At 45.1% G+C, this 144,179-nt stretch overlaps 3 protein-coding genes across 6 annotated transcripts; 1 reads left to right on the top strand and 2 right to left on the bottom strand.

Moving 5' to 3' along the window:
* Positions 1-9,545: 9,545 nt before the first annotated feature.
* On the top strand, positions 9,546-67,384 carry csgalnact2 (chondroitin sulfate N-acetylgalactosaminyltransferase 2). Of its 4 annotated transcripts, XM_067972464.1 has the most exons (10): positions 9,546-9,625; positions 33,595-33,705; positions 43,911-44,046; positions 44,868-45,389; positions 57,013-57,229; positions 58,807-58,908; positions 59,319-59,497; positions 60,892-60,986; positions 61,967-62,048; positions 63,768-67,384. In XM_067972464.1, the coding sequence occupies exons 4-10, from the start codon at positions 44,987-44,989 to the stop codon at positions 64,058-64,060; spliced, it is 1,371 nt and encodes a 456-aa protein (XP_067828565.1). In that variant the 5' UTR covers positions 9,546-9,625; positions 33,595-33,705; positions 43,911-44,046; positions 44,868-44,986; the 3' UTR covers positions 64,061-67,384. The 4 variants fall into 4 exon arrangements, with proteins under 4 accessions (XP_067828565.1, XP_067828562.1, XP_067828564.1 ...); XM_067972461.1 differs by having other exon boundaries at positions 43,911-45,389; XM_067972463.1 differs by lacking the exons at positions 9,546-9,625; positions 33,595-33,705 and adding an exon at positions 22,524-22,544 and having other exon boundaries at positions 43,911-45,389.
* A 7,385-nt stretch (positions 67,385-74,769) lies between these two features.
* On the bottom strand, positions 74,770-75,327 carry LOC137303919 (basic phospholipase A2 Sms-N6-like). Its single transcript, XM_067972331.1, has one exon. It carries the CDS (start codon positions 75,325-75,327, stop codon positions 74,770-74,772), a length of 558 nt encoding a protein of 185 aa, XP_067828432.1.
* A 1,558-nt stretch (positions 75,328-76,885) lies between these two features.
* On the bottom strand, positions 76,886-107,026 carry LOC137304046 (ras-GEF domain-containing family member 1A-like). Its single transcript, XM_067972465.1, has 14 exons — positions 106,724-107,026; positions 100,239-100,418; positions 98,709-98,828; positions 93,662-93,799; positions 88,957-89,178; positions 88,091-88,165; positions 87,138-87,233; positions 86,560-86,662; positions 86,053-86,132; positions 84,030-84,125; positions 83,011-83,106; positions 82,783-82,906; positions 81,859-81,931; positions 76,886-80,319 (listed from the first exon to the last, which is right to left on the bottom strand). Exons 1-14 carry the CDS (start codon positions 106,727-106,729, stop codon positions 80,295-80,297), a joined length of 1,434 nt encoding a protein of 477 aa, XP_067828566.1. The 5' UTR covers positions 106,730-107,026; the 3' UTR covers positions 76,886-80,294.
* Positions 107,027-144,179: the final 37,153 nt, after the last annotated feature.

Here is a 144,179-nt window from a genome sequence, read left to right on the forward strand (position 1 = left end):
GGTGTCAGACCAAAGGTTCACACACGGGGGAGGGGAGAGCAGAAAAATAGCCACTGATTGTGCACCATGGTATTTATAGTCATGGATGATTCTGGTTGGTTAAAGTTTGATGGCAGCCTCAGATGACACAGTGAGAGGCCAAATGGATTCATGACATGAGTCTGCTATTTTAACAGAGGCGAAAACCCATTTAATTTAAACAGGTTACCTACCACCTGCGCTGAGATAGCGGACAACGTAAAGCCACACAAGGAACTAAGGAACTGCACGCCACAATACCCAGGCTATGATAAATGGTGTCACAGCATGCAGGCTTCCCTCATAATTGATGCACCTTTGCTGGAAAGGCTGAGGAATCAAGTGAATGATTTTTGCAGCAGCCCCAGTGCATGCCTCTTTATTCCTGTCTGGGGGCCCATTTTTCACCGTCCCTCATTGTTTGTAGGAAGCAATCCACGAGCGCAGAAATGAGCTGTGTTGTTCTAGATATCAGATTGGTTCTGCCTCAGCTCCCAAAGGATGAGGGTGAGAGTGTCCTTTCTGTTGCTAGAGTCTGTGTGTGTACCTATAACAATAACTGATTGACGTTTACAGTAACCAATGGAGGTTTCAATCCCAACAGCAGTGCAGTGAACTCTTTATGAAGCTGCTTCGAATAACTTCACTGGAGGTAGGAAGGTCAAAAATACAAGGTTTACAATTAAGGTGCATTTAGAGCTCTGTAAGCAAGTGCCAAGTGGTTTGACTTTATCCATACCAAGGCTTCTGAGGTTTATACGTGTAGGAATGAGAGAAAAAAAAATGGCTTTTTCTCATGTCCCTTTTAAAGAGCCAGGTGTGGGGCCCACAGTACACGGTCCTGCTGGAGCATGTTAAACAATTTCACAAATTGTTATTCACGGCACAGCATTGGCATCTGCTGGCAAGAACTGGAACAGCACCAGTGGCAACAACTTTTGTTTTTGGCGAGATAACAGCAAGGAAACTACAATGTACAACGTTAGCGTACAACAGCTGACCATATTCACATCGGTGCTTTGTCTGGGGTTTTAATGGAGGTGTTAACCCATTCATTTTAAACGGTTTATCACCTCTGTTGAAACACCAGATAAATTAATGTCGCACTAACACTTGGCTAAAATGGCCCGCTGTAATTTATCAGGCCATAATAATAAATGTAAAGAGAAGTGATGCTCCTCCAAAGGAAGTGAAAATTCAGAAAAAAATTCTGATCCTTATAAATGAAATAACCAAAGTAAACGATATTTGAAAAGACTTTTTTTTAATCCCAAGTTTAATGTATGTCAGCAAACAATCCCCAAAAATCAACGAGACTCCCCAAAAATCAACGAGATTCCCCATAAATCAACGAGTCTTCCCATAAATCAACGAGACTCCCCAAAAATCAACGAGACTCCCCAAAAATCAACGAGACTCCCCAAAAATCAACGAGACTCCCCATAAATCAACGAGACTCCCCATAAATCAACGAGACTCCCCAAAAATCAACGAGATTCTACATAAATCAACGAGACTCCCCAATGAGATTCCCCATAAATCAATAAGGTTTCCCATAAATCAATGAGATTCCCCATAAATCAACGAGACTCCCCATAACTCAACGAGGCATCCCTTAAATCAATGAGATTTCCCATAAATCAACGAGACTCCCCATAAATCAACGAGACTCCCCATAAATCAACGAAACTCCCCAAAAATCAACGAGGCTTCCCATAAATCAACGAGACTCCCCAATGAGATTCCCCATAAATCAATAAGGTTTCCCATAAATCAATGAGATTCCCCATAAATCAACGAGACTCCCCATAACTCAACGAGGCATCCCTTAAATCAATGAGATTTCCCATAAATCAACGAGACTCCCCATAAATCAACGAGGCATCCCTTAAATCAATGAGATTCCCCATAAATCAACGAGACTCCCCATAAATCAACGAGGCATCCCTTAAATCAATGAGATTCCCCATAAATCAATGAGATTCCCCATAAATCAATGAGACTCCCCATAAACCAATGAGGCTACCCATAAATCAATGAGATACCCCATAGATCAATGAGATTCCCCATAAATGAATAACTCTCCTCTCTTCCTCCCTCTCTCGGACAAGGTTGCTCTTTGTTGACAATCATAGAATCATAGAAAGGTTACAGCATGGAAGGAGGCTATTTGGCCCATCGATTCCGCACCGGCTTTATGCACGAGCAATCCAGCTACTCCCACTCCCCCGCCCCATCCCCATAGTCTTGCACCTTTGTTCGTTTCAAGTCCTTATCTAATTCCCTTTTGAAGACCATGATTGAATCTGCCTCCACCACCCCCTCGGGCAGTGCATTCCAAATCCTAACCACTCGCTGTGTAAAAAAGTTTTTCCTCGTGTCACCTTTGGTTCTTTTGCCAATCACCTTAAATCTATGTCCTCTGGTTCTTGACCCTTCCGCCAATGGGAACAGTTTCTCTCTATCTACTCTGTCTAGACCCTTCATGATTTTGAATACCTCTATCAAATCTTCTCTCTACCTTCTCTGTACCAAGGAGAACAATCTCAGCTTCTCCAGTCTATCCACATAATTTAAGTCCCTCATCCCTGGAATCATTCTAGTAAATCTCCTCTGCACCCTCTATAAGGCCTTCACATCCTTCCTAAAGTGCAGTGCCCAGAACTGGACACTATATTCCAGTTGTGGCTGAACCAGTGTTTTATAAAGGTTCATCATGACTTCCTTGCTTTTGTACTCTATGCCTCTATTTATGAAGCCCAGGACCCGTATGCTTTTTTAACTGCTTTCTCAACCTGCCACCTTCAACGATTTGTGCACATATACCCCCAGATCCTTCTGTTCCTCCACCCCTTTTAGAATTGTGCCCTCTAGTTTATATTGCCTCTCCTCATTTTTCCTACCAAAATGCATCACCTCGCATTTTCTGCATTAAACTTCATCTGCCACGTGTCCGCCTATGCCACTAGCCTGTCTATATCCTCTTGAAGTCTATCACTATCCTCCTCACTGTTCACTACCCTTCCAAGTTTTGTGTCATCTGCAAATTTTGAAATTGTGCCCTGTACTCCCAAGTCCAAGTCATTAATATATATTTAAAAAAGCAGTGGTCCCAGCACTGACCCCTGGGGGACACCACTGTACACCTCCCTCCAGTCCGAAAAACAACCGTTCACCACTACTCTCTGTTTCCTGTCATTTAGCCAGTTCTGTATCCATGTTGCTATTATCCCCATTATTCCATGGGCCACAATCTTGATAGCAAGCCTCCCATGTGCACTTTATCAAATGCTTTTTGAAAATCGATATACACACCATCAACTGCATTGCCCTCTCTGATACCTCATCAAAAAACTCTATCAAGTTGTTTAAGCACGATTTGCCTTTAATAAATCTGTGCTGGCTTTCCCTAATCAATCCACACTCATCCAAGTGAACTGTTAATTCTGTCCCGGATTATCGTTTCCAAAAGCTTCCCCACCACCGAGGTTAAAGTGACTGGCCTGCAGCTGCTGCGTTTATCTTTACAATCTGAGCTCTGCTTCCTCCATCCTTTCAGAGTTGTTTTTGTGGTTTATGATGCTATCGCTCTCAGGTAATAACACTGCAGAATTACTGCACAAGCACTTCTAACTTAGGTGTGAGAATTATTCAAATAAATAGACCAGCCTTGCTTTAAAAAAAACTAACAGACGAATTTGTTGCAAAACTTGCTAGACTTTAATATGTGGATATCGCAGAGCGTGATTTCCAGGCTCGTCAAACCAGCCGACTCCCTCAATTGAAAACTACTGTAATCTCTCCTGGATTTCCATTAATTCACAAGGTATTGTACATTATAAGGGGTCATTTTGCAAGACTCCTCTCCCAGTGAGGGGCCTTGCTGGTTGTGAGCGCAGGTTGGAGATAGGACTGTAACGCAGGGGAGTTGATTGTGTGGCACGGTGCTCCTGCTGACAAGGCTCCACACTGGGAGAGGAGTCTCACAAAATGACCCCTTGTATTTATACAGTGCCTTGCGAATTAATGGAAATCCAGGAGAGATTACAGCAGTTTTCTAAATGAGGGGGTCGGCTGGTTTGATGAGCCTGGAAATCACGCTGTGCGACATCCACATATCAGGAGGAGGCTCACAAAATTACCCCTTATATATGTACGATACATGTGTGTGTGCGTGTGTGTAGCAGGGAAAACCCAGGGAGGTACTTACAACTTCAGAGGGGTAGTGGATCTGTTAGACACCCCACCCGATTTTCCTCACCATCAAAGTCAACAGAAAGGATAATTGGGCGGGGTGTATAATGGGCAGTCGGTCCTCGACCAATCGTTTTGCGCCCTCCCCCGCCGAAGTTGAAAGCTCAGCCGCGCCCCCACCCCAGTGTCCTGGCCAACATTCCTCCCTCAACCAATACCACCGAAAGACCGATTAACTGGTCACTTGCCCGAGTGTGGTCTAGGGGATCTTGCCCGGCTGTGCCTCGCCCTTTTGTTCCTGTCGCCACCCCGAGCACAGCCCATTAGAAAAGCAAACTTGTCTTCTTGGCCTTTCCTGCTCTCCACATAAAAGTTGTGTTTCCTGGTCATTTGATTCACACAGAATGAATTAGGAAGTATTTTTTTAAAATGTAAAAAGTATCTCAAATAATGCCGTCATATTGTGTTAATTAGAACTAATTTATTAATTTTTGGAATTGACTATTTAAACTGAATATTTCAGTGTTTTTTCAAGCATAATGATATTTGTTTCTGCATCTGTTGTGTAGATTTAGCTGGCACAATACTGATGATCTGTTACGCAATAAATAATGTATCGCGGATGTAAATGTTTTTTTTGCATAAAAATAAAAGGGTTACTCTCTCATTTAAATGCTGTTTGATTCAATTGATTTTAAAACTGCCTTTTTGGGTCTGGAGGTTTCGTTGGTTCTGTTTGTGGGACAGGGGACTAATCTGTCAGGTGTGTGCAGCAACCAGTGAAAGAAGGGAGCGCACTCCTCTCTGGGGCAGAAGGTGGTGGGCCCAAGGCCTGCACTAGGAGTTTGAGTGTAGAGCGGTAATGGGAGCACATGTTTGGTGCAGAGGGATTCGGGGCCCGTCTCATTTCTGCCCATTAAACTTAAAATTTACCCCATAATCGAGACTGCAGTAATGATTGTTTGAGGTGTTGTTCTTTGGTTGAGACCTTAAACGGAGGCTACACCTGCCTACATAGTTGGTCATTAAATGCTCCCATGGGACTATTTCCATGAGTAGTTTAAGACATGACATGTGGTAAGTGTAGCGTGCTTGGGAGGAACAGGTGACTTTGGACCTATGGTTCCCAAAGCTTTCCACCACTGGGGATTTTCCTCGCCTCATGTCCGTTGTAGACTCATTGATGGAGATTGATTGCTATGATCAGTCAACAACTCCATTATCGTTGTATCTAGCAACCAGCAGGATGGTACAGGTAAATGCACGTTGTTGTCGTTGGATATTCGGCAGTACCACTGGGTGGCAGAATGTGCACAGTTTACTCAAGATTCATGCAAAAAAAAAGTGCTCAGGAGCAACTGGGCCCTGAGACACAATCTGTAACAGAAAGCTCGCTGAGGTTTTTAGGTCTTCTACAACCTAGAGTAAAATTAAACTGCTGCATTTTACAAACAATATTAATCAATCTCCCTTGGGACTGCTCACGGGCAGTCTGGGTAGGGTTGCCAACTCTCCAGGATTGCCCTGGAGTCTCCTGGAATTAAAGATTAATCTCCCAGGACACTGCTACGAGCAACACCCAGGGAGAAAAATCATAGTGGCATTAAACAAAAGTGTGTTTTTTTTCATTTCTTTCAACACTTTCATTTATTAATTATGAAAATATTGGTGATGGGAGAAAAAAGGCTATTTCACTAACGGTCAAGATTCATCCAATTGGGTAATAAAGAGTCTGTTCCCTTTCCGATTGGCCTGGAGGAGGGACCAATGGCGGGTGTTCGGGACGCGGCAGGAGATCATGTGATGAAACCTCCAGGAATATGTCTAACCAGAGTTGGCAACCTTAAGTCTGGGGTCTATAGAACGGTGGTAATGTTTTGCTGCCAATCCGGCCTGTCCCTTTAAGGTCAACTGCTCCCTGTGGGAATATCCTGAGGCTAAGTAGAAGCTTATTACTGTTGCCGTTGAATGTTTCTCTAGTTTGGCAGAGGCCGAGTTATCTGAAGGTAAAATAAAAACAGAAGGAAGTGACTGGGTTTTATTTATCTTTTTATAAACTTTTAAGATTGTTTGAATGTGATTCACTGGTTATTTATACAAAGAAAGAGGAATTGGCTACTTGACTCATGATTCTCTGCCATTTTCTTAGTTCTGTCTTTTTAATCCTAAATCCCTGCGCTTTTTCCATATCCCTCACTTCTATCTCTCTTTTTACGGTTCACTTGACATTGTATCTGTGTCCTTCAGGACAGTGTTTTCCACATTTTCTACCCTCTCTGTAAGGGGGTTTGAAAGCATCTCAGCCTCTTACGCATCCCCCGATTTTCATCGCTGCACCATTGGCGGCTGTGCCTTCAGCTGCCTGGGCCCTAAGCTCTGGAATTCCCTCCCTAACCCTCTCCGTCTTTCTCTCCTCCTTTAAGTCGCTCCTTAAAACCCACCTCTGACCAAGCTTTTGATCGCCTGTCCTAATATCTCCTTATGTGGCTCAGCGTCAAATTATGTTTGATAATCGCTCCTGTGAAGCACCTTGGGACGTTTTACTATGTTAAAGGCGCTATATAAATGATAGATGCAACACTCATTGCCACTGTCACCTAGAAAGGACCAGATAATCTTGAAGCAGACTCTGCAAAGTATTATTCACTTTTGGATCACCACATCATTTCTGGATTCCTGCCTCACTCTGTACTCTACAAATTCCTTTCTCGTTCTGTTGTAGATACGGGGAAATCAAATAACCTTTTACAGCATTGGTTAGGCTCAGTGGTAGCCCTCTCACATCTGGGTCAGAAGGTCATATAGCAATTGTACTGTGTGAAGTGCCTCGGGATAGGGAATATGATGAGCTGCTTTATAAATGTAACTTTTCTCACATCACTGACGTTATTGGAAACTTCTATTAGACCCAATAACTAACTACACATCTCCTCCCCCCAATCCATCGGCTTTTTGATTGGCTAGAAGTGGATACATGAATCATCTTAAAAACCAATCAGAATTATCCATAGCCTGTTAGTAAGAGAAACCTTAATAGTGATTTTTGGATAGAATTAATATAAAGTGAAGTCGTACCAGGCCTTAATTTCAGAATGTTTATCTGAATCACTCATTTACTGTTCCAGCCTCTCTTACCAAAGTCATTGTCCGTATCCTATAATCCCAAAGGAAAAATAAGATGTGAATGAAACAGGGAGGGTGTGGATAAAGAAGGTTACTCCTCAGTCTTCGAATCTTCCTCATTGTCCCATGAAGGAATCACCCGAGATTTCAAAGCAACTTGACGGAGACAAATTGTGCGAATGGCTTTTGTTATCCAGTTTGTTGCTGGCAATCAGCTCCCCATTAGTCTGCTGTAAATCAGGTCCAACAGTGATGGGATAATATCTGGGACATGTGTGTGTGCAAAGGATTAGCCAGATGGTTTTAATATTTCCTAAAGTAGGACAAATACTTCACTCACCACTGGCAATGCAGCAGCTCGAGGCTTTTGAAGATTTACGGGTCTCTTCCAGCTTTATCTGTTACCTCTCCGATCCACTGACAAACAGACTGATGTGCTTTTGAATATCTGATTAAATGATTCGTTTAATCCTCTCTCAGCTTTCGCCTTCTAATGTGGTCTTCAGCAAGAATGTAAATGCTCTTCTCGTATCTCTCCAGACAAACTTCCTGCACTTTCTCTTCACTGAATAAAATCTCCTTTCTTCCACGACCATTTTAAACTTAACATCGCAATAAAGTCTGAGGCCAAAAATAATCCTCCAGATGTGGGAGAGTTTTAGGAGTGAAAACATTTGGCAATGTGAGACGGGATCTAAGGAGGATTTAGGATGAGGCACAACTAGAATATAAAATAATGGGAGAAAAGTAAAATAGAATTTAGGTTATGCTTCAGGGAATGTGGGAATGAGATGCACCGTGAAGGGAAAAGACTGATAACCCAGACATCATAGCCAAAACTGCTAGACGCAAACCGTAGGACCCAGACCTCAAGGCCCAGGCCGCAGAGACCTGACCTCAAGCCCAGACAGCAAGGCCCAGATGGTAAGGCCCAGGCCGCAGGGCCCAGACGGCAAGACCCAGTCTGCAGGGCCCAGACGCGAGACCCAGACCGCAAGACCCAGGCCGCAGGGCCCTGACTACCTGCCTGAGAGGGATAGGAGACAGACAGCAGGACTGAGAGGGATAGCAGACAGACCTCTGCCACCAAATAACGAGGTTTAAAAAAAGACCAAGAAGAATTATTGTAATAAAAGTAATCAAAGATTAAGAGCACCTAGAATCATGCAGGAGTCAGTGAGAATAATTAAAGTAAGTGTTAGAAAGGGCAAGAATGCTGTAGAATATGTTGCCAATAACAGGCAGGGAGAATCATTAAAGATATTCCTATCTCGTTGCTATAAAAGTTATTGGTGCAGTTACTCCCTGGGGTCCAAGGTCAGAGTTTGAGCTCCTTGCTTGGATTGCTGGGCAGCCACTAACATTTCTCCCTCTTTACATCACAAAGTTTTCCTTGGTGTCTGTCACACCAGCCAAACAGGTATTCATGGCTCGGACAGATCCTTGAAATTCCCGTAAATGTCTCCCAGTCTGGCTGAAGTGAGGGAACATATAAACGACATTGATTGCTGAGCAAGACAAGGTAGCTTAAATCCCAGCTTGACTCAGTCTAGCACTCTAGTCTCTCAGTCAGAAGGTAGTGAGTTCAAGCCCCACTCCATAACCTGGACTGACACTTTAAAAGCAGTACTGAGGGAGTGCTGCATTGTCAGAGGTGCCGTCCCTCAGGTGAGATATTAAACCGTTCAGGTGAATGTTTGGGGCACCTCTTCATTATTCGAAGAAAAGCAAGGAGTTCTCACTATGTCTGGACCTCCATTCCACCCTCACACAACGAGAAAGATTAACTGATTCATCCCACTGCTGTTTATGGGATGTGGCTGAGGTAGAATATCTGGCCCATTTGCCGACATAACGACAGTCACTGCACTCCCAAAAGGAATTCACACGTTGAGGCACTTTGAGACATTTCAATGAGGTGGGAAGGTGCTATAGAAATGCAGGTCTTTTTCTCTGTATCCTGTGGTACAATGTTAATTATACCAACACATTGATTTTGTCTTATTTTCTGTTGCGCAGTCTTTATTCCTGTGCTCGTATGGTGCAGCGTGCTCCCCACTTTTCTGTTGTGCAATATACTGTGCCATGGCAGTGTAGTTCTAAAAGTTATTTTAGGTTATACAATGTTTACTGGTATGTGGTGCAGTACAGCTTTAATGGCAAGTGCTATTGCGACACAGAGGAAATGCCTGGCAGTGTTTCACTGACAGACTCAGAGAAAACTTTGCTCATTGGTTTCTTTGGAGCATATCTGAAATCCTGCTTCTTCTCCCCCCTGCCTGCTCTCCAGGTAAGTTTTGTCCTTTTGTTTCATTGAATCTCCCGGGTGCTGCTCTCTGTGTGTCTGTGCTCCTCATGCTCAGAGCTTGTCTATAACTCCTGCTCAGTGCTCCCTCACTAACTGTAAATGGGCATTCAGGGAGTCAAATGGGAACAGTATTTCACTGGCCGCTGTCTGATGCTGAACCAGATTGTTCGCAACCTTGGCGTCCTATTTGACCCTGAGATGAGTTTCCGACCCCAATATCCGCTCCATCACCAAGACCCGCCTTCTTGCACCTCTGTAACATCACTCATCTCCACCCCTGCCTCAGCTTATCTGCTGCTGAAACCCTCATCCATGCCTTTGTTACCTCTAGACTCGACTATTCCAATGCTCTCCTGGTCAGCCTCCCATCTCCCACCCTCCATGAACTTAAGCACGTCCAAACTCTGCTGCCCATATCCTAACTCGCACCAAGTCCCGTTCTCCCATCACCCCTGTGCTCGCTGACCTACTTTGGCTCCCGGTCCAGGAACGCCTCAATTTTAAAATTCTCATCCTTGTTTTCAAATCCCTCCATGGCCTCGACCCTCCTTATCTCTGTAACCTCCTCCAGCCCTACAACCTTCCGGGATCTCTGCACCTCTCCAATTCTTGCCTCTTGTGCATCCCTGATTTTAATCGCTCCACCGTTGACGGCCGTGCCTTCAGCTGCCTAGGCCCTAAGCTCTGGAATTCCCGCCCTAAACCTCTCCGCCTCTCTACCTCTCTCTCCTCCTTTAAGACGCTTCTTAAAACCTACCTCTTTTGGGCTCAAGTTTATGGATGGTGGAAGATGGGAGGCTGGTCAGGAGCGCATTGGAATAATCAAGTCTGGAGTTAACAAAGGCAAACAGTCTGTTCACTTTACACTTGGTACGGGAAGGCAGTGCTTCGCACGGATGGACGTATTGGGCAACCAATGGTGGGAGTTTGGGGGGGAGGCTGGTTGGAGGCAAGAGATCATGTGATGAAACCTCCAGGAATATGTCCATCCAGAATTGGCAACCTGAATCCTGAGTGTGACAACAATACTCAAGCATTCACTTGCCATCAGATGAGATCAGCTTCTAGCTGTGTGCAGAGCACCTGAACAGTGCTAGCACTCCTGACGCTGTGGGGAGGATTGGGCGGGGAGGGGGGCGCTCTGGAACCCGCAGGTATGTATAACTGGGCCTGTCCCTTTAAGGCTGCAGGGTACAATTGCTGTAACATCCTGAGGTCAACTCAAAGGTAATTATTCTTGGGAACATTGTGAGCACTGAGTTTTTTTTTCACTGTGACTCTTGGGGTCAATTGAAAGGTATTTTCTGTGGGTGAAGAAGTTTCTCTGTAGACAAGAAGTGAATGGCTCTCTCTCCTTTTTTTGTAATTTTGCTTGTCCTGATTATTTGCATCGTGACACTATGCCTGAATTTTACTCTTACAGAAATAAAGCTATGAGTTGCTAGGAAGGGAGTCAGGTCAGTTTTGTCAGTCACTTGAAGTCCTTCCCTACGAAGATTTGATTTGCAGATATCTCTGTCACAATTGCCTGCTTTTGTTGCTCATTCACTCGCGATGCTGCTGAAACCCTCACCTGTGCCTTTATCACCAACCTCTCCAGCACTCTTCTCACTGCTTCTCAGCTCCACCCAGCAAACTGATCCAGATCTCCAGCCCTGCACCCCGTCCTGTACTCTCACTCATCCTCCCATCCCCCCCACAATTCACGCCAATCCATTGGCTCCCCATCCCCCAGTGCATTGATTTCAAAATCATCATCCTCGTTGAGTGATCCTTGCATGGCATCACTCCTTTCTATCTCTGCAACCTTCCTCAGCCCTACGGCCCAGCTCACACTCTGTACTCTTGTAACTCCGATTTTCTGTGTGCCTCCCGCCACACCCCTGCACTCTGGAATTACCTTCCTAAATCCCTCCCCCTTGCCATTCCTTTCCCTTCAAAAGCCTTCTGAAAACCTACCTCTTTTGCTGTGCCTTCAGTCACCTCCTCTAACTCTTCACTGCAGCAACTCATCAAGGCTTCTTCGGAAGCACCTCCCAAACCAGTGACCTCCACCACTTAGGCAGCAGGTGCATGAGAACATCATTGCCTCCGAGTTCCCCTCCACATCACACACTATCCTGACTTGGAAATATATCGCCGTTTCTTCATCGTTGCTGGGCCAAAATCCTGGAACTTCTTCCCTAACAGCACTCTGGGAGTACCTTCACCACATGGACTGCAGCGGTTCAAGAAGGCGGCTCACCACCACCTTCTCAAGGGCAATTGGGGATGGGCAATAAATGCCGGCCCTTCCAATGACGCCCACATCTCGAGAATGAATTAAAAAGAAACAAAAATAGCTCCTGCTCAGTGTCTGTCCCCATTGAGTCAGCTCATTACGTAAAAGTTGCTGTGCAAGTGCAGGCAGCCTTATCTGCTTCTATGTGACAGGGCAAATGCTTATCAGTGTCCCCCCGTGTATTTGGTTCCCTTTGGTATGAAACTTAAGTGAACACTGGAATCAGCAGGCTCTCTCGTTATTGCACAGGAGAGATGAGGGAAAAAATAGAATCAAACTTCTGATGTTGCGTGAGAAAAGTTTTCCTATTCTGCTTTTGGCAGATTCAGAGATTGTTCTTCATGGGAAATTGTTTCCCCTGAGTAGGAGATGCCACCTATTGCCAAGTCAGAGGGTGGGGTTGGTGGGTTTGGGGGGGACTAAGAAAATAGCTTAGGAAAAATCTTTTTAAAAACTTATTAAGGCAACTATCACGTGGCTTCCATGTTCAGCTGGTACCAGGGTAGATTTCCTTCATTGCACTCTCTGTTGTTGGCAGCTAGTTTAGATGTTGCCAATTCAGATGCAATGCCGTTGCCTCCCGGGACTGGTTGCTCTGACGCTTACTTGTGGCACTGTGCTCCACTTTGAGGATAAGGCGGTTTTACAGGATAAGTTCAAACCAACCTCATTCTGTTGTTTTACTGTAAATCCCGAATATTAAAAAAAAATTCACTCAGAAAACCGCAGGACATTCCAGGACTCTTGCAGCTGCGGTTTATATTAACGGCCACTTTTCCAAATGCGTCTGTTGGAAACTTCACCCACCCATGAGCTTGGCTTCCTGCTGGGAGCATGGAATCACCACTTACAATTTAAAATGGAATTGGGCAAGTAGTTGAAGAGGATATGGGAAAGGGGAAGGAAAATGGGATTAGAGGAGACAGCTGCAGTTGAGGAGCTAGCACCGGCACCATGGGCTGAATGGCCTCCTTCCGTGCTGTACCATACCATGATACTATGGGAAAGGGAAAGGGAAAGGAAAATGGGATTAGAGGAGACAGCTGCATTTGAGGAGCCAGCACCGGCACCATGGGCTGAATGGCCTCCTTCCGTGCTGTACCATACCATGATACTATGGGAAAGGGAAAGGGAAAGGAAAATGGGATTAGAGGAGACAGCTGCATTTGAGGAGCCAGCACCAGCACAGGTGCGATGGGCTGAATGTGTCTCCTTCCGTGCTAGACTTTCTATGATCCGATGTCATTGTGAAAGCAAAGAAATGCAACTTTCATTTATGTGATGCAGCTCATCTGAGTACTTCATGAGAGAGGATGGCAAGCAGGAGATGGGAAAAACATTTACGGGGGGAACTAAAAACACCGGGGTAGATCTTGACTTTGTGCGATGGTGTAAAACAGGTGACAGCGAGTCGGCAGCCCGTTTTACATCTCTGCCCATTTTTATTTCCACTGAAGTCGATGGAATTGGGATAGATGTAAAACGGGCTGCCGACTTGCTGTCACTGGTTTTACACCGTCGCACAAAATCAAACTCTACCCCATTATCAGAGATAGATTTTCAGACCCCGCAAGTTACTGTTGCTGATATTAGCGGATGAACATTACTTTCGAATGACATTTCTCTGGCTGCTATTTTAACAGAAGCATTAAACCCATTTAAAATAAACAGGTTAACGTCTGCGTTGAAACAGTGGAAAGAGGAATGTTGATACAAGTGCATTAAGCATTTGTTCCTCCAATATTGGCAACAGTCATTTCTAGCCTTAAAAGGCTTTTGAAGGAGTGAGAAAGATGAAGTGATTTTGGAAGAGAGTTCTGTCATGATAGAGAATGGTTTGGGGAACACTTTAATGAAAATTCTGCTGCTTTAAGCTGTTGGTTTCAGTGGTCGATGGTGAACTAATTTGCAAAGCTTGCTAGTGACCATCTTGAAGACTGGGATAGCACTTCAGAAACAAAATCAATATACCTTGTTGATTCACAGTTAGCCAATGCTCCCATGTATCGTTCAAATTCTGCTTTGTAAAGTGAATCTGCAGAAATCCACTAGAAATCATTTGTGCTGAATGAACAGAAACAAACTGCATCTTTTTAAAGCTGATATATGCTCAAGGGCTGTAGTTTTCACTCCCCCGGTTCTGTGCTGGACTGATGTCAAGGACCTTGTGCAAATGCACACAATCGGATTTTATTCGAGTTCTCCCCTGTCATCCTTGTACTGTAACACTAAATAGTACCAAAGTACAAGCACGTCAATACTGATAAATAACGTGCTTAAGGACAAGGTCTGAACAGATTACATTGTGACTACAATATTCCAGTCGTCACTGGCAACAGGGATTGTGCAGCTTGTTAAAAGTTAGCTCCAGGAAAGGAAAATAATTGCATTGTCCACTGGGTCCAGGATCTGTCAAAACACTTGAAGCCTCCAAGTTGGCCTGTGCAATATTAGCATACAGACAGTTTGTACATTCAAAAGAAATTGCTCTGCAATTTTAACAGGGGTGATTCCTAACTCCTGTAAAATAAACCGGCTATTGCCTCCGTTAAAATAGCAGGTAGAAGGATGTTGTCCCGATGCACTTGTTTTTGCACAGTGTAATTCCAAAACTTTGGGACTTCAGGCAATTTATAAGAATCAACATCACGAATTCTCATAGTAGCTTCGCCAAATATAGTATCATAAAGTTCCTCCACTGAGCTATAGGCTTCAACCTTGCAAGAGTTCTGGCCCGTCAAACTGATCCACCCTCCCCCACCCCGCTTCATTGCATCAACACTCTCTTTTTATTCAATTTTGGGAGGCTCTACGCTGCTATCACCAGTGGGATTAAGCAAAAATTAACAAGAATACGTCCTGCAGTGCTGTTCCCAGGGCCAAGGTTGAAGCCAGGCTGTGGGTACTGGATGGGCCAGGGCTGGGGATCGAGGCTGCGGGTTGAACCTCAGGGTAGGATTGCCACCTCTGGTTGGAGGTATTCCTGGAGGTCTTATCCCATAACTTCCCGCCTCCAACTGTCCCCGCCACCCCCCGCGCTCCCCCCATTGGTCACCCGACATGTCCATCTTTGTGATGCCCTGCCTTCCCACACCAATTAGAAAGCAAATAGGCTCTAAATTACCCGAATGGATGATTTGTGACTGTCTGTCAAACAGCCTTTTTATCCCGTCTCTAATATTTTAATAACTAATAAATGAAAGCGTTCAAAGGAAATGAAAAAAGAATCACAATTTTTTTTAATATCCCTATGGTTTTTCTCCGCTGGTATTATAGAATCATAGAATCATAGAAGTTACAACATGGAAACAGGCCCTTCGGCCCAACATGTCCATGTCGCCCAGTTTATACCACTAAGCTAGTCCCAATTGCCTGCACTTGGCCCATATCCCTCTATACCCATCTTACCCATGTAACTGTCCAAATGCTTTTTAAAAGACAAAATTGTACCCGCCTCTACTACTGCCTCTGGCAGCTCGTTCCAGACACTCACCACCCTTTGAGTGAAAAAATTGCCCCTCTGGACCCTTTTGTATCTCTCCCCTCTCACCTTAAATCTATGCCCCCTCGTTATAGACTCCCCTACCTTTGGGAAAAGATTTTGACTATCGACCTTATCTATGCCCCTCATTATTTTATAGACTTCTATAAGATCACCCCTTAACCTCCTACTCTCCAGGGAAAAAAGTCCCAGTCTGTCTAACCTCTCCCTGTAAGTCAAACCATCAAGTCCCGGTAGCATCCTAGTAAATCTTTTCTGCACTCTTTCTAGTTTAATAATATCCTTTCTATAATAGGGTGACCAGAACTGTACACAGTACTCCAAGTGTGGCCTCACCAATGCCCTGTACAACTTCAACAAGACATCCCAACTCCTGCCTTCAATGTTCTGACCAATGAAACCAAGCATGCCGAATGCCTTCTTCACCACCCTATCCACCTGTGACTCCACTTTCAAGGAGCTATGAATCTGTACTCCTAGATCTCTTTGTTCTATAACTCTCCCCAACCCCCTACCATTAACGGAGTAGGTCCTGGCCCGATTCGATCTACCAAAATGCATCACCTCACATTTATCTAAGTATTGCTCGCAGCAGTGTCCTGCAGACTAATCTTTAATTCCTGGGGACGCCAGGGCAATCCTGGAGGGTTGGCAACTCCTAGCTCAGAGTGAGGCCGGGGCCAGGTGTGAAGTCATGGGGTCTGGGGTCGATATCGTGATGCTGGGTGTGGGAGGAGGTTACAGGCAAGGGCCAAAAATCAGGGTGAGGACAGGCTGTGGGTTGGGAGAGGCAAATGAGTATGCACTATGATTTGGGACCCATGGAGGTTCTGGCATTGAGGTCTGCTATGGCCAGCCCCATTCCAAGATGGTGGTAGGCTGTTGCCCTCCTCTGGTCCCCACTGGAGGAGTTTCATACAGTTCCTGCAATTTGTTTGTTTTTTTCCGTAGAATGTGATTGTTTTTGTAGCATGTGAAACAGAAAATTCAGACAGAAAACAACCAATTAGAAAGCACAAACGGACACTAGAGGTACAAAAGGCTTTATAATAAAGATTAATTACAATAAATATCACTCAGTGTTAAACCTGCCAAAAATGCTGCTATGGGAATCCCTTATGTTGATTCTTACAAAAATGTCAGAGGCGCTAAATGCTTTGACAATGTTAGATTGGGCTACAGCAGCAGGCCATTAAAGACCCACAAAGTTCAAGCACAAAAGGATCTGATTGTGCCTGACTGAATGCAAAACGGGACTGATCACGCACGTACTGAGCAATTTCTAAAATCGGGACATGAGCACAGAATGCAGGCACTTCAGTGCAATACAGAGGGAGTGTTCTATTGTTGGAGGTTCCATCTTTTGGATGAGATATTACTGCGGCCTCCCTTGCTGGTTCAAGTGGATGTTAACAAATCCAGGCAGAGTAAAAGGACTAGGCAGGTAGAGCAGGAGTCCACTGGGGCCATCTCCCTCTCAAACAGATATATTGCTTTGGATACTGTTGGGGAGATGGCTTATCAGGGGAAAGCAGCAAGAGCCAAGATCAGGGCACCACGGGTGGCTCTGCTGCACGGGAGGGGAGGAATAAGAGTGGCAGGGCTATAGTGATAGGGGATTCAATTATAAGGGGAACAGATAGGCGTTTCTGCGGCCGCAAACATGACTCCAGGATGGTATGTTGCCTCCCTGGTGCTAGGGTCAAGGATGTCATAGAGCGGCTGCAGGGCATTCTGGAGGGGGAGGGTGAATAGCCAGTAGTCGTGGTCCATATCGGTACCAACGACATAGGTAAAAAAAAGGGATGAGGTCCTGCAAGGTGAATTTAAGGAGTTAGGAGATAAATTAAAAAGCAGGACCTCAAAGGTAGTGATCTCAGGATTACTACCAGTGCCACGTGCTAGTGAGTATAGGAACAGGAGAATAGATCAGATGAATGCGTGGCTGCAGGGATGGTGTAGGAGGGAGGGATTTAGAATCCTGGGACACTGGGGAAGGTGGGACCTGTACAAGCGGGACGGGTTACACCTGAGCAGGACCGGGACCATTGTCCTCGCGGGGGTGTTTGCTGGTGCGGTTGGGGAAGGTTTAAACTAGAATGGCAGGGGGATGGGAACCTGAGCAGGGAGACAGAGGAGGGGGAAACAAGGATAGAAACAAAAGACAGAAAGGGAAGAAGCAATAGTGGAAGGCAGAGAAAACAAGGGCGAAAAACAAATAGGGCCATAGTGCAAAATAATACTAAGATGACTAGCAATCTTAAAAAGACAAGTCTAAAGGCATTGTGTCTTAATGCGCAGAGCATTCGCAATAAGATAGATGAATTTACAGTGCAGATAATTATTAACGGGTATGATTTAGTTGCGATTATGGAGACATGGCTGCATGGTGACCAAGGATGGGAACTGAACATCCAGGGGTATTCAATATTTAGGAAGGACAGGCAAAATGGGAAAGGAGGTGGGGTAGCATTGTTAGTAAAGAAGGAAATCAATGCAATAGTGAGGAAGGATATTGGCTCGGAAAATCAGGATGTGGAAGCTGTATGGGTGGAGCTAAGAAACACCAACGGGCAGAAAACATTGGTGGGGTTTGTCTATGGGCCCCCAAACAGTAGTGGAGATGTAGGGGAGGGCATTAAACAGGAAATTAGAGACGCATGCAAGAAGGGTATATTCATGGGTGACTTTAATCTACATATAGATTGGTCAAACCAAATTAGCAATAATACTGTGGGGGAGGAATTCCTGGAGTGTGTACGTGATGGATTTCCAGACCAATATGTTGAGGAACCAATGAGAGAGCAGGCGATCCTAGACTGGGTATTGTGCAATGAGAAAGGATTAATTAACAATCTTGTTGTGCAGGGTCCCTTAGGGAAGAGCGACCATAACATGATAGAATTCCTCATTAAGATGGAGAGTGAAGTAGTTGAATCCGAAACTAGGGCCCTGAATCTAAATAAAGGAAATTACGAAAGTATGAGGTGCAAGTTGGCTACGATAGATTGGGGAACTTTACTAAAAAGGATGATGGTGGATAGGCAATGGCTAATATTTAAAGAACATGTGCAGGAATTACAGCAATTATTCATTCCTGTCTGGCACAAAAATAAAACAGGAAAGGTGGCTCAACCGTGGCTTACAAAAGAAATTAGGGATAGTATTTGGCAAAGAGAATACATATAAAATTGCCAGAAAAAGCAGCAAGCCTGAGGATTGGGAGCAATTTAGAATTTAGCAAAGGAGGACAAAGAGATTGATTAAGAGGGGAAAAATAGAGTATGAGAGTAAACTAGCAGGGAACATAAAAACTGACTGTAAAAGCTTCTATAAATATGTCAAGAGAAAAAGATTAGTGAAGACAGAAATGGGGGAAATTATAATGGGGAACAAAGAAATGGCAGTACAATTAAACACATACTTTGGTTCTGCCTTCACAAAGGAGGACAGAAATAACCTGCCAGAAATGTTAGGGAACCAAGGGTCTAGTGAGAGGGAGGAACTGAAGGAAACCAGTATTAGTAAAAAAAAAAGTGCTAGGGAAATTAATGGGGCTAAAGGCTGACAAATCCCCAGGGCCTGATAATCTACATTCCAGAGCACTAAAGGAAGTGGCCCTGGAAATAATGGATGCATTGGTGATCATCTTCCAAAATTCTATAGACTCTGGAACAGTTCCTACAGATTGGAGGGTGGCAAATGTAACCCCACTATTTAAAAAAGGAGGGAGAGAAAAAAAACAGGGAATTACAGACCAGTTAGCCTAACATCAGTAGTGGGGAAAATGCTAGAGTCTATTATAAAGGATGTGATAACAGAGCACTTGGAAGGCATTAACGGGATTGGACAAAGTCAGCATGGGTTTATGAAAGGGAATCATGCTTAACAAAACTACTGGAGTTTTTTGAGGAGGTAACTAGTCGAATAGATAGGGGAGAACCAGTGGATGTGGTGTACTTGGATTTTCAGAAGGCTTTTGATAAGGTCCCATACAAGAGGTTAGTGTGCAAAATTAAAGCACATGGGATTGGGGCCAATATACTGGCATGGATTGAGAATTGGTTGACAGACAGGAAACAGAGAGTAGGAATAAACGGGTCTTTTTCCCGGTGGCAGGCAGTGACTAGGGGGTACCGCAGGGATCAGTGCTTGGGCCCCAGCTATTCACAATATATATCAATGATTTGGATGAGGGAACTAAATGTAACATTTCCAAGTTTGCAGATGATACAAAGCTGGGGTGGAATGTGAGCTGTGAGGAGGATGCAAAGAGGCTCCAATGTGATTTAGACAAGGTGGGTGAATGGGCAAGAACATGGCAGATGCAGTATAACGTGGATAAATGTGAGGTTATCCACTTTGGTTGTAAAAACAGAAAGATTATTATTTGAATGGTGATAGATTGGGAAAAGGGGAGGTGCAACCATACCTGGGTGTCCTTGTACACCAGTCACTGAAAGCGAGCATTCAGGTGCAGCAAGCAGTTAGGAAGGCGAATGGTATGTTGGCGTTCATTGCAAGAGGATTTGAGTACAGGAACAGGGATGTCTTACTGCAGTTGTACAGGGCCTTGGTGAGACCACATCTGGAGTATTGTGTGCAGTTTTGGTCTCCTTATCTGAGGATGTCCTTGCCATGGAGGGAGTGCAACGAAAGTTTACCAGACTGATCAGTGGGATGGCAGGACTGACGTATGAGGAGAGATTGGGTTGATTCGGCCTATGTTCACTTGAGTTTAGAAGAACGAGAGGTGATCTCATCGAAACATATAAAATTCTAACAGGACTAGACAGACTAGATGCAGGGAGGATGTTCCCGATGGATGGGGAATCCAGAACCAGGGGTCATAGTCTCAGGATATGGGGTATGCCATTTAGAACCGAGATGAGGAAAAATTTCTTCACTCAGAGGGTGGTGAACCTGTGAAATTCTCTACCACAGAAGGCAGTGGAGGCCAAGTCATTAAATTTATTCAAGAAGGAGATAGATATATTTCTTAATGCTAAAGGGATCAAAGGATATGGGAAAAAAGCGGGAACAGGGTACTGAGTTAGACGGTCAGCCATGATCATTTTGAATGGCGGAGCAGGCCCGAAGGGCCGAATGGCCTACTCTTGCTCCTATTTTCTATGATTCTATGATTTGGAGAGCAGGGCGTTCTCCTGATGTCCTGGCCAACATTCCTCCCTCAACCAACGTCATCAAAAAAAATAATCTGGTCATTATCTCATTGCTATTTGTGACACTTTGCTGTGCCCAAATTGGCTGCCATGTTTCCCCACATTATAATTAAAACAGTGACTGAACTTCAAAAGTATTGGCCGTGAAGTACTTGTGATGTCCTGAGATCGGATGTGAAACATGCTACATAAATGTAGGTTTCTTCTTTAAGCACCAGGGCCAGCAATTTGACCTGGAGCCGGGAAGGGGGGGGGGTGGTTGAATCACAGATGGGAAACCTGGAAGTCTGGGTTTCCCGGACGTCCTTACGATTTTGACATAAGGACGTCTTTTATTTTCTTTTTTGGACGGTTTCACGCCCAACAGGCCTGCCTGATTGACAGGCTGGTCTCAGTCGGACGGGAGCAGAGCAACGGAGAGGACGTCTTCAGGTAAGTCTTAGATTGTATGGAGGGGGGGGGCATGGGGGCCATGGGGGGGGGGGGTTCAGTCATCGGGGGGGAAATCAGGGGATATGGGGGGGGGGGGGGGGCAATCAGGTGTCAGTCACCGGGATCGGGATTGTGGGTCATCGCGGGGGTCCGCGATCATTGGGGGGGGCATCTGCGATTGTTTGGGGGAGGTGGAGGCTGCAGGTAGGCTTGTTGGGCCTGGGGGAAGCACTCCTGCTCCTCCGGGCCCACAAGCTGTGCCAGAAATGCACATAACCTGCAGCTTCGGGCCTTCTCCTCCTCTCGTGCAGAGTGAAGGAGAAGGCAGGGGAATCCCCGCCGCAAGGGGTTGAAATTGCAAAACCTTTCAAAGTGGAGGCCCGCAGCCTCATTGAAAGGCTTTAGTGACCAACCTGCCTCCTGAGAGCGGGTTGGTCGCCCGCCCCTCGTCTCGCCCCGGTGAAAACTGGAAATGGACGGGTTGGAGGCGGGTCTGAAATTGTTGTGGTTTTCAATGCCCCTCCTGCCTCCAACCCACCCGTTTTTCAGAGTTAAAATCCTGCCCCTGGTATCAGCTGCGGCTCTGTGGGTAGCGCTCTCACCTCTGAATCAGAAGGTTGGGAGTTTAAGTCCCACTCCAGTGACTTGAACACAAAATCCAGGCTGACACTCTGAGTGCAGTCGTGGTCCCCAGGCCTCAGTGCTGAGGAAGAGCTGCGCCGTCAGAGGTCCTTTGGATGAGGCGTTAAACGTGACCCCCGTCCACTCTCCCGGGTGCACGTAAAAGATCCCATCACACTATTTGAATAAAAGTAGAGGGGGGGGGGGTCTCCCCAGTGTCCTGGTCAATGTTTATCCCACCAATATCACTAAAAACAGATTATCTGATCGTTTATCTTATTACCGTTTGTGGGATCTTGCTGTGTGCAAATTGGCTGCCATGTTTCCTACATTACAACAATGACTATGTTTCAAAAAGTATTTCACTGGCTGTAAAGGGCTTTGGGACGCCCTGAGGTTGTGGAAGGCGATATATAAATGCAAGTTCTTTCTTCATTCACGCATTCGTCGTGTTGTCCACTTTGCCCTCCGGCCTCCTGCATCAGCCATTGCTTTGCCCGCCGACCAGGGGCCACTCCAGTAAAAGGTGAGGTTAGCACGGGGGGAATCAGGGTGCTCCTCGCACACATAGGCCGGGCCCCGGGTAAGGAAGCGACGCTAAAGCTCCTGCAACCAGCGAGAGGCCGCAGTGGGAGCGCCTGGGCCCCGGTTGCTAAGCGACGTCGTGTGCGTCCCACTGTAAACCTTCCCCCCTCACTTCCCGCTTCACTAATAGGGCCCGGTTGCCTGTGACATCCGGTCCGTTGCCCAAATGCTTCCGTTCCCCCCCACCACCGCCGCCGCTGCCGCGGGCCCGGCTTGTGTTGCGCTGCGGCCGCTCCGGCGGCTTCCCCCCCCCCCCCCCCCCCACTACGGCGTCTTCCCGAGAAACCACAGCGGCCGGTGAGTAAAGGAGCCCGGGTTAGTGAATGTTGTTGGTGGTCTGGATAACGGTGGGTTCCCTCCTATCTCTCCCCCCCCCCCTCCCTCTCCCAGAGCCCAGTCTGCAGCCCCCCTACCCTCGGGCCCAGTCTGCAGCCCCACTCCCCCCATCTCTCCCTACCCTCGGGCCCAGTCTGCAGCCCCACTCCCCCCATCTCTCCCTACCCTCGGGCCCAGTCTGCAGCCCCACTCCCCCCATCTCTCCCTACCCCCAGAGCCCAGTCTGTAGCCCCCCTACCCCCAGAGCCCAGTCTGTAGCCCCCCTACCCCCAGGGCCCAGTCTGCAGCCCCACTCCTCCCCAATCCCATGCTCTGGGTCTCAGGTGGCATCACCATTGCTGTAGACAATTGTTGTCTTGGTTGCTGTAAAGGGCAAGGGGGTGGCCAGTGGTAAAAACAGAACATTCTGGAAATACATAGCAGGTCTGTCAACATCTGGGAACCATGATGTGGAGATGCCGGTGATGGACTGGGGTTGACAATTGTTTACAAACATCTGGGAAGACAAGGGACAGGTTTACCTTGCCTTCAACCATGACTGCCTATAATGGCTTAAGTGAGACCAGTTCCTGGTCATCACCTGGTGTGATTCTGGCCACAATACACCTCTTTGCTCGCCCCATTAGCTAGATATTGTTGATTGCCTATTTAGGTCACAGATGGAATTGTGGCTGAAATCTGTTGACTTCTAATCTCCTGGATAGAGTAATTGAAACAAATCATGGAATCATTTAAGAACCAATTGGGCACTGCAGTAGGAAAACTGTAGGGACTTTGTGGATCGATGAACTGAAATTGGTCAGGCTTTTCTCATCCGTAATTATGTTGTGAAAGTACACAAGCATCTCCTTGCCATTTTTGCCCAATTAAAGGATATTATCGGGTGCAGGAAGACAAGTATTTTTTTAATGTTCAGTGCTCTCAGCTTGTCTCCTGCAGAACTCTTGGATTCAAAGTCAGCTGAGGTTCCATCTGCGAACACCTGCGTTACCTAAATAGGCAGTGAACATCGAATGGCAATCAAATGTGTTGGTTTTCCTCTGATGTGGGAACAAGGAGTCCAGAACAAGGGGGTGTAACCTTAAAATGGGAGCTAGGCTGTTCGGGGGTGATGTCGGGAGGCAATTCTTCACACAAAGGGTAGTGGAAATCTGGAACTCCCTCAAAAAGCTGTTGAGGCCGGGAGTCAATTGAAAATTTCAAAACTGAGCATGGTAGATTTTTGTTAGGTAAGGATATTAAAGGTTACGGAACCAAGGTGGCTAAATGGGTTGAGGTACAGATGAGCCATGATCTAATTGAATGGTGGAACAGGCTTGAGAGGCTGAATGGCCTACTCCTGTTCTTATGTTTGTACATCCGCAAGGGCTTCACCTCTGTATGCCAGGGCAACTTTTGAATCTGTGGTATCTCATCGTGTTTTAAAGGGTTGCTGCAACACTGGAGGAAAACAAGGAGAATGCTGTGATGCATGGGTGTGTTGCTCCATTAAGCAGCTTGGAGAATTACAGCTCGTGATGTTGGCACAATAGATGTTAACATTTTGTGCAAATGACATTCAAAATCATAGTTAAACCACCCTTCACTTCACCAAGACATACATGCAGAAACTGTGCTGAGGATGATTGCTATACCCAGAAATCAGGCAGTGTGTGTTTATGCTGTAGCTACCAGTTTGAGACCAGAATTGAACTCGGGCTGGCAAAGCCTGAGTTTCCCTGCCTGTGTGGAAATCATATTCTTGGAACTAGCTGTGAGAGACTGCTTCCTTCTGTGCTTAAAAAAAAATCTCTTGTTTCTTTGAGATGATTACAGAAGTTGGCAATGCAACGGGAGCTGAATTGGCATCAGTGGAGATGATCATTTATCATTAAAACAGCGCCTGCACTTCTAAAGTAATGGTTCTGTGATTGTAAAAATCAACAATAGGCTTTGATCGCGTTACCTCACGTTGTCAGACTCGGTAACTTCTTGGAGCCAGTTTCCCCCAGTTATATCAGCAGCACAGCACTTCAACAAACTATTTAGAATATTTATAGAAATAGAAATCCTTTTGTAATTTTTTTTAAAAAGGATGTCCTGGTGCCAAATCTCCCTCTTTAAGCATAACGTGCTACTTGAGTCCGAGGACTGAGTTATGAGGAAAGGTTAGAAAAACGTGGCCTCTTCAGCCTTGTAAAGAAGGTGAATGAGGGGAACCTTACAGAGGTACACAAGATGCTAAGTGGAAGGGAAAAGCTTAATCCTGAGCACTATTACAAGTTAAACTGCATGTGCCAGACAAGAGGATATAGGTGCAAACTGGAGAAAGAAAAGCTCATGATTGATGTCAGGAGAACAGCGATGACCACAGCAACAAGCATTTATGTAGCGCAATACGTCTCAAGGTACTTCACAGGCATAATCAGACAAAAATGGCAGCAAGGACAAAGGAGGAGATATTAGGAGAGGTGAGCAAAAGCTTGGTCAAAGAGATAGGTTTTAGGGAGGAGTTTGGAGTTTGAGAGGTGGCGGCGTTAACTGAGAGAATTTCAGAATGTGGGGCCTACACTGTTTAAGGCACGGCCGCCAAATGAAGGACATAGGAATGGCCAGGATCACGCCCTTTCAAAGGCAAAGACCTGGAACCTAGAGTGTGCAAACATGCAGGGGATATTTGGCAAGTTGGCAGGTTCCATCTGCTATCCAATACACAGTGGTTGCCTTTTCATACAGCGTTGGGTAAAGCCACAGGAAAAGAGAGAGGAAATGTAGATTTGATGAAAAGTTTGATTTGGAGGAGAAGTGACTGAGGTAATGCAGCAGAGCTCATTACTTCTTTCAAAGGCAACAGCACTTTTGCATGAAAAGCAAATTATATTTAACAGCAAACTTTAAAACTGTGTAGTGAAAATTGCTAAAACTTTAATTGTGTTCTCCAGACCCTGCATGAACAACTTCTGTTAAATTTTTTTTGCTGATTTGATGTTTCCATTTTTAGAATGAGATTGCCAAGTCTTTCCAGTCTGTCCTCGTAACTAGTTCCTCTGATGCTAGGGGTGAGCCTCGTGCCAGCCTGGAACCAGAACTGGACACGGTACTGGAGGTGCTGTCAGAAGGGTTGGAGTGCTGCCCCCCCCCCCCCCCCCCGCCGAGACCTGTACCATTCCGACATAAACTGTAACCAGCTTTAATACCATTGAGTTAAGTTGATATCAAAAGTTTTGTGTTAGGCTGCACAATTCTCTAAGTGATGAGCTGCCCATTCCGGCTGTGCCACTGATGAGCATAACCAAGTAGAGATGAGGTGCTCCCTTGGTTATGGGAGTGGGAAAGACACAAGATGAGCTGCCCTGAGGCACTCTTCACATTCTAGTGCCATAAAGGCTAAAGAGAATGTCTGCACTCTTGGTCCAAGAGAACAGGATAGGAAGAGTTAAAACAGAAAATAAAAAGGATTTGTACGAACAACGGGGACAAGGAGAGGAAGAGAACATGTTCACTTTTGGGCAGTATAAGGCCAATGCTACGGTCAAACAACTGCCTACAGTATCTGCCCTGTCACAGGTACATCAGTTGCCTGAGGCTATGTTACATAGAGCCTACAGCACAGAAACAGGAAATTTGGCCCAACTGGTGTATGCCGGTGTTCATGCTCCACACGAGCCTTTTCCTCTCACCTTATCAGCATACTCTTGTATTCCTTTCTCTCTCGTGTACTTATCTAGCTTTCCCGTTAATGCATCTACGCTATTTGCCTCAACTACTCCATGTGGAAGCGAGTTCCACATTCTTTCCACTCTTTGGGTAAAGAAGTTACCCAAAGTATTGGACTTCACGACTCTCTAAGTGATGAGCTTAAAAAAAACGCTCCCAATATAAGATGTCCCATTAATCCATACAGTTCTCCAGATAACAAGGAAATTTGCTTTAATGTGCCTTGGCTGTTCTACGCACAGACAGGGAATAGGAGTCAAGATGACTGAGAGCCGAGGAGAGGGAGACCACGAGCAGCAGACGAGAGAGCGAAAGACTAGGAGCCAGGGGAGAGGCGAGTTAAGAGTACAGAATAGACGAAGAGAGTGGGACTGGGAAAGAGGGAAATGAGTATGCTCCCTCGAATAAACTACGGTACTACCCGCTGTAATGATTTGTATATAAGATAACTTTAAGCCCCAAACAATGAGCTAAATTTCTTGTCTGAACTTGAGTGCACACAGTAAGTCACAAATGAGTTAAATATTCCATTCCCCATGAGTACAACTTTTTGTTTTGAAAACTGCCTTTTTAAAAAAAAAAAATTCCAGACAGGAACCTGTTATTGTGATGTGTGGCTTTGCTAAGGTGAATGATGTCAAACAGTGTATTTTCTATTGAGATTTTCTTTGGCTCGAATGCTGTGGAAATTATCGCATGGCGAGGCTGGAATGATTGAAAGTGAGATGAGGTGTCCCAGGATTCTGCAGTGCTGATGTAATCGCTGTGATGTCGGAGTCTGTCTCCGTGGAGAGTAGGAGCTTGGCTGCTTTGGACAGTCTGTGCTTTGGTGTTGAGTGAATTTCTTTTTATTTTGGAGCAACAATTTTAATGAGTGGCAGAACGTGGGACTCTTTCAGCAACTGCAGTGACTCAGAAATAGAACACACAAGGTTTCTTGCTCTGTACTTGGGTCCCTGCCCCAGTGGTTTTCAAACCTTGCCGTACTGACCTGCTCTTGGGGACCATCTTCGCTAACTTCCAGACATATACAGATGCTAACCCATGTTAAGTGTCTTTTGGGTTGCTGCAGTTTTAATTTGTAATGCAGTGGTTTTCAAACTTTTTTGTGTTGGGTCCCCCTTCTCCCCCCACCCCAACCAATTCAAATCTTAATATACTTCCGGGGACCCCTTGTCCAAATTTCTGAAAGATATCGTCAGCTATACAAAGGAAAAATGGTTCTGTCGTTGCAGAAAATATTAGTGTGCGGCAACTGAAAGAACATATTAATAAATCGGCAGCTACAAAAATCTGAAGACCTAGGGATTCTTCCCTCCACCCCATTCCCATAGCTTTCCTAGGGTCCAGATATCCCAGATTGAAAACCTAGATGCAGGATTATTTGCACTTTCATTGCACTGTTTGTCTCGAGCCAGGTTGGAGAGTTGTTTTAAAAAGCTATTTGTGGCTTGTCGGGGAATAGTTTTGCCCAGTATGTTGTCTCTCCCATGTGTGTGAACTGAAAAATCGCATTCCATGGAATAACAAATGCCCGATTTGGACTGTCAGCTGGGTTTCTCCCAACACAGACTTCAGAGCATTTACTAGAAAATGTTATTTAGGAGGTGAGACAGAGCAGAGAGAGTCTCTCAGGAACCGCCTCTGTTTCTTGCTCTGTACTTGGGTCCCTGCACCAGTGGTTTTCAAACCTTGCCGTACTGACCTGCTCTTGGGGACCATCTTCGCTAACTTCCAGACATCTGACCTTCCGAATCCTTCCGGGACGTTGTCTTGGACCTCAATTTGAAAATGTGTGACTTACTTAAAGGGAAGAGAGGCTATCGTTGTGGGAAAAAGCTTTTAAGTAAACAGCAAAAATAACGTGAGTCAGCAAACAATAAATAGATCACAGAATTCTTGAGATATTGTGCTTGGGGCGGATAGTATGCCTGGCCCCAAACAGACATTGTCCCTGTAGATCCTTTGGCATGTCCTCAGGGAATCTCGGTTTGAAAGCTTTCCTTAACGTACAAGTGACTTGTAATTTATGAGCTCAGCGATGCGTAGATGGACGGGGCATGCCGATAATAAGTCGTCCAGGCTTCACTTAATTTTATTTTAGTACGTGGTTACTAAATTTGTAAGAGCTGCTTGTGCACAGCTCGGGAGAATGGATGGATTAAAATGTAAGTTGAACTATAAAGTTGCACGTCCACGATCAATATCTGTCTGTACGCACAGCCCAGCTGGAATTGTAGGTTCAGGAGCCAAGCTACCCCACACCTTTGAAATACACCCAGATTGTGCTGTTTCTACCTTTGTTTCCTACATCACAACTGTGATTTCACTTCAAAAGTACTTCTACAGCTGTGAACTGCTTTGCGACGTCCTGAGGCTGTGAAAGGCGCTATATAAATGCAAGTCCTTTTTTTTTAAAAAGTGCACTGGGGAAAGAAGGTGGCACATTGATTAAAATCAAATAATACAGTAGCACTGCTGATATGGCCCACCTTACTGATTGTTTTGTAGCACATCACTATATCCGAGTCCCTGTGGTGCCAGACACAACTGCTTCTATGGGCTGCTGGGGTCAGTTCATAAAATCATAGAAAGTTATGGCACAGAAGGAGGCCATTCGGCCCATCGTGTCCGTGCTGGCTGAAAAAGAGCTGTTGAGCTTAATCCCACTCTCCAGCACATCCAAGTACTTTTTAAAAGAGTTGAGGGTTTCTGCCTCTACCTCCCTTTCAGGTACTGAGCTCCAGACCCCCACCACCCCCTGGGTGAAAACATTTCTCGTCAGCTCCCCTCTAATCCGTCTACCAGATACTTTAAGTCTATGACCCCTCTGCTAAGGGAAATAGGTCCTCCTTATCCACTCTATTTAGGCCCCTCATAATTTTATACACCTCAATTAAATCTTCCCTCAGCCTCCTTTGTTCCAAAGCAAATAACCCCAGCCTATCCACTCTTTCCTCATAGCTAAAATTCTCCAGCCCTGGCAACATCCTCGTAAATCTCCTCTGTACCCTCTCTACTGCAATCATATCTTTCCTGTAATGTGATGACCAGAACTGTACATGGTACTCAAGCTGTGTCCTAACTAGTATTTTGTACAATTTAGCATAATCGCCCTGCTCTTATATTCTATGCCTTGGCTAATAAAGGAAAGTATCCCATATGCCTTTTTAACCAACTTATCTACCTGTCTCGCGACCTTCAGGGATTTGTGAACATGCACTCCAAGGTCCCTTTGTTCCTCTACACCTCTCAGTATCCTACCATTTATTGTGTATTCCTTTGCCTTGTTTGTCTTCCCCAAATGCAATACCTCACACTTCTCTGGATTGAATTCCATCTGCCCATCTGACCAGTCCATTGATATCTTCCTGTAGTCTACAGCTTTCCTCCTCACTATCAACCACGCAGCCAATTTTTGTATCATCTGCAAACTTCTTGATCATGCCCCCTACATTCAAGTCCAAATTATTAACATATACCACAAAAAGCAAGGGACCTGGTACTGAGCCCTGTGGAACCCCACTGGAAGCAGCCTTCCGGTCACAAAAACACTCGTCAACCTTGCCAATTTCCCTTGGATCCCATGAGCTTTTACTTTTTTGACTAGTCTGCTATGTGGGACCTTGTCAAAAGCCTTGATAAAATCCATGTGCACCACATCAAATGCGTCCCCCTCATCGACCCTCCTTGTTACCTCCTCAAAAAATTCAATCAAGTTAGTCAGACACAACCTTCCCTTAACAAATCCATGCTGACTGTCCTTGATTAACCCGTGCCTTTCTAAATGACGAGTTATGCTGTCCCTCAGAATTGATTCCAATAATTTGCTCACCACTGAGGTTAGACTGACTGGCCTGTAATTACTCAGTCTATCCATTTCTCCCTTTTTAAACAACAGTACAACGTTAGCAGTCCTCCAATCCTCCGGCACCATGCCTGTAGCCAGGGAGGATTGGAAAATGATGGCCAGATCCTCTGCTATTTCCTCCCCTGCTTCTCTTAACAGCCTGGGATACATTTCATCCGGGCCTGGCGATTTATCTATTTTCAAAGATGCTAAACCCCTTAATACTTCCTCTCTCACTATGTTTATCCCATCCAATATTTCACACTCCTCCTCCTTAACTATAATCTCTGCATCATCCCCCTCTTTTGTGAAGACAGACGCAAAGTATTCATTAAGAACCATACCCACATCTTCCACCTCACACATAGATTACCTTTTTGGTTTCTAATAGGCCCTACTCTTTCCTTAGTTATCCTCTTGCTCCTTATGTATTTATAAAACATCAGTTGGCTCTGGAACATAGCCCAGTTGAAACAGTTTATGTGCCCTGAGCTGAAATGTGAGTGTTTGGCTTCTTTTCCTTTGTTTGTTGTACTTGCATTCTCTCTGGAAGTTCTTGATCTCCCCCCACCCAAGGTGGCAAGATGCCGCCCATGGTTTGTTCACAAAGAGCCTCCAGGATGAACGTGGGCTACGTGTCACCTACGTTGTTGGAGCAACTCGGGGCCTGAATAGAAACCCAAGTGCAAGAATAATTCTCTGCAAATAACGCATCATTATTCCGTGCATGTATAGTGTCAGTGAAAGAGTTGTACTCATGCAGTAGGAAGTGCTCTTCTGCAGTTTTATTGGGATCCATTATTTAGTTGATAGGGACGAAATTTATTACGCAATGCGTGCAAATGATGGGACGTATTCCTTTACTTGTGACTCCCTGCCCTATGAAAATAAAAGTTCCCTAATGCACCCTCGCCCCATGACCATATTCTCCTTTGAAGAATTAAATTGCCATTGTCGGGGCCATCAGTTACATTACTTTATAGCAGGAAACGTGTCATGGGGATACTGGCCACCTACGTAAATAGACAGCAAGTGCTTTGAACAGAGGAGTATAAAAACCTAGCAAGGCTGTCTCATTAATTAAAGGAGCAGATGAGTGAATAATGAAAGGGTTTGTTCTGGGTACAGTTTCCCTTTTTTGTCTCGGCTGCTGTAGCCCATTATTCATCCAGATTACAGACCATACAGGCCCTCCTGCAATGTTTTGTATTTGACAAAGATAAGTACAGACGAGGGAGGCCATTCAGCTCATCCTTCAACAACAACTTGCATTTATATAGCACCTTTAATCTAGTAAAACGTCCCTAGCTGCTTCACAGGAGCGTTATCAGACAAAATTTGACACCAAGCCACATTAGGAAATATTAGGACAGGTGACCAAAAGCTTGGTCAAAGAGGTAGGTTTTAAGGACTGTCTTAAAGGAGGAGAGCAAGGTATAGGGGTTTAGGGAGGAAATTCCAGAGCTTAGGGCCCAGGCAACTGAAGGCATGGCCGCCAATGGTGGAGCGATGAAAATTGGGGATGCGCAAGAGGCCAGAATTGAAGAAACGCAGAGATCTCAGAAGTTTGTAGGGCTGGAGGAGGTTACAGAGATAGGGAACCGTGAGGCTATGGAGGGATTTGAAAACAAGGATGAGAATTTTAAAATCGAGGAGTTGCCGGACCAGGATCCAATATAGGTCAGCGAGCACAGGAGTGATGGGTGAACGGGACTTGGTGCGAGTTAGGATACGGGCAGCAGAATTTTGGATGAGCTTCCATAGAAACCTATGACTCCCCCCCCCCCCCCCCCCCTCCCCTCCCCCCTCACCCCCCAATCATAGCATCGTCCTGCCACTCAAATCACTCTGGAGTTTTCGTCCTCACTATCCTAACTGGTGACCGTTCCTGGTAGTGATTACTCTTTGTCTGACATCAATCCTGAACGTGCCTTTTACCAGTTTATACTTATGTTCCGTTGCTCTGCTGTCATGGATTGATTTAAAATAACCTGGATTAATCTTGTATACCTCTATATAAAAGCATCCTCTCCTTTGCCTCCTTTCAAAGCTGAACTGACCAAGCGTTTCAAGCCTCTTTTCATAATTGAGTCCTCAGGCACAAGGGATCTGTTTGTGGGTTCTCGTCGACCTGGTTCATCATCTTGCACCCTATATTTTTCTTTTTAAATTTGTGGTCCCATATTTTATCAGCTGGCCATTACACAGCAGACCAGATGCATTGGAAGGAGAGCATGATGAGCCAGTGGTTGCAGACGTCTTTTGCAGGAGTAGAGCCTGCACATCTGGTTAGTGGCTGGCACACACTGAATCGGTTTGGGAGCCGGGCCAAGAATGGAGGATGGTCTTGGTCCATTCAGAGTTCTGGCGTTTGTAAAGTATCGTGGACGCCAGCCCCAGCAGAATTAATGTTTGAATCTGATGTCCATTTGGAACACCAAACCAGGCATGAATGTGTTCATTCATCAACCCTGGCACTGTGTGGCTCAGGAACTTATCCAAACCACTTTGCTCAATTCCGTTCTCAACACTCAGTGTCTAGACAAGAACATTCAGTGTACAGAGAGAGGGAAAAAGGATATTTTGCTCATCCCAATTCTTCATAAACACTTATGCTTATGTTTCAGTGGTTCAGGTGAACATTGAAGATCTCATGTACTTTTCACAGCAATGTGGGGAGTTCTCCTATTCTATTCTTCTGGTGAAAATTCCTTCTTCAACCAATGCACCAAAAGTAGATTATCTGGTTGTTTATCTTCATGCTGTTTATGGGATCTTTCTATGCATAAAGTGCCTGTTGTTTGCTTGTTAAGATGTTCCTTAAAACCTACCTCTTTGACCAAGCTTTTGGTCACCTATCCTAATATCTCCTTATGTGGCTCGGTGTCAAATTTTGTTTGATAATCGCTCCTTGCGAAGCGCCTTGGGACGTTTTACTACGTTAAGGATGCTATATAAATACAAGTTGTTGTTGTTGGGTCCCTGCTGCCTACTTCAACCACCACGTGTGAATGTGTGGAGCCATCTTTTGCAGCCAGCATGGAACAGGACGTTTGGTAGCAAATAGCTTGAAACGACAAAGAGCAAACGTGTGTCTGTTTTTCTCTCGCTGAAAAGGGCTGGGATAGTTCAACAAGAAATTGAGAAAAAAAACTGGAGGGATTTGGATCCCTGAGATAAGAGGAATGCCAGGTTCCCTTAAGTCGAGTTCTGTTTTTGTCAGGAGTCGTGTTGCCAAGAAAGCAGTCATCCTCGTTTCCCTTTTTGCCCCTCCTCCCTTTCCAAAAAAAACCTCCGTGGTTTTACAGACGTTGCTGCAGGTTCCACCCCAGGACAAAATTTACAGCGAATAGAGCATTGACGGTCTGTACTGCAGTGGGGTAGGATAATGACAAACACATGGGCTGCTTCGCTTTGAACGAGACATTTGTAATTACACAGATGTGGCTTTCTTTCCCTTTTCAGACGACTTACTGCAACATTAATGTACATGTTTGGAAAGCGAAGGGACTGATTTGGGTGAGACAGCGCTCACTAAAGTGGACTTAAAGTATGTGAGCAGACACAACTGTTTGGGTAAGGTTCTTACTTAAATTTAACAACCGGGAAGCTACATCTGTGCTGTCCGTTTCTGCCAAATGGTGAGGGTCCCTTTGTTACCATAAATTACTCTCTGTTAACCCCAAATTTAAGATTGCAGTAACCTTTCTTGTTGGCTTAATTACAACCTCGGGGCAGGGGTGTGGAAAAGGTGGAAGCCAGATGTAAAGATTAAAGGAACAAGGCACTTTAGAGGGCAAGTGTAATCAAAAAATTGAATGATTATCTTGGAGAGTCACATATGGTCTGCACACCACATGCACATGCCTGCAGTTTACTGATACTGAATCGTTGAGTATTAATAAAACCTTGTATTCAAATTTCAGGGAATAAAGTTGTGGAGCCAAACTAAAATAACACTTTTTTCGTATTTGGATGCATCCATAATTGTCAGCTTTTTACAAGAATACAAAGAGTACTTGTCTATCACCATCTCATGGTACATTGTTTTAAAAGATGATACAAAAATTGGCCATGTGGTTGATAGTGAGGAGGAAAGCTGTAGACTGCAGGAAGATATCGATGGACTGGTCAGGCGGGCAGAAAAGTGGCAAATGGAATTCAACCCAGAGAAGTGTGAGGTATTGCATTTGGGGAGGGCAAACAAGGCAAGGGAGTACACAATAAATGGTCAGATACTGAGAGGTGTAGAGGAACAAAGGGACCTTGGAGTGCATGTCCACAGATCCCTGAAGGTAGCAGGACAGGTAGATAAGGTGGTTAAAAGGGCATACGGGATACTTTCCTTTATTAGCCAAGGCATAGAATATATGAGCAGGGAGGTTATGCTAGAACTGTATAAAACATTGGTTAGGCCACAGCTTCAGTACTGCGTACAGTTCTGGTCACCACATTACAGGAAAGATGTGATTGCACTAGAGAGGGTACAGAGATTTATGAGGATGTTGCCAGGGCTGGAGAATTTTAGCTATGAGAAAATATTGGATAGGCTGGGGTTGAAATGTAAATGGCTTAAGAGACCATGACAGTGAAAACATTGCATGGCCCATTGGAGGGAATGGGCTCATTAGTGCGAATGGGCTCTTCCCATTCCACATTTTCTTATGTGAAATAAATGCTGCATTAATATTAAGTGTATTCTCAAGCATTAATCTTTGCTTCAGTATCTAATTAAATATCATATTCCATTAACTGACCTCTGAAGTCTGACAAAACCTTAACTTTATTCTGCAGTTTTTAATTTATGACATGATGTAAGAGGCTATTACTCATTGCCCTCATCAGCAGTTCTTCTCATTAGAGTAGGTGGGATAATGATGGCTGGTGAAATATTTGGGGTAGGTTAGATAGCGTCTGCGTTGTGTTTGTGTTTTGATTTGAGGCCATTTCCATCACCCTGCTTTTGTGTCAAATTCATAATCCTCCTGCCCCTTCGTTTGTTGTGTTAGGCTCAATCCATTTCTGTTTTTTTTTAATGCTTCGACCAGATTCACTACGTTGGGTGGCAGTTTAGTCTGTTAATTAGCGACCTTTATGTGTGAACAAGTTACATCGTAGGTTATGACCTCCTGCAGCCCTACAACCCTCCGAGATCTCTGCGCTCCTCCAATTCTGGCTTTTTGCGCATTCCCGATTTTAATCGCTCCACCATTGGTGGCCGTGTTTTTAGCTGCCTAGACCCTAAGCTCTGGAATTCCCTCCCTAAACCTCTCCACCTCTATCTCCTCCTTTTAAGATGCTCCTTAAAACCCACCTCTTTGACCAAGCCTTTGATAACCTGTCCTAATATCTCCTTATGTGGCTTGGTGTCAAATTTCGTCTGATAATGCTCCTGTGGGACATTTTACTATGTTAAAGGCGCTATATAAATGCAAGTTGTTATGTTTAGTTTTGTTTAAAACCGTGTTCCCAGTTCTGATGCAACACAAACAACTTCAATTCCAATCTGCCAACTGCCTTTTAAGATTGTACTTAATTGGACGATACCCAAAGGAAATGTCTGTCAGCTACCAAATAATTCAGTTGTTTTTAAAAAAAATTATTACTACACTGCATTTTACAGGCTATCCTACTTTACTAAATTTCCCCACCTCTCATTTTATTTAATTAGTTATTGTATTCTCCATTTTAGTTGTAAAAAGGCCCAGTTTTTTTTTAAAAACTTTTTTTTTGTGCGGACTTTCTGCTGAATCCATCAATGCCAACTTTTAACCATAGCAGTTTAGAGCACAGAAAGAGGCCATTCGGTCTTTGGAACAGTCCAATACTAATCCTGCTGTCCCTGTAGCCCTGTATCTTCCTCTGCTTCAAATGTTTATCTGCTCTGTCCTTAAAAGATGCATGCACTGGCGAAGGGGTTAATCAATCTAATCTACAGATCCATAGCGTACTGGATCCCATCAAATGCTCAGCCCCTGGCACTAACCTATTAGCCTTTTGAATGTACTGTGCTCTGGGCACGGATGGTCTATATTTCAGTTTGACGTCTATATTCATTGGGAACATTTTGTAAACAAATAAATGTAATTCAATTATGGCAAAATGAAAACCGTGACTTGCAGCATCTAAGAGATTAGAGTTTGACTGATAGAAAAGGCGTTGGGGTGATGAATTCTTCAATAGTATTACAAAGTGAAACTATTTCTTGTAGAAGAACCCTAAACTATTTTTTTAAGCAATTAAAAAGCAGTAGGGCATTGTGTTATATCCATACTTTTCATATACCTGCTACATGTTAAAAAGCCCATAACAGTGTCTTTCAAATATTTCTGACTGGGGGCATTCCCTGCAAATATTGGTAGAATCCTAGGGAACCCCCTGCAAATATTGGTAGAATCCCAGGGAGCCCCCTGCAAATATTGGTAGAATCCCAGGGAGCCCCCTGCAAATATTGGTAGAATCCCAGGGAGCCCCCTGCAAATATTGGTAGAATCCTAGGGAACCCCCTGCAAATATTGGTAGAATCCCAGGGAGCCCCCTGCAAATATTCATGCAATCCCAGAGACCCCCACCCCCCAATACTGAGACGCTCCCTGAGACCCTCTGCAAATATTGACACACTCCCTGGGACCCCGTCCTAATTTCTGTAAGACAGTTCCTGCTATCTGGAGGAATACAGTGTCGTCGTTTTGGCCTCGGGAATTCCCTGGGATTTTATCACAGATCCCCCCCCCCCTCCCCTCGGGTTCAGGGGTTCCAGATTTAAAACCCGTACCTCACAGAGAGCATTATTGATTTTGACTTGTTTTGAGAAGAAATGTCATTTGATTTTCAGTGACTTTTTTTTGCAACCAAAGATTGCACAAAAAAAATGCATCTCATATTCAAATACTAGGTGGGTTCTCAAGATATCAAATGTAATTGAATATTACAAATTTAACATCATACCTGTCTGAAGTTGGTCATCTTTTTGGGCAGCTTAGTTTTAGAGGCCTCTCTCGAGGTGGGGCTATTCCCGTGTCTTATCTGCGTAAAAGCAATCCCATCGATTGAAGTGGCTGGGCTGCTCCTGAAATGAACAGGAAAAAATATTTCGGGAAACTTTGGATGGGGGCAGTTGGGGGTTACATAGAGTGTACAGCACAGAAACAGGCCATTTGGCCCAACTGGTCTATGCTGGTGCTTATGCTCCACACAAGCCTCCTCCCACCCTACTTCATCTAACCCTATCAGCATATCCTTCTATTCCTTTCTCCCTCGTGTGTTTATCTAGCTTCCCCTTAAATGCATTTATGTTATTCGCCTCAACTACTCCTTGTGGTTGCAAGTTCCACATTCTAACCACTCTCTGGATAAAGAAGTTTCTCCTGAGTTCCTTATTGGATTTGTTAGTGATTGTCTATTATTTATGGCACCTAGTTTTGGATTGAGGGGGGTGGAGAATATAGACAACCATATTCCGGACCCACTTACACCATTTCTATATATATTTCTACAAAGGGGCCTCGTCTTTTGCAACTCTTCACCCAAAAAGGCTGCTTTCACGTTGGCACCATTTTAGTTCAGATTCCAGGAAACAAAACCCTTGAGCCAGTGAGTCTGCTGCTGGTGTACAAGAGTCAGGTTTTGTTGTATAAATGCTGGGAGCTGGCTCCTGGATGCTGGTCTCCCAAGCAGCAATGTGAAACTGACTATGGAATTTGCAGGGGACTTGTTGCAAATTTAAAGTGGTAGCACAGCACCTCTACTATTAGTAGCTCTTACTTAATGCTGATTGACAAGTGCTGGAAAACAGACATGGAAATGCTTGCTGCCAGAAGCCTTTGGAAAAATCTAATTTCCATTATTCTTTCAGGCTCCTGCTTCTACACAGCCAAAAATAATTTTCTCCAGCTGCATTTGTTTCTGTTGGGTCCTAAGGTCCTGGTTCACGAGATCACTGCAACTCGAGGGCCAGTCTCAGTGCACTGGGCACTGTTGTGGACAACAAACTCACGGGTCTGGCCCTGCGTGCTTGTCTCACTGATGCTGGTGGCCATATCACCTTAGAAAAAATTACCTTAAGACTGTGCGAGGTGTTTGAGTCGTCGTCTGAACCTCGATAGCTGCACTCTGGGTTCTGCCAGAGAACCCGCCTGTGCTGCAAACACTTGACAAAGCCTGGCAAGGGAAATAATTGGTAGGTATGAAAATATTTGGGCACGCTGACATTGTGTTAAGACATTTGATGCACTGAGATATCATCACGTTTTCTTTAAGTTTAATCTTTTTCTGTTCCTCTTCCTTCCCTCCCTTAAGGGGAAAGGGTTGGTGATGGGGCCTCCAAAAGTGCCAGTTCTAAGTTGGCTGCTGAGTAATGCAGAGTAAAAAGAAAGACTTGCATTTATATAGCGCCTTTCACAACCTCAGGACCTCTCGAAGCACTTTGCAGCCAATTAAATACTTTTTGAAGTGTAGTCACTGTTGTAGTGTAGGAAACGTGACAGCCAATTTACTCACAGCAAGGTTCCACAAACAGCAATGAGATAATGACCAGATGATCTGTTTTAAGTGATGTTGGTTGAACAATAAATATTGGCCAGGAGACGGGGGAGAACTCCCCTGCTTCTTCAAAGAATACCTTGGAATCTTTTATGCCCACTTGAAAGGGCAGACGGGGCCTCGGTTTAACGTCTCACCTGAAAGACGGCACCTCCGACAGTGCAGCACTCCCTCAGCACTGCATGGGGAGCGTTGGCCTTGTTATTGTGATCAAGTCTCAGGAGTGGGACTTGAATCCATGAAGTTCTGACTCAGAGGCGAGAGTGTTACCCACTGAGCCATGGCTGACGCCTGCAGATAGTGCCCCTCGACTTCTCTTTCTCCTCTCCTCGCCTCAGTTGCATGCCATCCCACGAGTTTCGTGGCGTGAAATAAAAATGTAAAATGCTGGGAATGCACAGCAGGTCCATCAGGATCCGAAAGAAGAAAAGTCAGATTAAGGTTTTGGCTCGTCTGATTATTTCCAGAATCTTCTATTTTTCTTTCAGGTTTTCAGCATTTCCTTTTGTTCTGATTTATTTCATTTCTTTTTCCAAGCATTCTATATGTCAGCAGATAATCCTCATTGTTTGCTCTCACAAGATTTTATAGTTTCTAATTAGCAAATGTAATATTATGTTTTGAAAATTTCATAGAAGCTGCCTTGTGTTGCTTGCATATGAAAAATGATGAGTTCCAGGTTTCCTAATTTAAACTCCCTGGGGCATGTTCACCGCCCCCTCCCCTGCAGGAGACCATCTGAAAGAGAAATGCCTGGCATTAAACAATGTGGCATTTTCCAGAACTTCATCAAGTGAGGAAGATCAGCAAACCCGATTGGCACCAACGAGGTTCTACGCACAGAGTAGCCTCTGTGCTTCTCTAATTCTGGTCTCTTGCACATCCCCCGATTTTAATCGCTCCACCATTGGCGGCTGTGCCTTCAGTTGCCTAGGCCCTAAGCTCTAGAATTCCCTCCCTAAACCTCGCTGCCTCTCTACCTCTCCTCCTTAAAACCTACCTCTTTGACCAAGCTTTTGATCACCTGTCCTAATATCCCATTAAGATATCCCAAATTTTGTTTGACAGAGCTCCTGTGAAGTGTCTTGGGACATTTTATTACGTTAAAGGTGCTCTATAAATGTAAGCTATTGTTTACAGAGAGCACAGGGCTAGCGTGGCCTGTACCAGCCTTAGGGTAACTGAAGCTTTGCCGATACACCAGCATCTTTTCAGAATGTGATTACTTGGAAGCACCCAGATCTGAGTGGCTTATATTACACCCTTAGACGTTGCGAAGGGGTCCTCCGTCTGCAACTCCTCATCCAAAAGATACTCTCAAGTAGAAAATTTATATTTGTATAGCGCCTTATCACATCTCTGAAAGCGCTTCAGGTGTAACGAATTGCTTTTGAAGTGTCGTGGTTGTTAGGTAGGCAAATATGGCTTCCCTTTTGCAGCAAGATCCAGGTAAATGACCAGTTACATTGGGTTTTTTTTGAAGATGGTGACTGAAGTTTAGAATGTTGGCCAAGACACTGGGAGACTTGAAAAGTGTCGCAGGACTGCGGTTTAACTTCTGACCTGAATGTCAGCAACACCAACAATGCACTCAAGTCTTGGTATGAGCTTAATCTCACAGAGGGTGGAAATTGTCAATCATGTAACATAACTCCCGGGAATTTGCTGTAGTACGATATAAAAGCTCTATTTTACCCACCGTTACAGGTACGTGACTGGTAACGGTGGATCCTTGTTGTTCAGCTCTCGTACCCTATTTCAATCCTTACCCTGATGAATATATGGGAGAGGCATAGAATTAATACAGTTAACTAGGAACTGGGGTACGATTGTCCATAACACACGCAGCTATTTGGGAGAGGAGATTATTTTGTATTGGTGTGGTCTGGGTTCAAAACCAGATCCCAGAAGTGAAAGAACAGTGATCTAATCAACTTTACTACCCATTTTGAATTTATTTTAAAAAAAACCTATAGTGAAGAAACACCTTAATGTAAAAACAAAAACATTGAGAGAAATGAAATTAGTCTTTTGTGAGGAAAAAAAGTGTATGTTGTGTTAGGCCACAGTTGGAGTTTTATGTGCAGCTTTGGGCACCCTATTATAGGAAGGATGTTACAGCCATGGGAAATGATTCACTAGAATGGTATGAGGAATGAGAGATTATAGTGTTTAGAAAATTGGGGCTTTTTTTTCACTGGAAGAGCAAAGATTATGAGGACTCTATGACGAAGGTTTTGAAAGATTGTTTCCATTGGTTGTTGAATTGGTAATAAGTGCCATCAACTCAAAACTGTCACCAGAAGATTAAAGAGGAAAGTTAGGAAAATCCTTTTCAGAGAGAAGGTTATTGGAACATGAAATGCTTTACTACAAGTGGCTATTGAGGCAAAGACCATAACATCCCTTAAAACGGAACCAGATAAGTATTTGAAAGTGAAGAATATGAAAGGATATGGGAAAGGCCATAGGAATGGAGTAGGTAACTCCAGTTTAAAAACCTGACAATGGGTTGAATGATTGCTGCCTGTACTGTAACTTCTGTGATTCCCTTATCAACACCAATTGAGCTCAGATTAATTTCCAGGTGTGCTTATTTACATATTGTGGCCTCAAAGGGACAGGCCACTTACACATCTGTGCCTTAGCAGTCGGATAATACATTGGCATCGCACTTCTGCCCTTAACAAAATAGCACATCCCCTGACCACCTGTGAGTGACGCCATTGCAGATCCGCTAGTATTGGTGCAAAAACAGAGAAGTAACTTGTTCTGATTCCCGAACATAAGGAGGAAATGAAACAAAATGACATACTCTAGGTTCTGATCAACTAATTAAGATAAACCAGATTATTTTTATTACTTCAGTCCCCCCATAGGGGATGAAACTGCCCTTTTAATGACGAGCAGCAGAATGCCTGTCTTTCTCCACAATTAACTGCCCGCTAACAAAATTGAAGAACACTTGTTTTGAAATGTGATTTCTGAGAATGGTGTATTTTTATTTTGTGCCATTGTTAGCCATGATAAACTTTTGTCTTTCTGCAACCGTATGTCTCCCTTTATCCAAGTGCCCTGAGGAGCTATGGGTCCAATTTTAATAATTGAGGCTGCTTCACTTTACCATCAATTAGTGTTACTTGATATCATTAACTTGTGGATGTCGATTTGAACATGTAGGGTAGATAGAAAGAAACTATTTCCTCTGGTGAGTCCAGAACAAGGGGGCAATCAGAGCTAGACCGTTCAGGGGTGATGTCACCACCCCCCACCCCTGCAAAAAGCTGTTGAGGCAAGGGGTCAATTAAAAACTGAGATAGATTTTTGTGAAGCAAGAGTATAAAGGGTTACGGAACCAAGGTGGTTAGATGGAGTTAAGTTACAGATTAGCTATGATCTAATTGAATGGCGGAACAGGCTCGAGGAGCTGAATAGCCTACTCCTGTTTCTATGTTCCTAGGTGGCTGTCTTGCAGTTGCTCCCACCACGTAAATGTGAAAGGGCTCTGCTGTAACTGCATCGGAAAACTTGTACATCACTGGGAATTTACCTAAGAAAGGATATACTTGCCATAGAGGGAGTGCAGCGAAGGTTCACCAGACTGATTCCTGGATGAGGAGAGATTGGGTTGACTCAGCCTGTATTCACTCGAGTTTAGAAGAATGAGAGGGGATCTCATTGAAACATATAAAATTCTGACAGGGCTAGACAGACTGGATGCAGGGAGGATGTTCCCCAGAACGAGCGGGCATAGTCTCAGGATGCAGGGTAGGACATTTAGGACTGAGATAAGAAATTTCTTCACTCAGAGGGTGGTGAACCTATGGAATTCTCTACCACAGAAGGCTGTGGAGGCTCAGTCGCTGAACATATTTAAGAAGGAGCTAGATAGATTTCTAGACACAAAAGGCATCAAGGGGTATGGGGAGAGTGGGAATATGGAATTGAGATAGAGGATCAGCCATGATCATATTGAATGGCGGAGCAGGCTCGAAGGGCTGAATGGCCTACTCCTGCTCCTATTTTCTATGTTTCTATGTATAACTTCCCCGAGTGGAAAGGCGATCAGAAGTTTGTAGGCAGAAAGGCAGCTTGCTGGCCCGCTGCTCGAACCATCGGGGTCTGTAGCCTGCGATTCCTGACCAACTGTGACTTCCTGATCTCCATGGTACCATTGTGGGAGGCCAGGGACTTTCACCCCAGGAATCTGAGGGAACACTGCCCCAGGCTCTGCATGGGCACTTCCTCAGCTGTTTATAGTTTGGGAATATCAGAAGCTGGGAGCAGGTTGCTTGCTCGACTCTCATAGGTTGAGCTGAAGGGACGAGGAGAAAATAACACTTGCCTCACCAAATACAAATTGTGGCAAGTATAAAAAAAATACTTTTTTATGACATCCAAACTCTTCTGAACTAGGTTTTGAAACTCAGGTCCATGAGGGAAATCCGCAGAATTTGCGAGTTCATTAGATTTCTGTGTGTAGGATCGGCCATCGTGCAAGTCGTTTAGCACAAATGTCTTGAATTCAGTATTCTTTAATTTTTCTGTATTTTGTTGATTTAATGGCCCGTTATTTCTGTCGCTATATAGTAATTAAAAAAATTTAATGTAACAACAACATCCTTGTGTTCGAATCGCTCCATGCCCTTCCCCCTCCCTATCTCTAACCTCCTCCAGCCCTACAACCCTCCAAGATCTCTGCGCTCCTCCAGTTCTGGCCTCGTTTGCACCTATTGCCATCGACCCACCATTGGTGGGGCCGTGCCTTCAGCTGCCTAGGCCCTAAGCTCTGGAATTCCCTCCCTAAACCTCTCCGCCCCTCTCTCCTCCTTTAAGATCCTCCTTAAAACCTACCTCTTTGACCAAGCTTTTGGTCACCGATCCTAATATCTCCTTATGTGGCTCAGTGTCAAATTTTGTTTGATAACACTCTTGTGAAGCACCTTGGGATGTTTTACTACGTCAAAGGCGCTATATAAATGCAAGTTGTTGCTGGGACCCTCCTCACACAGAAATGTTTGAAAACCATTGTCTCGTGTGACGTATGTTGCAACTTCATCCTCGCTATCCATTATTCTGCAAATAGTCGCTCATTAACTAAGTCTTACTGGGTTAGCTTAACGGGTTTTAGTTTGCATGCATGCTCAGCTGTTTCAGGATGCAGTACATAAGAGAATTTCCTTTTTTCTGATTTATTTATGTTTTAACCTGATTTTTTTTGTTCTCTCTGTCCTTTTCAGGAGGCAGGCTCCCATATCCTACCCTGTCACTGATTAATTCATGCCCAGCTAGCAGCTAAATCTGTGAAGATGCCAACTGCCGCTCTGCTGTGATACGCTGAATAATTGCTGAAGAAACCAAGGCAGTTTGACAAAGGTTGGAAAAAGAAGTATTTTTGACACAACGACATCTTGTGAACTGAACCTATTAAGTATTTTCACTAGGGTTTAGCTGCAGTACAAAGCCCTGGTCTGCTCTGGCCTGCATAATTAGCTGCTTTAAATTGTTAGTGGCCTGTTGTTGATCATCGGCTACCCTTTGAGGTTTGTCCTGCCTGTATAAAACTTGATGGGCACCCAGGATTGCTGGAAATTGCTGCCTTCAGCTCTGAGCAAATAGGATACAGGTTAACACCAATAAACAGGAGCTGGCGTCACTCAGTGGAAATCCAGTTGCTTCTAAAAGGGGCCTCATCTGGAACTGACTGAGCTCTACTGCAGGGCAGAGATAAAACGGAACCAGAGTCTACTGTAATAAGCCTGTCCGTACTGAAGCACTGTAGAATCATCTGAATTCCAACTGGATCAAAGTTCTTTTTGTCTTACTGGCCAAACTGGCTAGAGCTAGCCAACTTTCCCACCAGCCTCTTTTCAATTTCATTTCATTTTGCCAACTTGGATGAAACTGCAAGAACGTTAATCAAAAGCGGAGAACTTGACATTCCATGGCTTTAACTCACGGCTATCCCGAAGCTGGCTAGACTGGAGTAAACTCTAAATCAATGAGGTGACGAGTTCTTCCTACAAGAGTGTGTGCAGTAATCCTTGAAGTGATGCCTCGCCGAGGCCTACTAATGCAGGCTTGGACACGGCGTCTCCTGCTCGGCCTCGCTCTGTTTTTTTGTCTCATCTCCCTATTGTACTTGCTAGAGTGCAGCCCCCGGCCGGACAATGACTCTCTCCTTCTTGGCATTCCAGGAAAACCATACGGCAAAGAATACTATCAGGCCCTCCTGCAGGAACAGGAGGAGCACTACCTGACTCGCGCTGCAAGCCTCAAGCGGCAGATCACTCAGCTGAAGCAGGAACTTCAGGAAATGAGTGAGAAACTGAAATCCGTGCAGGACAAGAAGGGGCCAGCGCTGAACGGGAGAGGTGCCCAGAACAGCAAGGAGAACTTACCCAATGATCTGCTGGAGTTCTTGCACTCGCAGATCGATAAGGCTGAGGTTAGCATGGGCGCCAGGGTACCCAGTGAGTACGCGGTGGTACCCTTTGAAAGCTTCACTCTGACTAAAGTGTACCAGCTGGAGATGGGCCTGACCCGGCACCCTGAGGAGAAAGCGGTGAGGAAGGATCGAAGGGATGACTTTGCTGAAGCCATTGAGGCTGGCTTGGAGGTGCTGAATAACCCTGAGGAGGAGGAGGAAGATGATGATGATGAAGATGATGATGCCCGAATGCAGAAACACACCTACACTGAGAGTGACTTTGTAGAAGGTGCAGTACCATATAGTATATTTTATCTAGTAATGGAGTTGAGCATTACAGGAGCTGTGCAGTCTTGTGGGGGGAGGGGGGGGGTTATGTTTTACCCAGCAGTATTGGAAGGACCTATCTATTTTCATTTAATACAAGCCTGGGAATTATTGTACACAATACAAGCATGTAACCGCATAATGCATTAATTTGACATCACTTTGTCTGCTATTTTAATGAAGGTGTTAATCTTATAAAACTAGACTGGTGCTCTAGTGCAGTACTGAGGGAGTGTTGCATTGTCAGAGGTGCTGTGCTTGAGTTGATTAAACCAAAGTCTCAGTCTACTACCTCTGGTGGCCCCTCCCTATCTCTGCAACCTCCTCCAGCCTGACAACCCTCCGAGATTTCAGCGCTCCTCCAATTCTGACCTCTTGCATGTCCCTGATTTCAATCGCTCCACCATTGGCGGCCGTGCCTTCAGCTGCCTAGGCCCTAAGCTCTTGAATTCCCTCCCTAAACCTCTCCTACTTTCAGATGCTCCTTAAAACCTACCTCTTCGACCAAACATTTGGTCACCTGGCCACCATATCTCATGATGTAGCTCATTGTCAAATTTTGTTTGATAACACTCCTGTGAAGTACCTTGGGATGTTTTACTATGTTAAAGGCGCTATGTAAATGCAAGTTATTATTGTTAAATGTGAAGGAATACATGGTACTATTCAAAAAAGAACAGGGTGTCCTTTGTCCGGGCAAACGCTCCTATCAACACCACCACAAACAGATTAACTGGTCAATCATCTTCATTAAGATGACGTCTTCAACCTGAAACGTTAACTCTGCTTCTTTCTCCACAGATGCTGCCTCACTTGCTGGGCTTCTCCAGCATTTTCTGTTTTTATTTCCGATTTCCAGCATGTGCAGTATTTTGCTTTTGAATCATCTTCATTGCTGTTTGTGGGATTTTTGGTGTGTGCAAAATACCACAGCTTTACCTTAAAGAATCAACAGTGAAATAAATAAATGAATGAATGAAAAATGCTAATTACAAAAAAAAAATGATTTATTAGTGCACTAATGTACAGCATTCACATTAATTATTATGTGGACAAAATGCCTTAGGCATTGCAGGCTTCTCTTGAACTCATCCCAAACGTGCTAGGGGAACGCCTGAAAGAATCCCTATCCTCAGACTATGATTTCCCTATAAGCAGGCCAGGTCACTGGACTCCTGCTGTGCCCGTTTTATATTGGCTGCGGCGCCCATTGTGGGCAGAGGTTCACCCAAGGTAGAGAGATTTGGCTTGCAACCAGACTTCTGTAAATATTTAAGTAAGGATTGTGCGGCCTGGTGCCCTCCCCATGCCCCCCCCCACTCCCGAAACTGCGGGTCATTAAATGCGGTGCACAGCCACTGGCAGAGCCTCGCACAATATATTGTAATACTCCCAACTGCTACCTAATTGAGATCATGTACATGGTCAACGTTCCCTTCTTGCTTTCCTCTTGTAACACTAGATACAAAGCCAAAGATTATGTTTGCTTTTTTTTAATGGCTGTATTTATTTGTGCTCCGGTACCATTTCTTTCTGGGTAAGAAGCTCCATTAACTGTTCCACATCCACCTCTTGTGGGGTTCTACAATCCCAGATCCACCTCTTTTTCTGAAAACTGAGGCAGAGTAGCTTAGTTAGTATCTGGAGTACTGTGTCCAATTCTGGGCACCACACTTTAGGAAGGATATCAAGGCCCAAGAGAGGGTGCAAAGGAGATTTGCTAGAATGGTAACAGGGCTGAGGACTTCAGTTACACAGGGAGACTAGAGAAGCTGGGATTGTTCTCCATAGAGCAGAGATGGTTAAGGGAAGATTTAATAGAGATGTTCAAAATCATGAAGGGTTTTGATAAGAGTAAATAAGGTGTAATTGCTTCCAATGGCAGAAGGATTGGTAACCAGAGGACACAGATTTAAGTTAATTGGCGAAGGAACCAGAGGCAAGATGAGAATTTTTTTTTAGCCAGCGAGTTGTTATGATCTAGAATGCACTGCCTGGAAGGGTGGTGGAAGCAGATCCCATAATAACTTTCAAAGGAGAATTAGATATATACTTGAAAGGGAAAAATTTGCATGGATTTGGGGAAAGAGCAGAGGAGTGGGACTAATTGGACAGCTCTTTCAAAGAGCCGGCACAGACACGATAAGCCAAATGGCCTCCTTCTGTGCTGTAAGATTCTATGACCTTAGCATTCCCGAACTGCACTACGAGTTTGCCTCCTTTTCTCAGCGGCCCTTTCCCAATCTCGACTATCCTCTTATCAATATTACCAATCCTGACCCAGCTATAGCCAGTCTTCAGTTTCTAACATAATGTCACGATTCTGTTGTAATCAATTTTCCAATTCTCCATTGTTTTTTCTTATACTCTACAGACATTTTAATTTGGTTTGACACTTTCTCTTTTTCTTTCTTGGCTTCCCACATCCTGATTATTTCTTCTTACTATCTTGTCATTCCTAACCTCTTTCAACCTTTCTACTTTCTTATTTCCTATAGGCCTTTCCTTTTCAAGCTGCCCATTGTACTCTCTCTTGCATTCCCGCTGCCATTTTAGTTTAAACCTCCCCCCATAGCTCTCTGCACAGAATTTGGTCCCAGCTTTTTTCAAGTATAGGCCATCCCGATGGTACCACACGCTTCTGGCCTAGAACTGAGTCTAATCCACCAGGAATCTGAACCTTTCCTTCCAACACCAGGCCTCTGACCACACATTTACTTTTCCAAATATCTCTGCTGGCTAAGCACATGGCACTGGTAGCAACCCTTTACTTTGAAGTGTAGTTACTGACGTTTCGTAGCCTTTTTGTGCACGGTAAGATCCCACAAACCGCAGTCTGTTTTTGGTGGTGTAGATTGAGGGAGAAATGTTGCTCAGGATACCTGGAGAATTCCTTACTGCTCCTTGTGAGCCACTGGTTTAATTTGGCTTGTGTGGAGCATAAACACCATCATAGACCTGCTGTGCCAAATGGCCTGTTTCTGTGCTGTAAATCCTATATAATCTATGTAATTGGTTATCCAAAAATTACACATACTGATGCATTTCTAACATCAGAGCTCCAACCCCTTCGTTCACCAGGAGCTGCATTTGTGAGTTTTTTTTTAATAGTGGGTTTGCCAACCAGTGTTGAAACTGGAAACTGACAGAACTCTGGTTAGTAGATGTCTGAAAGAAGAAAGAACTTGCATTTATTTAGCACCTTTCATGACCTCAGGACATCCCAAAGCGCTTTACAGTCAATGGAGTACTTTCATTGTAGTGTAGTCGCTGTTGTAATATAGGAAATGCAGCAGCCAATTTGCGCACAGCAAGGTCCCACAAACAGCGATGGGATAATGACCAGTTAATCCTGTTTTTTAGCGATGTTGGTTGAGGGATAAATATTGGCCCAGGACACCGGAGAGAATTCCCCTGTGCACGGGTGCGTATGTTAGCACTGACTGAAAACTGTGTGAGCAGCGGCATGAAACAACAGCCACCCATTCCCTTTGAAACCTCGCTGCTCACTGGTTCTATTAACTAAAATTTATTTTTAATATGGTACATTGTAGTTAATGGACACCAGTTCATTTGAATGTGCAATTAAAGGCCTCATTTGCTGAGGCTCAACTTTATTCCCTTTACATTCTAATAGAAAATATAATTTAATTACAGGAGCTATTCGTGCTGCTGATTTATAACTACATTTTTATAGTGGGAGCAGCCGATAAGATTGACAATCGGGATTGTTCTGAGCCTTTTAGTGTCAGCTTGACTTAGTTGGCATCACTCTCGCCAACTCTGTGGCTTTGGGCCCCACTCCAGGACTTAACTATATAATCTAGGCTGACGTTGCAGTGCTGTATTGTCAGAGGTGCCAACCTTTGGGTGAGATGTTAAAACTGAGACTCTGTCTGCCAGTTCAGATGGATATTAATCTCTTTACTTAGAGGGTTGTTGGAGCATGGAACGCTTTGCCACAGGGAATGGCTGAAGCAGAGACTATTGGGTCTTTTAAGGGAAAATTAGATAAATAGTTGAAGCAGGGTTATGGGGCGAGGGCAGGACATTGGGATTAGTTTTAGATTGTTCTGGCAAAGGGCTGGCCCAGACACGATGGGCTGAATGGCCTCCTTCTGTGCTGTAAACGTCTGGATATTAAGAGCCTTGTATATATTATCACATAATCTTCCTGTGTGTAGGCTGTTAATAGGACACTTCAGGACTGCTTAACAGGGATTACTGTATGCATGAGATTTCTCCTTGTATCCAGACTACACTTAAGCCGCTAATGATCACCTTAAATCTCAGCATTTCCAATTTTGTGCATTTTCAATCGGACTTATGCACAAAAATTAAATTTCCTGTAAATGAATGGAAATCATAAACAGGCAATGGTGATGTAGGGAGGGGAATACAGAAATTATGTTGTGGGATACTAGTGTTATGAACCCTTTCCCCTCTCTATTAACAGAGGCATTAATCCATTTATTTTCAGCAGGTTAACTCCTCCACTGAAATAGCAAAGAGAGGAATTTCAGACAAATGTGCTAAATGTTCACACACTAGTAACCCATTGTGCCATTTCAGCACTAATTTATTTTCTTTCTCCCGTCTGCATAAGGAAGTACCTTGTGCTGGGGGACTTTTCCCCTGCCTCAACAGCTCAGATCAGACACTCACCGTGTGGGGATACTAAGGCAATATACTCTATCTCCCTCGGCATCAGTAAATTCTACCTAATTGTTGAAATGGGTCAATTTAATATTTGGACGTGTGAGAATGGAGTCGCTCCCAATTATGCCGGTTATCTGCTTGTTTTGTTTGAGGCACACCAGCTGCTCAACTATCGTCATGCTTATTCTAGACTGCAGCAAAAGTATGCACGGAGAGAGAGCGATCTGATGAGGTTTCACAGTATAAGATGGCCCATCACACTAGTAGATACAGATCAGCTGTGATCGAATTGAATGGCGGAACAGGCTCGAGGGACTGGATGGCTTCCTCCTGTTCCTACGGTTGCGAGTTCTCAGACATTCGACAGATATCAGCAGCTACTCATAAGGTTTTGATCCTTTGTAGATTTTTAGGTAATGAGCCATTTGTTAATTAGAATTTTAGATTGCAACATTATCCAGAAATAAAGCCCAGAATCTCCACGCGATACGGTGAAAGAAATGTGATCAGTCATGTGTTTGTGGGGAAACCCTAGAGTCCTGCTCGGCTTCAAACATAACAGTAGGACTAGTGAGGCATTGATTCAATTTGACAGCGGGTAAATTTCGGAATGATGTAAGGAGTTGTTCACACAAAGAGTGACCGACACGTGGAATGGACTGCTGGCTAGGGTAGAGGAGGCAAAAAGTAGCTGGCTATGGTAACGGGGGGACCGTTGGGTATGGTTGCATAGTGGTTATGGTACTGGACTACCAATAAACAATAGATCCGGTCATTTGTGGACTAACAGCAGAAAATTATCGTGAAAAGCTTAGATTGTTTTTTAAAAAAAAAATCCAGTGTTTGGCTAATGTCCTTCAGGGAAAGAAGTCTGCTTACATGTGACTCCAGCCCACATTATGTGGTTGACATAATGCTCTCTGAAGTGTCCCAGTAAGCCACGTAGCTGTAAAACAATAGCTACTGATCGCTAAGGAAAACAAATCAGGCGGCTTATGAGTAATGTCCCAGGCATCGTCAGCATTTAGTTGGGAACACAATCACATCCGAGTTCCCCTCCAAGTCACACACACCATCCTTACTTGGATATATAATCATTGTGTCTTAATCATTGCTGGGTCAATATCCTGCAATTCTCCATCTGGCACCAGAGGGTCAGCAGTTAAAGGGGAGGGCCCATCACTACCTTCTCATGGCGTCTAAGGAAGGGCAACAACTGCAACCTTTCCAGTATCGCCCACATCCTGAGAACAAATATATTAAAAAAAGATGTGGTGGGATGGGCAGAATGGCCTCCTTCATCTGTACGTACCTTGTAGTCTTGTGAATTGGATGAGCATCTGATCTTGATACACCAGTACAATACTGAGGAAGTGCTGCACTGCACGCGATGAGGCTCTGTGCCCGTTTCAGTGGTTCAAGTGGAGGTTAAAGATTCCAGGGCATTTTTCGAGGAACAGAGAATACTCCTGCTGACCTGGTCAACTTCTCTCTCTCAACCAACACCACAAAAAAAACAGATTAACATTCCCCTCGTTTGCTGCTGTACACGGTGCCAATTCACCGTTTGTTGGCACGGTGATAGCGTGCAGTTTGTTGGCACGACGACGGCAGGCGATTGATTGGCATAGTTACATGGTGACAGCATGCCATTCGTTCGTGTGGTTATGTGGTGACAGCCGGTTACACGGCAACGGCATGGTTACACGGTGACAGCATGCCATTTGTTGGCACGGTGACAGCGTGCCACACGTTTGGCACGGTTAGATGGGGACTGCATGCCATTCATTGGCACGGTTACACGGTGACTCAGGAGATTCAGGAACTGTCCCTCTAGATTGGAGAATTGCACATGTCACTCCGCTTTTTAAGAAAGGAGAGAGAGGGAAACCAGGGAATTATAGACCAGTTAGCCTAACATCTGTTGTGGGGAAAATGCTGGAGTCTATAATTAACGATAGGGTGACTGAACACCTCGAGAATTTTCAGTTAATCAGGGAGAGCCAGCATGGATTTGTGAAAGGTAGGTCGTGCCTGACAAACCTGACTGAATTTTTTGAAGAGGTGACTAAAGTAGTGGACAGGGGAATGTCAATGGATGTTATTTATATGGACGTCCAGAAGGCATTTGATAAGGTCCCACATAAGAGACTGTTAGCTAAGATAGAAGCCCATGGAATCGAGGGAAAAGTACGGACTTGGTTAGGAAGTTGGCTGAGTGAAAGGCGACAGAGAGTAGGGATAATGGGTAGGTACTCACATTGGCAGGATGTGACTCGTGGAGTCCCGCAGGGACCTGTCTTGGGGCCTCAATTATTCACAATATTTATGAACGACTTAGATGAAGGAATAGAAAGTCTCATATCTAAGTTTGCTGATGACACAAAGATTGGTGGCCTAGTAAGCAGTGTAGATGAAAACATAAAATTACAAAGGGATATTGATAGATTAGGTGAAAGGATAGAACAGGGTACTTTCTAAATGGTAAGAAGTTAAAAACAGTGGATGTCCAAAGGGACCTAGGGGGACAGGTACATAGATCATTGAAGTGTCATGAACAGATGCAGAAAATAATCAACAAGGCTAATGGAATGCTGGCCTTTATATCTAGAGGACTAGAGTACAAGGGGGCAGAAGTTATGCTGCAGCTATACAAAACCCTGGTTAGACTGCACTTGGAGTACTGTGAGCAGTTCTGGGCACCGCACCTTCGGAAGGACATATTGGCCTTGGAGGGAGTGCAGCGTAGGTTTACTAGAATGATACCCGGACTTCAAGGATTAAGTTACGAGGATAGATTACACAAATTGGGGTTGTATTCTCTGGAGTTTCGAAGGTTAAGGGGTGATCTGATCAAAGTTTATAAGATATTAAGGGGAACAGATAGGGTGGATAGAGAGAAACTATTTCCGCTGATTGGGGATTCTAGGACTAGGGGGCGCAGTCTAAAAATTAGAGCCAGGCCTTTCAGGAGTGAGTTTAGAAAACACTTCTACACACAAAGGGTGGTAGAAATTTGGAACTGTCTTCCGCAAACGGCAATTGATGCTAGCTCAATTACTAATTTTAAATCTGAGATAGATAGCTTTTTGCCAACCGAAGGTATTGAGGGATATGGGCAAAAGGCCAGATGGAATTAGATCACAGATCAGCCATGATCTTATCAAATGGCGGAGCGGGCTCGAGGAGCTGAATGGCCTACTCCTGTTCCTATGGCTGCGTGCCGTTCATTGGCACGGTTATACGGTGACTGCGTGCCGTTCATTGGCACGGTTATACGGTGACTGCGTGCCGTTCATTGGCACGGTTATACGGTGACTGCGTGCCGTTCATTGGCACGGTTATACGGTGACTGCGTGCCGTTCATTGGCACGGTTATACGGTGACTGCGTGCCGTTCATTGGCATGGTTATACGGCGACTGCGTGCCGTTCATTGGCACGGTTACACGGTGGCTGCGTGCCGTTCATTGGCACGGTTACACGGTGGCTGCGTGCCATTTGTTGGTGATTTCCATCATTCTATTTAATAAAAACGATTCTTTGTGGAGTGGCTGTCTTTAATCATAGTGAAGTGTGCACTTAACCTGCAGACATGTTGGCGCAGTTGGTTGTTTCCTGAGACTAGATTGTATTTGGATTGCATTTTGTCCAGAGTCCAGTGTCCTTTCTCCTTCGCTGGCTCCTGTCCATTTCCTGTGGTAAACTCTGCATGTGGTTTCAGTTGGGCACAGTACAGTTAGAATCCACAGAGCTTAGCTCACCAGGACTAGATACAGAACACAAGGCCCTTTCTTTACCTTCCGACCCTGAGGGTTTAGGGAAGGAATGTAATGTTAACCATTAGTAAACCTCTGCGAGTGTGGGGAAATGAATTCCAGTGGAACCAGGCTCCATTTAAGTTGGATTGTGATTCTGTCTTCGTGATTGAGTCCCCTTGGGTCCAATTGAGTCATAATGTCTGGGGGGTGGGGAGGGAATGTGGGGGAAATTGCTATCTGGATGAATCAGGATGGTTTGTGAGCTATTTGGCATCTTAAAGATGTGCATCAAACAAAACCGTTTTGAGTTTATGTCCACTGAGTGCTGCTTCCGGGCCAGTTCAGATGCTGCTTCCATTTTGGATCGGAGTTCCACGCAGTCAGTAAGCTCATGGTGGACGTAAAAGATCCCATGGGCATTATTCGGAGAAGAGATGGGGAGTTCTGCCCGGTATCTGGCCAATATTTATCCCTCAACCAACATTACTAAAACAGATTATCTGGTCGTTATCATATTGCTGTTTGTGGGACCTTGCTGTGCGCAAATTGGCTGCTGCGTTTCCTATATTACAACAGTGACTACACTTCAAACAGTACTTCGTTGGCTGTAAAACACTTTGGGACGTCCTGAAGCCATGAAAGGCGCTATATAAATGCAAGTCTTTTTTATTCGACTCAGAACCGTCTCAGAGCACATTCCGTGGGGAGGGAATCATTTTATGGCAACTTCCGTTTCTTGTTTCCATGCAGTTCAGTTGGCCAGAACTGAAACTGTTAAATTTGAGAGCTGCTAATGGCAATTGTGTAATCAAAGCACCGTTTAGTTTCTATTTGAGGAAGCGATGTGATAAAGTGCTTTTCAGTAAAACAGTGTTCTGCCGAACTCGTCCCTTTAAACCAGGGCCTCTGTCTTACAGTGGCTGAAGAAGTTAAATTCCATTTTGATTACATGCCGTCTTGTTTTTTTTTGTGAAGACCTAAAGCCAATGGCTCTGCTGGTCTCTCGATGCTGCTTCAGATCTCCAGAGCAGTCTCCCAGAAGGCTGGGGCTGTTTGGTTTAAGCTGATGCTTTGCACTGCCCTCTAGAGACCAATCGGGGAACATGCAAGTGAAGAGCAACTTTCTAAAACACCAACTTCTAACACCGAAAGGAGACTGATGAGTATTTTAATGGATTTATTTTAAGGATCAAGCACGCAATGTACTGTTTTATTTTTGCCCTTTTGGATGAGACGTTAAACAGGTCTGTTCTGTTGGATGTAAAGCTTTGGGGAGACGATTAGAGCCAGTGTTTGGGACAGATGATATCGAGTGGGACAAAGGGTTTCTCTTCTCCAGAATAATTACAGCGCTGTGACTGTCCATGTACTTCGGTAAAAATACTAAAACAGAACCTGGCACCACTTCCACAAGCATCGATAAGAAGCAGTGCTGTGTCCCTGTGAGTTAGACACCTCACCACACCTTCATTAGCATTCTCACTTCTTCATGCACCATGTCCCATTCTCAAATTCCACTGTTAAATTTTGCTTTTTGACAAACACGTGGAATGGGGTAGTGGAGGCAAAGATCCCTGGAATGATGATGTGACTGGGGGCTGGACCGAGTGACCTTCCTTCATCACGTGTGAAGGTTAAGACTTGCCCCTTTTAATGATCTTTCTCTCCCGGGTCGGGTCTCCCCGTACTAGCCTCTGGCTGGGTGACCTACGTGAGGCTTTGGAGGATGAGTACAAGAAGCCCAGGGAGCACTTGGTCTCTTCCCTCCTTCTCCGTGGTGTACATCTCCCCACAGCGACCCAGGAAGTGCAAGATCACCAAACCACAAGCCCATTCTACCACTCCGTGATCAGTGCATTGCACCTGCAGCCTGCCATGCCACGTGTAAAATATTAATAAAAGTTCTTTGCTATAGAGAGGACACAATCTCATTGTAACTGCTTGGCGCTTGTGTAACATCAGGTTTAAAGAGGCTTGCAAATATAAAAATCGTCAACGTGTTCTGTGTGACAAACATGGTGTACAAAACTGAGCCCTTTTGCTTCACGACATCCTGTTTGTTTATGCTGAGCATCCTCTTCATAAACTGTAGAAATTTTGGTATGGAAGGAGGCCATTTGGCCCATCGTGCTGGTGCTAGCTCCCCAATCAGGGTTCTCGACCCCCTGCTCTTTTCATGTACCCTTTAATATTATTCTTTGAGACTATCTAATTCATTCTTCATTGCTGTGACCGACTCGACTTCAATACCCATTTGTGCTAATGCATTACATAGCCTATTAACCTTATTGTATGAAAAATTCCCTTGATCTCCCCTCTATGCTTCTAGTACTAATCTCAAATCTATAGGAACATAGGAACAGGAGTAGGCCATTCAGCCCCTCGTGCCTGCTCCGCCATTTGATAAGATCATGGCTGATCTGTGATCTAACTCCATATCCCTTAATACCTTTGGTTGCCAAAAAGCTATCTATCTCAGATTTAAATTTAGCAATTGAGCTAGTATCAATTGCCGTTTGCGGGAGAGAGTTCCAAACTTCTACCACCCTTTTGTGTGTAGAAATGTTTTCTAATCTCGCTCCTGAAAGGTCTGGCTTTAATTTTTAGACTGTGCCCCCTACTCCTAAAATCCCCAACCGTCGGAAATAGTTTCTCTCTATCCACCCTATCCGTTCCCCTTAATATCTTATAAACTTCGATCAGATCACCCCTTAACCTTCGAAACTCCAGAGAATACAACCCCAATTTGTGTAATCTCTCTTCGTAACTATGTCCCTTGTTACCAATTCACTGTCCAGTGGAAATACTTTTGCTGTTTACCTTCTCAAACCCTTTCATAATTTTGACACTTCTGTTAAATCTTCTTGACTTTCTCTGCTGCAGTGAATACAGCCCTAGGTTTTTTTGTTTACTTAAAAACAGAAAATGCTGGAAACTTTCTTTTTAAGTATCTCTTAATAACTAAACACTCTCAAGGCAGCTTTCACATCCTAGTGAATCTATGTTGCAGCTTTTCCATGGTTCCAATTTCCTTTCTACACTGTAGAAAAACACAATCAGAAGTGACTCACACACACTGGACTGCTGTATTTTGGTACACAGTAACAGAAGAAAACAACTTTTTTTTTGTTAAATTTCCATTTTTCCAATATATTTACTTATTTCAGGCTACTATCGTACAGAGAGAGACAAAGGGACCCTATATGAACTGTTCTACAAAAAGGAATTCCTAGATGAATTTCAACATGTCACACTGTTCCGGCCATTTGGACCGCTCATGAAAGTCAAAAGTGAAACAATCGACGTCTCTCACCAGATCATCAATATCATCGTGCCACTATCCGGGCGGACTGAGGCCTTTGCCCAGTTCATGCAGAACTTCAGGTAAGAGCACTGTGAAAGGCAGCAATCAAAATCTTACCGACGTGAGCTGATACACGATGGCTTTTTACATTGGTCCTCCTCAAAATCCATTCAGGGTGTTTGGAATCGGCTGCCGGAACTTATGCCATTAAGTCCGGTTTCCGTCTATAAGTCTGCCGATGGTTTATGTAGACTGGGTTTATACAGGATAAACACCAGGAGATAGCTCATGGGCAATGGGCTCCCAGATTCCGATTTACAAAGACCAATATAACAGTGGCTTTAGACGTCCCTCCCGATCATAGGGTTACATAGCATTTACAGCACAGAGAAAGGCCATTCGGCCCAACTGGTCTATGCTGGTGTTTATGCTCCATACGAACCTTCTCCCACCCCTCTTCATCTCACCCTATCAGCATAGCCTTCTATTCTTTTTTTCCCTCATGTACTTATCTAGCTGCCCCTTAAATGCATCTATGCGATTCGCCTCAACTACTCCTTGTGGTAGCAAGCTCCACATTCTCAGCACTCTCTGGGTAAAAAAGCCTATAGCTCCTGCTCAGTGTGTAAATAGATGTTGTTCCCCACAATGTAGTGCAGCATTCTATCTGGTGTTAAGAAAAACCCACAAAATAAAAAGGTTTTGAGGCAGTACCTGAAATGTTAATCTGCCTTTACAGATGTAGATGGACATGCTGTGTATTACCAGTGTTTTCTGTTTATTGTTGTTAATGACTCCATAATCTTTCTGTAAACACACCCGGAACATTCCAGGTGATTGAGAGTTATTTCTGGCCGCACGCAGAAATTCTTCTGCAATATTAATTTTTTGTTTTTAATAGCTACAATGACTCACAGGATTAAAATGACACTGCGTGGATATTGGCACAGGTGACATTCCTTTGTCTGCTATTTTGGAGGCATTAACTCGTTTAAAATAAATGTGTTAATGCTTCCACTAAAATCATAGAATCCCGCAGCATAGAAGGAGGCCATTCAGCCCATCATGCCTGTGCTGGCTCCCCGAAAGAGCCATCCAACCAGCCCCACTCCCCTGCTCCTTCTCCGTAGCCCTGCAACTTTCTACCCTTCAAGCATTTTCTCTTCCCCCCCGCCCCCCCCCCCCCCCCCCAAAAAAAAAAAATGTTCATTTTCAAATTTAAGGAATCATCCTCAATTCCTACCTCTGTTGGCATTGTTCAAGTATCAGTTATCGTGATAGGCATGATAGTCACTGTACTCTTCCACTACATGCTGCCTGGGAAACATTTTCAGGATAGTGCAGTTCCACTCTACCTTGTGGCTGGGCAGAGAAGCAGAACTGCTACCCCGTTTAATTTATAAATAATGTAGTATTGCAGTTGTCAAACTGTAATTCTACACCCAGTGATAAATTAAGCAATGTAGTTCCTATAAAGACATAGCATAGCAAATGAATTTTGTGCAAACAATCATATTCGTGCAGCAAAAATGTCACAGCCACGTGCCTGTGTAATTGGTGCACTGCAATTCCTATAATGGAACCTCTGCCTACAGGGTCCAGCTAACCGCTCTATCCATGTCTAAACATCTACGTTTTGAATTGTTGTTTTACTCAGGGATGTGTGTATCCACCAGGACGGGCATGTTTACCTCACAGTCGTCTACTTTGGCCAGGAAGGGTTGGGTGAAGTGAGGAGGATCCTGGAGATGACTGCCAGGTGAGCTATGCCGAGGGGCTTTCATTTGCACTATTCCGAAACCTGCCGCAAGGCTCTGTGATGTGAAGTATTGTGCTCCAGAATTATGGACCTGAAGTTTCAGAGAGGCATTAAAAAAACATATGGGGCAAGGTTTCCTCTGGTCACTTTTTTACTTCCGCTGGAGAAATTTGGTTACAGTCTCGCTAACGCACAGTGACCAGAGGCAATCTCTCTCTCCTGGAACAAATTATTTAATGACATGCACATTTGCTGTGTGACTCAGTGCAGTGGACCATGCCACAGTGACGGGATGTAGGTTTATATTTGTGGCCCCCTTAGGTTGAGTTATATTGGGTAAATGCAGCCTCCACAGGTTTAAAACTGAAAGTGTCGAATCACTGGAGTTAAAGTTTTTTCTTTCCATGCAGTGAAACTAATTTTCACAACTACACTCTGGTCCCGTTGGTTGATGAGTTTTCTCGGGGACGAGGCTTGGACATGGGTGCCCGGACCTGGGAGAAGGGCGAGGTGCTGATGTTTTTCTGTGACGTGGATATTTATATCTCTCCTGAGTTTCTTAATAGCTGCCGGATAAACACAGAGCCTGGTAAGTTATCGATTGTTGCATTTTAATAAGGAGCGTTATGTCATTGCATGCGGTGAGTTTAAAGAGACTATTCTGGGTGTATTCTGAATTAACCACCCCAATTTGACATCATCGAACACACACTGGGACCGTTTGGTGCCGAGGAAACGGTGAGTTGTCAGCTTGGTTTAGTTGGTATCACTCCAACCTCAGTCAGAAGGTTGAGAGTTCGAGGCCCATTCCAGGACTTGAGCACATAAACTAGGCTGACACCACAGCGTCGTGCTTGAGGGAGTGCTGCAATTGCTGCCGTTCTGATGGGGCATTAAACCAGTTGATGTTAAAATCCTATGGTAGAGTTCTCCCGGTGTCCTGGCCTAAATGCCTCTCCTCAACCGAACACTACCAAAAAATAGGCTAAACGGCCAGGCACCTCTTTGTTATTTGTGGAAAATTGCTGCGCACAGAATGATTGCCTAATGGGCCTACGTAATAACAGATAATGCACTTCAAAGGTGCTATGTATATGTAAGTCCGTGTTTTTTTTCACATCTACTGCTGCAGTGCTCAAACCTTTCGTCTTCTGGACCTTTATGTGCGTTGCATGGAACTCTGTGGACCAGTTAACAACAATAACTTGCATTTATAAAGCACTTATAGCTTAAATGACTGTGGGCATTAGATTGAATATATCTCTCACTGCCAATACCAGCAGAGATGGGTGTTCAGATTTAGGATCTTTACGACAATAAGGAGTGAAGTTAGGAACCCTTTTACACGCAGAGGGTGGTAGAAGTTTGGAACGCTCTCCTGTAAAAGGCAGTTGATGCTAACTCAATTGTTAATTTTAAATCTTTGGTAGATTTTTGTTAAACGAAGATATTAAGGGATATGGGGCTAAGGCGGGTATATGGAGTTAGATCACGGATCAGCCATGATCTCTTTGAATGTCGGAACAGGCTCAAAGGGCTAAATGGCTTCTTCCTGTTTCTATGAGGGAGCAGTACAGACTAGACCTTTCCAAATCTCCGGGTCAATTCAAACAGGAGAAAACCACTTGAGTGCAAAATATAAATGCAGACGTAATCTGAATTGCTGGGACTTTGTGGGCTGTCTGCAGTCTGTGAGCCATAGTTTGAACACTCCAGAAATATTAATCTATCTGTGTTGAGTTGGTTTGCACTGCATCATCCCAACTTCCTTTTAAACATCTTCATTTACTTATTAGTACAGCTTCAGAGAGACCGGAGCTGTCTGAAGTCTCTCAGAGAGACTTATAGGAAAGGCTCCATACTTGGCATTTTTCTCTAGATTACTTGGAAGTAATTAGATTTCATGCAGTGCCTCCTGGCATAAATCTCTCCTTTACCTGTCTCTTATTTGCAGCATTTAATAAACTCATGGTCTTTCCACAGGTAAAAAAGTTTTCTACCCTGTTGTGTTCAGCTTGTACAATCCTGCTATTGTCTACGCCAATCTGGATGGTACTCCATCCATTGAGCAACAGTTGGTGAGTGGCTTGTTTTAAAGTATGCAATTTGTTAATTGTTTAAAAAAACTTTCTTTTTTGTTATGAATGTGATTACAAAACAGCACTCAGCATCCTCACAGTTCCACTCCAGCACTTGAGCACATAATCAGTGCAGTGTTAAGGGGGAGTGCTGCCCTATTTGGAGGTGTCACCGTTCAAACAAAACTTTAAACCGGGGCCTCGTCAACCTGTTTCGATGGTTCAGGTGGACACTAAAGCTCCCATGGCACCATTGGAAGAAGAGCAGTGTCCTGGTTAGCATTCCTCCCCCAACCAACATCTGCAAAGAAACAGAGTAACTGGTCGTTTATCTCATTGCTGTTTGTGGAATCCTTGCTGTGCACAAAATGGCTGCTGCGTTTTCCTACACAACAACAGTAGCTGCACTTGAAAACAATTTGCTGCATTTGAAGTGCTTTGAGATATTTCTCTTGGACGTGCCAAGTGACAGCTCCAACAGCAATGGGTCTTCCAACCTCTGAAGAGATCATTTTTTGTTGGTGTTTTTTTTCATTTCTTAAATGGACCAAACTCAGGTTCTTGCTTTTGGTGGGGGGGAAGAGCAAAGATACATTTCAATCTCTAAAAGTGTGAAATGAAAGTGAATTGCATTCGTTTTAATTAGACCTCATTAACACTACGATTGGATTGAAATTATTGTACAAGGCTTCAAGGGAACTGCAGGGTCTTTTCCAGTCTTCTGCGTTCCTCTATTGCAATGATTTAATGAGGGTTGGTAAATACAAGGGATTGAGGGGTGCCTTCCTTATTTGAGAGGCTGGATGCTTCATTCCTTGCTAGAATCCTGCCTCCCTCCTCTTCTAGCAAACGTGCATGGTTCAGTAATTCTCAGTAAACTGTCTGGAGTGATGAAATGTTTTTCGCAGGGCCTGTTGAAGCTGAACTCGTTTTTCTTTTCTTCTAAAAGCTTGATTTATTTGTTTTTAACCATCACACAGGTGCATAAGAAAGATTCTGGGTTTTGGCGAGATTTCGGATTCGGAATGACTTGTCAATATCGCTCCGATTTCCTCACTATTGGTAAGTTGAAAAAGAAATTAAACTGTATTCTACCTCCCCTTTCCACCTTAAAAGAATGCACGTAGGTCGTGTTCTGTTGTGTGACCCTTATTGTGGAAGTTCTTCATCCCTCGTGCCTGACAGTGACTGCCAGGTAGGGGTGATAACTTACTTCTGGAGAATAGACAGAATTCCAGGTGCCTGTAAGTGAACTGTTTAAGGCAAGAAGGTGTTGCACAGATCAATAATCCACTCCACTCACTTCACCCTCCAGGATGTGTCTGGTGGCTCGATGAGACCAGTTCAACCAGAGGCAAGTTGAGTTGTAGTGTTTGACCGGAGCACCTTGGACCCGGTGTCAGCCGTGGCTCAGTAGTGCAGCGGGACATTGAACAGATCAGCAAGCCAGGGCCTCGGTTTAACTTGAAATTATGTGGCACTCCGTCAGGTCTGCACTGGACCGTCCGCCGTGGCTCAGTGGGTAGCGCACTCGTCTCTGAGTCGGAAGGTTGTGGGTTCAAGTCTCACTCCAGAGACTTGAGCACAAAAATCGAGGCTCACTCCCAGTGCAGTACTGAGGGAGTGCTGCACTGTCGGAGGTGCCGTCTTTCGGATGAGATGGTTAACCGAGGCCCCGTCTGCGCTCTCAGGTGGACGTAAAAGATTCCATGGCACTTTTCAAAGATGAGCAGGGGAATTCTCCCTGTGTTCCTGGCCAACATTTATCCCTCAACCAACATTATTAACAAAAACCAGACTATCTGGTCATTATTTCATTGCTGTTTGTGGGAGCTTGCAGTGTGCAAATTGGCTGCTGCGTTTCCTACATTACAACAGTGACTACACTTCAAAAGTACTCCATTGGCTGTAAAGTGCTTTGGGATGTCCTGAAGTTGTGAAAGGCGCTATATCAAAGCAAGTCTTTCTCTTTTTACTGCCGTATGCACTCCGTATTGTGTTTCTATGCTGCTTTTTGCACCATTGCACGCAACCAACTCTTTCTTTGTTGCACCCACCAATGCATCTTTCATACATGCTAGACCATGCGATATCTTGGAACTGCATTTAACCCGGAAGCTCACCAGAAACCAACCACTAAGACAAAACTCACAAGGAATTTGAACTCCTCACAGCACAGCTGGAACACAGAAGCTGCCTCCACCATGAGATGGAATACCAACACACTGGGGCACCATGTCATGGAGTGAGGAGCCACAGATTCATACCCACTACCTCTCACTCTGTTTAAGCCTGGAGACTCCTCCCTCTGTCAATCACCTGTCCTCTACTTAACTCACATTCTGATGAGAATGGGAATTGGCTGGATAGGAGTCACTAGGCTGCATCTGCCCTCCCTTGGATTCTAGACTGGACTCGGCACTAAAACTCTCATGACGATATCCTCTCTGATCGCTTCCCTTTTCCGCGTAGTTAGCTTGCTTCACCTGGCCCCTGAGTGAGAACGTTGTAGTTCAAACCTCACTCCAGCACCTGAGCACACGGCTGACGGTCCAGTGCAGTTCTGACGGGGTGCCACGTAATTTCAAGTTAAACCGAGGCCCTGGCTTGCTGGGCTGTTCAATGTCCCGCTGCACTACTCTAAGAAGAGCAGGGCATTCTCTGGTGTCTTGGCCAATATTTGTCTACACAAGTCGCTGCACTTCAAAGTAATTGGTGAGCGGGACATTTCTGGAATGTGATGAGATGCTACATGAAAGCAAATTATTTCTTTCTTTGCAGGCGGTTTTGACCTAGACGTGAAAGGCTGGGGAGGAGAGGACGTCCACCTGTACAGGAAGTACCTTCACAGTGACCTGATTGTGGTGCGGACACCGGTCTCCAGCCTCTTTCACCTGTGGCACGAGAAGCACTGTGCGGATGAGCTGACTCCGGAGCAGTACCGAATGTGCATTCAGTCCAAAGCCATGAACGAGGCTTCCCAGGCTCACCTTGGGATGCTGGTGTTCCGAGAGGAGATTGAGGCCCATCTCCGCAAGCAGGCCTACAGAACTGACAGTGACACTCCCGACTGAGTCAGAGCCCTTGGACAGACGGCCTTTTAAGGCTTGCAATTTGTGGTCTTTGGACCAGGACCTATCATGTTTTATAGTGGGACCACAGATGTGAAAATAATGTACAGTATTGCATTGTGCTGTTGCAGAGCTTGTTTAAACGGCACTAAATGCGCTGATGAATTTATACATCCAGATGGGGCTCAACACTGTGAGTGACATTTGGCCCCCCCTCCAGGAAAGTGTGTCAGTTCTGTTTCAGCGATTCCAGATACCGAGGAGTTCCTGTGCGTTGAACAAAAACGCCACTTCAAGTATGCCCTCTCCACATGGATGAGTTTCACTCTCCTGCTTGCCCAGGTCCTGTCCCTTCTCAGCACGTTAGCCCTGTAGTTTGAGAGCGATGGGCTGCTTATGGTCCAGGAAATTGCAGCGTTTCAGTATGAATTAACAGAAAAACGGCTACCACGGAACAGTATTAATATTCAGTAAATAGGACCACAACTGCACAACTTTCGCACCCTTTTAAGCTTCCTCTTGTTTTTTTTGACCATCTTCAGGAGGATGTGTGGCAGGTCAAAGACTAACCGGGACCTGGGAGCCCTGCTGAGTGTAAGTACAGGCCATCTCTTCAGAATGCTTTTGCCAGCTTGGCTCATTCGATAGTACTGCTGACTCTGGGCCAGAAGGCTCTGCACTCGAGCCCGATCAAAGCACATCATCTAGGATGTTAAAGATCCCGTGGCACTTTGAAAGACGAGCAGGGACGTTTTCCCAGTGTCCTGGCCAATATCTCTCCCTCAATCAACATCATCAAAAACAGATCAAAACATCTCATCATTTCAGGCACAGAATGGCTGCCACATTTCTCAATAGAAGTCACTGCACTTCAGAGTAATTAATTGTATGTAAAGCACTTTGAGATGTTTCTGAGACGTGATAAGGTGCTGGTCTATTTTGAAAAATATGCTTGTTTATGAAAACGGAACATTCCTCCCCCCCCCAACCTCCATTGAATATTTGGGATTCTACACTCCAAGAAGCATTAACCCTGTGCAGCTCTGGCAAGGTAAAGCTGCAACCATACAGTGTGGAGAAACCCAGCATTAATTATTTAATAGTCAAAATCTAGTGTTTTGTCTTATGGGGTAGCTGAACAAGCTCTGGTATTGGAGTATTAATTACATCTTCAACCCCTATCCATTTCATTTGGGGGCACGTGGGGGCAACAGAGAATCATTCCACCAGCAGAACCAACCAGATCTGACGCTGTTTTATATCTTTTAAAAAAATGTTGATAGATCTTCCATTTCCGACTGTCAAGCAAACTACCAACATGATGGTACTGTAAATACTCACATAAGCTACCACTTCAAAAATGAACTCCACCCAAAAAAAAACCTGAAAACGTCCATGATGCTTGTTTAAGACTAGGGTTCACGTCACAAGGCTTCTATCCATCAAAATTCACACCTTCACACTGGCTGGTGTCTCTCCAACCCCTCTCATTTCAACTAGTCAGTTCCTATCCTCTTGCTCCACTCCTTCAATGCTGCGGATTTTAAATCACTTTCCCTGTATCTATACTGGGCTGCCTCGATTTTAAACCTTCTTCCCTTGTACCTATCCTACTGGCCTGTCGCTGATTTTAAACCTTCTCTCCCTCTATCTATCCAAAGGACCCGTGTCTGATTTTTAAATCAGCAGAAGTTGCGACTGAAATCAGATGGGAGAGGTTCCCATTGTGAGAACACTGAGGTCAGTATCCCAATAAATGTATGCGAAATAGCCAGGCTAATCCTTAACCCCTTCACCTTAACTGATCACTAAGGGGTTTACTGCCCAGCTTAGGTCCAGGAGTGAATGATGCCCAAGTTTGGCTCTCCATTCTGTCTTATAATCACCTAGCTCAGATCATGTTTGAATTTAGGTGAGACCACTTCAGGAGTAAACTTCTTAGATAGTTGACCATTTAACAGCATTGGACATCCAGTCTATTGAATAGACGGAGTGGAGCAGCACAGCGGCCGATAGCGATGGGGTGGTACAGTGCTGCTGGCCCACCATCTTTGGAGCAACCTCTCTTTCGGGAGGGAGATCTAAGGGAGGATAGGACCCTGATATAAGCTGATACCCAATTCTTAGCCTCCAACCGGGACCTGAATTTCAAGTCTTGCATGCGAGTATATACAGTAATTATCCTCCTGATGTGAACTTTGAAGCAGTTGTACAGCCCAATTTTACTTTAATCCCTACGAGTAACCAATGCCAATCAGCTGCCTCACTGAGGCTATGACCGTTTTACAGTGTTAATACATCCACAGAAACTTGTTTGCTAATTTTAATTTTATTTAAATCGTTCAAAAATTCAAATATGTTTACAGCACGCCATTAATGGAAGTAAAGGTGCAGGGTCCAATCAAGTAGAGGTTCATCTGAACTGCTGAGAGCTAATTTGACCTCTCTCCATTTGATATTGCACATGAAACCTGGTAGCTATTAAATCATGCCTTACATATTTTAATGTATATTTTTCAGTATTAAAAATATGGAAGTGTTTAGGCAGCCCCTAACTTGACCACCTGTTTGTTGGTTTGATGACATTGCTGCTCTTCGAAATTCGTCCTAGTCTGTCTTAGTTGCACTTGAATTCAAAGTGTTACAGAAACTCCATCAGCCAGTTATGTCTCTGCTGTGCGGAATTGTGGTTGAATCGTTATTGGACCAAGCTACTTTGACATTGATTCTGCAAGAACTAAAGAAAGCGTGAACTGGACGTTGGAGAGACTGAACTGTTGAATTCTCCGGGGAGGGAATTGCACAAGGCATGATTTTTCTATCAGTTGAGGGGGAATGCAGTGTTATTTGTAAGGAGCAAGCAGATTTAATCTCCCTCCATCCCCAACCAGTAGTATTAAATATTTACCACTAGATACTGAGTTTAGTGCCTTTCACAGGCTCCAGTAGTAGGCAGCTGATGTTGAGGCTTGGGGAAAGGGCAGGAGAGTTTGTTGACACGCATGATTTCTTCAAGGTAAAGTAAAATCCCCAGTGCGCCTCTGTACTACTAGTTAGTTAGAGAGAGAGAGAGAATCATATAAACTTAAACATCCCCGCCCTGGTACTTTTCCTTAATACCTTGGGACACTCTTCAAAGCTGTACGCAGCAAGAGCGTCCTGTTTGTGCGCGTTATGTCTTCAGACCATTATGCTCCTACGGAAGGTGTCACATACTTCCACGTGCCTCTTTCAGTCTCGCCCATGTCAAATAGGGCAAATTAATGTTTACTTTTTGGGGTAGGGAGAGGGTAAGGCTGCTGTCTCAATAAAAGCTGAAGCACTGTTTATTGCGTTGTCTTTACTTGATCTCACAAGACACCAAACCAAAGTGCAGAATGGACTTGGACCAACTCATGGGTGACTCAGCATAGCATGAGAGAAGTTATGTGACTGACTAGGATCAATAAATGGCCCACGGACTGAATCTCTGAACTTGGGCTGAACACATAATTAACTGAAGAAGTAACCATTTCAAGGTCCAAGTCTTGTTAGTATGGATTCGATTGACACCCAGTTCATGGTTTCCTCCCAGTGTCTGTTCCTTCCTCTCCTTTTGGTCTTCATTCTCTCCCTGCTGCCTATCTGTTTCGGATGAGATGTTAAACCGAGGCCACGTCTGCCCTCTTGGGTCGTCATAAAAGATCCCATGGCACTATTTGAAGAAGAGCAGAGGAGTTCTCCCCAAGTGTCCAGGCCAATATTTATCCCTCAACCAACATCACTAAAACAAAACATTGGTCATTATCTCATTGCTGTTTGTGGGAGCTTGCTGTGCGCAAATTGGCTGCCGCGTTTCTTTCATTACAAAAGTGTTTGCACTTCAAAAAAAAAAGTGCTTCATTGGCTGTAAAGCGCTTTGGGGCATCCTGAGGTTGTGAAAGGCACTACAGAAATGTTTTGAATGATTTTTTGTGAGGCAGGGAAAGGGCGCGTTAATCTTCCTGCCAGTGTGCCTCCCCCCACCCCTGTTATTGCTCGACCCTCCCTTTTAACATTATTTTGCTGCAGCCACTGGTTTTCCTGGGCTCCCCCCCCCCAATTATGATGTGCCCCTTTCCTTTAATATCAGTCTGCCAGCGCAGCTTGGCTGCTCTGAAAATGGCTAAGACCTACGGCGAGGATCATAGGACAGGTGGTGGTCACACTGTGCCCATCATCTCCACCTGATGAACGGTGTCGTTCGAAAATAACCCCAACACATCTGGACATGTGAATTACACATGACCCTGTTAAGCATTCATAATGATAACTTCACTCTCTAATTTCCAGGCTTAGGAGAGTCACAAAAAAGTTAAATAATGCTGATGAGGAAAATATAACTTGTTTTAAAAAAGAGGTTTTAATTTTATACATGGAATCCTTGATGGGCATTTGAAGGTGTGAAGTATCAGTTGCCAAAGTTCAATGCAGCCTCAAAGAACATTTTTATATGCAGATGGACAGATGTTTGCTGCGGGCAGCTGCAGAATGAGTGTCCTGCCAGGAGAGGGTGCTGGCCTGCTTTACTAAAGAGTCACATTGAAAATGCTGGGAAGATGCAGCAGGTTATTGTTTCAGTTTATGGATCTTTCGTCATAACTGGAAGATATCACAGATGTATGTATGCTCTCCCTATGTATTAATCTTGCAAGCTCGGTGGTCCATGAAAGTACTGTGCTTGTCCTGGACAGAGGTTTTCTTGAGTACACCCCTCCCCTCGATTATCAAAGCCCTTCCCCTATTGCCCTTTTAGAGTCGTTTACTGGAGTCTTGGTTTGTCCCAGATCGTGTCATATTTGATTGTTAAGGTCTCTGTTGTCCAGGTCTGTTTTAAAAAAAAATTCCATTCCCAGTATATCATCAGGGTCATTCTCCATCGCCAGACCCAAATGTCAGGCACCCCCCCACCCCAGTGACATCCATAACACGCAGCTCAGATCAATGTCACGTCATGTCAGCCTGTCAAAATATTTTATTAAGTCACATCGTCATGCTGAGGCGTTGACTCCATGACAAGAGTTTAACCCTGCAGCCTTCTACCGATACCCACGCCACTCAACTTAGCTACAACACTGGGAGGATAAGTTTTCAAGCGAGCAATGATCATTCTTGGTTATTGCTGTAGGCACGGGGATCAAACAGGTTACTGTGTGTAGAGATAAGGAAGAGCTATGCAAACAGAAAGGGCGTACTAAAAGAGGAACTTTAACCGATCTACTATATACCCAAGCGATTTATGAAGGGGTTTGATATGGTAGACATAGAGAAGATATTTCTACTTGTGGGGAGTCTAAAACTAAGGGCCATAAGTATAAGGTAGTCACTAATAAATCCAATACAAATGAATTCTGGAGAAACTTCTTTACCCAGAGAGGGGTTAGATTGTAGAACTCGCTACCACAAAGAGTAGTTGAGGTGAATAGCATAGATGCATTTAAGGGGAAACTAGATAAACACATGAGGGAGAAAGGAAAATAAGGAAATGCTGAAAGGGTTAGATGAAGTAGGGTGGGAGGAGGCTCGTGTGCAGCATGGACCAGTTGGGCCGAATGGCCTGTTTCTGGGCTGTAAGTTCTATGTAATAGCTGTAATCAATCAATGTCTCTCGCACACCCAGGTGCCAACAAATGTGTTAGTTTTGATGGGATTGTGTTTGGCTGTGGCAGTGACATTGGGCCCCCAGTTTCTGTGATTTCCTTCAGTAATTCCTCTCTGAGCAGTCTTCAGATCAGGCTGCTGCTCACAGGATTTAATGTCTTTTCATCTTTAGCCAGCAGTGCTATCATTTCCTTCTCACTCATGGGATTGGCTCTAACAGCCGTTGAGCTTTTTGATGTGCTGGACTGCTCCCAATTCCTTAAGATAAACTCAATTAGGTTTTTACGCCTCTAGAGTTGTGCTTAATCAAAACTTTCAGTTGACATTCTCGTTCTTGAGGGTGAACGTAGACTGCAGCCATTTCTACATTTTATCAAATACATAAGGCTCCAATTTTGAAAGAAAATTCTTAAGTTTCCCTACCACCAAATTGGGAGGGGTAAGAGCCTGTGCTCATTCTGAGGACTGCTAATTAATCTCCCTGTGTAGAGAGGCCCAGGCCTTTACATACCCTGATGATAAGGCCCAGAATCCTGAACTCTCCATGCTTAGGGTTGCCAACCCTCCAGGATCGCCCTGGAGACTCCAGCAATTAAAGATTAATCTCCAGGACACTGCTGCGGGTAAACACCCAGGAAGACAAAAATCATAGAGGCGTTAAAAAAAAATTGTGGTTTTTAAAAAATTTTCTTTTAACATGATTAATTATAAAAAAAATACTGGGGAAATGGGGGAGAGCAAGGTTGTTTGACTGATGGTTAAGAATCATCCAATTGGGAGATGAAGAGTCTGTCCGTGGGAAGGCGGGGCTCCGCGAGGTTGGCCGTGTCAGGTGACCAATGGCGGGATGGCTGGAGGTGGGAGGTCATGCGATGTAATATTCAGGAATACGTCCAGTCAGAGTTGGCAACTCCAGTCGTGCTACTCACCCTGTGCCTGATGTGCTCGCTCTGTCCTAAGATGTCCAACCCCATGACTGTTTTTGAAGTCATGTTGCGGTGCTGTCACAGAATGGCCTGATGCAGTCTTGTTCTGAGGGGGAAATGTTCTCACAGCACCGCCTGGGACCCAGTTGTTAATTTCACGTTGTAGTTATGGTTCATAATTTGTTTCGGATGCAAGTAAGATATCACTGCAGGTAAGCAGATAGGTACTGCCACAGTACTGGGGAGTTGGGACATCTACCAGGACAGAGGCTGAGCCTAGCTGCGCCACTGCACTTCCTGCTGTAGAGACTCGTGGACAGATTTGCTGTAGCGTTGTACAAGAGGAGCAGCAAAAATCAAGGTAAGAAAAGAACATGAATGTAAACTGGGTTATTCACTATCTTATCTAGTCTATGTTTCCAGCGATCCTGGGTTGTTTTCAGGCTTGTAGGTTTACAGTGAGATAATAGGCTGCTCCGATGTTGTAAATAATTGTATTTTTACAAATTATTAATATTTTTACAAACCTCAAAAAAAATAACTCCTTAAAAGACAGAACCATGACCAATAAAATGCGGGTCACACCCAGAGTGGGAGAGGGAGTAGGGCAGGCCTGGAAAGACACCCCCACATGTTCACAACCCTTTGCATTAAAATAGTTAAACTTAAAGAAAGAACAACCTTGCATTTATATAGCGCCTTTCATGACCTCAGGACGTCCTAAAGCACTTCACAACCAATGAAGTGTGGTTACTGTTGAAATGTAGGAAACGTGGCAGCCAATTTGTGCAAAGCAAGGTCCCACAAACAGCAACAACAACAACAACTTGCATTTATATAGCGCCTTTAACGTAGGATGAATCTTGGTTTCAACACAGGGAGGAGTAAGAATGGCGGATGGAGTATTTGCAGATTAGGAGGAACGGTTTAAAAATAATGTAAAAAAATTCAATTTTACATTAGTTTATTGGAGCACAGTTGCTGCCATATAAATCATTATATGTGTAATGAAACTGGTAATTATTATAAAGTCTCACTGTATAATAATGGAATCATTTTTAAAATTCCTTCACTGGATGTGGGCGTCGCTGGCAAGGCCGGCATTTATCCCTAGTTGCCCTGGTTTGATACAATTGGGTGGCTTGCTAGGGACTGGAGTCACATACAGGCCCAGATCAGGTACGGACGGCAGGTTTCCTTCCCTAAAGGACAGTAGTGAACCAGTTGTGTTTTTACGATAATCTGACAGCTTTTACCAGTACAAGCTTTTAATTCCAGAATTTTTAAACTGAATTCAAATTCTCAAACGGTCATGGTGGGATTTGAACTGGTGTTATCTGGATTATTAGCCCAGCAACATAACCACTATATTACTGTAACCCCATGATGAGGCACTTGATCAGATTTCTGATCACGTTATACATCAGGTGACTCTTTTGACTTATTGGCGAATAAACTACAGTGAAGTTTGACAGCACAGGCTTGGTATGGGTAAGAGTCTAAGGCCTGAGAGAAAATCAGGGTAAGTGAGAGAGTAAAACACGGATGCAAGGGATGGAGCGAGAGGAGAAAGGACAGAAAGAGACAGACACTAGGGACAGAATGAAGACCAACAGGAGGAAAAGAGACTGGGAGAGAATGAAATGAGTGGTGGGAGTGCAAGAGACACGCGGCAGAAAATTAAACCCCTTCATTCCAGCCCACAACGGTGATGTAGGAGAGATTCTGGGGTGCTGAACCTTGACTCCAGTCTCCACCACTCCAAACCCTCCCCCTCACCATTCAAACCCTCTCACCCCCCCAACCATCCAAACCCTTCACCATCCAACAGCGGCCCTCCCACACCCATCCCACCCTGCCCATCCTACCAATTGAAGCCCTGACTGGGAATGATTTGTGCAGCAAAATCATTGAGCTGTAGGCACACATTTTAATTTAGATTAGAAAGTTCATTGTGCTGATCTGAGCGACAATGAAGTTCTGTACACGTAACTAATCTACAGATTGTTGCAGAATCTGAGTTGGATAGTGCTGTGCGCTGTTGGTAATGAACACGTCGATGTGTTTGTGTGAAATTGCTTTGCTGCTTTTAATAAAAAGTTTCGGCCCAGGCAAAATAAATGGCTTCACGTCTCCATTAAACCGGTGGGCCGAGGAATCTCGCAGGTGTGTTAACACCTTCGTTACTGAGCGCCTGCGCAATTGGCAACCCATTGCAGACAGGCCCGTGGCCTCACTGTTTGTGGGAGGTGGGGAGGAGTCTGAGGAAGAACATTTGTAACTAAAATAACATTAAATATTATAAATAGTTACCCCCCCCCCAACCCCCCTCAAAGGGGAAAGGTACCTGCTACATTCAGAAAACTTAAACACAAACAGACAACAACTTGCATCATGCCCAGTCCTGTACCCTGGCAGCCTCTCGGCGGGGCAGTGAATGGGTTAATGTTTGCCTCTGCTCTGCCTCTATTTCCTGTACCGTTTTAATGAGCTGGCTTCTGACTGCAGTGAAAAGGGTTTATTTAATCTCTCCTATTGCACCCTGTTCTACCCGCAAATTTGAGGCAGCAGAGCTGACGCCAGGCTTGCTGATTGTTGCCCCACTCCTCTTGCCGTTGCTATGCTGCTCTCCATTGCTGCGTTGTTATGTGTTGCTATGTTCTTCATAGCAACAGCGACAACAATGGCCAAGCTGTCCAGTTGGTGGATTAATGCGTGCCTGCCTTTTGAATGAGGGTCTCTGAAACCATGAGTCGTGGCTTTACTTTAGGCTAGGCCTCATTTTTCTCTGATGTACGGCAGGCCCAGCCAATAGGAGTAAATGGCACCGTTTTGCACACGAGTGAGGTTTATGGCAGATTGATCATTCCTGCTATTTCCTGCTTAAGATGTATAGATTTTTGTTAGGCTAGGGTACTAAGGGTTACGGAACCAAGGCGGGTAGATGGAGTTAAGATACAGATCAGCCATGAACTAATAGAATGGCGGAACAGGCTCGAGGGGCCAAATGGCCGACTCCTGTTCCTTCTGTCTCTTTGCTACATTGCCTGAGGTGCCACCATTCAGATGTGTTAAATGGAGGCCACATCTGCCCTTGTTCAGATGATCCCAGGCTCTATTCCAATAGTAAGGAGTTCTTCCTGTGTCCCAGGCCAACATTCCTCCCTCAACCAGCAACACACCAACTGGTCATTCAGCTCATTTGCTGTTTGTGGGATCTGACTGTGTGTGAAATCATAGAATCGTTACATCACAGGAGGCCATTCGGCCCATCGAGCCTGTGCTGGCTCTTTGTCTTTGTAAGAGCAATCCAGTTAGTCCCATTCCCCTGCTCTTTTCTCTTAGCCCTGCAAATAGCTGATGCACTTGCCTACATAACAAGTCATTGCATTTCTAAGTAAATCCTCGTATGTGACGCATATCTGAGGTGTGAAAGGTGAAAGCCTTTTTCTTTTGTCCAGCTTTGGGGGTGGGGGGGGAGGAGGGCTGAACTGAGTTGTTCTGCACATTGGCTCACAGGAGAGTGCACTTCGCAGGTTAGGTTAGTGACTCTATGCTTTTCCATAACCTCACCTAAAGAAAGAACTTGTATTTATATAGCGCCTTTCACGATTTCAGAACATCCCAAAGTACTTTGCAGCCAATGAAATACTTTTAAACTGTAGTCACTATTGTAATGTAGATCCCACAGACAGCAATGAGATAAATGACCAGATAATCTCTTGTCAGTGATGTTGGTTGAGGGATAAATATTGGCCCAAGACACCGGGGAGAACTCCCCTGCTCTTCTTCGAAATGGTGCCGTGGGATCTTTTACGTCCACCTGAGAGGGCAGACGGGGCCTCGGTTTAACGTCTCATCTGAAAGACATTCACCCCTGCCTGAGGATGGGTCACTACCCAAACATGAGGAGGTCGATCGAACAGCCAACCCCAACCATGAAGGACAGGCAGACTGAAGAAAACCCGTCAAAGTCGTGGTTCATTCTCACCCTTCTCGTTCCCCCCTCTGACCATAGAACAGTCCATCCCACTAACACGGCAGTAAATGTGAGGCAAAAATCCCCTTTGATAAGGTTTGCACGTTTAACATAAATGTAATTTGTTTTTTTTTAAACGATTATAATTTCCAATGGAGACCAATGGAGTTCCCTGTGAGCTCCCTGTTCTATTTCCTGGTGTCCTCTTCCATGTCGATCTTCTCCTCGTGCGGGCACTTGCGTTTGGGCTCGGTGCAGAACTTCTGCTGGTAGCTGGAGTACTCCTCCCGGAAGGTGGCAATCGCCAGACACTCGCCGAACTGCTTGTCGCACAGGCAGAGGTCGCTGGAGCATGGGTCGGAGCCCTCCGGGCACTCGGCCCTGCCCAGCTTGCACAGGGAGTAATTGGGCTTGAAGTAGATGTTGGTGCCTTTCCCGCACGAGGTGTGGAGCGCCCCCTCGTAGCAGCAGTCGTGATTGAAGCAGCAGCTGTCGAAGTCGTCGAGCGGCGCCCCGTCCCCCCCCTTGCCGCAGTAGCAGCCGTAGCCGTTCACGCTGTAAATGGAGAACTGGTAGCGGTTGCGGTAGCACCACAGCACGAAGGCTATGTCCAGCACGCTCCTCCGCGACACGTAATGGCGGCGCAGGCCGGCATTCTCTCCCTGCAGGTCGTGGCAGACGAGCAGGGGCATCAGTTGATTGAGTAAAAAGAGGTGGACGAGCAACGGCTGTCTGGCACGATCCATTTAAAGCTCCCACTGCCAAAGTTTTTCTAACAGGCAACGTGTCTCTTGCTCTCTCTCGAGCCTGTTTACCCAACTTCTAGTACTCTTTGCTGCCAAGGGGATTCCTGCAATTAAGAAACATTCCCCAGGGCAGCTTGAGGGTGTGTTTATGATGGAACACCAACCCGCATCAGACACAGGAACATTTCCCTCAGCTTTTTTCTTTATCTGTATCTTTCCTTAAGGATGAAAGACAGTTGAGCAGGTGTACATACAAAATAGAAGGGATTCTAGAACGGAATAGAGAGAGGGGGAGACAATTGTCAGAGGGCAGTGAGCGACCAGAGACATAGATAGACAGGCAGAAAGGGAACTGTTATAGAGGACAGTCATGATGTGGAGATGCCGGTGATGGACTGGGGTTGACAATTGTAAACAATTTTACAACACCAAGTTATAGTCCAGCAATTTTATTTTAAATTCACAAGCTTTCGGAGATTTTCTCCTTCCTCAGGCAAATGTTTTGCCTGAGGAAGGAGAAAATCTCCGAAAGCTTGTGAATTTAAAATAAAATTGCTGGACTATAACTTGGTGTTGTAAAATTGTTTACAGTTATAGAGGACAGGGAGGGAGGGAGGGAGAGAGGGACAGAAAGAGCTGTCAGAGGGGACAGAGTACAGGAGAAAGACAGAAAGAAAGCTGAGAGCATGCAAGAGATATAGAAAAAGAACTGTCTGAGAATATTGAGAGCAAAAGAGAGAACTGCCAGGGTAGACAGTGAAAGAGAACTCTTAGAGGAGAGAGAGAGAGAAAAAACTGTCGGAGAGGGCAGTTGGGGGTAATGCGAGAGAGAGAGAGACAAAGTGAGTGCAAGACAGAAAAAGAATCGAGAACAGCGAGAGTCAGAAAAAGAATGTCAGAGAATAGAAAGAGAGGAAAGATTCAAAGGATGATTCAGCTTTGAGGTTCTTTTGGGGTGGGGGAGGGAATTGGGGGAAACTCTGATAGAATAATTGTCAGGCTGGAAGGGGCAGAATGGCCTTTTCTCGCTCCTGATTTTCGGATGTTCTTGTGACTGCCTTTGATTTAATCCTGCCATCCTGATGATATATTTGTGAGACACTGTATTCCAGCAAGTACAGAATCTTATAGCACCCAAATTACACACCTGTGGCTCAGCTCAATAACACATTGCAAATTACAGGGCAATACACTTCTGTCGTTATAAAACTGTGTATCCTCTGACTTACTGTGAGCTGGTCTTTATAATAATCATCGTAATATGTAATTTCTGCAATGTGGGTGTTAATTTTTTTGTGCTGTTAAGTGCGATTTGCGTTTTGATGCTTTGAGTGGACTGAAACAAACAATTTGTGTTTTTTTTTTAAAGTCACATCCTTTACCGCGGGAAGGCTCTTCGCAATGCGTTGAGTTTCCCAGTTCCGCCCTTCCCTTCTCGAGACAAAAACAGCTCCCACTGCCAGACAAATACCAAGCCTTTTTTTTTTTTGGAACAAGCCTAAATTGAGCAATTTGGGGGGAATTTGTGTTTAGAAGAAAAAAGAAAGCCAGAAACATGTAGGATTTTCACATAATTTATTTTCTGTAGTTGTATCTTTATAAAAACCAACAATGAAAATATTGACAGTGGCGTACGACACATTCAGTGCTTCTAAACAAGTGAACCCTTCAGAGAAAAAATAAGATTCATTTTTCAGGAGTGCTGCTAAGTTTTGTTTTCTCGTTGTGGGGAAATGCCTTCCGTCCAAGAAAATGGAGGGAGGTCTTTGTTTTAGGGGAGGGGGCAAACATATAAATCTCCTCCCTCTTTTATGTTGTGTTAAATTGCAGAATAGATGTGAGACCCGTTAAAATCACCTCCCCACAAGCAAGGCCTTTCTGGACAGCTCTTAAGTGTTGCTAGATCTGGCTCCTGATCAGAATGATTAATTGTAACCCACACACTATTTTTACACACACCCAACCAAAAGTCATTCTCGAATAACGATCCTGTAGTTTATACGATGCGTTTCTTTCCCGTTGTACTCCAGTGCTTAGCGTTACAAAAATCTAGTTTTCAATATTCTTTAAAAATATAAACGTACAAGGTGCTTTTTTTAAAAAAAAAAAAAATTTGGCCAGGAGGAGCTCCAGAAAATGACTGGAGGATTTGCAACAAAATTTTTCTTGTCCTCGTCTGCCTGTGGTGATCTCACCGAGTCAGAAAAAAGCAACATCGTTGTGATTTCCTTCAGCTGCGTATATACTTTTCTACACGGGACGCTCCGGCTGCCATACTGAGGTGCGCTGGTGCTGCTGATCCAAGGAAATCAGGAAAGACGGGATTCCTTGGAATGTCAAGGTCGACAATGACAAAATGGTTTTTGAACTCAAGGGGAGGTGGTTTCTTGTGTAACTAAATCATAAACCCGTTCTTTATGAACAACTTCATTCCTATAGTGCGCAGAGCAAATGTCTCCCTAAGGATGTTTTCTGTGCAACTGTTTTTTTAACAAGCGTGGGTGGGTGGGGAAGGGTCGATGGTGACTATTTTGGGGGAACTTTTGGTGAAAGCAGAAAACTCTGCACCAACTTTCAGTTAAAACAACTTTTGCAGCAGATGTGCAGGGGACGAGAGACAAATTGGGATTACCAGCAGGTGGCTCTAGTGTGGAGTTAGCACAGGGACAATGGGCAGAATGGTCTCCGTCTGCGCTGTAATTTCTAGATAACGATAATATGTCACCATACTGGCTATTTGCAGTCCCTGGCATACAAGCCTGATGAAACGTTTTGCAGCAGCTGGTTAATAATCGGAGGCCCCCTGGATTTATGACAACCAAATTAATTGAATTTTTTTTTTATGGCATGGGATTCTAGGACTCGATTCTGAGTTTTTTCTGTGCAAGCTGAATCCCAGTCGCCTTGATAGTAATTCAAAGGCCGTATCTTGGGGCCCCGTGAATCACCCAGCGAGTCCACTCAAAACTTCTTCACCGATTTCTCACTATAGATTCTGAATGGCTGAGCTCTCGGGATTAGAGTGAGGCCCAATTTGAGTACCTATTCACGGGAACACTCACAGAAATCCATCCCTTCACCCAAGGTACAGGCGGAAATGCAACGCCAGTGCCAGGGGCATTGTTGGATGCTGTAACGCGACATTAGAACGAGCTGCAGTGTCTCACGCACTGCACGAGGAGTTCCGTTAGAGAGGCCCACTGAAGGACTTAACAGAATAGTTAAATTGATGGGTCAGACTGATCACAAGATGGGCTTAGATAAAGCCCGTCAGCCCACTTTACCTCAACCCTACTCTCTCCCTATTACAGCATCCAGCTGCTAAGTCCTGTGTCCTGCCCTTCCTGCCCCACCTTATTCAAGCTGTTGCTCACCCTCTGTGTAAAGAGAGACTTCCTGGCATCGTGCCCTGGTGTATCTGGAAGTATTGTTTTGGATTTACATTTTCCATCCCGTTAGGCATCTGGTATAAGTTGCCCCCTGGGATGTCTCTTTTTGAGACTGATGATCCCTTGTTTATCAAGTCGTCCGTCATTGATTTTCCCTCTAACACTGGGGTATTAGTTTCGCTATTCTCCCCTACACGGCCCCCCTTATGCCCTGGCACCCAGAAACTGTGCGCAGTATTCCTGATGGGGTCAGAGCAGAGCTCCACCTACAATTCTGCATTGCTCCCTTGTTTGGAGTGAAGGGGGGGAAATCTCTTTTTCGGCGTGAGGGGGGAAACTCTCTTGTCTGGAGTGAGGGGGGGGAAATCTATTAAACAAGATAATTGAGAGGACTCGTTGGTACAGTTTTATTAGGAAAGATTCCGGTGATCTATTAGAGAATCTAAGCTCTGAGCAGAAATCTTTTTAAGAGTTCAGTCTGTGGTAAACAACTTATTCCAAATTTTAACATTTTTTTTCCCAATGTTTAGTAAATGAGATGATTTTTAAAAATTAAAAAAAAAATCACATTTCCAAAGTTGTGAGATCAGGTGAGTTGAAATAGCAGCAACATGCACACGGCAGTATGGCAGGGCTATGGGGCGCCTCATTCCTGGGGACTGTCCAATATATGGGTTATAGACTGTAATATAAAAAAACAATCAGTGCACACTGCAGTATGGCAGAGACTGAGTCCTTCATTCTAGTGAACATCTAAAGTCTGCACAAAAAGTCCTTCAAGCCAGTAGAACAATGAAATTATGAGTTATAGAGCACAACATAAAACAATCTGCACACACTGATAGGGCAGGATACTAGGGCTGCTTCAATCCAGTAGATCAATTTATGGTCAGTCTCTAAGCTGTAAAAACCATCAGTGCACACACTCCATGGTGGATAGAGGTCCTTCTGCCGCATAGGACAGTCTTAAGATATCGCCCTGTTTAAACTCTGCCAATTTGTCCCCCCCCAACCCCATAAGACAGTAAGGTTCTAGTCTGGTGCAACACTATCCCTCCAGTACTGTTTATACCCGTAACTCTCTCTCTTTCTCTCACAGAAGCAGCAAGTTGTCACAAAACAAAGAATGAATTGACAGTAGAAGGAATTTCTCACAAGTCGCCATTGTCCTATTTATTTTCTACTGGTATCCATAGAAACAGCAGCTGGGGATTTCCCATGATGCTTTACTTCATTAAAGGGTCCTGCCCCACACGGCAAAAGTCATTGTCTTCTGCCTTCTCTTTGTCCTCCATTTTATTTTACAAGTGACTTTAAGTCAAAGCACAATGTCTGCTGTAAAAGCCGTTGAATATACATATCACGCGTGTCCCAGCCAGTGGGACCAAAGCCCCATCGGTCGGCCTCTTTCTCTCTGTACAGTCACGATTCAAATCCGAATAAAAAAAAAAACAAATTTACAAATTTAAAGCAACGACGACCATGCCAAGGTGCCCGAGCCTCTTGCCTTCCAATGGGCGCTAAAATCTGTCGCAGTGCAAATGATTCACAATGTCTGGTATGTACAAAGTGGATGCTTCACGCTCTGTTTAACAGTGTGGCCCTGTCAAGAGAGAGACCAAAAAAAAAAGGAATACGTTAGAACTCTTAACTAGTAAACGGTTTAAAAAGACACTGAGTGTCAGCTTGGCTCAGTGGTGGCAATCTCACCCCACATGACCGACGGTTGAGGGTTTGAGCCCCACTCTAGGATTTCAGTGTGCTACAGAGGGAACAACACTGGAACAGGAGTAGGCCATTCAGCCCCTCGAGCCTGTTCCACCATTCAATGAGATCATGGCTGATCTGTATCTGAACTCCATTTACCCGCCTTTGCTCCATATCCCTTAATATCCTTGGCTAGCAAAAATCTATCGATCTCTGATTTAAAATTATTAATTGAGCTAGCATCTACTGCTTTTAGTGGGAGAGAGTTCCACACTTCTACCACCCTTTGTGTGAATAAGTATATCCTAACTTCTCTCCTGAATGGCCTGGCTCTGATTTTAAGGTTATGTCCCCTTGTTCTAGACTCCACCACCAACAGAAAAAGTTTCTCTCCATCTGCCCTATCAATTCCTTTCAAAATCCTAAAAACCTCAATCAAATCGCCCGTTAACCTTCTATATTCCAGCAAATACAAGTCTAGTTTATGTAATTCCTCATAATTTAACCCTTGGAGCCCTGGTACCGTTCTGGTGAATCTGCACTGCACACCTTCCAAAGCCAATATATCCTTTCTAAGGTGTGGTGCCCAGAACTGTACCCAGTACTCCAGATGTGGTCTAACCAGTGCTGCATTGTCGGATAAGACTTTAAACCCAGGTCCTGTCCACCATGATGCCATTGAAAGGTGGATTTCCCACTCCATATCCCCCATCCAGCCTGTGACCTTCAGACCTCCTCTGAAGGGCAGTGTTTCAGACAGAATTCTAGGAATAACACGAGGAAAGGATGGCTCTGCCTGAGGCTGGATAGAGGCAGAGGCCCTCCATTTACCAACCTGACTTGTGCAGAAGCTCAGCTTGGTCTCCATTAAGACAAGTGGGTGTGGGCGGCACTAGGACATGAGCAGCATTACGGCAGTACCTGGATTTTGGCATTGCTCTCCTCTGGAGCCGAAGCATAATGTCTCGAATCCTCAGGAACATGACCACAAGATAAAAGCAAAGGAGGGAGCCCACCCAGCCCATCTTAACTCATCCATCCAGAATCAAAGATATCTGTTCATCCAAATCATGGAGTCTAGCTGACTCTCGAGCGAGCCACCAAGGGTGAATTTCCTCAGAGCTTCTGCTGCCGCAACTTCACCGGAACTGCAGCAGAACCCCTGATTACCGAGGAAATTCACCCGTTCTGTCCAAACCTGATGCAAGCTCCATTTAAGAATGTCAACCATGTTTCGACATTTTCCTTGTTTATCTCTTATTAGTAGTCAAATATCAGAGTCCCATGTTTCGCCAAATAAATTGATCTGTTTAATGGATCTTAAATTAAAATTTGGGCCTCCTCACCCACGATTTGCAGCTAAATTGATATCTGTATTCATGGCATCCCCAAAGTGCTCAAAGGATTAAGAAAACTCAAGTGGGAGGACTAGTACCTGAGTGATTTCCAGTTGTCCTTCTCCATGTGATTCTCAGGCCCCTCACTCTCAAACGAAGCCAAGTAAAGTGCTAGAAATAGAGAGGAAGAAAGCAAGTTAGAGCTGGGCCTTCCAGTCATTCTAAACCACATCACACCTGAACAATCAGAAACTGAGTTTGTGATATGTAGAATGTATCTTTTTTATTTGATAAATATTCTGCTTATTAATGCTGGGGAATGGACAGTTTTCCACTTTTGACACACGGTGGGGGTTTCTTTATAACCTAACTCGCCGGGCGGGAAACCCACAGGATCTGGTGGAACGCCCATTCAATGGTGAGTAAAATTGGGTAGGGTGTAAAACCAGTGTTGCCCTTGATCCCATCGGTCTCCCCCCTAGTGCCTGCATCAAGCACTTCCAGGTTAACTAGATCCTTGATGATCTCCGTTCCAGTCTATCACAATAATGTACTAACCTAATTTCTCAACACAAGCCATCCTTTGAGCAACCTTACTGAGTGACAATGCCTTTTTTTTTGTGTCCAATTGTAGTAAGTTTTGTTCTGTAAGGTCCATGCAAAATGGGTTGAGACTGAGCCAACTCAATTCACATAAGGTATTTAGGAACAGGATTTAGATCTGCCCCAGGAGGACAGGCCTCATCCTGCACAAACATTGCAAGAGTCATCAGCGTCAATAGGTCTCAGAACTGTGATGTCCCGTCAAGACAAAAGCATTAGTCAGCACCAGGAATTAGACTTGTGATGTGGGCCAGCCCTCGGTCCCTTTTAGACTGAAAGGGAAGTCAGTACCAGGACTTAGAGCTGTAATGTGGGACAGCTCCTGTCCCTTTAAGGCTGAAGGATTAGTCCACACCAGGACTCCGATCTGTAGTGTAGGGACAGCCACAAACCCCATCTTGTTAACACAAAGCACCAACCTTCTTCTGTGTAGAAAGGAGCGGTCAGGAGATAGTTTTTGATCTTCTTGTCCTTCTCGAAGGGACATTCCACCTGTTTCCACAGCATAAACTCACTGATCTGTTTGGCAATTTCCCAGAATTTCTGTGGAGGGAGGAAGAAACAATAAATGCGGGCTCTTTCACCTCTTGATACAAAACCAGGGATGCAGCTCTGTTTTGTGTGTTATGTTGGTGCTTGCCTCTTACCTTAAAATTAATTTGCCCGTTGGGTAGTCTGTTGGCATGAATCTTGTTCAGAAAGTAGATGTCTTTAATGAAGAGATTGAAAACTGGAATGACAACCTAAAAAAAAAATAACCAATCAAATGATTTATTCCCTCGAGTTACTGCATCAGTAATAGCTCTTTTAATTAAAGGAAATTTAATGAGGCGAATTGTGATAATTTATCCCATCTTATCTCACATTCACATAGTGCCTTATCGTGTCTCTCAATCATCACAAAGGAGCTTCACAGACAATGAATTGGTTTGAAGTGCATTCGTTCACTATTGTTGTGTCGGCAAACGCAGCAGCCATTTTGTGCACAGAAAGATCCCATGAACAGGACTGAGACGTATGGCCATAATCTGTTTTTTTTTGTGTGGTGTTGGCTGAGGGTGGAATGTCAGCCTGGGCATGGTTGAGAATTCTTGCTTTCTTTAAATAACTGTCAGGAAAGACTGAACAGGCTGGGGCTCTTTTCTCTGGAAAAGAGAAGGCTGAGGGGTGACCTGATAGAGGTCTTTAAGATTCTGAAAGGGTTCGATAGGCTAGACGTGGAGAACACGTTTCCGCTTGTGGGGGAATCCAAAGCTCGGGGTCATAATTATAAGATAGTCACTAATAAATCCAAATAAGGAATTCAGGAGAAGCTTCTTCATGTGGAACTCGCTACCACAAGGAGTAGTTGAGGCGAATGGCAGAGATGCATTTAAGAGGAAGCTAGATAAATACATGAGGGAGAAAGAAATAGAAGGTTATGCTGATAGGGTTAGATGAAGAGGGGTGGGAGGAGGCTCGAGTGGAGCATATACACCAGCATAGACCAGTTGGGCCGAATGGCCTGTTTCTGTGCTGTACAGTCTATGTAATTCTATGTATGTTATAGTGCCGTGGGATCTTTTAACCTCCACTGAACCAGCGGAAGAGGCAGACGGAACCCTGGATGAATTGTCTCCTCTGATGGACGGGTTGGATGTGTTATTCAAGCAGTGCATTTCCTTACCTTCTCCCGGTTGCTGTGTGCTGTCTGCGATCGCTGGGCTGCCCCCTGAAGTGCTGTTCTATAGTGAGAGAAATTGCTGGAAGGGTCCATGTGATTCTATTCGACAAAACACAGGACAAAACAATCTGGCATTAGTTGAAAGCTTCCGGTGGCTCGAATGTTTTTTCTATGCGGCCGTGAAGGGCACAAGTACAAGTGTGAGATCTTTACCCACTCCCCCCCGACAGACCTGGACCCAATGGAGAGATGGGTTACCCGGACACTGGGTCTGTAATCGAGAATGGGAATCGCCCTCTCGAGTCATAAAGATCCAGAACTAGATTCCATCACGTGTAACGTGTACTGGGTGTTAATGTGAGGTGGGGGGGGGGTGAGAGAATTAAAATTAATGAATCTCGAAATTACGCAGTGGTAATATTAGCATATTAACATGTTTGTGTTGTTTTAAAGGAGGCGCTGACCCATTTAAAACAGGTCAATGCATCTGTTAAAACAGCCGAGAGGAATTTCATACAAACGTCTTCACGCTAAAATCGCACATGATTTCAGCCCGAAGTGTTTTTAATGAACATCACAGCCAATGAATGGATAAATTGTTGCGCAGTAAACATCCTCTATAGGCCACACGGAGTTGCTCAGAGTGTTCATGACACTGCAAGGCGGAAATTCCTACCCTTCGCTTAATAATGGACACCCAGTGGCGTCGACGGAGTTCCTCTGGCTGTGCCTTGTACGCATAAAAGTGCGATCTCTCCAGCTGGAGGTTTGAGTGCACGTCGCAGAGCATCCTCCTGGAACGGGACCCTCTAACCCAAACACTGTCCGAACGCTACCACACGGTGGTGCTCTTATCACAGGACAATCACCTGGAGGAACGTGGGTGTGCGCAGGAGGACAAAGGCCCAACGTTCAACAGCTCTCGCCCTCGACCCCTCACACCCGCCCCCTCAGTCAATTCATCGCCAATAAACTATCTAATTCCCTCCCCAGTTTCCCGACGCAATCCACCTCCCTGGTCGGTTTCGCACACTTATTCACCACCCTCTGTGCGCAGCAGTTAAATCGAAACCAATCTGTTCATCTTCCCTCCTTTGAGCTTCAGCCTGTGCCCCCTAACCCCGGCTGACAGAGTTTGTGGTTGTGCCAAGTAATTTGTCAGGGTTCAGGCAAGAGACTTTTAAGGATGTATTAAAGGACACGTCAATAGGGCACCGCGAAAGACAGCTAGTCTTTCAAGTCCATGCAAACCCTTGGGCCTCTGAAACTGCACTGTGGCGTGTGAGTGTGTGAACACTTCATCTGGAATTCCTCCTCCACTGCTTTAGCAAGGGTGCTAACCAGCTTCTAATTAATGGACCAAAGTTTCCATTAAAATAACAGAGGGGAATACAGAAAATATTTGTCCAGTGGTTTCCCTCAGCATGATTCCAGGGCTGTGGTAAAACTGTACTGGGTATCAACAGGTGAGTGTCAAGTTTTCTACAGCCTAATCACTGCATCTGTTACTGTACAGCCTCCTACTGTCATTGTACTGTCTGTGTTACTATTGTCACTGTCTCTGTAGCTGTCCTGTCGCAGTTACAATACACCCGGAGATCAGTCCTGGGGTTCACTATACCCTGAGAACTTAGCAGCTCTCGATAAAACTTAGTTGCACAGCTTTATGCGACTGTAGGTGGGGATATCGTGCATTTGTGTACGGACGTTTTTTTTTTTACGTTCTGCACACGTACACGCCCTTCTCACCCCTCCACCTCCCTCATCACACAGCTACAATCTTCTGGGGCACGATCCAAAAATTAAGCCAAATTCTACGAGCAGCCCAGGGCTGGATTTGACTTTGTACAAGTGAACCCCCAGAAGCCAGGGTGAGCTCAGATTTGGGGTTCGATAGCCTCCTCTCTCATCAGTACGCAATATCGTTGTGTAAGATGCAACCAAATCAGCAAAAGGACACGCAGAATCCACGGGTGCTGCACCCACTCTACCTGACAGAGACCGCACCCCCCTCGCAGTTACTTACTTCTAAAACTTCAAATTTCGCCTTTTTGACCTTGGACCAGGTTTTCTTCAGCCTAGCGACAGGACTCAGGTTCATGCCAGCTGCAAGAGGGAGGGAAGGAGAGAAGAACCTTCAGTGGAGGGACTGGATTCAGTATAAAGGCCTTCACCTCTCCGAGCACGGTGAATGAAATAAAAAGAGACTCCCGTCTCATTTTACAACAACTTGCATTTATATAGCGCCTTTAAAGTAGTAAAACGTCCCAGGGTGCTTCACAGGAGCGATGAGCAAACAAAATTTGACACCAAGCCACATAAGGAGATATTAGGACAGGTGACTGGTCAAAGCGATAGGTTTTAAGGAGCGTCTTAAAGGAGGAGAGAGAGAGGCGGAGAGGTTTAGGGGGGGAATAATAGAGCTTAGGGCCTGGGCACGCCAATAGCGAGGCGAAGGAAATCAGGGCATGTTCAAGAGACCAGAATCAGAGGAGCGCAAGGATCACCGGAGAATATAAACGCCCGCACTCACAGATAATCGCCATTAGGGAGTTGAAGTTGCCGATGTTAAAGCATTCCCTCGCCACGTCGATGAAAAACTCCACCACGCGCGTCCTCTGTTTTTTCTTCCCAACCTGCAATTAGAAAGAAATGGCCAATGAGACTCCAGGAAAGTGGGGGTGGGGAACTGGTTTGAAGATGAGACCTGCTGGATGTTCATTAGGGTTTGTCTTCCCCTCCCCCTTCACCCCCCCCACCCCCCAACATTAATCATAAATAGTTGCCGGCACAATGTGTCACATGTAACAAAGGTCTTTGTTCAACGGAGACTTCGTGCGGGGAAAATTCTGGGAGAACGAACAAAAAAAAAAAAATCAAATCGAAGCACCAAAAATCACAACTGGGTCCTGGGAGGGGGGGGGTGCAGGAGATCCCCAGAGTGAGTTACTGTACTCTCCGCCACAGACTATTAGATGGCTCTCTTCCCACCTCCAGCCCCTAGACGGTGAGCTAAGACGACTCGACCACCAATATTACAGACACATCGCAATACGGCAGCTGAGGTGACTAATCACCCGCCAGAAACAAGAGTCATTGCTGTTAACTTACTCTGCATATCTCGGTCGCTACCAGAGAACTCAACCGATTGAACCAGTTGTCACATGCTTCCAAGTTGTACGTCTTCTTAATGTCACTGCGACAGCTCTTGAAAAGAAGCAGAATTTTTTTTTAATTTTAACGTCGAGGCATTTGTCTGGCAGCCTATAATTGCAGGGCACGTCTGATAAATGGTTTTCTGACCCCGATGGTTTGAAGGTGTTGATGCTCGCGGGCCAGCTAACGGTTTAAGGTTTCTCGCCTGCTCCTTCCAGCTGTTTGCTGGGTATCGGTGGCTCCAGCACGGTCACTGAGAGCCGCCAAAAAAAAAAAACTTTAGCGTCAATCTATGAAAAAAAAAAATGGCCATACAGGGGAGAACAACTGCAGCTTAAAAAACATTTTAAACTGGTGGACCACCGACTGGGAGATATCAATGTTACAGCATTGAAGTGTTGGTCTGAAATCTCTGGTCCGCTGTACTATCACCATCAAGGCATCCATTAAAATAGACATTGTGCACCATTATCTGCACACATTTCACGTAACAAAGCTTCCTACAGTGATTTACTAACAAAGGAACGCAGTGACAGCTCACGGTGTAATCTCACATTTAGCAATGTGTCCTCCCACTCCCATAATTTATTTTTAAAAAATGTACCTCTTTTGCTCCACTTGAAATGTATATTTACACCTGACTAGGTAAGTTAGCCGTGTGTTCCAACTCCTTCTCTCCCCATATTCCCACCTCCCCCACCAACCACCATTAAAACCACCTGACCCTGAAGTGTGTAACACTATCACACCAATCTGCACATTCGCATCTCACGTAACAAAACGTCCTGTGGTGATTTACTAACGACAGAAAATCATCGAGGGCCGTGGGCCAAATTGGCGATAAGGGCCGACAGATGTAGCTATATGGCAGAGGCAGGAGTTTGTAAAACTACCCCTCCCGTCCTTACCTTGTGATTGTCCAATGAATCCATGTGGTTGAATATATGCACCAGCTCCTCTGGGGTGATGTGTGTTAACCGTTCCTGCAGGCATCAAAGAGATATCAATTAACGCACAGTTACATTAATAACAGTCAACCAAATTGATCTGAAAAGTGTAGCTGGTACATTTGACCTTTCAAACCTTAGGGTCAACCCTCAGGCTGAATTAAGACTAAAAGTCTCCTTTCTCAAACGCAGACTGTGTAGTAAAATTCATGATATAAAGACACTGGAAACGTAGAAAAGGCCTTTCACCGCCCACACACCTTCTGGATTATGAAGGGTGGTGATAGGTTCATCAAGATGGTAACGGGAAGGTGCAAATAAGATAATCACAAAAAGAATTAAAGGCAAAAAATCTCTTTACCACTCAGGGTGGTTAGAATGTGGGATTCTCTGCCTCAAACCATTTTTGAAAGAGTCCATAAATTCTTTCAAAAGAGAAAGAGGAGTGGAATTATATCATCTGGCTCTTGTGGAGAAAAACACCAGCACAATGTTTATGGGCTGAACGGCCTGTTTTTGTGCTGATTCTCTGACCTCTAGCTCACCCTGTCAAGTAGCTGCTTACTCATGATTAGCCCTGCATCAGGCTCTGTGCCAGTAGAGTGCGTTCAGAAAATTGGCCCTCATTACCCAACCTTGGTGGTGGGAACAGGCTTGAAGCCAGGTTTAAGAGGTGAAAGGGCAGTGTTGTGACAAACACGCCCATCTGCCCATGTCAACTGGTTAGGGATAATTAGGGTATCGTTTTATTGCTGTTTTTCAGGCTCTGCCGCCATGTTTTTGGACTCTGGTGCCCAGTATGGTCAAGCACAGAAGTGTTCACCTACCATCTCGATATGGGTGAGCTGCTGGGCTAAGACACAGGGGTCATTGCACACGCTCAGTATATCCTTCTGACTGGACTGAGTCTTGGGTTTCAAGATGGTCTGCTTTTCCGTGACCGATGGTTTGATTATTTCCCGTGCCTCTTGGTACTGGCTGTGGGTCGAGAGGTTGCGGATCAGACTTTGGGTCATCTGACTGATGCTTTTCTTCACACTGGAGTTTTCCTAACGGGGGGAAAAAAAGGAAACCCTGTCACATGGTATGGAGACAACAGGATACAAGGACTGTACATGATTTATTGTAACAAAGACACAAAATAAATGTGGATCCTTGGGTGTTCAAAACAACCTAAATTACGTGCAAGTACCAGCTCAACTGTTGTGGTGGATATGCAACTCAAACAAGCTTATAACCCTCCCACTGTACACAGGAGTGGACAATAGGGTATCAAGAACTGTAGTCTTTAACTAAGCACATACTGTCCATTGTAGAGCAAAGAATAAGCCCCACTAGACCTCTTCAGAAATCATAAGATCAATTCAGATGCACAAATCTAAATCAGGATCAATTCAAATGTAGATGACTAAATTAAGCTTCGAGTGTGGAAGGCCCTTCAATCCATTTGATCCCATTGTTCCAGAATCCCAACCTCACTGTTTCCCCATTATACCATTCCACTGTTTCTTAACTGAGCCCTGTATCCTGATCTCAATTGAAAGTCCAAGCACTGAAGCCCCTTTAACAGGAATTCATCCTCTAAGGAGTCCTTTCTTTTGAGTACCATTATGAAGACCTGGAAAGGGAAGATTTTGCTGTGCACAGCACATTATAAATGTGTTTCTCTGGTTCGTGTTTCTGGCAATGTTGTAAAGATGTTTTTCCTGAATGGGTTTATACTCGGTAGAAATGAGCAGAGGAAAATCTTCATGAACACATTTCCAGTATGGCTACACAGTGAGCAAAGTAACTGTTCCCCTTGGTCTCTGGGGGTACACAAACGACAAGTTAAATTAAGAGTGGGGTACACCAGTGTTGGTGTTGCTGCGGGGCCATTATCTCAGCTTATGGTACAGTCCTGGTTAGAAAATACCAAAAACCTCAAAAGATTTAGTTGGGCAGCTCCAGCGGAGCTCAGTGCCCACTTCCCCGACCCCTTGCTCTCTTGGACAGGGGCGTGGCACCTGAAGCAAAGGGACTTGAAGAGGAGAAAAATAGGAGGAAGGAATGGAAAAGAAGGTTTTTACTGATCAGTGACAATGGGGGAGAATTGCATGGGGTTCTCCCAATTTCCTGCTGTAACATCAGTGGAAACCCTGGAGAAACCGCGTTGGGGGCCATTTCTCCAGGGGTTCCACTCACTTTCTGCCAGGGAACGCCCCTGCAAAAATTCCAGGCGAAGTTGTTATGATCTGGAATGTGCTGCCTGAAAGGGTGGGGGGAGCAGATTCAATAATAACTTTCAAAGGGAACTGGATAAATACTTGACAAGAAGAAATGTGATGGGCTATGGAGAAAGGGCAGGGTGGGAGTGGGACTAACTGGATAGCTCTTTCAGAGAGCCAGCACAGGCACGATGGGCCGAACGGCCTCCTTCTGTGATGTACGATTCTATGTCCTGACGAAGGTTTCCTTCTGTTTAAGAGGCTTGAACGGACAGCTTGAGTTCTGAGGAAAGACTGGGGAAGCTTGGGGCTTCTCGGCCTTGAAATAAAACACGTGGTCAGTCTGCTTTACTCCATCTCAGCGTCTGGCCTTTCCTTTCAAGCGGCATTTCATTCGACAAGTTTGACCATGCCTAACTTCCTTTTGATTGTGCTGACGCGATTGTGAAATCGAAAGAATTGTTCGTGTGAGTCTGAAGATCAGAAGACAAAATGTACTGGCTTCACTTTCCTAAACATTCCACTAATAGTTGACGTTTCTCCACTTCTCTCACGTATCAGGGAGGAAATATTTTGAAACAGCTTTTGAACTATCGGGAGTGCATTAAATGTTTAACCCCTCGCTGGCTTTAACCCAAACAGCAAAGGGCTGGAAACTATTCACTGTTGCACTCTCGGGGATTGTGAGGTGCCCGGAAGACTCTCTTTCATTTGTTGCCATAGAGATCCTTATTTTCCTTCACGACTGCTGCAGGGATACGACCTGTGCAGTAACATGGTGGAGAAGGGGGATGGAACGTCAGTGATGCGTACAGGGAAGAGAAAAAGATGGAATGACCCTCATTCTGAAAAGGGTTAACGCTCTCCCCTTCCCGCTGACCCAAGCTTCGATAATCCCAAAAGTCAACACCAGAGATTCCAGAGACGTGAGAATTCAGGAGTGTTGTGGTTGCATTTTTCATGCATTTTTGCACCGCAGACAGACAGACTCCATTAGTTTTGCATGACTGGTGAGCTCTGCACCATACTGCTCCGGGCATGTTCTGATCTTACCAGTTCTCGTATCTCTTATCCCTTCGAAGGGAAAGAGAAGGCACTGTCCCATGACCCCTTATTGTCCTCAAGAATACAACGTACCTACTGACCCCATGAGGAACTTTCGACCCCATTCTCAAATGGTACTGAAGTTATAGACCCACAGAAATTTCAGCACAGAATGCCTGCACCTCCACTAGCTCCGCATCAGAACAGTCTGGGCTGTTCCCATTTTCCCACTCTTTAATATTGTTCTTTCCTAAGTGCTTATCCTGAGAATTCAGTCTGCCTGTGTCCAGATCCAAGATAGTGGTCACAAACCTAATTACTGATTCGGCAGTTGTTTTTTTATATATATATATAGCCAACATCTGCAAGCACCAGGCGAAACCTTCTCCCTAAATGGAGTTTTCTGGGGCCTCCAATACTACTGATATTGTTTAGTTTATTGGGTTCTCCTCACAAAAGTCCAACCTGAGGCAAGTCTGTAAAGTAAATGGGGCGATGGCGTACATTATCTGTGCATCAGAAAAGTATGCAGAGGGTTTTCTGTGCCTTTGTAATCTTCTCGCCACATTTGAGCTGCATTTTGAATGAATCGGAGCACAGTATCTTAATTCTTTGTAAAATTAAACTTTGCTCCTGTTTTAAGTTGACGTGATGGAGTGTTCAAATTTGGCAACTTCTACATCGAGTCTACAGTACCGAAACAGGCCATTCGGCTCAACTGGTCTATGCCGGCATTTATGCACCACATGAGCCTCCTCCCTCTGTTCTTCATCTCACCCTATCAACATATATTCTCCTCCTGCATTTATCTAGCTTCCCTTTAAATGCATCTATGCTATTTGCCTCAACTACTCCTTGTGGTAGCACATTCCACATTCTCACCACTCTTTGGGTGAAGAAGTTTCTCCTGAATTCCCTATTGGATTTATTAGTGACTATCTTATATTTATGACCTCTAGTTTTGGACTCCCCACAAGTGATGTAACTGTGATCAGATACATTAACAAGCCTTTTAAATGTTTTGACTGACTCAGGTTTTAATAGTCCCTTGCGGTAATGGATTCCTTTTTCTATTAAGTGTGTGTGTGCGTGTGTGTATAAAAAGAGAATTCCTTGTAACCTTTCCCTTATGTGTTTACTGATCATCCTAAAGTTCTCCGCCCCTGGTTCTTTTTTAAATGTTGTTTTGGTTGGCTTGGGGTCAGGCTGCCTGTTGGCACTGTACGTTGCGGGGAAAATGTTCTCTTTCCAGGAGGGGAAAACTCGTTCTTGTATCAATGCAACGGAGTCAACTTTTAATTCCCCAAATGACAGATCCTCAAGCTTTAGTCACCGGAAATCAATCTGGAAACGGGAAGCAAACTCCTTCTGGAGTTGGCTTGGGCTCCAACAGGCTGGGAAGAACAACAGCAAAAGATCATATTCAACAGGACAGCAGAGGAAAGGAGCAGCAAAGGGTTGGAGATGGGTGGACAGGTATTGGTGTTTGATTAGTCCGGTCAATGCTGGAAGGTAACTGGCGATTAGCTAGCCAGCAGATGAAAATTTCAGGTTTCAGTTGTGACTGCAGGGTTAATAACAGCTGTGGAAGGGCTGAAACCCCGATTGGTCCTCACACCTTGTCTCCACGATGGAAGACAACAGCAGAGGTCTTGCAAAGAATCTGAGAGTACAGAAGGAGGCTATTCGACCCATCGTGCCTGTGCCGGCTCTTTGAAAGAGCTGTTCAAATAGTCCAATGGGCTCTTTCCCCATAGCCCTGCAATTTTTTTTCCTTTTCATCCAATTTCCTTTTGAAAGTTATTATTGAATCTGCTTCCATCGCTCGTACAGGCAGTGCATTCCAGATTGTAACAACTCGCTGCATTAAAAAAAATGTCTCCTCATCTCCCCCTCTGGTTCTTTTGCCAATTATCTTAAATCTGTGTCCTCTGGTTACCGACCCCCCTGCCAGTGGAAACAGTTTCTCCTTATTTACTCTATCAAAACCCCTCATAATTTTGAACACCTCGATTAAATCTCCCCTTAAGCTTCTCTGCTCTAAGGAGAATGATCCCAGCTTCTCCAGTCTCTCCACACAACATTGGCCTTGGAATTATGCTGTGGGGAACGGCACGAACGCTTAACGCATTGAAGTGAAAATGCTGGTGGAAATGGTTTCTCCTTATCTACCCTATCAAAACCCCTCACAATGGGAGTACGCAGGAGAATGTAAAAGTCTTTGGACAATTCCGCAGAAAAACATCGCTAAATAGTAAAAAATCTGCTCTTTTTTCCTCACCTCATCGCACTGTGCTATCTGGTGCGTAATCTCCTTGAGTTCCTTCATTGATTTCTCATCCTGAAAATCGTGTGGGAATGTTTCGGTCCACTCTGTTAGCAGCTGGATGATTTTCGGGACAAATTCCTTCACTTTGGCCTGTGAGAGAATGAACCAAGAGTTTAATGACACGACAACAACAATTTGCATTTATAAGGCGCCTTTAGTGTAGAGAAACGGTCCAAGGCGCTTCAAGGCAGCGAAACAAAAAAAAATGTACAGCGGGCCAAAGAGGGAGATATTAGGAGGGCCGACCAAAAGCTTGGTCAAAGAGGTGGGTTTTCAGGAGGGTCTTAAAGGAGGAGAGAGAGGGGGAGGGGGTTAGGGAGGGAATTCCAGAACATAAGGCCTAGGTGGCTGAAGGCACAGCTGCAAAATGTGGAGCAAGGGGAGAGAGGGATGCACAGGAGGTGAGAGTCAGTGGGGTGGAGATTGTAGAGGTTACAGAGATTGGGAGTGGCGAGACCACAAAGGGATTAACAAGACTGTGCAGCCTGTGCTGGGCCCAAAATCATAGGTCTAAAAATATTTGAAAGATGTTTTTTTAACATAATGTTTGGTTTTAACTATTTGCAATGATGAAAATATACCAACTAGCTGAATTTCACCCATTCTTTTGTTGGTTCCTCTCAAACCCCGTTAAAGGTGTAGTCACTCTTCACATTGTAATGAAACATCTTCAAAGGTAAAGAAAGGACTTACTATAACAGTGCCCTTCACAAAATCAAGACACCTCAAAATGCTTCGCAGCTAATGCATTATTTTTGAAGTGTAGTCACCGTTGTAATGTAAGCAAATGGGACAGACGTTCAGTGCACAGCAAGATCCCACAAGTACCAATTGAATTCATTACAAGATAATCTGTTTTTGTTGGTGGTGTTGGGGGGATAAATGTTGGCTAGAATAGCAGGCGCATTCCCCTGCTCTTCTTCAAATAGTACCAGGAGATTTTTAATATCTACCTGAGCTGGCAGGCGGGGCCTCGCTTTAGTGTCTCAGTTGAAAGATGGCACCTCCAACAGTGCAGCACTCCCTTGGTGCTGCGCTGGAGTGTCAGCCTAGATTTACGTGCTCAAGTCCTTGGAGGGAGGCTAGAATCCACAGCCTACTGACTCAGAGGTGAGAGGATTATCGACAGGAGTGCGGAAAGGCGGAGCTAACGCCAAACCTCCAGCTGCCCCCAAGGCTCAGCGGCTAATTTCAGGGAGTAGTTGAGCTGCGTGGAAGCAGAAGGTTCCAGGTTGAATCCCGTGCGGAGTCCGTGGGCGTGTGGCGGGGGTACTAGAATTGACCTCATAGTCTCAGGGTTAGTGAGGGGGCTATTGGCCAAGGTCACCATGTTCCTGATCCCATCCAGTAACCGTGTGTGGTGTGTGTTTGTTTGGGGGGTGGGGGGGGGAGGAGAGACAGGAATAGGCTAGGGGTATGATTCCTACCACTGCTGAATAGCCTGACATCCAGTGTCACGACTCTGAATATGGCCACTTGGGCAAGATAAGATACCATAGGTCAACCAACAATTGTACCCCAGCGAGGAGCTGATGTCTCTGGAAGGGGAAAACACTAAACCTTAACGTAGATGTGAACAGTATGCTTTGGGTATCCAAACCCTAAAAAAATCCTAGACAGAACCTAAACTCTAAAAATCCCATTGATTTCCAAGACACCCCGGGGTCCTGACAGGGTCTCGAACATTTCTCTGTGTACATACGCTGCGGGATAGACACACAAAGCGCGCGCACATCGTACCCTTACACCAAGCCAGCTTATTTGCCATTGCAGATCTATTTCATAAATGACCCACGATGTGTCCTCTCAGCCCCATGCTGTCGGGAGAATGTGGCGGTGAAATGGTTACGGGGTCACACACTTCCACAGGTGCTGGCCAGAGTTGCCGAAACAAAGTGTTCTCACAGCAGAGATTAGAAGGGGCGAGCGTAGCGTGTGAAGCTGCCCGATGCTGGCACGCTGCCATGTTTAACTTTCGATGGAGCACTGCCTGTTCTCTCCAGCTTGACGTCACTACATGCAACTGTGGCACCTCGCCAGCAGGGGAACGTTGTCAGATGTTGACCCTTAACCTCCGTCTAGACTCAGTACTAAAGGGGGTAGATAAGAACATGGGTCGGGGGGGGGGGAGCATGATGGAAGATTTTCAACTCCTAGAACTTTGAATCTGTGTTGCGACAATCAATTGGTTCATTCCACTGGAAATCAACAACAGTTAATAAAAATAAATTTTTGATTCTTGTTAGTATGAGAGGGTTAGAATACAGGATAAATATTTAATCTGGCTGCTCACATCTCATTTTACAGGAGCCTGCTGGTGTGACCGCAGTGTACATGAGATATGGACAGCGGGGCTCGTTACAGTTACGTTGCGTTATTGAATTAAAGGGCTTTTGATGATACTGGTGATTCAGGGACCGAATTACCAAGTTGTGCTGATGACCAGTTTGCCAATTGTCCTTTATGTGTATAAATCCACAGACTTTTTAAAACAATGCTCTCGTTTTACTTTCCACACCATTCAGCGGGTGAAGTAGAAACCACCAGTTGAAAGGGAGGATCCAGGGCGAGGGGAACTTGGAGTGAGAGAAAGTGTAGGTAAGGACCAGAGGGAAGGAAGGAGGCAAACATGAGAAAGAGAAACAAATTTAAAAAAGGATAGGAGCAGAGGAATTGGAAGGACAGTAAAGAGGAAAAAAATACTAAAAGCAGGCTGAAATTGCACTGAGTGGCTTTAGTGATGAACCTGTTACTCTGCACCATTGGCGGCCGTGCCTTCAGCTGCCTAGCCCCTAAGCTCTGGAATTCCCTCCCTAAACCTCTCCGCCCCTCTCTCCTCCTTTAAGACACTCCTTAAAACCTACCTCTTTGACCAAGCTTTTGGTCACCTGTCCTAATATCTCCTCATGTGACTCGGTGTCAAATTTGGTCTGATAATCGCTCCTGTGAAGCACCATGGGACGTTTTAAAGGTGCTATATAAATACAAGTTGTTGTTGCTGTGTTTCAATGAATTTTTTGGTCTGCGATTAAACTAAATGGATTGGTATCTTCATCAAACTAGCAAAGGATTTCCATCCACCCTCACTGAATGAGTGAACCTGCGACCTACATCTGACTGGGATATGGGTTCAGCGATGCACTGTTCTAGGCACGTTCTCATCTTAATTAATATCCCAAGCTGTACATAAAAACAGACAAAAAGAAAAAAAAACTGCAAATCTGAAATAAAACCATGAAATGCTGGACACAACAGGTGTGTCACCGTCTATCAAGAGAAGACAGGTTAATGTTTCAGGTGCAAGGATACAACAAGGATTCAGACCCGAAACGCTGACCTGTCATTTCTCTTTCCAGACGCTGACAGACCTGCTGAGTATTTGCACCATTGTCAAACTTCACCCTGCTGTAAGGCAGTTATGCTTCTGGAGCCAATGGTACGGGGACTCCCTGCAGAAACACAGCCAACCGTCACACGTACGAGTCTGCGCTGTGCAGCATTGCATGGGAGGGTTGGAGGAAAGGGCCTTTCACGCCCTGCCTACAGTGACGGCACTGCAAAAGCACTTCATTGGCTGTAAAGCATTTTGGGACGTCCTGAGGTCGTGAAAGGAGCTATATAAATGCAAGTTCTTTCTTTCATGTACTTCTGAGACACTGGAGACAAAACAGATGAGTCACAGCCATTAGCCACAGGTAGGCTCGGATCTTAACCTGATAACTGTTCACACTCCCTTCTGTTACCCAGCAGAATATTTCCCTATTTCACAGCAATATTGTGTAAATTGCTTTTCTGTCTCACAGACCATTTCCATTGAGCAAATAGCGAGTAAGTCAGAGCGGCCAGATTTCACACGTTTTCATTTTAAAATCTCACAGCAAGCCCTCTCCCCGTCATTGAATGCGTGTGTTTCAGATGGAGATCTGTTGCTGGAAAGAGTCTTCCCTTTGCTCCCTTTATTTCCAGAGGTTTAATTCTTCAGTAATGAAATGGGAATTCACAACAAAAACAAAACGTGGTCCTACAGATGTTAAACCCAGGCCCAGTCTGGTCTTTCAGGCGGACATCCCATGGCGCTATTCGAAGAATAGTAGGAGTTTCCCCCTGGGAGCGAGAGACACGATGGTGGGTACATCAGTCGCCCGCTCCCGAGGAACCTGGGAGGGGCACAAGGTGTGTGTTTGGCCCCAAACAAGATGGCTGCCCCAAAGTGCCTGAGCAGAACTCCAAACCTGGGAAAGCCACCAGCCAACGAGGTAATCCCATCGCACCCTTGTTGAGCCGCTGGCGTAGGGTATGGATCACATAATTTCCCCGGGCGCCAACACTTCTCCCTCGGCCAACGCCGCTAAGTGGTCATTCATCTCGTCGGCTGTTCGCACGAGCTTGCTGTGCACCAAATAAAGTCCCTCCACTTTCATTCGTTGTGTGGGAAGCGTTTTGCGATTCCTGAGATGTGATAAGGTGCTGTATAAAGGCAGGTCACTGATTTGCATGTAGAGGAGTGGCGTTGTGTCTGTTTTTGTCCCATCATGTGTTGACATAATCATAAAATTAGAGCTAGGCCATTCAGGAACAAAATCAGGAAGCACTTTTTCCACACAAAGGGGAGTGGAAATCTGGAACTGCCTCCCCCCCCCAAAAGGCTGTGGATGCTGGGGGTCAATTGGTGATTTCAAGACCGTGATCAATAGATTTTTGTTGGGTAAGGGTATCAAGGGATATGGAGCTAAGGCAGAAAAATGAAATCGAGGCCATGATCTAATTGAATGGCAGAGTAGGCTCGAGGGGCTGAATGGCCTCTTCCTGATCCTATGTTGTGTGGGTGAATTCTGAGTGTTTACTCAGTACTCCACTGGTACAGGAGCTGGTACTGAGACACACACAATCGGTACAGCACCAGCCTCGACTGAATTCTCGTCTCTTAACTGGTGTACACTTTAGGTGAATAACAAAGGTACTGCTTAAAAGGGAAACTTTGCCATACTCTGCTCTGTACCTTATCCGCCTCAGTTCCCGCCTCCAGCTGCTTTGTGCAGATCTGTCCCACTTTTGCCAGCAACTCTTGAGGGTGGATGAAGACACGTGAACTCAGGAGAAAGGTGAAGATATACGTCCGCTGTGGGGAGGGAGAGAAACAGAAACATTTTCACTCTTCAGAACTGGACGATGGCCCTGAAACTACGTCATGGGAGACTAGCGTACGATCGCTCAGCACAGTCGTCTGAAAGTCCCTTCTGCACAACTTTAGCGGCAGTGTAATCCCATCATAAATAAACGGGACAAAAGAGCGGAGAGATGAACTCCTGAAGAATCCATTAAGTGTGCGTCTCACGGGGCCCGCGTCTCAATCTCCAACTTCAATGCTGGTGAGTTTTCAACTTTTGTGATGATTCGGGATGTTGGATCCTTTCTGTGTGTTGTGCGTTCAGTTGGAGGGGGCGGGGGGAATGATGGGAATTTCCATAAGAGAAGCATTTATCTCGTATATGCATTCAGAGCCGGTACAGTCCCGATATACACCAGCTTCAAGCAAATCCTGGTCACCGTGTGTATTTGATGGGTTGGATGTGAATTACAAAAAAAAACTTAACATTAAACCTGGTTTCGCTTCTTCGCTAATCCACTCTGGAAGAGATTCAGATCCCAAGAGCAATTCTTAATAGTCACCTGAACCATGAGATTAGATTACAGCCTGGAAATCACTGGGTTCTGTTCAGCGCAGACTGTTTACATTCAATGGGTTTCTCAAATTAGCGTGGGCAGTGTTTGGTCGTGCGAGGGCAGTGCCTGGCCGTGCGAGGACAGTGTTTGGTCGTGCGAGGGCAGTGCCTGGCTGTGCGAGGGCAGTGCCTGGCCGTGCGAGGGCAGTGCCTGGCCGTGCGAGGGCAGTGCCTGGCCGTGCGAGGGCAGTGCCTGGCCGTGCGAGGGCAGAGCACCAGTGAGTGCTCAGTCCTTGGTGACACTCAGCTCACCCGTGCTGTTCTGCTGCTGTTGGCTGCACTTTCTAAATACAAAAGCTCCGATTTACTTTGAGGCAGCAGCAACGATGACCCACTGTTGTTGTGGGACTTGCGAACTGCCACTGGAATTGTTAGTCCTGCTTCTGCCTGACGTCTGATGGAGTTGGTCCGTGGTGAACCGTGTCAGGCTCAGTATTAACTTTCCCAAAATCGGAACAGCGAAGTAAAAGCATCATTAATGTACCAAAGGGATGAGCTTGTTGGGAGAGTTAATGTACCAGAGGGATGGGCTTGTTGAGAGGGTTAATATACCAGAGGGATGGGCTTTGTTGGGAGAGTTAATGTACCAGAGGGATGGGCTTGTTGGGAGGGTTAATTTAACAGAGGGCTGGGCTTTGTTGGATCAAATGACCTTTTCTCATCCCTGACGTTTCTCGTGTTCTAATCAACCACCAGGCAGGAAGATTTGGCAGAAACAAGGCCAAAAACTGAGGAAAGCAGACCCGCCAAATCTCACTGACCAAAATAACAGAAGATTTTGATGTTTAAGAAGTGACGACACTCACATCAGGATAGTAGTCAACCGTGGGCACCAAGTGCTCAATGAGCACCTCGAGGGAACCCGAGACTAGACTCCCGTCCTGGTACACCGGGTCTCCGCACTTCTCCTCCATATCTGGTTGCACGTGACCGCTACAACTGGTACCAAGCATGCTTGGGAAAATTGGCGTCTGGGGCATAGTTTCCTAGAAAGAGAGAGAGACAAACAACGTGAGCAACATGGGAGCATCCTTGCTTTTTAATGCAACAGGTAGCTTCCCTTTCCTTCCATAAAGAACTTGCATTTGTATAGCGCCTTTCACGACCTCAGGACGTCCCAACGCGCTTTATAGCTAATGAAGTAGTTTTTGAAGTGTAGTCACTGTTGTAATGTAGGAAACGCAGCAGCCAATTTACGCACAGCAAGGTCCCTCAGGCAGATAATGACCAGATAATCCGTCATACCTTTCATATCCTATCCTGGCTGCAGTCTGCTCTATCACCACCGTCAATACCAACCTATTAGGGGCAGGTAACTGGTGCAGTCCAACTGATTCCAGGTGTTCCCCACTTTGGGACAGTAGCAACACTTGTGTCCCATTGCCCCTATTTATGCTATTCCTTCACTATGCACCAACTCTGACTGCAGACCATGTTCGAACATCTGCACGGCATTACCATGTACCTATTACAGGCGCTCCCACTGGTGTAAATCAGCCACTATAGCTCTGCTATATTGGACTGTGTGCTGAGTTTGACAAACACTGACTGATTTCTGTGTCACTGATCAGCCACAGTCCTCGAGTCTGGACCAGGTCCAGAGAACACAGCAAAGGGATAATATGCTGCAGTCCCACCCCAGGACTGGAACATGTGATTCGAGGCTGACACTCCAGTGCAGGACTGAGGGAACATTGCATTACTGTAGCTTGGGTGAGATATTAAAGTGAGAGCCTGTTACGGTGGTGCAAGTAGATGTTAAAGATCTCATGGCGCTATTCGAAGAAGAGCAGGGAGTTCTCCCAAAGTCCTGGTCAACATTCATCCCTCAACCAAAGCCTCCAAAAACAGATTAGTAGCCATTGATCTCAGTGCTGTTTGTGAGATTTTGCTGTGTCGGCCACATTTGCTTAAAGAACAACAGTCACTGCCCTTCAACGTAAGTTACTGAATGGGAAGTACTTTGGGATGTTTCTGAGAGATGCCTATAAGGCGCTATATAAATGCAAGTCTTTCCTTCAAACCAATGCCCGAAATTGTGCCTCCCAGAGCATCGGGTGGAGGGGCCCACACTGCAAGAGTGTTTTAGAATGACAACAAAAAGAGAATGAACAACATTGGTTCTCCAGACATTGCATGAAAACAAGAAACGATTTTAACAACTCAAAGACTTAAACCCACTTCTGTTACTGGGGCGAATCAACAATTTAACCTCGGGTGTTAGAACGCACGGTCTGAGGTACACAACTCGTCAGGCGAGCAGCAGGCTGGTCAGCACTTCCTGGCCACAGTTACACCAAACAACTCTGCAATATTTGAGTTAGGGGGCTGAGAACATTTGAAGCCAGCCAACAATATATGATTTATCTGGGGTCCTGTAATAAAATCCATTCAAGGCTTATCATGTGTTTAAAATGATGTGTGGACTTTGTCTAAAGCCCTCTCTTGGTGTCCAAAGGGCTGGGTGGCGTCAACAACACACAAGAAAGACCCTCACAAGGTGGTAGCTGAGGTGTCTAAATCTCTGCCTCATACTGATCCCAAAGATAAAGGGGGTGAATTATAAAGAAGGATGAATTAGAGAAGGTAAAGTCAAGAGAGAATGAGGTTATGGATGGGGCTTCATCAAAGTATATTGAACCCGAGGCAGGAACAGAACGTTCTAGAAATACCCATTGGGTCCATCAACAAATGTGAAGAGAACAGGTAGGTTCACATTTCAGGTGTGGGCCCTGTGTCAAAAATCATTGATACCCACATGAACTTGTGCTTTTCTGTTTGCAGATGTTGACAGACCAGCTGAATATTTCCAGAATTTTCTGGGGGGGGGGGGTTTCAGATTTCCAGCAGTTTGCAGTTTTTCTTTTAAAAGAACAGATTATCTGATCATTCATCTTATTGCTGTTTGTGGGATCTTGCTGTGCGCAAATTGGCTGCTGCGTTTCCTACCTTACAACAGTGACTACACTTCAAAAAGTAGTTCATTGGCTGTAAAGCGCTTTGGGATGTCCTGAGGTTGTGAAAGCTGCTACAAAAATACAAATCTTTCTTTCCTTCCATATAAAATACACCACGTGTGAATATCCATTGGAATTTTGTCTGGAGACTAGAGAACAAGCCCCGTTTGGATAACGCAATGCCCACGGTGATTCCCATGCCACTCCCTGACCCTGTTTATCAGCCAGGATTAACCCCTTGCATTGTGTGCTCCTGTCCTACTCACCCACTACCAAAACAGACGAGTGCTCAGGACAAACGTGCAAAGCAGGTTAAGGAAAACAATCCCAGCTACATAAGCAGGAACCATGGGCTCAATTGCTGCACTTCCTGGTCCCAGATCCTATGCTGGAAAAAAAACACAGCAGTGCCTGGAAAGTTTTAAAGGCACAGGCCGTCTCCCAATAAAGACCTGGATTTAAAACCCTTCCAATGATAAGTCCACGTCAGCTGCCATAATGGAGGGGCTCCCTCTTGTGGATAATGGAAAGGCCTCCTATTTTAGTCAATGTCTTAAGCACCTTACCCTAGCAAAGGGGCAGACGCCAGTGCAATATAACCAACATACACTGCACAGAATCCTTCTTGATGTTGGAATTGGATATATACTTAAAAAAGGAAAAATGTGCAGAGCGGGGGAGCGGGACTAATTGGTAGCTCCATCAGAGAGCCGGCAGAGGCCCAATGGGCCGAATGGCCTCCTCCTGTGCTGTATGATTCAATGATCCGTGAGGTTGTCGGACAGGAGGAGATTGGTGTCAGCGAGTGTGCAAGGATTCACATTGCGAAAATTCTGGTGGGTTGATGGATACCAGAGGTTACACGGACTTAAAAATTTGAACTTTATGCCTTCATAAGGCCGTGATACAGGATTTCAGACAATAATCGGCTGACGGTTTTAATTATTGGTTATCTGGATCTGTCAGGGTACAACGAGCCGGCTGGTGGCATGGTGAGGCTTTTACTGTGCCATGAATGGGGAGCACACAGCATTGTGCTGATTCCCTTACACAATTATGCTGTGTGATATTATTGTACAAACGTCACCTCCAAGTCCCCCTCCAAGTCACACACCATCCTGACTTGGACACATATCAACCGTTCCTTCATTGTCCTTGGGTCAGAATCCTGGAACTCCCTACCTAACAGCACCGTGGGAGCATCTCCACCACACGGACTGCAGCGGTTCAAGAAGGCAGGTCAAGGGCAACTAGGGACAGGCAATAAATGCGATGCCCCCGTCTCAAGAATTAATTTGTTTTAAACATGCACAATAATATCCCACAATCTCATTTTTGGGACGTAAAGTCAAGAATAAGAAAAAAAAGACCATTCGGCCCATCGAAGACAGGACTCTGCAGACTGTCAAAGAGGAGATATGGGGAGGGCAGAATCCGGCAAAGCTCTCAATTGCCTCCTAGTGGGCAGTTACCCAGCAACATTGGCCATGCCCAGGAACCGTGTGGCACGTTTGGACTGACGAGGGGCGTGAGGGATAGGGGGCAACTCCAAAAAAAAATAACAGGGATTCATTTTTAAAGTATCCAGTGTCTCACACAGGAAGAAAGCCCAGCTCATTCACATTCCAACATGTCACTCACAGCTGATAAACCGCCTTGCGAACGCAGCAAGTTAAAAATACACAACTATCTCACTTCTTCATCTTGGCAAAGTCAGGAGACTTCTGTAGAAAAATGACATGTATGTGCACAGCATGTTCCCGAATGGTACTGATTTGGCACTCACATGACACTTCACCTGATACCCAATGACTCATTACTCCTTCACTACATAACAACTTGCATTTTACTTTGCCCCTCCCACAGGGGGACATCTCCAAAGGGAGGGGGGTGGAAATAGGAGGATACAAATCCAGAGGAAAGAAGGTTTAAGGGTCAGGTGCCAGCCGTGGTTCAGTGGGTAGCACTCTTGCCTCTGAGGCAGAAGATTGTGGGTTCAAGACCCACTCCAGAGACTTTAGCACAAAATCCAGACCGATATTCCAGTGCAGTGCTTAGGGAGTGCAGCACTGTCAGAGGCGCCGTTTTTCGGATGAGACGTTAAATCGAGGCCCCGTCTGCCCTCTTAGGTGGATATAAAGATATTAAGGGGAACAGATAGGGCGGATAGAGAGAAACTATTTCCGTTGGTTGGGGATTCTAGGAGTAGGGGGCACAGTCTAAAAATTAGAGCCAGACCTTTCAGGAGCGAGATTAGAAAACATTTCTACACACAAAAGGTTGTAGAAGTTTGGAACTCTCTTCCGCAAACGGCAATTGATACTAGCTCAATTGTTAAATTTAAATCTGAGATAGAAAGCTTTTTGGCAACCAAAGGTATTAAGGGATATGGGCCAAAGGCAGGTATATGGAGTTAGATCACAGATCAGCCATGATCTTATCAAATGGCGGAGCAGGCACGAGGGGCTGAATGGCCTACTCCTGTTCCTATGTTCCTAAAAGATCCCATGTTACTATTTCTAAGAAGAGGAGGGTATTTCTCCCCGGTGTCCTGGCCAATATTTATCCCTCGACCAACATTCACTGAGAAAACAGATGATCTGGTCATTATCACATTGCTGTTTGTGGGAGCTTGCTGTGCGTAACTTGGCTGCTGCGTTTCCTACATTACAACAGTACTTCAAAAGTACTTCATTGGCTGTAAAGCGCTTTGGGATGTCCTGAGGTTGTGAAAAGCACTATATAAATGCAAGTTCTTTCTTCCTTCAGGTAATAGCACAGTGCATCCGTGGCTTTGCACTGTCATTGCTGTACTAAAAATCCACAGAAGTACTTGGTGGTATTCCGTGACACAGTCAGTTGACAGTGCTCTCGTGAGCACTTACGGAGGCTCACATCCAACAACAAACCACATACAGCCATTACTTGCACTCACACTGAGAAACATTGCAAGGCACAGGGCTAATATTTGACAAGTTGTTTAATGGGCATTGATGGGAATTGGGAAACTCACACACAGCACGTTTTAAATAAAGGCAAAAGAATCAACAGTGCTATTCATGTAGCACTACATCATACCCAGTGTAGTCACTGTTGTTAAATAGGCAAATGCTGCAGCACACAGCAAGATCCCACAAACAGCAAATAAGTCACCAACTAATCTGTTTTTTTTTTAAGTGATGTTGGTTCAGGGATAAATATTGGCCAGGACACCGGGGAGAACTTCAAATAGTGCCATGGGATCTTTTACCTCCACCTGAGAGAGCAGGCTGGGTCTCTGCTCCACGTCTCATCTTAAAGGCGACACCTCAGGCAGTGCAGCACTCCCTCAGTATAGCACTGGAGTGCCAACCTGGATTATATGTCTTTACTCTAGTGTCGTTTCACTGCTTTGTGGTCTCTCTCTGACCGATCTTTACTGGCTGCATGTACAGGAGTTAGACCTGAGACATACAGGAGACGCACAGTACCAGATGGGAGGAACAAGCAGTGTTTTACCCCTTGCTTACAGTACCGTGAACACTGCATTTACCGAGTGTTTATACAGGAGTTAGCACCGAGACAGTACCAAATAAACAGTCTGCTTTCACTCAGCGTATACAGTATGGGGCGGATTTTCACGAATTAGCAGAGCTTTGAGCGTCAGGAGCTTTAGATTAGGGCACCTGTTTCACAGCCTGCCCGATTTCCTATCCGTCACGCTCATGCACTAGGGGGTCTAATCGCTGCAATCTACCCCTATCTGTACAGGAGTTAGTACTGAGGTATACAAGGGGCACACAGGACCAGACAGGGAGAATAACCAGTGTTTACTGTACACATACAGGAGTTAGCACTGCGGAATACACAGGACCAGACAGGGAGAATAACCAGTGTTTACTGTACACATACAGGAGTTAGCACTGCGGAATACACAGGACCAGACAGGGAGAATAACCAGTGTTTACTGTACACATACAGGAGTTAGCACTGAGGAATACACAGGACCAGACAGGGAGAATAACCAGTGTTTACTGTACACATACAGGAGTTAGCACTGCAGAATACACAGGGAACAGACAGGGAGAATAACCAGTGTTTACTGTACACATACAGGAGTTGTAAACAATTTTACAACACCAAGTTATAGTCCAGCAATTTTATTTTAAATTCACAAGCTTTCGGAGGCTTCCTTCTTCCTCAGGTAAACATACAGGAGTTAGCACTGCAGAGTACACAGCACCAGACAGCATAAAATCTATTTATAAAGAGTTCGAAGCCAGAAGTCAAAGACAATTTGAAAGATTCTTACACTGAAATCCGAACAGAAAATGTAAAATAAAGTAATTCCTTACCCTCATCCTCAGTAGTAACAGGTTGCCCTCTGACTGACTGCAGCTCCCTGACTCAGTGAGACAAACAGCGCGGAGCTCAGCCCAGACTCACTGAACAATTCCTGCTCTGGGGGCTACAGATCAAGTGGAAGAAACTTCCCCAAACGAAGAATTCCCGGCGGAGTTCCCCCGCGTTCTCTCTCTCATGCACCGACTCTGTGTGTGGTGAGCTGAGGCTCTTTGTAAATAAGACTTTAGCCCTTCCCCTTTTGTCTCTCTGGACTTCCTTTGCAAAGTAACCGACCCAACAGGTTTAAGGCAGCACTTCACCGTTTGAAAAAGATCATATTTTATAGCACCTCCCAGACACCAGGCAGTGGTCAGAATAACAGCTGAACACCCACGTTAGGGACAGTCTCAAAAGTTCATTTGATTTCCAAAAGCGTAGGAAGTTCTTTGACACACATTCTCCTTTTTTTCAATGTGGTACTCACTGACTAAGCCCTGAATCATTTCCCCTAACTCCTGCTAATGCTGTCTAGGCTCTAAGCTCTGGAATTCCCTGCCTAAACCTCTCCACCTCTCTCTTCTCCTTTAAGATGCTCCTTAAAACCTACCCCTTTGATCAAATTTCTAATCACCTGTCCTGATGTCTCCTTTGGCTCGGTGTCAATTTTTGTCTGGTTGCGCTCCTGTGACGGTTTACTCCATTAAAGGCGCTATATAAATGCAAGTTGTTGCTGTTGTTGCCTGATTTCCCCCCACCCCTTTTTTGAAATCTGATTTCCCTCACCCCTACTTGAGACGTTTCGCCTGTCTAAAGGAGTGTGTAAATGCAGGTTTACTTCTACTACAAGTCAAGGTGTCGGAGGTCAGTAATTAATTATGAATGGATTGTCTGAGGAACTTTCATATTCCCAACCCATGTCCCGGTACATGGGAGATCTGGCACACTGCACAGCCCCACCACCCAATCGGCCCGTATAATTAGAAAGTGAGGCTCACGCCTATCTCATTGAGTCAGTTGGCATCATAAACTTTGTATTAATTTCCACCAGTGCAATTCTGAGAGAGTGCAGCACTGTCAGATGTGCCGTCTTTAAGGGAGTTACACTGATGCTCATGTCTGTTCTTGAGGTGAATGTAAATGATCCCATGGCACTATTTGAAGAAAAGCAGGGTGTTGATATCTTGGTCAATACTCCTCCCTCAAAGAGCCGGCACAGGCACGATGGGCCAAATGGCCTCCTTCTGCAGCGTATCAATCTATGATTCTAACCAACACCACCAAAAAAAAACACAGATCATTTAACTGACCTGCTGTTTGTGAGATCTTGCACTGTGCACAAATGACTGCCCTAAAAGTCACTGCACTTCAAAGTAATTCACAGTATGTGCAGTGATTTAAGGCATTCCTGAGAATATGCACTGCATAAATGCAAGCCTGTCTAACACAAAAGACGTGCCAGCATCTCTGGCAATGCAGCACTCCCTCGGTACTGCACTGCAGTGTCAGCCTAGATTCTGTGCTCAAATCCCGGGGTGGGGCTTGGAGCAATACTAACTGAGCCAAACTGACCGACAATAATGAAACTTGGAGGGCATCAATTAATTTATTACGGAAAACAAACCTATGAGCTATCCTCATTAACTGTTATTTACATACACAAATTAGGCTAATTCATCCACATAACGGGAAGTGTTTTGAACTTGGACAAATATAATTATTCTAATTAGGCCTGACACATTATTGGATTAGGCCAATTAATCTTAAATTATATCAATTCAATAATGTAAACCAGATTTTTCCCTCACACTCAGAACCTATAACTGTATCTTTGTCAAATGCCCAGCCACCATTGGCCTGTGGAAAGGGAAGAGCAACTGTGAAAAAAAACCTGACAATTAAACAATTTTTTCTCCCTAATTTTCTCCTGAAGCTGTGGCCAGGGGGTGGATGAGCTCCCAAGAAAGGGGGTGGGATTCTCCATAGAACAGGGGGGTGGGGGCGCTGATAATACAGCGCTATGGAACCATTCATGAGGGGACACTCACAAAATCTTGTTTCACTTGTTTGATAAAAAAAAGTGGATTTTATGAATGCTGCAGATTTTATGAATGGATTTTAATTTATGTTGAATAAATTCTCCTCTGTACTGCACCACTATAATATGCTGGGTACCTCTGAATACAATGACTTTTAAGTATTAAATGCTGTTGTACAATGTTAAGAATAGCCCTGTATTCCCAGTTCTTTCCTGCAACACCCAAAGTTTGACATCATAGTTTCTTGGAACAATCCACTCATAAATTATATTAAACCAGCGCACACACCCATCTGATCTTGTAAACAGCCTTAATGTTCCTGTGATTTTTTTTTCCCACTTTCAGTAACACATTCTGACTTTAAAAAGGTGCATTCTCATCTCTAGCACACCTGGTGGAGAGCTGGGAATGTGCATCGCAAATTCAGGCATGCATCCAAATGCACCTCGGGTGTGCTGACGCCTGCGATGTCCCCAAATGCGGGATACACGACTGCAAAATTTGTGGTAGTGGGGGACTGCGTTCGGGCTCTCCCCTGGTTTATGACTAAAACCAGAAATAACATACGCTCTCAACGCGGTGAGTTTTTAATGGAGTAACTTCCAAGCTCTAATCACTGTCTATCTGAGCGATCAGCGCGAACGACTTGCTGGCCGATTAATAGTGGTGTTCGTCGTTCACGTCCGTTTCGTTTTTCAGAAAAATACCTAGCAACCCTTAGATATTAAAGCATTTCCGGGACTGGGTGCTGAGATGCAGCCGCCACAAAAGCTCGATGGGGAAAGGCCACAGTTTAGGACGCTCTCTCCATCGTACGCCAAGGGACTGGAAACCAAAAAAAAACTCCTTGTAATGAATGTGTAATGACTGTAATTGATGTAATGTAACTGTAATCTGTACTGATTGCAAGTACAATGAGGCACCGTCGAGTGTCATGAACTGTATTTATCATGTATGACCTGTAGTTGTATTGTGATAGTTGCATTGAATTGTTTACCTTTACAAATTTTATGAATAAAGTATATTTTTGAAATATAAAAAATAGTCTGTCAATTGGACACTCGCCCAAGTTCCTGGCATGCTGTAATTGGAGCTAGGAGAGCCACAGATGAAGATATGCCCCAATATTCCTTCTTCAGTTCCCACCCAAACTGACTTGAGGGGTTTCAATATAACATTGTCCTTCATAAGAACATAAGGAATAGGAGCAGGTGTCGGACATACAGCCCCTCGAGCCTGCTCCACCATTCAATAAGATCATGGCTGATTTTCTACCTCAACTCCACTTTCCTGCCCTGTCCCCATACCCCTTGATTCCCTTAGTGTCCAGCCAGCCAGCTATCGAGAGTGGCTGTGCAACTGCTCTCCAACATTCCTCCCAGTCGGAGCCTCCCTTCTTCCCCTGACCGCCAAAGGCCTCAAGCCGAGATGAGGAGCTCAACTTTGTGTAGAAAACACAACCAGAAAGCCACAAGTCTGTGGTACAGCCCATGCAGCTTCTAACGAACTGAATGGAAGCCACGAAGCAAAATGACCAGCAATCAGAAGCTGAGCATTGTGACAGGGCCTCTTTACTTTAACAATGAAATACAAATCAACATTCTGTGTGTGAAGGGCGGAGGTTTTACCCAAGAAGAATGCTTGGAATAGACTCAAAAGCCAAGTTATTTCCTAAACCCTTGCTCAAGCTGCCCCACAACTTCAGCTTCAAGAGCCTCTTTAAACTTCAATCACCTCCCCGACTCTTTTAGCTTCTGCTCGGTATCCAATATCCCCACACGCCCTTCAAGTAAAGCACCTCAGGAGGTTTTTTTTTAATGTTCAAGGCTATATAAGTGCATGTTGTTGTTGTCGACAGCTGACAGCTACTTTGTGGGAGGTACCAGTAATTTTGAGATGGTCCCTTAGACACGCATACTATTAGCACAAGGTTGGCCTCTCACGCACGCGTAAGTGTATAAAATTGAGCTTCAGATGTACCTTAACGTTGACGCTGACTGCTGGCATTCACTGACGTCAGACAGAATGTAGCTTTTTATTGCTTTTGTGTTCCACACACATCTGCTGTCAAAAGTATCATGGAATTGGTGTTTATCCCTTAAATAGGCACTTGGTATTTTCGCCTTCAGCTGAACTTAAACCACAACATGTTGTGTTTCCAAAGCACTGTAGAAATGTAACAACAATATTTTTCTGGTCACCGTATCATGATGTGCCACCATATGCCTGGTAAAGGCACAGAACCAAAATGTAGTCCTAGCTCGTAGGCTTCACTCCAGTCTATCGTGTATCCACCGTCAGGGGAGGAGTCTCTCTCCCCCACCCCTCAACGTTCAAAAGCTTCTTCAAAATTGATCACCACCGTAAGCTATCTCCCTGTAATTCATGTTTGGAGGGATAAATATTGGCCAGGACACCGGGGAGAACGCCCCTGCTCTTCTTCACAATAGTGCCATTGGATCTTTTACATCCACCTGAGAGGGCAGACGGGGCCTCGGTTTGACGTCTCATCCGAAAGACAGCACTTCCGACAGTGCAGCACTCCCTCAGTACTGGCACTGGAGTGTCAGCCTGGATTTTGTACTCAAGTCTCTGGAGTGGGGCTTGAACCCACAACCTTGTGACTCAGAGGCGAGAGTGCTACCCACTGAGCCCCGGTGGAATAAAGAAGGGACAACAACAACTACATTTATATAGCGCCTTTAATGTAGTAAAAGGCGTTTCACAAGAGCGTTACCAAATCTGATTAAGAACTAAGAATGATAGATTGGCATATGGTGATTGGGAGGGAAAAAAGTACAGAAAATCACGGGTGGGGACTGCCCCAGTTCCCAGTATGTGCTCCCGGCGTGGGCTGAGTGGCAGAGGAGTAAAAGATAGAACTTGCATTTATATAGCGCCTTTCACATCCTCAGGGCGTCCCTCAGTGCTTCACACCCAACGAATTACCTTTGAACGTGATCATTGTTGTTTTGTAGGCTAAAGTGAGTGTCGGAGAAAGGTAAAAATAGAGGAGTCAAAATGAGATTAAGATTGCAGCAAGTATAAAAATAGAACGTGAAAGGTTTCTATATATTCAGGGAAAGCAGGTGACGAAGGAAATAATGGGATCCTGGGAGGTCGGAGTTGGGGAAACATGACTAAGGAATGCTCTGAATAATTCCCTAGTGTTTGTGTTCATGAATCAATCTGAGAAACATCTTCCCCATAAAGGGTTAGAGTTTAAAAGGACATGAGGAAAAAACACTGATAGTACAGAGAGGTGACAGAGAGACTAAGGACAGTAAAAGAGAGCAGGATACTAGGCTCTGACAGACTTCATAACGGAGCAGGTGGCAAATGAAATTGGTCACATTTTTGATGGATGTCTTCTGGCAAATACTAAATGAGAGTGGTGCCGAGGGACTGGAAAGATAGTGTCAATTTCTAAAAATGGATGGAAGGGTTAAAATTCCCCGTCTCTGCACCCGATGCAAGATCAAACCAGGAGGTTGCGTATCGCCAGCCTGTGATTTTCTTCCCGTTAATTTTGACGGTTTGGGGTTGCTCACAGTTACACAATTTGTGCTCCTGGCGGGCAGACCTGGGATCTTTACCCACCGATATCAGGAGTGGGTAAAATAACGTAAAGCATCCTGAAGGAGAGAGGACTGAGGCATCAAAGAATGAGGAGGAATCAACATAGCTGTACAGGTGGTAGAACTCACTCGACAAACCGACTCGAGTCTTTTGATGATATCACAGAGTTAGTTAACGTGGGGAGCTCAGTAGGTTTAATTTATCTAGACTTTAGCAAAGCCTGTTGACACAGTGCCACATAGGAGGTTACATGATCAAAGGGCATGGAATGGGGAAAACTCTTAAATGGATGACTAACTAGCTGAGTCAGAGAGTGCAAAGGGGAGTTGTTAGTTGAGCAGTGTCAAAACAGAAGGAGATGACTGGCAGAGAACCACAGGGATCAATTTTGGGGCCATTAATGTTGTTGATATATATAATGTGGTGGAAGGGACCTAACAAAGCTCTCCCAAGTTTACCGGTGATAACAAATTGGGAGGGGTCATAAATAATTGGGACCAAGTACAGAGACATCTGAGCAGCTTAGGAGTTGGTGCCAAAAAGTGGGAGGTATCCATTTAATGTGGAGAAATGCAAAGTCATCAAGTTGGGGAAATGAAACAAACAGTGGGTGTACAAAATGACCAGGAATAGTCTGCAGAGGAGAGGTCTGGGATTTTTAGTGGGGAATACCCTTAAATCAACAAGGGTGGTTAAAAAATCAAGCAGGATCTTGGGAATAGCTCAAAGATCACAGCACCAGTGCCAGGAAGTGATAATTAGTTTATACAAAGCACTGATCCTCCTCTCCTTGATTATTTGTAGCACAGGAAGGGGAGGAGCATCCTGGTCTTGGGACCAGTACAAAGGAGTGGAACTAAGTTGATCAACAGGATTGGGTACCTGTGCTATCGGGAAGGACTGCGGCTTCTACAGATGTTAAAGATCCATTGGTATTTTTTGAAGATGGGAGTTCTTCCAGTGTCTTGCTTAACATTCCTCTCGCTGAAAAGCCGATTAACTGGCCATTCATTTAATGGCTGCTTGTGGGATCTTGCTGTGCACACAATGCGATCACGTGTGCCTACATAGCAACAGTCACTGCCCTTCAAAGTGCTTCGGGATATTTGAGAGATGTGATGAGGTGCTAGATAAACGCAATTCTTTTCCTTGTACGTTGTGTGTCAGATCCACGTTGTTTCATTGTTCATTATGCAGTAAACAAACTCCTTCAGTAAATATTTTCAAACCTTCAAATGTTTTAATTTTTAAAAAAAAACTCAGCATTGCGAAATGCACGGGCAGAAGTGTGGCACAACAGGGAAGTCCTTCAGGGGAGATTATGGTGTGTAACGACACACACGCACACAGGCAGCTACGACAACAAGGATTCAATCTTCCCTTGGAAAACCACCAGAAAACTGAAGTGGAGATACAGTGCACTCTCATCACTTCGAGCCCTCATGATGCAGCCGACTGAAGAATTCCACCTTCCCCTGCGTCCCATTTGAATCTTGGTTATCAATCAGTTGAAGCCTTGATGCTCCCCACCCCACCTCAACCCGTCAAAAAAAAAGACTTGCCGAGGATTTGCATCAAACCCCAATCCTGACCTCCCCCCACCCCGACCAGATGCCGACATATTGACAATCTGTGCGCTTGTCCAACTGTGTTGTTCGGAATTTGCATATTTCAAACATTCGGATGCACAGTGCGTGGCTAATTCAGTCATTTACTCCACTAACATCCGGCAAACATCAATCAGATCCACAGGGTGCCAACGTCACATGGCCACCTACCCCAGGCGGTGCTCTTACTTGCGTCATTAATGCCAAGCAGAGGTTCTAGAACCTCCGCCAGCACCCTGGTACCTTTTAAGCAGTGACACGTCAACAAAACGCTGTGTAGACAGGTGATGTCAATGGATTAATGATCGATGAGGAGCTGCCAACTCATCTGACAAAGGTAAAAACAAAAACAGGAAGGTGGAGATTCCCCTTGGAGCATGAACAGGTGGAGCTGAAAACACAGGTTGGATGTGACTATAACTAAAATGGTGAGCAAGATATCAGAGGGAACGCCACTTTCCTGTCCTCCAAGGCATTACCGCAGACCTCCTGGTACCCAATCCCATGGCAGCAATGGCAGAAGCCAAGGAGCTATTTGGCCTGCTCACCGTGATCTCTTGGCCGGCTTGGGAACATCCAAAAGGAGGAAGAGGACAAATGTCTTTTTATAAAGTACTGGAATTTACCTTCAACCAAATCTCCCCCGAGTTCCCAGGATTGTGTAAATAGGTCGTTGTGTAAAGAAATATTCCAGGTTCAACTCTCAAATTTGAACAAACAAGACTTACCTGTAATAGAGAGGAGACAACAAACAACAACAACAACAACTTGCATTTATATAGCGCCTTTAACGCAGTAAAACGTCCCAAGGCGCTTCACAGGAGCGTTACCAAACAAAATTTGACACCAAGCCCCATAAGGAGATATTAGGACAGGTGAGTTAGGTTTTAAGGTGCATCTTAAAGGAGGAGAGAGAGGTGGAAAGGCGGAGAGGTTTAGGGAGGGAATTCCAGGTAGCTGAAGGCACAGCCGCCAATGGTGGAGCGATGAAAATCGGGGATGCGCTAGAGGCCAGAATTGGAGGAGTGCAGCGATCTCGGAAGGTTGTAGGGTGTCCGTGAGTCAACATGAGGTATACTTCATATAGATCTCCTGTGCCCCAACCCAGGGGACTCTGCTCCCTCTCCCTGATCAACCACAGCCATTGCCCTGTCCTCATTGAGCTCCCGACACCCAGCATATTGATTTCAAAATCCTCATCCTCATTTCCAAAGCCTCATCCGCCCTATTCAACCTTCTCCAATATCCTACCGTAAAGCCTCTGCTCTTTTAACTATGGTCAGTGACTCCTCCCTCGTTCTTCCGCCTGCCAACCCTCACCTTCAAGGACAAAGCCTTCAGTTATCACAAATTGAACTCTGAAACTCTCTCCCCTCCTGCAGCTTCCCATCTCCTCTTGTTCCTTCCTTAATAACATGAAGTTACTCCAGTGAGACTAAAACTAGGGGCCATAAATATAAATAGTCATTAATAAATCCAATAGGGAATTCAGGAGAAACTTCTTCACCCAGAGAATGGTGAGAACGTGGAACTCATTACCACAAGGAGGCGAATAGCGTAGATACATTTAAAGGGAAGCTAGATAAACTCATGAGGATGATAGGAATAGAAGGATATGCTAATAGAGTTAGATGAAGAGGGGTGGGAGGAGGCTCATGTAGAGCATAAACACCAGCATGGACCAGTTGGGCCGAATGGCCTGTTTCTGTGCTGTATGTAACAGAGCCAAGGAGGGCAGATGGTATTCAGATACAGATCAGCTATAATCTAATTGAATGGCGGAACAGGCTTGAGGGACTGAATGGCCTACTCCTGTTCCTTTGAGGGAACCTGCCCGAAGTGTCAGTCCTCATTAATACCAAGCTGGATATTCCCACTTCTAATCAGATTATTAAGGTTTCCTTTTTCTGTACAAAATAATCGACATTGAGGGGGGGGCATAATGCCCTCTACAGAAAGGATGCTGGAGCCATGGAAACGGTGCAGCGTAGATTCACTGGGATGGTCCCAGAGATGAGCATGAAATCATGATGAGAGATTTGAAAACCAGGGCTGCATTCACTGGAGCAGAGAAGGTTAAAGGGGATAGAAGGGTTCAAACTCTGAAAGGGTTTGAAGGGGTAAATAGTGAATGATTATTTCCACTGGTCAGTGAATCATTTAAAAGGGGCACAAACTCAAGATTAGTACTAGAAGCATAAAGGGCGAGGTCAGAAGGATTCCCCCTCCACCAATACAGGGGTTTTAGGATATAGAATCCATTACCACAAGGAGCAATTGAAACCAGGTCAGTCACAACATTGAAGAGGGAAACAGAAAAACAGTTAAAGAGGAAAAATATTAAAAGGTAATGGGGAGAGAGCAGGATAATGGAATTAGATGAGAATTGGTGTGGAGCTAGAACCAGCACAGGGACAATGGACAGAATGGTTTCCTTCCTTGCTGAAATTTTCATATGCCTATGATCACAGTGAAGTTAACTGTGTTCTGATGAAGCGTCTATACTGAAAATGTTAACCTGTGCTTTCTCGTTTCAGACCTGCTGTGTATTTCCAGGATTCGCTTTTGATTTGCGCTCAGAGATCTCTTTTAAAGAAAGAACTTGCATTTATATAGCACCTTTCACATCCTCAGGATGTCCCAAAGCGCTTCACAGACAATTCATTCATTTTTGAACTGTAGTCACTGTTGTAATGTAGGCAAACACGGCAGCCATATTGCACACAGTGAGGTCCCGCAAACAGCAACAAGATAAATGACACGATGGGCCGAAGGGCCTCTATCCGTGCTGTATGACTCTATAATCTGTTTCAGTGATGTTGGTTGAGGGAACTCTTCTGCTCTTTTTCGAATAGTGCCGTGGAGTCTTTTACATCCACCTGAGAGGACAGACGGAACCTTGGTTTAACATCTCATCTGAAAGACGGCACCTCAGACAGTGCAGCACTCCCTCAGTACTGCAATGAAGTGTGAGCCTAGGTTATGTGCTCAAATCTCTGGAGTGGGGCTTGAACCCACGACCTTCTGACTCAGAGGCGAGAGTGCTACCCACTGAGCCAGGGCTGACACATTACTAGAGATGCTTCCATAATCTACATGTGTTGTACTAGGAGCTGTGAGCCATCAATGGTACTGTACTATATATTCATTTGGTCTCATTGTGTGCTCCACCTCCTTACAGCTCCTCTGGAGTTATGCAAAGGAATGTGGTAAACACTACAGCGGAATGATGCTATTGTTCAGTGTTTGGCAATCTGCCAGCTTCCTTGTGTGTTCGCCAAGAGGGGCGGTGCCATTCTGACACTGTTCTCCGTGTGCCTCCAGTGCTTCTATCTAAAATAGTTGGCAACGATAACAGAAAGACATAAATATCCAAAATATCGCTAACAATTATCACAGGTTAAACGGGATAGACTGGTTAGGAACAGGTCAATCTGGTCCGTTAAAGGACCGAAAGAAAGTGTTTTCGCAAGTTTGAGGTCTGCGGACCGAAGTGTTCTCCCTTTCCGCACTGTACAGGCTCTCACCCCCTCGCTGTCTGAGGCATGATCTCTGAGAGAGAGAGAGCGCACACGTGAGGCGGCATGTCCCAAAATTTTTTTGACAGGTCTCTGCTCCCTCCCAAACGCAATAATGGAGAGAATCATCCACCATCCCTGTTCCGAGAGACTTCCACAACCTGCCTGTATCAGGAACATCAGGGCCAATTCATTACACAGAATGTACAGCACAGAAACAGGCCATTCGGCCCAACAGGTCTATGCCGGTATTTATGCTCCACACGAGCCTCCTCCCACCCTACTTCAGCTCACCCTATCAGCATATCCTTCTACTCCTTTCTCCCTCATGTGTTTATCTAGCTTCCCCTTAAATGCGTCTATGCTATTTGCCTCAACTACTCCATGTGGTAGCGAGTTCTACATTCGAACCACTCTCCTGAATTCCCCATTGGATTTATTAGTGACTATCTTATATTGGGCCTTAGTTTTGGTCTTTGCCACAAGTGGAAACATCTTCTCTACTTCTACCCTATCAAACCCTTTTACAATTCCTTCCGGTTGCTCGGTTGGACAAGTGAAAGCAATCACCCGTGATGTGCCCCCTAACCCTTTGCATGTGGTTGCACCTCTGACCATTCTCCGGACACAAAGGGGGCACATTTAGCTGTTCCCGCTCCCTTTAGCACTGGTTGTCATGAAAGAGTGTCACAAGAATCAATCAGCCCCTGTCCACCCACTCCTTATTGAGGGGGGTGGGGGTGAGGGGATCACCTGGCGCAGGGTAAGTGCTGTTGCCCCCCCCCTCCCTAATATCTTAACCAAGACAGCAGAAATTTAGCACATGGGAAAATTAGGGGTGCGAACCTGTATCGAAACACAATCGACTTGCCAATGTAGTGCAGTAAAATATTTGATTAGTTGCTGCTGTTCTGGTTTTGGCAGAGCACCTTAGCTGCAACTGAATCATTGATACCCAGGAGTTCATACAAGGCAACAATCTCACTGCAGGGGTTACTGTTATGTTCTAAATGAGGAAAGTGAGGCTTGAGCTGTTTATAATAGCCGTCTGAACTCTGAGATGAAACTGCTGCTTTGAAATGACTCCTGAAATCTCCTCGCAACCTTCTCCTTGGAACAGAGACGGTTGATAGAGGTATTCAAAATCATGAATGGACAGAGTAGATAGAGAGAAACTGTTCCCATTGGCGGAAGGGTCAGGAACCAGAGGGCATAGATTTAAGGTGATTGGCAAAAGAAACCAAAGGTAACATGAGGAAAAACTTTTTTTTACACAGCGAGTGGTTGGGATCTGGAATGCACTGCCAAGAGGGGGTGGTGGAGGCAGATTCAATCATGGCCTTCAAAAGGGAACTGGATAAGTACTTGAAAGGAAAAAATTTGCAGGGCTATGGGGATAGGGCGGGGGAGCGCGACTAGCTGGATTGCTCTTGGAGACCCGGCGCAGACTCGAAGGGCCACTTTCTATGACTCCATACTCCTTGTATTTTTATAATGTTACACGTTGAGTTGACTTTGTATATTTTCAGTCCTCCAATTTATTTTTCTGGAGGTGGCAGGTGTCAATGCTTCACACGGTGTTAAAATCATTGTCCTCATCTCCACATCCCTCCATTGTCTCGGCCCCAACCCAAATTCCACAATCTTCTCCAGTCCTATACCCCAACTTTTCCGACGTTAGTCTCTCCCGACCCTCTTCACCACCATTAGTAGTAGAGCCTTCAACCACCACACCACTTCAATCCAGAGCTCTTTCCGCCTCCCCCACGCCTCCTTTAACCATGCTTTTATCCAACTCCCCTAATTTCAACCCTACTTCCTGCTCAGGTCTACACTGCTCTCAAAAAATGCCACGGGATGCTCTGTTTTGGGGAATGTGCTACACAGACGTGACTAGCTGTGGTTTATGTTCGTGACATTCACACTGAATGATTAACCACTGTGCGGTAAATTAATTGAATGACAATGTACGGCACATTACCAGCGACAGCACAGCCCGTATATATAACAAACAAATACAACACACAATGTTTGGATCATTCTGCTCCCGGCTTGACTCAGTGGATAGTACTTTGAGTCAGCTTGTGGGATCGGAGCCCACTCCAGGACTTGAGCAGGACTAAACTGAGACTCCAGTGAGGCCTTGCTGTACTATGGGAAGTGCTGCCCCTTCAGCTAAGATGTGAAGCTGAGTTTCTGCCTGTTCCTGTGGCTCAGGCAGATGCTGAAAGTCCCATGGTGTTAGCTGAAGAAAAACAGGGAGTTCTCGTGGTGCCTTGATCAACATTCCTCCCTCAACACCACCAACAAAAAAAAATTAACTGATTATTCGCTTCATTTGCAGTTTATGAAATCTTGCCATGTGCAAAATGTCTGCTGTATTTGTCTACATAGCAAAACTCAAAGTAATTCATTGCATATGAATTACTTTGAGAAGATTGAAAGATGCGATTAGCAAAAGCCCAAATCTTTGACTTAATCTATGTATTTATAGATTTAATCCAATTGGCCCTGTTTCATGGTATCTACGTTACCTCAAGTTCGCACACCTCAGTGAGGCGTCCAGATGCCTAACTGAAACTATTTCTGAACAATGGGCTGGCTGTCTGAGAGAAAATCTGCAAATTGGTATCACTCGAAAACAATAGCTTCGTTCCACATGTCAATCAGTGTTACATCAAGGTCATCGTGAAAGGCTGGAATGATATCAAAACTGACACAAGGCATGTGAGCACATCGTAGTGTCACGCACGTGTGCACACCTGTCCACTTTTACTGTGTAGCGGTCAGGATTTCTGTTAGGGACATAGGAATAGGCCATTCAGCCCCTCGAGCCTGTTCTGCCATTCAATTAGATCATGGTTAGGCTTCAGCTGGAATATTGTGTTCAATTCTGGGCACAACATTTTAGGAAGGATGTTTAACACTTTAGGAAGCCTTAGAGAGGGTGTAGAAGAAATTTACTAGAATGGTACCAAGGATGAGGGACTTCAGTTATGTGGATAGACTGGTGAAGCTGGGGTTGTTCGCCTTAGAGCAGAGAAGGTTAAGAAGAGATTTGAAAGAGGTGTTCAAAATCATGAATGATTTTGAGAGAGTAAATAAGGAAAAACTGCTTCCAGTGGCAGAAGGGTCGGTAACCAGAGGACACAGATTTACGGTGATTGGCAAAAGAGTCAGAGGAAACATTTTTTTTTAAATTAGCGAGTTGTTACGATCTGGAATTCACTGCCTGAAAGGGCGGTGGAAGCAGATTCAGTAGTAACTTTCAAAAGGGAATTGGATAAATACTTGAAGGGAAAAAATTTACAGGACTATGGGGAAAGAGCAGGGGAGGAGGACTAATTGAATAGTTCTACCAGGGAGTGGCTGAATGGCCTCCTTCTACAATGGCTGATCTGTATCTTAACTCCATCTACCTGCTTTGGTTCCATATCCCTTAATACCCTTGCCTAACAAAATCGATCAATCTCAGTTTTGAAATTTTCATTTGACCCCCAGTCTCAACAACATTTTGGGGGGATAGTTTTCCAGATTTCCACTCCCCTTTGTGTGAAGAAGTGCTTCCTGACATCACCCCTGAACGGCCTAGCTCTAATTTTAAGGTTATGCCCCCTTGTTCTGGACTCTCCCACCTGAGGAAATAATTTCTCTCTATCTACCCTATCAAAGCTTTTAATCATCTTAAACACCTCAATTAGATCACCCCTCAATCTCCTATACTCAAGGGAATACAAGCCTAGTCCATGCAACCTGTCCTCATAATTTAACCCTTTTGGCCCCGGTATCATTCTGGTTAAACTGCGCTGCACCCCCTCCAAGGCCAATATATCCTTCCTGAGGTGCAGTGTCCAGAATTGAATGCAATGCTCCAGATGGGGTCTAACCAGAGCTCTGTACAACTGAAGCATAACTTCCATCTCTTTGTATTGCGGCCCCCTTGAGATAAAGGCCAACATTCCATTAGACTTTTTAATTATTTTTCTACCTGTCCATTAGCTTTTAGTGATTTCTGTACTCGGACCCCTAAATCTCTCTACTCCTCCACAGTTCCCGGCTTCTCACCATTTAGAAAATACTCTGATCTCTCTTTCTTAGGTCCAAAGTGGATGACCTCACACTTCCCCACGTTGAACTCCATCTGCCTCCCCCCCACTCCCAAGAATTGCCCCCCAACTATAACATCTTATCTGCCGCAGGGTTGCAGGTTCTCATTAACGACCATTTCAATTGGGCTAAATTTGAGGAACATTTTTTTAAATGAGCCGCACTCCAGAAGAACCCCGTAGTCCCAGCACATTCAAGTAGCAATAATAAACCGGGTAATGACACAGCTTCTCCCCACAGCGGTCCCTCGTGAGTCAGCCCAGTGTTCATGTTCCACATCACAAGCTTCTGCCTCCATTCCTGGTGTCTGCCGCAGGCACACTGAACAGTTAATCCCTCACAAATCTGCACCACGCCCCCACACACACACACAAACACAACAGACTGCACAGCCTTAAACGCCAACACACCAGCCATTTATTGCTTTTTTTTCTTCTTCGAGAAAACTGGTTTTGTTGAATTTTTGCGCAAGTCAATATAAGGGATGTCAGTGTCAGCACGATACTCGTATACGGCATCATTAAATGGACAGTAAAGCCCCTTCCAGGCAGGACATTAAAGCACCTTAACCCCAGCCTCAGTAGGTGGCCCTCCATAGCTCCTCTGAGTGAGGTACCCAATTTAGTGCCAACCATTGTGGGCATGTGTTCACCAGCAACTGGCGTCAAACTGTCCAAACTCATTTCACGTAGCCAGCAAGCAGATGGCATTCATTCTTTCACGCTGGGCAGACTTCAAACTTAAGAGATGAAAGAAAAGACTTGCCTTTACTTCGGAGAGACCTGCACACCTTATCACGCATCTCAAACATCTCAAAAATGCATCACCCAGACAACCAGTTATTACAACCTGTTGTTATGTAGGCAAACACTGCAATCATTTTAGACACAGTAAGGTCTCAACAAATGGAAATAAGACAAATAACCAGTTAATTTGTTTTTTGGTGGAGTTGAGGGAGCAATGTTGCCCAGGGCACGGGGAGGACACCCTTCCCTTTGAATAGTACTTGTGGGATTTTTTTTTACATCAACCTCAAAACACCATAATAGGACCATGGTTTAATGTCCCACCAAAGGGAAGCACCTCTCACCACACAGCAGTCCCTCTGACCTGAGGTGGCAGCTCAGATTATGTGTTCAAGTTCTGCAGTGGGGTTCGAACTCACAACCTTCTGACCCAGAGATTAGAGTGCTAGTAGCTGAATTGCCTAAATGGCTTTGGGTGTCTCGTATTAAAGTACACAGGGCCTCAATCATTTGCTCGTTATTCAACACAACCTGGACAAATGAGACAGAATGGATCCCAGAATGATCAATATTAACATTAGAAACACTGAGCCCCTTGAACCCGCTCCACCATTTGCGTCAGTCGCGACTCTGTGGGTAGCATTCTGACCTGAGTCAGAAGGTCATGGGTTCAAGCCCCACTCCAGAAACTTGAGCACAAAACCTGGGCTGACACTCCACTGAGGGAGTGCTGCACTGTTGGAGGTGCCGTCTTTCGGATGAGACATTAAACTGAGGCCCCATCTGCCCTCTCAGGTGGATGTAAAAAATCCCACGGCACTATTCGAAGAAGAGGAATGGAGTTCTCCCCGGTGTGCTGGCCAATATTTATCCCTCAACCAACACCTAAACAGATGATCTGGTCATTTATTTAATTGCTGTTTGTGGGAGCTTGCTGTGTGTAAATTGGCTGCCTCGTTTCCTACATTACACCAGTGACTACACTTCAAAAGTACTTCATTGTCTGTAAAGTGCCTTGGGACGTCCTGAGGTCGCGAATGGCACTATATAAATGCAAGTCTTTCTTTCTACATCATGGCTGATCTGCACCTCAACTCTACATAAGCTGTAAGACATGGGGCCACGTGGTCAAACTTGATGAGGGTGTGCATATGAAGTCAAGGTGGAAGCTCTTCACACGGTGTGTGGCAAACTTGTGGAGTAGTTCATCGATTGAGGCAATGCAAATGAAGAATGTTATCAATTTTAAGAGGGTGATTTTGGCAGACAGGGTTACTGAAAATATCCGCGGTGAAGGGGAGTAAGGCGGCTAGCCTGATGGACAGAGATAGTAGTTTCTGGCCCTAAAGAAATTGGAATGTGAAGGGGGTGGGGGCAACTGAAGTGTTTCCAGTGAGACACCCCCACAACAGGGAGCGGGGGTGATGTAGAGGCAGAGATGGGGCCGTGTTATGAAATTGGAAATAGGTGGTCAGGTTTGGACAATCAGTCCTCTGTACTTCGGGCCTCAAAACTGATGTAAATGGTGCGAGCAGTTTGAACGATGGGGATGGGACAAGCTTGACGGTCCACTGGCCTTACTCGTATGATTGTAAATCCAGGGATAGATGGGTGGGCGAGTGAAACACCAGCACATGCGTCAGGAGTGAGCTTCAATCACAGCTACTTTCTTTGGGAAAGAGAATGGTCCAAACAGAATCAGGACTCAACGCCCCAAAGGAGGAGGAGAGTATATATAAAAACGGAGGCCAAGCCATTCGACACTGAGCCAGCAGCTAATTACACACTGACCCAGGTTGGAGCAGATTGACCACGTGTCCCCTCATTTGGAGTATAGTGCCGGACATGGGCAGCCATCGAAAGAGTCGCTGGGAAGAAAATGATCAACAATATTCCACTACAGCTCAATAGGAGGTCAAAGGTTCAGTACAGTTCTCGATGCTATTGAAAAAATAACAGAGGCTTTAACCTAGTGTTTACGAACCATATCTGATAACCTGGATGGTTTATTTTTCTGTAGGCAGTTTATTATTAATGACACTTTAATGTCGCCACAATATTGTGAGGGCTTCGCCTTTAACAATGACAACATGCGTCATTAATGACAGAGATGATCGAGTTTAAATAACCTGCACACGATGGGGTTTTGTTCTTCATACTTTTAAACGGCCAAGTGTCGTGTCTTGCTAGACACTATCACATTTATGCATGGAAGATGGTGCAATTACCCCATTCTCTCGCCAGCTGCTGCCTCCCAATTATTATTTCAGAATCCTCGTCAAAAATAAATGAAAACTGCACCGAAAGAAGTTTGTGCTCGTGTATAATCGATCAACTATGGTGTCTGCAGCAGCAAGGGCTTGTTCTTATAAAAGGAAGACTTGAATTTATATTGCACCTTGTCACATCTATGACAAATGCCCCAACATCCTTCACATACAATGAGTTTACTTTGAAGTGCAACAATTGTTATTATGTAGCCAAAAGTGGAAGCCATTTTTAATGGTCGCATAAACGGCAATGAGACGAATGATCAGTTAATTTTTCTTAATTGGTGTTGGTTGAGTGGAACAGTGAGACAACACCCTTGCTCTTCAGATGGTGCCACAGGATCATTAAAATCCACGTGAAAGAAAAAGACCTGCGTGCATAAAAGCGCCTTTCATGACCTCAGGACATCCCAAAGTGTTTTACAGCCAATGAAGTACTTTTGAAGTGTAGTCACTGTTGTATTGTAGGATATGCGGCGGCCAATTTGCACACAGCAAGATCCCACAAACAGCAATGTGATAACAGAACATGCCAACAAGGCCTTGCTTTAATGTCTCATCTAAAAGTAGGAGACCTCCGACAATGCAGTGCTCCCTCACCACTGCACTGGACTGCCGATCTACATCACATGCTCAAGATGTGTCGTTATGATCTGGAATGCGCTGCCTGAAAGGGCGGTGGAAGCAGATTCAATAGTAACTTTCAAAAGGGAATTGGATATATACTCGAAAAGGAAAAATTTGCAGGGCTATGGGGGAGAGGGACTAATTGGATTGCTCTTTCAAGCAGCCAGAAAAGGCACGGAATGGCCTCCTTCTGTGCTGAATGGTTCTATGATTCTGAGACCTTGGGGGAAAGCTAGGCAAATAGTGGCAGTTCTGCAGCAGAGAAATAATTTCATCAGTTATTGGATAGAACACACCAAAAAATGTGACATCAATGTGCCATAGAGTGCCATTCAGCACAGAAGGCGGCCATTCCGTGCCTGTTCCGGCCGCTTGAAAGAGCAATCCAATTAGTCCCACTCCCCCTGCTCTTTTTTTTCCCCCCCATAGCCCTGCAAATTTTTCCTTTGAGTATATATCCAATTCCCTTTTGAAAGTTACTCTTGAATCTGCTTCTACTGCCCTTTCAGGCAGCGCATTCCAGCTCATAACGGCACATCTTGAGCACGTGATGTAGATCAGCAGTCCAGTGCAGTGGTGAGGGAGCACTGCATTGTCGGAGGTCTCCTACTTTTAGATGAAACATTAAAGCATGGTTGAAACAGGTAGTTATGTACAATCGATCAACACTTTCAATTAAAATGAAGCTAAGTTGGCAGGAGATGAGACCTCTAAAAAGCCACTGGGGTTGGTTTTAGCTTTTGGGCGGCCGATTGGCAGAGTCTGATCCGGAAGCGAAGATACTGGAGCCATTGTGTGGCCCTGGCTTTTGTTAAATGGAACCAGAAAGCTCCAACAACAACTTGCATTTATATAGCACCTTTAACATAGTAAAACGCCTCAAGGTGCATCACAAGAATATTAGCAAACACAATTTCACCAAACCACATAGAGATATTAGGACAGGTGATCAAAATGTGGTCAAAGAGGTAAGTTTTAAGGAGCAGAGAGAGGTAGAGAGGGGAAGAGGTTTAGGGAGGCAATTCCAGAGCGTAGGGCCTAGGCAGCTGAAGACACGGCCGCCAATGGCGGAGCGATGAAACTCAGGGATGCGCAAGAGGCCCGAATTGGAGGAGCGCAGAGATCTCGGAGGACGTTACTGAGATAGGGAGGGGCAAGGTCATGGAGATAAGTAAATAAAACAGGTGGCCAAGCCATTCGACAGCGAACTAGCAGCACATCGACTGAAGTTGGAGTAGGTTGACCATGTGCCCCCTCATTAAGAGTATAATGCCTGGTCTGTAGGCCCCTCTGAAAGCAGCAGTGGGACGATCATCACATTAACGGGGTGGTAAGTCTAGTGACCTAATTTTGAGTTAAAAATCGACCCTCATTGATATAGGAGGCGAGACAAGAAAATGCAACAAATTGGGTAGAGCAGGAAAATAAAAACAACTTTGAAATAAATTGAACCCATCATGTTAAGTCTTTTTCTTGCGAAGATGTTTATAAAAGAGATTCTGGCACTGCCTCATCTGTTCCTGCATTTTACAGGGGAAAAGAATTCTCTCGAGTTAGATCATCAAATTGAAGAGGTTTTGGGGACAATGCCCATTGGATTCTGCCTCATTGGAAAATGCCTCCCTCGTGCTTCCAGAACTTAAGATGGCACCACAGGCAGCCAGCCAACACACCATGCCACTTGCGGACCATGTCACTGTCTGTCGACTGCATCCAGGTGGCAAGACAGAACCAAACTCAAAAGCAGCAGAGGTAACTCCAGTCCCACTGCCGACTCAGTCACGTGGAGAGCACACATGGTTAACACACTGTGTAGGAGGAGAACACACGCAGAGAGAAAAAAAATCACACAAAAATTCACAGGCAGCAGCCAGATCCTTGCAGTCCAGGATGATTAAATGGAGAGAGAATCTTATCGCCTCTTTCGCTGGTTGAGAAGTGCGAGAGTCTCATGTCTGAGAGTGGGAGAGATGCTCAAAAAAACAACTGCGTTGCATTTTGAAAAACGACAGGGTCAGAATACAAGGATTTCAGGATGGATCTACATGAAAATTAGGCACTGCAGAGAGAGATAACTGGTTTGTAGCTGGGAACTCTAATCCAAATTGGTTGCTGCTTGGTATCTGAATACAGGAATTTCTAATTTGCAAGCCAGGAATTGCTAATGATCAATGTTCCTTCTCTGCATGAAGCAATTTAAAAGGGCTATTGCCTCCCACCTTGCACTTTCCGTAAACTTGAGCTCATCCAAAACTCTGCTGCCCGTATCCTAACTCCCACCAAGTCCCGTTCACCCATCGCCCCTGTGCTCGCTGACCTACATTGGCTCCCGGTCCAGCAACGCCTCGATTTTAAAATTCACATCCTTGTTTTCAAATCCCTCCCCATCTCTGTGACCTTCTCCAGCCCGACAACCCTCCGAGATCTCTGCGCTCCTCCAACTCTGGCCTCTTGCGCATCCCCGATTTTCTTCACCCCAACATTGGCGGCCGTGCCTTCAGCTGCCTAGGTCCTAAGCTCTGGAATTCCCTCCCTAAACCTCTCTCTCCTCCTTTAAGACACTCTCCTCCTTAAAACCTCTCTCTTTGACCAAGCTTTTGGTCGCCTGTCCTAATATCTCCTTATGTGGCTCGGTGTCAAATTTTGTCCGATAATCACTCCTGTGAAGCACCTTGGGCCATTTTCACGACGGTAAAGGTGCTATATAAATGCAAGTTGTTGTCGGTTACAGTTTCAGGGCCACCCATCCCACCCATCCCACCCTCTACCGTTTCTCATTCAATGTCCTGATGACGGTTTCCATAAGCAGATAGTGTCCCTTACGATTGGCAATCTGGGCCTTTTTTGGTTTATGCAAAAACCCAAGGATTAACAATTACCTTGACTACAGTAAACTGCATATTGGAATTTAAGTAGGACTCTCACTCTCTTCAATTTATTTAAATAACCAGAAATATCAGAGACCAGATATTCAAGAGATTAAAACACTAATCAGATTTTTCTTTTAACTAAATCAAGCTTATAAAATACAGAGAATTAGTCCAATGCCAGAGTACAAGGCAACAGGGACGTAGAACACACAGGCCTCTCAGAACCTTTCTCCCGAAGTTGGAACAGGCCCCAGAAATGAAAACTAAGTCCTTAGAACTGGTGGAGTAAACATCAATAGTCTCACCTTCTCAAACCCTCTGGGTCTCGAGCCGTGCCTCTCAGGAGTGTCACATGAATTACATGAGCCACAAGCACGCAGAACTCCTGAACAACCTCCTGAATCCAGAAAAAAAACCCGCTTAACTTTTTTTTGGAAGCTGCAGAGCAGACAAAGCTTAAAATGATGTTACCAAACCAAAATAGTATGGAGTTAACACGGGAACAGGCGTAGGCCATTCAGCCCCTCGAGCCTGTTCCATCATTCAATTACTTCACGGCTGATCTCAACCTCAATTCCATTCATCAGCCTTAGCTTCATATCCCTTGATACCCTTACCCAACGAAAATCAATCTCACTGTCAAAAGTTTCAATTGGTCCAGCGTCCACAGCCTTTTGGGGGAAGAGAATTATGGATTTCTACTATTTCTGTGAAAAAATGCTTCCTGATTTCACTCATGAACGGCCTAGTTTTAATTTTAAGATTGTGCCCCTTGATCTGGATTCCCCAACCAGAGGAAATATCTTCTCTGTATCTACTCTATTTTATCATTTGGTGGTGGTAGGTGAGAAAGTGACTAGGGATTGTCCTCCCAGTTTATCAACAATAATTTGCATTTATATAGAGCCTTCAACATAGCAAAAAATAGCCCAAGGCGCTTCACAGACGCGATTATCAGACAAAATCTAACACTGAGCCAATTAAGGAGATATTTGGACAGGTGACCAAAAGCTTGGTCAAAGAGGTTGGTTTTAAGGAGTGTCTTAAAAGGAGGAGAGAGAAGTAGAGAGGCGGGGAGGTTTAAGGATGGAATTCCAGAATTTAGGGCCTAGGCAGCTGAAGGCATGGCCGTCAATGATGGAATAAAGGAAATCCGGGGGGGGGGGGGGGGCGGGGGGCGGGGGTGCACAAGGGGCCAGAATTGGAGGAGCGTAGAGATCTCGGAGGGTTGCAGGGCTCGAGGAGGTCACAGAGCGACCACAACAAAACCACAGAGAGTCAGAAGCTGCACAATGGTGAAATTCATGTATAAACAATTGCTGATACTGGCTTGAATGGGTGGGATCAATTTACAGTGCCCCGTCCCATTAGCTCCTGCCACATACAGCACCTGGCATTAACACTTCATCCTCACCGAACTAAGTAACGCTAAAGGACAACGACAAGTTCACCCCCTTTGAAGTAAAGAAAACACCGGCCACCTGCTGCTAACCTGTGCTCGGTAGAACACTGCTGGGATTTATTTTTACAACTAAAAGTAAAACAGCCGCAACATCACATCGTGCCAACCACTTTTGAAGCCATCTCATTTGTCAAAACAAATAGCATTTCCCTTGTGTACAATTATCAGATCAGAGATCGTTCCATCCCTCCCCCCGATTGAGTGGGCTGGCAGCACTGGTACAGGTAGATAACAGACAGGGTTTTAGTACCCAGCGAGAGGAACTGGGAAATGCAGCTCACCTGCATCTAATGCAAGTTCATTTATTCGGATCGACCGCATATCACACAGACCCGTCACTGACTTTCCTCACGGCCCCACAACCATCAGTTACACAGATAAATATTCCAATCACACGACTGATAGGAAATACACACTTTCTCCCAGACCAGGATTACCAGGATTCAATTCCGATTCCCACCCTCTCCGTTACCAGGGACCGTGAATGCTGATGCAAAGCCAGCGCTAGACTGATAGGGAACTGGACACTCACTCTCCTGCACCAGACCAGTAGGGAAATGAACGCACGGTATCTTGAGACCGGCAGAGGCGCGGACCCTCTCCCCCGCCAGACCAGCAGAGACTCAGACGCTCTCACCCGCCAGACCAGCAGAGACGGATGCTCTCCCCCGCCAGACCAGCAGAGACTCAGACGCTCTCCCCCGCCAGACCAGCAGAGACGGATGCTCTCCCCCGCCAGACCAGCAGAGACGGATGCTCTCCCCCGCCAGACCAGCAGAGACTTGGTCGCTCTCCCCCGCCAGACCAGCAGAGACTCGGACCCTCTCCCCCGCCAGACCAGCAGAGACTCGGACCCTCTCCCCCGCCAGACCAGCAGAGACTCGGACCCTCTCCCCCGTCAGACCAGCAGAGACTCGGACCCTCTCTCCCACGAGACCAGCAGAGACTCGGACCCTCTCCCCCGCCAGACCAGCAGAGACTCGGACCCTCTCCCCCGCGAGACCAGCAGAGACTCGGACCCTCTCCCCCGCGAGACCAGCAGAGACTCGGACCCTCTCCCCCGCGAGACCAGCAGAGACTCGGACCCTCTCCCCCGCGAGACCAGCAGAGACTCGGACCCTCTCCCCCGCCAGACCAGCAGAGACTCGGACCCTCTCCCCGCCAGACCAGCAGAGACTCGGACCCTCTCCCCCACCAGACCAGCAGAGACTCGGACCCTCTCCCCCGCGAGACCAGCAGAGACTCGGACCCTCTCCCCCGCGAGACCAGCAGAGACTCGGACCCTCTCCCCCGCGAGACCAGCAGAGACTCGGACCCTCTCCCCCACGAGACCAGCAGAGACACGGATGCTCTCCCCACGAGACCAGCAGAGACGGATACTCTCCCACGCGAGACCAGCAGAGACGGATGCTCTCCCACGCGAGGCCAGCAGAGACTCGGATCCTCTCCCCCGCGAGGCCTGCAGAGACTCGGACCCTCTCCCCCGCCAGACCAGCAGAGACTCGGACCCTCTCCCCCGCCAGACCAGCAGAGACTCGGACCCTCTCCGCCGCGAGACCAGCAGAGACTCGGACCCTCTCCCCCGCGAGACCAGCAGAGACTCGGACCCTCTCCCCCGCGAGACCAGCAGAGACACGGACGCTCTCCCCCACGAGACCAGCAGAGATGGATATCTCCCACGCGATACCAGCAGAGACGGATGCTCTCCCACGCGAGACCAGCAGAGGCGGATGCTCTCCCACGCGTGACCAGCAGAGACGGTTGCTCTCCCACGCGAGACCAGCAGAGATGGATGCTCTCCCACGCGAGACCAGCAGAGACGTGGACCCTCTCCCCCGCGAGGCCAGCAGAGACGCGGACCCTCTCCCCCGCGAGGCCAGCAGAGACGCGGACCCTCTCCCCCTCGAGACCAACAGAGACGCGGACGCTCTCCCCCGCGAGACCAGCAGAGACTCGGACCCTCTCCCCCGCGAGACCAGCAGAGACGGATTCTCTCCCCTACGAGACCAGCAGAGCTTCCCAACTCGAGACCAGGGATACAGATGCCCTTCCCCTGTCAAAGCACCACCTCCCCCAAGCAAGAGGTGCTAAATAGGCACAAGAGTGAACCACCTACCTGTGTTGCCATGGCTCCACCTGACCCACCAGCTGCCATGACGGAGCGACATGGGAACACCGCCCAGTCACACGCGGACAGTCAGTCACTCTGCACATGCAAGCTGTCTGTCAAATAAAGGGGCAGAGGATCACCATGTCCAAAATGGGCCAAAGTTGGGCATCATTCAGGTAACCACAAGCAATCCGGTTTGGCTCAATTCAGACCACCATTGTGATTCAGTTTGGGGGCGTTAAACATTTTTGAAGGGAATGGTCCAGGTGCCTCACAGCTCAAACCCCGGAGACCCGACGGTAATCTTGAAAGTCCAGAGGAAAACCTTTGAACAGTTCCCAGGAACAGCAGTAGGCTGGAACCAAAAGAAAAGTTCTCCCTTCATGCGTTCATTTCTCTTACTGGGGGGGAAATCAGGTGATGGGGAGCTGCACTGGATCTCTGCAATTCAAAACGAAAACACAATCTGCAGGCAAGGTTGGCACAGGATTTTTTTTTTAAATAAATAAATAATTAAATAACCGGCTGTAAATAATGCACCGAACCAGCGCTGACCTGGTTTGCACAATTCGATGGGAGGCGAGAGAAAACACGACACTTAAAGAGAAAAATAAAAAAGGCACTGGATTAAATAAATAAATGGACAGAGGCAGCGGCAAAGTTTAAAGGAGAGCTCGGGTATTGGAGGAATTACGCAGCAACAGACTCGCCTGAAACTGCAGTTTGATGGAACAACTTCCAATTGCGAACCGTTTGACAGAGAGAGAGAAAAAAAATAAATCCTAGTGCACTGAATTAGACGAGAGCTTGCTCACACTTTGTTACTCTGACTGTATATATTGCACACACACACACATAATCTATAAACCTCACAAAAATATTGGATTCTTTTATAAAAATAAGAGAGAAAAATATAAATTGATGATTGTACTCATTTGCCCACAAGCTTGTAGTTTGCCAAGGGTTAATTCCCTGACAGCTCAGTGTAGCACACATGTCAAGCCCGCCTGTATAACCAGGCACATTGAGAATACCGCACTAACTCAGCAGGGTTTCTCTCTCTCTCTGGCCCCTGTACCTGCTTTCTGTGCCTCCTGCCCTCTCTGTCTCGCTAATAATCCAAAAGCTAAGAGTTCCTCCTCTCTCTGAACTCTCGCTTTACCCGTTGTTTTCAGAAATACTCGAGGTCTCTCCGCACAGCAGCTGCAAAGATCCTCCTCTCCCACGGATAAATGAGAGTTATTGCAGGGACTACAGGTTCAAATCTTGGGGAAGCTCTCTCCTTTTAACGTGGGGCCTCTCACTGATCCTGATAAGCTTTTCACCAATATTGCTCACTCAATCCCTCCCCACCAAATCCTTTTTTTACTCGGGGTTCTCACTCACCTTACATTTGCTTTAAGTGGGATTGGCTTGATTTATTTCATTCCTAAACTTAGGTGCCAAGGCAAGGGAGCGTCTCAAAATTGGCTCAAGCGACCGCCCCTCCTCAAACATGAACAACCTAGGAGAGAAAATGCATGGCTTGTCTCAGGCCACAGTCTGTCATTCCAGAATGATTGAGTAGAGAAATATTTAATATCTCCTTAACCCTCTCAGGACTGGTTTTTAATCAAATGACAATAAGATTGACTTTTACACGGAAATCCTTAAGATTTGAAGAAATGATCTGAACACTTCTCTCACAGTGATTCATAACATTAATCTCAGATGCTTTCATATAAATTAAAGGAGGTGAGGATTTTGACATGTGGGGAAAAAAGCCTTGCATTATTATTGTGCCTTATCATTGTCTCTGGGATACATTTCACGGCACTTTGAATCACCTTGAAGGGCCTTGACCGTTGGTTAATAGGCAACCAGCCATTTTGTGCACCGCAAGAGTCCACAGACAACAGTTGGTAGAATGACCAGCTGATGTGTTTTTGGCAACATCGGATGATGGAGGAATTTTAGCCGGGCCTACGGGAGAAATCCCTGCTCTTTTTTGAATAGTGCCATTGGATCTTTAACATCCACCTGAACAACTGGAACAGGCCGACAGGGCCTCACTTTAATGTCTCATCTGAAGGACAACACTTTCAACAATGCAGCATTGCTTTAAGTGGGATTGGCTTGATTTATTTCATTCTAAACTTAGGGGCCAAGGCTAGGGAGCACTTGGCCTAGATTCTGAGCTCAAACTCCTGGTTTGGGGCTTGGACACATGATCTTCTGTAGCTATAACAGGATTAGATCCATGACACAAGAACAAACTGAACTCTTCAAGACAATATTACTTAAGGTCTCCTCTATTCTGCATCAAAATGACCGTATCAGAGGTACATATGAACAAGAGTAGGCCATTCGGCCCCTCGAGCCTGTTCCGCCATTCAATTAGATCATGACTGATCTCTATCTTAACTCCACCTACCCGCCTTGGCTCCATAACCCTTAATACCCTTGTGTAACAAAATCTATCCATCTCAGTTTTGAAATTTTCAATTGACCCCCAGCCTCAACAGCTTTTTGGGAGAGTGAGTTCCAGATTTCCACTCCCCTTTGTGTGAAGAAGTGCTTCCTGACATCATCCCTGAATGGCCTAGCTCTAATTTTAAGATTATGCCCCCTTGTTCTGGACTCTCCCACCAGAGGAATTCATTTCTCTCTATCTACCCTATCAAATCCTTTAATCATCTTAAACACCTCAATTAGATCACCCCTTAATCTGCAATACTCAAAGGAAACACAAGCCTAGTTTATGCAACCTGTCCTCATAATTTAGTTCAGATCTGCTGAAGACAAGCAGCCTATCTCACAACCAGACAACGGTCAGCTAACCTCCCTGACAGCCTGTCTCATTCAGGACTAGTGATGGCCTGTCAACATTATTTGTTGTGATAGTCCCCAAGAATCACACATCAAGACAAGCCATGAAACTAGACAACAAGGGTCATTGCTATAAAATAGACCTTCCAGCAGACACGGAGCTGCTGGGCAATGTTAGGACAGGTTTATCCTGGCAATAACTGTGTGCATGATTTCTGACTACAATACTGATTCCAAGTGGTGCTTAATGAAGTTGTTAAACGGCAGACACAAAAGCTATGGATGCTCCATGTGAGACAGATAGCTGTGTGAAGTATAGTTACAAATGAGACCATCTTTCAGGTGGATGTAAAAGACCCCATGGTACTATATTTTCTGTGCACAAATTAGCTGCTGTATTTCCTGCATGACAATGGTGACTACACTTCTTCACTCAGAGGGTTGTGAATCTTTGGAATTCTCTACCCCAGAGGGCTGTGGATGCTCAGTCATTGAGTATATTCAAGACTGAGATCGATAGATTTTCGGACTCTCAGGGAATGAAGGGGTATGGGGATTGGGCGGGAAAGTGGAGTTGAGGTCAAAGATCAGCCATGATCTCCCTGAATGGCGGAACAGGCTCGAGGGGCCGTATGGCCTACTCCTGCTCCTATTTCTTATGTTCTTCTAAAGTGCTTCATTGGTTGTAAAGTGCTTGAGGACATCCTGAGGCTATGAAAGGCACTATATAAATGCAAGGTCTTCCTTTCTATACTAAGATACGGATGTGGAATCATGAAAGTCTGGAATTTAGCGCTGGTCCGTGATTAGTTACAGAAAGAAAGACTTGCTCTCATGTAGTGCCTTATTTATCCCTCAGAAACATCTCAATGAATCAATTTGAAGTGGACTGACTATTTTTATGTAGGCAAATGTGGCGGCCATTTTGTGCTCAGGAAAATCCCACAAACAACAGTGAGATGATTGACCTGTTAATCTGTGTTTTTTTAGGGTGTTGCTTGAGGGAGAAGTATTAACTAGGACACTAGAAGAGCTCCCCAATCCTCTTTAAACAGTACCACGGAAACTTTTATAATCACTGGAGCCCCTGGAACCAGACAGACGGGACCTTGGTTTAACATCTACAAAAAAAGACACGTTAAGCGAGGTAGGTGGACAGGCCAGTGAATATTTCCCTGAATCAGGCCACAGCAACCACTCGGCCTGCTGCTCTCACGCTCATTTCCTAGCTAGACCTGACAGTGAATGTGTGAAAACAATTCTCTGCTGTCGACAGGAAATTAAGTTAGTGTGAGTCACCAAGCAGCATATTTATTCACATTTGTGAACAGGCCGAAGTGCCAGAAACCCAACTGAGTGTGCGCAGTAGTGTGCAGGGTCCAAACACTAAATTGAAACGGTTATATTCACTGAAAATAATTTTAAAATTTGTTCTTATTAATAACTAAAAAGACAGAGCAGAATCATCAAGGAACAAGAGGATGATAGAGCATGCCTGGAATTGGTGCAGTTCTTCAATGATTTACATCAAATGGCAGTGCGACCTAATTCATAGTGTCAGCCAGGGCTCAGTGTTAGCATTCCCATCTCGGAGTCAGAAGGTTACGGGTTCAAGCCCCACTCCAGAGATTTAAGCAAATCATCTAGGCTGCCACTTCAGTGCAGTACAGAGGGAGTGCTGCCTTGTCAAAGCTGCTGTCCTTCAAATGAGATGGTGTGCTGACCAGCATTTATCCCTCAACCAACACCAACAAAAATATATTAACTAGTCATTCGACTCACTGCCGTGTGAAAATTAGCTGCCGCATTTTCCTACAAAACAACAGTAACTACACTTTAAAAGTAATTGCAGTGCAATGGTCTCATCTGCCTCTTCAGGTGGACAATAAATTCTCCTGTCATTACTCAAAGAGGAGCAGGCAATCAGCATGGATTTTTAAAAAGCAGGTCATGGTTGACTAACTTAATTGAATTTTTTGAGGAAATCACAGCGAATTAATATTGGGAATATGGTAGAATTAGAGATGGATTTTCAGAATGTGTTTGATGAGGGGCGAGGTAAGAGGCTTTTTATGGAACACACGGTATTAAGGAGCGTGTCGCACATGGATAGAGAGATGGCTCGGGAGCAGAAAGCATAGAGTGGGGTAAATGGATGCTTTTGGACTGGCAGGATGTGGGGACTAGTCTGTGCTGGGATCCCCTGGCTGTAAATTGCTTTGGGATTTGCTGAGGTCGTGAAAGGTGCTATATAAATGCAAGTCTTTTTTTATATAAATGATTTAGGCATAGGCAGACGTTTGCTGGTGGCACCAAATTAAGGCTGTAGAAAACTGTTAGGAAAATTGTGGGAGTTTGCAAGAGGAAATAAGCGAGTTAGTGGTGGGCAGAGATACAGTATAATGCTGAGAGATGTGTAGTAGTGAATTTTGGAAAAAAGAATCATGAAAGGAAGTCCTAAATGGTAAGATCCTTAACAAAGTGAAGGATCTATGGATGCAGATGCATAGAAACAAAATAAGAAAGAAAGAAATTGCATTTATATAGTGCCTTTCACAACCTCAGGACGTCCCAAAGTGCTTCACAGACTGAGAATTACCACTAGAAAAATGAAGGGGGAGTTTAGAAGAAATTTGTTCACATGGAGGGTCATTAGAACATGGAAGGATTTATATAGTGCCTTTCATGACCTCAGGACGTCCCAAAGCGCTTTACAGCCAATGAAGTATTTTTGAAGTGTAGTCAGTGTTGTAATGTAGGGAAACATAGTAGCCAATTTGCGCACAGTAAGATCCCACAAACACCAATGAAATAAATGACCAGGTAATCTTCTTTATTGATGTTGGTTGACAGATAAATAGTGTCCAGGACACCGGGAAGAACTCCTCTGTTCCTCTTTGAATAGTGACATGGGATCCTGAGAGGGTCTAACGTCTTATCCGAAAGGCTGCGCCTCCGACAGTGTAGCACTCCCTCACTACTGGCACTGGGAGTGCCGGCCTAGATTAAGTGCTCAGGTCTCTGGGAAATGGATAGCTCCAGTTAAAGACATGGCAGAGGTGCAACTGCCTGAATGATGCTGCCGTGTTCCCTGCACATTGGATCGCTTACACTAAGGAGCATAACCAATGTCTGATGTCGGCTGCACTCCTGTGCTCTAACTCAACTGAATTAATATCCATGTTTTCACGTGTGCATGCTTAAACATTCTACGTTTGGTGAGGGTTTTTTGTAGATAGTCCCTAACCATGTTCTTGTATAGTTCTATCAGGAGCCACAGGTCAGGGGCCAGGGACATCAATCAGGCAACAATGCCCCCCCACCCCGCCCCCAACAATGGACTGTGATGGAATGGAGGGAGGTCCTTAGAGGATTGCTCATTACTTAAAGGCAGGCAAGCTTGATTCATTATTACAGATTGTTGAGTGGGGGATGGGCACTGGGACCAGTTGTTATCGCTGATACAGTGGGAAAGACAGAGAGTGTTTAAGTCACGGAACAGCCCTCGCTAAAGCAATTGGATCCCTTTGTTTTTGTCTCTCCATTCATAGTCTACCGTCTGCCCAGACCCGTTCTTCAATAGCAGCTCAAACATCTCGTCTACATGCATGAAATATAGATGGAAACCCACTCCTGGACCCCTCTGTCCTCACTAACTCCCGTCCCATTTCCAACCACCCTTTCTTCTCCAAGGTCCTTGAACGCGTTGTCACCTCTCAGATCTTAGAATCATAGAATGATACAGCACAGAAGGAGGCCATTCGTCCCATCTTGCCTGTATCGCCTCTTTGAAAGAGTTATCCAATTAGTCCCACTCCCCTGCTTTTTCCTCATGGCCCAGCACATTTTCCCCCTTCAAATATTTCGCCAATTCTCTTTTGAAAGTTACTATTGAATCTGCTTCCACCACCCTTTCAGGCAGTGAGTTCCAGATCCTAACAGCTCGCTGCGTAAATGTGTTTTTCCTCATGTCGCCTCTGGTTCTTTTGCCAAGTACTTGCGTCAATCGCTCCCAGAACACCCTGTTTGAATCCCTCCAATCAGGTTTCCACCCCTTCCGCTGCACCAAAATGCCTCTCATCACAAAACGACGGTCTCTGTGATTGCGATCATGGTGTATTTTCCCTCATTGACCACTCTGTAGCCTTTGACACGGTCGATCACCGTCTTTGGTCCCCAGCACTAACCATATACCCTTGCTACTAACTCTGTTCTCCACCCCATCCACTGTCTCAGGCTGAACCAGGCTGTTTGCAGCCTTGGCATCCTGTTAACCTTGAGCTGAGTCTCCGAACTCCTATCCTCTTCATCACAAAGACCGCCTACTTCCAGCTACATAATAATGCTCACCTCCGTTCTTAGCTCAGCCCAGTTACACTCCTTCAGTACTATACTGGAGTGTCAGCCTAGATTATGTGTTTAAGTCCCAGTATGAGATGCCAACCCAAAACCTTCTGACTCAGAAGCAACAGTGCTACCAACTGAGCCAAACGGACACTATTTGGCACAAAAGACTGTTACAAGTTTACATAGAATTATATAGAATTTTACAGCACAGAAACAGGCCATTCGGTCCAACAGGTCTGTGCCGGTGTTTATGCTCCACATGAACCTCCTCCCACCTTACTTCATCTCACCCTATCAACAAATCCTTCTATTCCTTTCTCCCTCATGTATTTATCCAGCTTCCCCTGAAATGCAGCTCTGCTATTCACCTCAACTATTCCATGTGGTGGCGAGTTCCACTAATTTAGAGTTTGCCTTACATATTTTCTTGGGTACAGTGATGCTGATCACTCCCGTAAGCGGTCTGAGCGTCTTATGTTCAGGGGTGTACCCCTAGAGCCCAAAATCTAACTGCACAATCGTGTAATCCAGGAGTGTAACAATAGGATTTTTTTGTTAACTTAGCTGGATATTGTTTCTTTCACATATGCCTTCATGTGCACTTCTCCAAACTTTTCGAAGGTGGGTTGAGAAACGTTTTCGAAGGCAAGGCCAGATATAAATCGTTACCCTGGTTTACTTCACAGGCAACAAGTGAACGTAAAGAGTAACAGTCAAAGCAAATTCCACTTAGTTAACTCAAACTGGAAAACATGGTAGTGATCTCCGGATTACTCCCAGTGCCATGCGCTAGCGAGTATAGAAATAGGAGGATAGAGAAGACGAATTTATGGCTGGAGAGATGGTGCAGGAGGGAGGGATCTAGATTCCTGGGGCACTGGGACCAGTTCTGGGGGAAGTGGGACTTGTACAAGATGGACGGGTTGCACCTCAACAGGGCTGGAACCAATATCCTCGCGGGGAAGTTTGCTAGTGCTGTGGGGGAGAACTTAAACTAATTTGGCAGGGGGATGGGAACCTGAGCGTCGATTCAGAAGGGGGAGAAGCAGAGCTGGAAATGGAAGGCAGAAAATTAGTAAATGAGTTTGGAAGGCAGGGGAAAGAAAAGTTAGAAACTAGACAACAAAGGAGTTTGGCAATGCTTAATGCTACATACCTCAATTCAAGGAGTATAGTGAATAAGGCAGATGAGCTAAGGGCACAGATGGACACGTGGAAGTACAATATCTTAACTATTACAGAAACATGGCTTAAACAGGGGCAGGAATGGCAGCTCAACGTCCCTGGTTACAGGTTTTCAGACGAGATAGAGAGAGGGATGAAAAAGGAGGGGGGTGGCAATATTGGTTAATGAAACAATGACGGCTGTGAGGAGGGATGATATGTTAGAAGGATCATCAAATGAGGCCATATGGGTTGAGCTAAGGAACAAAAAAGGGACAGTTACACTGCCAGAGTGTACTATAGACCTACAAACAGTCCGAGGGAGATAGAAGAGCAAATATGTCGGCAAATTTCTGAGAAGTGTAAAAATAATAGGGCAGTAATAGTAGGGGATTTTAACTACCCTAATATTAACTGGGATACAATCAGTGCAAAAGGTATAGAGGGCGCAGAATTCTTAAATTGCATTCAGGAGAACTTTTTAGCCAGTACGTAGCAAACCCAACAAGAGGGGAGGCAGTTCTGGATTTAGTTTTCGGGAATGAAGCTGGGCAGGTGGAAAGAGTATCAGTGAGAGAACATTTAGCTGGTAGTGATCATAATTCAGTTAGATTTAGCATAGTTATGGAAAATGTCAAAGCTCGAACAAGAGTAAAAGTTTAGGGAAAGGCCAATTTTACTAAGCTGAGAAGTGATTTAGCAAAAGTGGACTGGAAACAGTTACTTGAAGGTAAACCAGTGTCAGAGCAGTGGGAGCCATTCAAGGGGGAGATTCAAGGGGCTCAGAGTAAACATGTCCCCACAAAGAAAACAGGTGGGACAGCCAAATCTAAAGCCTCTTGGATGATAAGGAGCATACAGGGTAAGATAAGGCAAAAAAGGGAAGCTTATGTCAGATACCAAGAGCTCAATACCGCAGAAAGACTAGAGGAGTATAGTAAGTGCAGGGGTGAAATTAAAAAGGAAATTAGGAAAGCAAAGAGAGGGCATGAAAAATTACTGGCAAGTAAAATTAAGGAAAACCCAAAAATGTTTTATAAATACATTAAGAGCAAGAGGATAACTAAGGAAAGAGTAGGGCCTATTAGAGACCAAAAAGGTAACCTATGTGTGGAGGCGGAAGATGTGGGTATGGTTCTTAATGGATACTTTGCGTCTGGCTTCACAAAAGAGGGGGACGATGCAGAGATTGTAGTTAAGGAGGAGGAGTGTGAAATACTGGATGGGATAAACATAGTGAGAGAGGAAGTATTAAGGGTTTAGCATCTTTGAAAGTAGATAAATCGCCAGGCCCGGATGAAATGTATCCCAGGCTGTTAAGAGAAGCAAGGGAGGAAATAGCGGAGGCTCTGACCGTCATTTTCCAATCCTCCCTGGCTACAGGCATGGTACCAGAGGATTGGAGGACTGCTAACGTTGTACCGTTGTTTAAAAAGTGAGAAGGAGCTAGACCGAATAATTACAGGCCAGTCAGTCTAACCTCGGTGGTGAGCAAATTATTGGAATCGATTCTGAGGGACAGCATAAATCGTCATTTAGAAAGGCACGGGTTAATCAAGGACAGTCAGCATGGATTTGTTAAGGGAAGGTCGTGTCTGACTAACTTGATTGAATTTTTTGAGGAGGTAACAAGGAGGGTCGATGAGGGTAACGCGTTTGATGTAGTGTACATGGATTTTATCAAGGCTTTTGACAAGGTCCCACATGGCAGACTGGTCAAAAAAGTAAAAGCCTATGGGATCCAAGGGAAAGTGGCAAGTTGAATCCAAAATTGGCTCAGTGACAGGAAGCAAAGGATAATGGTTGACGGGTGCTTTTGCAACTAAAGGTCTGTTTCCAGTGGGGTCCCGCAAGGCTCAGTACTAGGTTCCTTGCTTTTTGTGGTATATATTAATGATTTGGACTTGAATGTGGGGGGCTTGATTAAGAAGTTTGCAGATGATACAAAAATTGGCCATGTGGTTGATAGTGAGGAGGAAAACTGTAGACAGCAGGAAGATATCAATGGACTGGTCAGGTGGGCTGAAAAGTGGCAAGTAAACTTCACTCCGGAGAAAAGTGAGGTAATGCATTTGGGGAGGACAAACAAGGTAAGGGAGTACACAATAAATGGGAGGATACTGAGAGGTGTAGAGGAAGAGAGGGACCTTGGAGTGCATGTCCCCAGATCCCTGAAGGTAGCAGGACAGGTAGATAGGTGGTTAAAAAGGCATACGGTATATTTTCCTTTATTAGCCGAGGCATAGAATATAAGAGCAGGCTAGAACTGTATAAAACATTGGTTAGGCCACAGCTTGAGTACTGCGTACAGTTCTGGTCACCACATTACAGGATAGATGTGATTGCACTAGAGAGGGTACAGAGGAGATTTACGAGGATGTTGCCAGGGCTGGAGAATTTTAGCTTTAAGAAAAGATTGGATAGGCTGGAGTTGTTTTGTTTGGAACAAAGGAGGTTGAGGGGAGATCTAATTGAGGTATATAAAATTATGATGGGACTAGATAGAGTGGATAGGGAGGACCTATTTCCCTTAGCAGAGGTGTCAGTGACCAGGGGGCATAGATTTAAAGTAATTGGTAGAAGGATTAGAGGGGAGCTGAGGAGAATTCTTTTCACCCAGAGGGTGGTGGGGGTCTGGAACTCACTGCCTGAAAGGGTGGTAGAGGCAGAAACCATCAACTCATATAAAAACTACTTGGATGAGCACCTGAAATGCCGTAACCTACAGGGCTATGGACCAAGTGCTGGAAAGTGGGATTAAGCTGGATAGCTCTTTTTCGGCCGGCATGGACACGATGGGCCGAATGGCCTCCTTCTGTGCCGTAACTTTCTATGATTCTATGGGGGAAGAAAATAATAAACCATAGCTATCATGGGCTAATTTACTTGTTTTTGGCATTACCTTTCTTTCAGACTATATCTAACTGCAAAACTTGACCAATGGTATTCTTGGCCTCTGTTTCCGGGCCTCTACAGCTGGTAGCCTCTAGTTTCAATCCTGCCTGCCAGGTTTTAATTCTGGACCCAGGAAGCAGGTGCATCCATCAGTAGGCCAACCCGACCTCCCCCTCTCCCAGGAGGATATCTGTCACAGACACCTCGTGCATTACCCACATGAATTGAATTGTCCTCACCACAACGAGTGTGTATATTGATTGGTCACCTGAGACGAAATGACAAATTGCTTGATGTCCTCGGTCATCCTGGCTAATAGGCCTGAGACAATAGATCATCACTGATTCAGTCTGAAATAGGCTGCGGGTTGCGATATTCCCAAGGCTCCGAGGTAAAAGAAAGAAAGACTTGCATTTGTATAACGCCTTTCATGATCTTAGGACATCCCAAAGCGCTTTACAGCCATTGAAGTACTTTTTGAAGTGTCGTCACTGTTGTAATGTAGGAAATGCAGGAGCCAATTTGCGCAAAGCAAGCTCCCACAAAAGGCAACGTGATAACTGAGCAGATATCTGTTCTAATGATGTTGGCTGAGAGATAAATATTGGACAGGACTCCCCTACTCTTCTTCGAAATAGTGCCATGGGATCTTTTATGTCCACCTGAGAGGGTTTAACGTCTCATTTGAAAGACGGCACCTCTGACAGTGCAGCACTCCCTCAGTGTCAGCATGGATTATGTTCTCAGGTAAGCACTGATGCAGCTCATGAAGGCAAAGTGCTTGGAATTGCCTGTTGAAGGTGATTGTACATCAATGGGGTTAATCAAAAGTTACTCAAACACCAGGACCACTGTCTGTGCAGTCACTAACCTCACCTCCCTAATCACTTTTACAACATGTGCACAAATTTATGGCAGTAATTGTGGGGGGAAGGTGGGGGGAGAAGTGACAGGGAGACTCAGAATGTCACTCACTTGTGAGCATTTTGTTTGCACTAATCCACTGACACATAGTACCTCGTCGGCAAGGTTGGTGTCAGTCCTCAAGTCCTAGGGAGGCTAACTAGGCTGGGAACAAAAATCACATTTCCAGCTATATCCTTGTACACAAATGTTGAAATAACATTTCAATGCAATACGTACAGAACCAAGAAGCAATTATTAATTCACAGCAATCTTTAAATAAACCAAAAAAGTTGCAGTCTTGTTGCAGAGATGCCTCCGTACCCATCCAAGGACAAAAGGTGTGATGTTCAGATAACACTTCTATTTACGACTGCACTTTTAAACACTCCAGAAACATCACGCTGCAGAGTCTGTG

This window comes from Heptranchias perlo, chromosome 36, assembly GCF_035084215.1.
Source record: "Heptranchias perlo isolate sHepPer1 chromosome 36, sHepPer1.hap1, whole genome shotgun sequence".
Classification (NCBI taxonomy): Eukaryota; Metazoa; Chordata; class Chondrichthyes; order Hexanchiformes; family Hexanchidae; genus Heptranchias; species Heptranchias perlo.

What these genes read in the sequence shown, in the direction of transcription:
- csgalnact2 (XM_067972461.1), top strand. Translation starts at nt 44,723, where the DNA reads ATGCCTCGCCGAGGCCTACTAATGCAGGCTTGGACACGGCGTCTCCTG. An exon ending in CCGGATAAACACAGAGCCTG is followed by an intron (nt 59,498 to 60,891) that starts GTAAGTTATCGA and finishes GTCTTTCCACAG; the next exon opens with GTAAAAAAGTTTTCTACCCT. An exon ending in CTCCGATTTCCTCACTATTG is followed by an intron (nt 62,049 to 63,767) that starts GTAAGTTGAAAA and finishes CTTTCTTTGCAG; the next exon opens with GCGGTTTTGACCTAGACGTG.
- LOC137304046 (XM_067972465.1), bottom strand. An exon ending in CGGTTGACTACTATCCTGAT is followed by an intron (nt 98,829 to 100,238) that starts GTGAGTGTCGTC and finishes CCCTCCCCACAG; the next exon opens with CGGACGTATATCTTCACCTT. An exon ending in CGAAATTTGAAGTTTTAGAA is followed by an intron (nt 84,126 to 86,052) that starts GTAAGTAACTGC and finishes TTTGTCGAATAG; the next exon opens with AATCACATGGACCCTTCCAG.
- LOC137303919 (XM_067972331.1), bottom strand. Translation starts at nt 75,327, where the DNA reads ATGGATCGTGCCAGACAGCCGTTGCTCGTCCACCTCTTTTTACTCAAT.